Raw genomic sequence first — 144,179 nt, forward strand, 5'->3', positions numbered from 1 at the left:
GCAGTCTCCGTTGTCGTATTTTGCGCTTCATAATGCGCCACACATTTTCAATGGGTGACAGGTCTGGACTGCAGACAGGCCAGTCTAGTACCCGCACTCTTTTTACTATGAAGCCATGCCGTTGTAACACGTGCAGAATGTGGCTTGGCATTTTCTTGCTGAAATAAGCAGGGACGTCCCTGAAAAAGACGTTCCTTGGATGGCAGCATGTGTTGCTCCAAAACCTGCATGTACCTTTTAGCATTGATGGTGCCATCACAGATGTGTAAGTTGTCCATGCCATGGCCACTAACACACCGCCATACCATCACAGATGCTGGCTTTTGAACTTTGCGCTGGGAACAATCTGGATGGTCTTTTTCCTCTTTTGTCCGGACGACACGACGTCCATGATTTCCAAAAACAATTTGAAACGTGGACTCATCAGACCACAGCACACTTTTCCACTTTGCATCTATCCATTTCAAATGAGCTTGGGCCCAGAGAAGGCGGGGCGTTTCTGGATGTTGTTGATGTCTGGCTTTCGCTTTGCATGGTAGAGTTTTAATTTGCACTTGTAGATGTAGCGACGAACTGTGTTACCTGACAATGGTTTTCTGAAGTATTCCTGAGCCCACGCAGTAAGATCCTTTACACAATGATGTTGGTTTTTAATGCAGTGCCGCCTGAGGGATCGAAGGTCACGGGCATTCAATGTTGGTTTTTGGCCTTGCCGCTTACATGTAGAAAGTTCTCTAGATTCTCTGAATCTTCTGATTATATTAAGAACTGTAGATGATGGAATCCCTATATTCCTTGCAATTTAACATTGAGAAACATTGTTCTTAAACTGTTGGACTATTTTTCATGCAGTTGTTCACAAAATGGTGATCCTCACCCCATCTTTGCTGAGCCTTTTGGGGATACTCCTTTTATACACAGTCATGACACTCACAATTAGTGTCCTCAGTTCCCAAACGCTTATTGAGTGTTGTTAGAAGGAAAGGTGATGTAACACAGTGGTAAACATACCACTGTCCCAGCTTTTTGGAAATGTGTTGCAGACATCCATTTTAAAATGAGCAAAGATTTGCACAAAACAATAAACTTTATCAGTTTGAACATTAAATATCTTGTCTTTGTGGTGTATTTAATTGAGTATAGGTTGAAGAGGATTTGCAGATCATTGTATTCTGTTTTTATTTACATTTCACACAATGTCCCAACTTTATTGGAATTGGGGTTGTATACAGTAGTGTTCAGAATAATAGTAGTGCTATGTGACTAAAAAGATTAATCCAGGTTTTGAGTATATTTCTTATTGTTACATGGGAAACAAAGTACCAGTAGATTCAGTAGATTCTCACAAAACCAACAAGACCAAGCATTCATGATATGCACACTCTTAAGGCTATGAAATTGGGCTATTAGTAAAAAAAAAAAGTAGAAAAGGGGTTGTTCACGATAATAGTAGCATCTGCTGTTGACGCTGCAAACTCAAAACTATTATGTTCAAACTGCTTTTTTAGCAATCCTGTGAATCACTAAACTAGTATTTAATTGTATAAACTGTTGTGTGGGCCGCCAGAAGAGGAGGTACTGCTGGCCCACCACCAGAGGGCGCCCTGCCTGAAGTGCGGGCTTCAGGCACAAGAGGGCGCTGCCGCCACGGACACAGCCGGGAGTGACAGCTGTCACTCATTATTTCCTGACAGCTGTCACTCATTCTTCATCATCTCACTCCATAAAACCCAGACGTCATCTCCACCTCATCGCCAAGATATCGTACTTCTATGGAGGTAATATCCTCAGCCATTTGTGTTTAACTTATAATCTGTATATTGTGAGTGTTTGCAGGCGTACCGGTCCCTTGTTTTGTGGAAGCTGAGTGAGTGCAGGACGGCACTCTTTTCCTCTGAGGGATCACTGCATACTCATCAGAATATTGAGCGAGAGGTGGAGGTGGCATTCCCACCGTTGTTGTTACGGGGTGTACACACACCCACACTTGACTGTCTTTGTTCTTCGCCGGCAGTACCAGATCCGACAGTCGGGGACAGTGATCACCTGGGAATTCAGGACTTGGCGGCTCCAGTATTCACCAGGTTCGGTGGCGGCGGAAATTGTGTGGTTCCGGCTCTTCTCAGGACAGACGTCTTCTATCCTCGAGCCTGCCCACACGTCACCTTTGTGGATTGACTGTATCATATTCTGAGATTGTCTGTGTATTCGTTGTGCACCTTCACAACATTAAATTGTTACTTTTTGGCTCATCTATTGACCGTTCATTTGCGCCCCCTGTTGTGGGTCCGTGTCACTACACTTTCACAACAGGATATCTCGGCCAGCGTCATGGATCCCGAGGGGCGTCATCCATCTGTTGGACAGCCAATGGAAGAGCAGGGTGCACAGGCATCTGCAGGAGGCGTGCTCGGTGAGTTGCAGCAAATCCTCACCGCCTTTACCGCTCGGCTGGATTTGATGTCCGAGCAAAACATCATCCTTAATCGCAGGATGGAGGCTCTCACCGCATAGGTGGAAGCGCGTGATCAGAGCGCTGCTGCGGCTCCTCCTCCTGCCGACCCGGTGCCAGGTATTAACATTCCACTGGTCGTTCAACAAACCCCCCCACCAACCCCTGAAGCATACATAAGTCCCCCTGAGCCGTACGGGGGTTGTGTGGAGACGTGCGTGGACTTTCGCTCGTCTGTTCGCTCGACCCGTGATGTACGCGTCTGACGCCAGCAAGGTGGCTTATGTTATTGCTTTGCTTCGGGGTAAGGCACGCGCCTGGGCTACAGCGCTCTGGGAACAGAACTCACGGTTGTTATCAGCATACACTGGGTTTGTGGGGGAGTTCAGAACAGTGTTTGATCACCCTAACAGAGGAGAGACCGCTTCAACAATGCTGCTGTCAATGCGACAGGGGCGCCGGTGCGCAGCCGAATATGCAGTCGACCTCCGCATCGCGGCTGCGAGGTCCGGCTGGAATAACGTTGCGCTCCGCGCCGCCTTCATAAACGGACTGTCATCGGTCCTGAAGGAGCATCTGGTAGCTAAGGAGGAACCGCGGGATTTAGATGGGCTTATCGATCTCATTATACGGTTAGACAATCGGTTGGAGGAACGCCATCGGGAGCGAGGCGAAGGATGTGGCCGGATACGCGCTGTCCCTCTCCCTTCCGGGTTCGAAAAGGGGCCGCCCTCCCCACGCTCCACAGCCGCACCGCTCCGTGGGGCAACAGCTCCCCCTGCTGACGTTGTTAGGGAAACCCACAGGGCCAAAATGAGGAGGCTGGTCCGCGGGGAGTGTTTTCTCTGCAGCTCAAAGGAGCACATACAGAAAAACTGCCCCAAACGGCCACAACAACAACCGCCCTCAGAGACTGGGCTAAGGGGGGGTCAAAACATTCACGTGGGACACACACAGATTGCCACACGACTCCCAGTTACAATCCTGAGCGGGGATTTAACCCTTCAAGCCCCAGCACTGGTGGACACGGGGTCAGAAGGGAATTTGCTAGACAGCAGATGGGCAAGGGAGGTAGGGCTCCCTCTGGTGGTGCTTCCTTTGCCATTGCAAGTGCGGGCACTAGATGGCACCCTCCTCCCTTTAATCACACACAAGACACAACCAGTAACTCTGGTGGTGTCTGGGAACCATCGGGAGGAGATTGAGTTTTTTGTAACTCCTTCTACCTCCCGCGTGATTTTGGGCTTCCCATGGATGTTGAAGCACAATCCCCGGATTGATTGGCCGTCTGGGGTGGTGGTTCAGTGGAGCGAAACCTGCCATCGGGTGTGTTTAGGATCCTCGGTTCCTCCCGGTTTACAGGCTAAGGAGGAGGTCAAAGTCCCTCCCAATCTGACGGCAGTGCCGGTTGAGTACCACGATCTTGCTGACGTCTTCACCAAGGATCTGGCACTCACCCTTCCCCCGCACCGTCCGTACGATTGTGCCATTGATTTGGTTCCGATCGCTGAGTTCCCGTCCAGCAGGCTGTACAACCTCTCAGGACCTGAGCGCGAATCAATGGAGACCTACATCCGGGACTCATTAGCTGCCGGGCTGATCCGGAACTCCACCTCCCCGATGGGGGCAGGTTTCTTTTTTGTGGGCAAGAAAGATGGCGGACTCCATCCATGCATTGATTACAGGGGGCTGAATGAGATTACGGTTCGCAACCGATACCCGTTGCCATTGTTGGATTCTGTGTTCACTCCCCTGCATGGAGCCAAAATCTTTACTAAGCTGGATCTTAGAAATGCGTATCACCTGGTTCGGATCCGGAAGGGAGACGAATGGAAGACGGCATTTAACACCCCGTTAGGTCACTTTGAGTACCTGGTCATGCCGTTCGGCCTCACCAACACCCCCGCGACGTTCCAAGCCTTGGTTAACGACGTCTTGCGGGACATCCTGCACCGATTCGTCTTCGTATATCTGGACGATATTCTCATCTTTTCTCCGGATCCTGAGACCCATGTCCAGCATGTACGTCAGGTCCTGCAGCGGTTGTTAGAGAACCGACTGTTTGTGAAGGGCGAGAAGTGCGAGTTTCACCGCACGTCTTTGTCCTTCCTGGGGTTTATCATCTCCTCTAACTCCATCGCCCCTGATCCAGCCAAGGTTGCGGCGGTGAGAGATTGGCCCCAACCAACAAGCCGTAGGAAGCTGCAACAGTTCCTCGGCTTCGCTAATTTCTATAGGAGGTTCATTAAGGGCTACAGTCAGGTAGTTAGCCCCCTGACAGCCCTGACCTCTCCAAAAGTCCCCTTCACCTGGTTGGATCGGTGCGAAGCCACGTTCAAGGAGTTGAAACGACGGTTCTCTACTGCGCCAGTTTTGGTGCAGCCCGACCCTAGCCGCCAGTTTGTGGTTGAAGTGGACGCCTCTGACTCAGGGATAGGAGCCGTGCTATCCCAGAGCGGAGAGACTGATAAGGTTCTTCACCCGTGTGCCTACTTTTCACGCAGGATGACCCCAGCTGAACAGAACTATGACGTCGGCAATCGAGAACTCCTTGCGGTGAAAGAGGCTCTTGAGGAGGGGAGACACCTGTTGGAGGGAGCGTCTGTGCCGTTCACGGTTTTCACTGACGATCGGAACCTGGAGTATATCAGGACCGCCAAGCGGCTGAACCCCAGGCAAGCCCGCTGGTCACTGTTCTTCGTGCGTTTTGACTTCCGGATCACCTATCACCCCGGGACCAAGAACCAGAGGTCGGATGCCTTGTCCCGGGTACACGAAGAGGAGGTCAAAACTGCACTGTCGGATCCACCGGAGCCCATCCTGCCTGAGTCCACTATCGCGGCCACCCTCACCTGGGACGTGGAGAAGATCGTCCGGGAGGCCCTGGCACGAAGCCCGGATCCGGGAACTCGACCAAGAAACAAACTATACGTCCCACCAGAGGCCAGGGCTGCGGTCCTTGACTTCTGTCACGGTTCCAAGCTCTCCTGTCATCCAGGGGTGCGAAGGACCGTGGCAATTGTCCGGTGGGCGTCTATGGAGGCCGACGTCCGGGAGTACATCCAGGCCTGTACCACCTGTGCCAGGGGCAAGGCTGACCATAGGAAGTCCCAAGGCCTGCTCCAACCGCTTCCTGTGCCTCATCACCCCTGGTCTCACATCGGCCTGGATTTTGTCACGGGTCTCCCACCGTCCCAGGGCAACGCCACCATCCTCACGATGGTGGACCAATTCTCCAAGGCGGCCCACTTCTTGGCCCTCCCGAAGCTCCCTACGGCCCAGGAGACAGCGGACCTCCTGGTCCACCACGTCGTCCGTCTGCATGGGATTCCCACTGATGTAGTCTCGGATCGTGGTCCCCAGTTTTCCTCTCACGTCTGGAGGAGTTTCTGCAGGGAACTGGGGGCCACCGTGAGCCTCTCGTCCGGGTACCATCCACAGACGAACGGACAGGCAGAGCGGGCCAACCAGGAGCTGGAACAGACCCTCCGCTGTGTAACATCCGCGCACCCGATGGCCTGGAGTAACCATCTGGCCTGGATCGAGTATGCGCATAACAGCCAGGTGTCTTCTGCCACCGGCCTCTCCCCATTTGAGGTGTGTTTGGGGTACCAGCCCCCATTATTTCCCGTGGTGGAGGGAGAGGTCGGGGTGCCCTCGGTCCGGGCCCACCTTCGGAGGTGCCGTCAGGTGTGGCGCACCTCCCGTTCTGCCTTGTTGAAGGCCCGGACGAGGGCCAAGACCCATGCAGACCGCCGGCGGTCCCCGGCCCCTGCATACCAGCCCGGGCAGGAGGTGTGGTTGTCGACGAAGGACATCCCACTTCAGGTACAGTCACCAAAACTGATGGACAGGTTCATCGGCCCATTTCGCATCCTCAAGGTCCTTAGCCCTGCAGCAGTGAAGCTCCAGCTCCCAGCTTCACTGCGGATCCACCCGGTGTTCCACATCTCCAAACTCAAACCGTACCACACCTCACCCCTCTGTGCTCCCTGTCCGGTGCCGCCTCCTGCCCGGATCATTGACGGGGAGCCGGCTTGGACAGTGCGCCGGCTCCTGGACGTCCGTCGAATGGGCCGGGGGTTCCAATATCTGGTGGACTGGGAGGGGTATGGACCCGAAGAATGCTCCTGGGTGAAGAGGAGCTTCATCCTGGATCCGGCCCTCCTGGCCGATTTCTACCGCCGACATCCCGATAAACCTGGTCGGGCGCCAGGAGGCGCCCGTTGAGGGGGGGGTCCTGTTGTGTGGGCCGCCAGAGAGGAGGTACTGCTGGGCCCACCACCAGAGGGCGCCCTGCCTGAAGTGCGGGCTTCAGGCACGAGAGGGCGCTGCCGCCACGGACACAGCCGGGAGTGACAGCTGTCACTCATTATTTCCTGACAGCTGTCACTCATTCTTCATCATCTCACTCCATAAACCCAGACGTCATCTCCACCTCATCGCCGAGATATCGTACTTCTATGGAGGTAATATCCTCAGCCATTTGTGTTTAACTTATAATCTGTATATTGTGAGTGTTTGCAGGCACTCTTTTCCTCTGAGGAATCACTGCATACTCATCAGAATATTGAGCGAGAGGTGGAGGTGGCATTCCCACCATTGTTGTTACGGGGTGTACACACACCCACACTTGACTGTCTTTGTTCTTCGCCGGCAGTACCAGATCCGACATTCGGGGACGGTGATCACCTGGGAATTCGGGACTTGGCGGCTCCAGTATTCACCAGGTTCGGTGGCGGCGGAAATCGTGTGGTTCTGGCTCTTCTCAGGACAGACGTCTTCTATCCTCGAGCCTGCCCACACGTCACCTTTGTGGATTGACTGTTATCATATTCTGAGATTGTCTGTGTATTCGTTGTGCACCTTCACAACATTAAATTGTTACTTTTTGGCTCATCTATTGACCATTCATTTGCGCCCCCTGTTGTGGGTCCGTGTCACTACACTTTCACAACATAAACACAGTTTTTCATGATTTCTTCACATCTGCGAAGCATTAATTTTGTTGGTTTGGAACCAAGATTTTGCTCATTTACTAGTGTGCTTGGGGTCATTGTCTTGTTGAAACAGCCATTTCAAGGGTATGTCCTCTTCAGCATAAGGCAACATGACCACTTCAAGTATTTTGACATATTCAAACTGATCCATGATACCTGGTATGCGATATACAGTGAGGAAAATAAGTATTTGAACACCCTGCAATTTTGCAAGTTCTCCCACTTAAAAATCATGGAGGGGTCTGAAATTTTCATCTTAGGTGCATGTCCACTGTGAGAGACATAATCTAAAAAAAAAAAAAAAAAAAAAAAATCCGTAAATCACAATGTATGATTTATTAAATCATTTATTTGTATGTTACTGCTGCAAATAAATAATATTTGAATACCTGTGAAATTCAATGTTAATATTTGGTACAGTAGCCTTTGTTTGCAGTTACAGAGGTCAAATGTTTCCTGTAGTTTTTCACCAGGTTTGCACACAATGCAGCAGGGATTTCGGTCCACTCCTCCATACAGATCTTCTCCAGCTCTTTCAGGTTTGGTGTTTCAGCTCCCTCCAAAGATTTTCTATTGAGTTCAGGTCTGGAGACTGGCCAGGCCACTCCAGGACCTTGAAATGCTTCTTATGGAGCCCCTCCTTAGTTGCCCTGGCTGTGTGTTTGGGGTCATTGTCATGCTGGAAGACCCAGCCATGACACATCTTCAATGCTCTTACTGAGGGAAGGAGGTTGTTTGCCAAAATCTCGCAATACATGACCCCATCCATCCTCCCTTCAATACGGTGCAGTCGTCCTGTCCCCTTTGCAGAAGAGCACCCCCAGAGTATGATGTTTCCACCCCCATGCTTCACGGTTGGGATGGTTTTCTTGGGGTTGTTCTCATCCTCTAAACATGGTAAGTGGAGTTGATTCCAAAAAGCTCTATTCTGGTCTCATCTGACCACATGACCTTCTCCCATGCCTCCTCTGGATCATCCAGATGGTCACTGGTGAACTTCAAACAGGCCTGGACATGTGCTGGCTTGAGCAGGAGGACCTTGCTGCCCTGCAGGATTTTAAACCATGACAGCATCATGTGTTACTAATGTAATCTTTGTGACTGTGGTCCCACCTCTCTTCAGGTCATTGACCAGGTCCTCCTGTGTAGTTCTGAGTTTTCTCAGAATCATCCTTACCCCACAAAGTGAGATCTTGCATGGAATCCCAGACCGAGGGAGATTGACAGTCATCTTGTGTTTCTTCCACTTTCTAATAAATAATCATAACAGTTGTTGTCTTCTACCAAGCTGCTTGCCTGTTGTCCTGTAGTCCATCCCAGCCTTGTGCAGGTCTACAGTTTTGTCCCTGGTGTCCTTAGACAGCTCTTTGGTCTTGGCTATGGTGGACAGGTTGGAGTGTGATTGACTGAGTGTGGAAACAGTGTCTTTTATACAGGTAACAAGTTCAAACAGGTGCAGTTAACACAGGTAAAAAGTGCAGAATAAGAGGGCTTCTTAAAGAAAAATGAACAGGTCTGCATGAGCCAGAATTCTTGCTGGTTGGTAGGTGTTCAAATACTTATTTGCAGCAGCAACATACAAATAAATTATTTAAAAAAATCATACATTGTGATTTCTGGATTTTTTTTTTTTTTTTTTTAGATTATGTCTCTCACAGTGGACATGCACCTAAGATGAAAATTTCAGACCTCTCCATGATTTCTAAGTAGGAGAACTTGCAAAACTGCAGGGTGTTCAAATACTTATTTTCCTCACTGTATAGGCCCAACACCATAGTAGGAGAAACATGCCCATATCATGATGCTTGCACCACCATGCTTCACTGTCTTCACTATGAACTGTGGCTTGAATTCAGAGTTTGGGGGTCGTCTCACAAACTGTCTGTGGCCCTTGGACCCAAAAAGAACAATTTTACTCTCATCAGTCCACAAAATATTCCTCCATTTCTCTTTGGGCCAGTTGATGTGTTCTTTGGCAAATTGTAACCTCTTCTGCACATGTCTTTTATTTAACAGAGGGACTTTGCGGGGGATTCTTGCAAATAAATTAGCTTCACACGGGCGTCTTCTAACTGCCACAGCAATTACATGTAACTCCAGACTGTCTTTGATCATCTTGGAGCTGATCAGTGGGTGAGCCTTTGCCATTCTGGTTATTCTTCTATCCATTTTGATGGTTGTTTTCCCATTTTTTTTCCACGCGTCTCTGGGTTTTTTGTCCATTTTAAAGCATTGGAGATCATTGTTGATGAACAGCTTATAATTTTTTGCACCTGCATATAAGTTTTCCCCTCTTCAATCAACTTTTTAAATCAAACTACGCTGTTCTTCTTAACAATGTCTTGAACGTCCCATTTTCCTCAGGCTTTCAAAGAGAAAAGCATGTTCAACAGGTGCTGATTTCATCCTTCATTGACAAACTCACTGACTGAATGCCACACTTCTATTATTGTGAACACCCCCATTTCTACTTTTTTGAAGTCAGCATATGTTGCTCTAAATTCTCAATGAACTTTTCTGTATTAATGCTACCATCACAGAATAATAAATTACCTTTGCCAAGGGCATTGACACAACCACATACAATGATGTACCCTAGCTTTTGGGCTTTTTGCTGATTGCAGTCTGGATGGTCATTTTAGTCTTTGATCCAGAGAACACGTGTCCATTTCTTCTCCAAAAGACCTGGAATACTCATTCATCTGGTCAAATTACATGCGTCCGCTATGTGATCATCCAACACAAATGCCTTCTGAGCCCAGACATGTCAACACTGTCTGGGCAAGGTTAAAATGATTTTATTGTGGACAGTCTAAGGCACACCTGTGCACTAATCATGGTGTCTAATCAGCATCTTGGTATGGCACACCTGTGAGGTGGGATGGATTATCTCAGCAAAGGAGAAGTGCTCACTATCACAGATTTAGACTGGTTTGTGAACAATATTTGAGGGAAATGGTGATATTGTGTATGTGGAAAAAGTTTTAGATCTTTGAGTTCATCTCATACAAAATGGGAGCAAAACCAAAAGTGTTGCGTTTATATTTTTGTTGAGTGTAGATGCGGACCGAGTGCAGTGTGAGTACAGACCATTGGGGGAAATCGTACTTTGGCATGGTCCAAGGCACATGGGCCGAGTGTGTGCACACCCTAAGACAGCAGACCAGTTCAGTGGGTGTGTCTCATAGAGCAAGCAGAACAAACACCACAACAACCTGTTTCAGGACAATTTTTTTCCTTTGTAGCAAGAACATTTCTTCCTACACAGTCATAGAATGTTGGAAAATTAAAAGTGTTTAACATGACACCTCAGTAGTTCATGTTGTGTTGTGTATTGTAAACACAACACAATGGCCTAAGCAGTGGGTCACCCCTTTGAGTCTGGTCTGCTTAAGGTTTCTTCCTCAAATCATCAGAGGGAGTTTTTCTTTACCACTGTCGCCTGTGTGCTTGCTCTGGGGTTGATAAGGTTAGACCTTACTTGTGTGAAGCGCCTTGATGCAGCTTTGTTGTGATTTGGTGCTATATAAACTAAATACATTAAAATGAATGGAATAGTATTTGAATATTCGCTCACCGTCCGCTTTATTAGGTACAACCATTCATTGCATGTTAACACAAATAGCTAATTAGCCAATCACATGGCAGCAACTCAATGCATTTAAGCACTGAGATGTGGTTAAGATGACTCGCTGAAGTTCAAAGTGAACATCAGAATGGGGAGGAAAGGGGATTTAAGTGACTTTGAATATGGCATGGTTGTTTGTGCCAGATAGGTATGGAGCTAAATCAAGGCCAAAGGTTTTGTAATCTGAAAATAAAAAAAGATTGAAAAAATAAATTTTGAAACTGAAAATTAAAGTTTTGTAATCTGAAAATAAAAAAAAAGATTGAAAAAATACATTTTGAAATTTAAAATTAAAGTTTTGTTCTGACTGATTGCTCTGCTGTCACTCACAATTCCATGCCCCTCTCAGTCGAAGCCATTCCCTCCCACACCAGAACGGGGTCACAAGTTTGAAACTGAAAAAATAAGATCTGAAAGTGAAAAAAAGATCTGAAGGTGAAAAAAGAAATATGAATGAAAATAAATTATTTGATCAAAAAAATTACAGAGCTGAATCAAAAATTTATTTAAATTGAAAAATATATATCTTACACTTATTTTTATTTTGATAATACTTTTTTAAATGATTATAAAATTCAAGAACACAACTTTAATTTTCAGTTTCAAAATGTATTTTTTCAATCTTTTTTTTATTTTCAGATTACAAAACTTTTAGCCTTGATTTAGCTCCATAGTAAGGCTGGTCTGGGATTTCCACATATAACCATCTCTAGGGTTTGCAGAGAATGGTCCGAAAAAGACAAGACATCCAGTGAGGGGCAGTTGTGTACACGAAAATGCCTTGTTGATGTTGAGGTCAGAGGAGAATGGGCAGACTGGTTGAATGGGCAACCGCATGACGCTATCATGCCAATATGGACCAACATTTCTGAGGACTGTTTCCAACACCTTGCTGAATCGACAGTATGCCACAAAGAATTAAGGCAGTTCTGAAAGAAAAAGGAGGTCCAACCTGGTACTAGCAAGGTGTACCTAATAAAGTGGCCGTGGAGTGTAAAAAGTAAATAAAAAGCGATTTTGGAAAACAAATATGCCTTTAAGCACTAGGATATAAACACCGTACAAATTTGTTGCAGATATAATTACCTGGAAAATATTAACATCAATGTGGTTCACAAAATATCCTTTATGCTTTGTCTCTGATAAAAATATCAGTTCTTGTTGAGAACGTGGTAAACAAAAGCAGAGTGAAAAATGGAAAATGATTGTTGTCAGTTTTTCCAAATGTGCCTTTTGTATGGTGTGCCCTCCGGGAAGCGTTGGCTAGGAGGAGGCGGTTTAGTGGGCAGAGAGTCTCTGTAGAAGTGACCAGGCCAGGAAACATGTGGACATATGCTGCAGCTCCCTGAGGCCTCCTGAATCCATGCCAGCATTGAAACCAAACATCTGTTGATCAGGTGAAAAGTGGCACTCATCATGTTGAGGGCAATTTAGAATTTCTATGAAAAACATGATCATAACAGCACAGTTGTGAGTACCAGTGAGAGGAGACAGCATGCAGACTCAGTCTCTGATTCTGATGCTTTATAATGTACTCATGTTGACTTTGTTAATTCAGTGCCTTTGTATATACAGTGGGGTAAAAAAGTATTTAGTCAGTCCCTGATTGTGCAAGTTCTCCTACTTAGAAAGATGAGACAGGTCTGTAATTTTTATCATAGGTACACTTCAACTATGAGAGACAAAATGAGGAAAAAAAATCCAGGAAATCACATTGTAGGATTACGAGGTCTGAGAGACTGTTTGATCAAAATTTTTTCTAAACCTGTGAGACACATCGAAGTGGACACGGTTCGAAAAATTAAGCTGGTTTTCGGTGAAAATTTTAACGGCTGATGAGAGATTTTGAGGTGATACTGTCGCTTTAAGGACTTCCCACGGAGCGAGATGTCGTGCAGCGCTCTCAGGCGCCGTCGTCAGCCTGTTTCAAGCTGAAACCTCCACATTTCAGGCTCTATTGATCCAGGACGTCGTGAGAGAACAGAGAAGTTTCAGAAGAGGTCGGTTTCAGCATTTTATCTGGATATTCCACTGTTAAAGGAGGATTTTTTTAATGAAAGACATGTGGACGGATTGCAGCGTCGGCTCGCAGCCGCCGCGACGCTCCGCCACAGGAAAAACACCTCTGTGTTGGAAGCCTTAAGGACAAGTTGGAACATGTCCAGCTGTTAAACAATTTCTCATATACTCACTCCACTGAAAGCCATCAAAAGCCGCCTGGATTTTACAAATGGTTATCAACACGGAGGTGTTTTTCCTGTGGCGGAGCGTCGCGACCGCTGCGAGCCAACGCGCGGACCCGTCCGCACGTCTTTCATTACAAAAATCTCCTTTAACAGTGGAATATCCGGATAAAATGCTGAAACCGACTTCTTCTGAAACTCCTCTGTTCTCTCACGACGTCCTGGATCAATAGCGCCTGAAATGTGGAGGTTTTCAGCTTGAAACAGGCTGATGACGGCGCCTGAGAGCGCTGTGCGACGTCTCGCACCGTGGGAAGTCCTTAAAGCGACAGTATCACCTCAAAATCTCTCATCAGCCGTTAAAATTTTCACCGAAAACCAGCTTAATTTTTCGAACCGTGTCCACTTCGATGTGTCTCACAGGTTTAGAAAAAATTTTGATCAAACAAAGCGCCAGTCTCTCAGCAACTTCTCAGACAAAGGAATTCCGACGAGGGGCTGGACGACTCCTCCCACAAGGAGTGCTCACAGGCGAATGACGTCACCGACAGGCGTGGAAAAACTCACGCATGCGCACGAGGGTTCAAGCATGTCTGACGTAAAAACATATGAATGAAATCCATATAGTTTTTGAAAAAAATAAAAAGGACATATACTTTATTGACAGACCTCGTATTAAAGAATTTATTTGTAAATTATTGTGGAAAATAAGTATTTGGTCACCCACAAACAAGCAAGATTTCTGGCTCTCACAGACCTGTAACGTCTTCTTTAAGAAGCCCTTCTGTCCTCCACCTGTTACCTGTATTAATGGCATCTGTTGGAACTCGTTATCTGTATAAAAGACACCTATCCACAGCCTCAAACAGTCAGACTCAAAACTCAACCATGGCCAAGACCAAAGAGCTGTGTAGAGAGTGAATCTACAATAGTTAAGCAGGTTGGTGTGAATAAATCAACTGTGGGAGCAATTGTACGAAAATGGAAGACATACAAGACCATTGATAATCTCCCTCGATCTGGAGCTCTACACAAGATGTCATCCCGTGAGGTCAAAATGATCATGAGAACGGTGAGCAAAAATCCCAGAACTACAAGGAGGGACCTGATGAATGACCTGCAGAGAACTGGTACCAAAGTAACAAAGGCTACACACTACGCACAGAGGGACTCAAATCCTGCAGTGCCAGGCGTGTCCCCCTGCTTAAGCCAGTACATGTCCAGGCCCGTCTGAAGTTTGCCAGAGAGCATATGGATGATCCAGAAGAGGATTGGGAGAATATCATGTGGTCAGATGAATCCAAAATAGAACACTTTGTTAAAAACTCAACTCGTCATGTTTGGAGGAAGAAGAATGCTGAGTTGCATTCCAAGAACACCATAACTACTGTGAAGCATGGGGGTGGAAACATCATGCTTTGGGGCTGTTTTTCTGCAAAGGGGACAGGACGACTGATCCATGTTCAGGGAAGAATGAACATGGCCATGTATCGTGAGATTTTAAGACAAAGCCTCCTTCCATCAGTGACAAGTGCAACATGGCTGGGTCTTCTAGCATGACAATGATCCCAAACACACCGCTCAGGCAACAAAGGAGTGGCTCCGTAAAAAGCATTTCAAGGTCCTGGAGTGGCCAAACCAGTCTCCAGACCTCAACCCCATAGAAAATTTGGTGAGGGAGTTGAAAGTCCATGGTCCTCAGCGACAACCCCAAAACATCACTGCTCTAGTTGAGATCTGCATGGAGGAATGGGCCAAAATACCAGCTACAGTGTGTGCAAACCTGGTGAAGACTTACAGGAAACATTTGACCTTTGTCATTGCCAACAAAGATTATGTTACAAAGTATTGAGTTGAATTTTTGTTATTGACCAAATACTTATTTTCCACCATAATTTACAAATAAATTCTTTAATAATCCTATAATGTGATTTCTTGGATTTTTTTTCCCTTCATTTTGTCTCTCATAGTTGAAGTGTATCTATGATGAAAATGATGAAAGTTCAGGTGTTTATTAAATCATATTTTGGGGACTTTGCCGTGGTTCTCCTAATGATTTGCTTTGGTGTGGACTTTAAAAGTATGAGCCTCTTATTTTCTTAGTAATTGTATGTTAAGTGGACCTAAGGTGGACCTAACGGATGAAGCTACCAACGGCTCCTAAAACTGCTACCAACGTTACCATAGAACATTAAATAAGACAAGTTTCACTCAGCATGAATGTTACCACAGAGACATCTGAGATGACCCTTTAGGACGTTTCACCACACAATAAGCCGTATTATTTCAAGGGTTTGTAATAAAATATTCCAATTGTTAAGGATGAAGGTTGGCCAGACAAAGGGACAGAGCTGGAAAGGATGTGCAGTAGGTTAGGGTGGTAAAAGATGCACATGGTAATGTGCTGACAAGTGATGAGTGTGTGCTGAGAAGGTGGAGGGAATATTTTGAAGAGCTGATGAATAAAGAAAATGAGCGAGAGAAAAGCCTGGATGATGTGGTGAGAGTAAATCAGGAAGTACAAGAGATTACCAAGGAAGAAGTGAGGGCTACTATGAAGAAGATGAAGAGTGGAAAGGCAGTTGGTCCAGATGACATTCCAGTGGAGGCATGGAAATGTCTAGGAGAGATGGCAGTAGAGTTTCTAACCAGATTGTTTAATAAAATCTTGGAAAGTGAGAGGATGCCTGAGGAGTGGAGACGAAGTGTGCTGGTTCCTATTTTCAAGAACAAGGGTGATGTGCAGAGCTGCAGTAACTACAGAGGCATAAAGCTGATCAGCCACAGCATGAAGTTATGGGAAAGAGTAGTAGAAGCTAGGCTTAGAAAACAGGTGAAGATCTGTGAGCAGCAATATGTTTTCATGCCGAGAAAGAGCACTACAGATGCAATGTTTGCTCTGAGAATACTGTTGGAGAAGTACAGAGAAGGCCAGAAAGAGTTACACTGTGTGTTTGTGGACTTAGAAAAAGCTTATGATAGGGTGCCAAGAGAAGAGTTGTGGTATTGTATGAGGAAGTCTGGAGTGGCAGAGAAGTATGTTAGGGTAGTGCAGGACATGTACAAGAATAGTGTGACAGTGGTGAGATGCGCAGTCGGAATGACAGACTTATTCAAGGTGGAGGTGGGATTACACCAAGGATCAGCTCTGAGTCTTTTCTTGTTTGCAGCGGTGATGGACAGGTTGACGGATGAGATCAGACAGGAGTCCCCATGGACTATGATGTTTGCAGATGACATTGTGATCTGTAGTGAGAGTAGAGAGCAAGTTGAGTCTAGTCTGGAGAAGTGGAGATATGCTTTGGAGAGAAGGGGAATGAAAGTCAGTAGAAGCAAGACTTAGTACATGTGTGTGAATGGGACGGAGCCCAGTGGAATAGTGCAGTTACAAGGAGTAGAAGTGGTGAAAGTAGACGAGTTTAAATATTTGGGGTCAACTGTTCAAAGTAATGGAAGGTGTAGTAAAGAGGTGAAGAAGAGAGTGCAGGCAGGGTGGAGTGGGTGGAGAAAGGTGACAGGAGTGATTTGCGACCGAAGAATATCAGCAAGAGTGAAGGGGAAAGTTTACAAAACAGTAGTGAGACCAGCTATGTTGTACGGTTTAGAGACGGTGGCACTAACAAAAAGGCAGGAGGCGGAGCTGGAGGTGGCAGAGCTGAAGATGTTGAGATTCTCTTTGGGAGTGACAAGAATGGACAAGATTATGAATGAGCATATCAGAGGGACAGCTCAGGTGGGACGGTTTGGAGACAGAGAGGAGAGATTGAGATGGTTTGGACATGTGCAGAGGAGGGACCCAGGGTATATAGGGAGAAGGATGCTGATGATGGAGCCTCCAGGCAGGAGGAGAAGAGGGAGGCCAAAGAGGAGGTTCATGGATGTGCTGAGAGAGGACATGCAGGTGGTTGGTGTGACAGAGGAAGATACAGAGGACAGGGTGAGATGGAAACGATTGATCTGCTGTGGCGACCCCTAACGGAAACAGCCGAAAGACAAAGAAGAAGAAGAAGGATGAAGGCCCTGGGTCCTGATTGAAAAGACGTTCCCGCTAGGTTGGCTAAAGGGGAATTCCCCTTTGCCTGACCTGGTAGAGGAATGGTCTTCAGTGTGAGCCGTCCGCGGTTTGATCCCACCGCCGTCCCGGCCACAAAGGTCCTATGGACACAGCAATACATAACACAACAGATGCTATGAGAGGAGGAGGCTCAGGCGTTGGTGCTCAAATCAACCACACTCACAATTATACAGAACTTTATGGCTTAAACTGTCTTGAACTAAGATGTTACGGGAAAATTCACCCTTTGTACAATTGTGATGGAGGAGGAAACTATCCATAGTGACCAAAACCATTGCCTGTACCAGGCTATAAACATGTTTGTTTCTGCTCTAAAGTTGGACACTTTAACATGGAGTTCTATGGGAATGTGCTCTGTTTTGGAGCCAGGCTCAGTCGGCCAGTCAAGGAACTACAATAAGTCAGATTTTTGGGAGGGTGTCAAAATAGAAGTTTGCCACTTCAATCTATGTGCAACACACACTTATAAGAAATTCCAATTATTGTAAGGTCTCTCTCTCTCTCTCTCTCTCTCTCTCGCTCTCTCTTTCTCTCTCTCTCTCTCGCTTAACATGAATCAAACATTGTTAGACAAATAATTTTAGTTTTATAGGTTTAAGAGATCAAATCAAGCCAGGGAGCATGTGCTGATGCTGCACTTTGCTGCATCTACAACACCACAGAACAGCCTTGGGTCCTGAATGACAACCGCCAAAGCAGACAAGCGGTCGATTCCCACATCTCAAATTTGCCCCCTCTCCACCCCATCCTTCAAAAAAGGGAAAAAAAAAAAAAAAAAAATTACAATCCAGTAATTTTAGCCAACATCAGACCAATACCAACTTAAAATAACGGATCTGCACACCCCTAAATTAAAATAAATGTTTCTGTTCCGGAACATAAAAATGTAAAGTTTGTGGTTTTGTGTTTCTGGTTTTTGTTTTCGCTCCTTGAACTGGGCCAAAACCTGATTTTAACCCATTTCGCTCTGGGGAACTCATCGTTTTCTCCATACAGAGCCCAGTCATTACAGAGTTCTTCTCGACCCTCTTGCTCTGGGTGTTTCTGGTGCTGCTACCACTCGCCGTCTACTATTCGGCCTTCCTCAAGTCCCACTGGAGCAGGTACCCACCGGCCATCAGCCACCAACCAAGTCACTGCGCTGCTCAGGAAATTTCTGTTGGAGGGGCTGAGGGGGGGCTGAGGTAAAAGTTGGAGGGGCTCCACAAAATGTTGCCAAAATGAACAATATATAGTAAATTGCTTTATAAATACTAAGGTATATGTTTTAGTCACCAGTGCTCCTCTAAAATGTGGTATCAATGCACACACACATCACTTAGAATGATTGCAAGTTCAGCAAACTTGCACATAGGTATAAATAAAGATAAGTTAAGTTTTAAGAGTGGCCGTAATAAATATTTAGGAAACCTAAATTTTTGGAGTATGGAGTTAAATTTGTCTCATTAATACTTGCAAATGCACAGAGGGTGATTTACAAATATCCTTTGATTTGTACACGTGCTTTGTGATCCACAAACACAAATTTCTGATTTGTAACTTGTGTGTGGGTTTTTACAAATAAATGTTTATTTGCAAAACTAAAAATTCTGTTTGTGAAGGGTGATTCAGCATTGGTGGATCACCGAAGACACACATTCATCACTTTGCTCAGTTACACAATACTGAGACATTCTCAGCGCAAAACTGCAGTTGAGATCCACAAATATGTCAGTCGCTATTCACGTTATTGGCAGAATTATTGGGGGGGCTGAGGGGGAGCTTGGGTCATTATTGGGTAGGCTTAAGCCCCCCCCAAGCTCCCCCTTGGCGCCGCCACTGCCTAAAGTGAACACTGCACTCACCCTAAAATGCCCTTCCAGTCACTGAGTCCAGGGGTGTCTGCATGTGGACACTTCAGCAGTGTGAGCGTGATGCTCCTCCTCCAGGCTGCTGTGCACGGGGCTGTGCGCTGTGCTCCATCCTCAGTCAAAGCTTCAGCCCCACGGGGAGACAGGGCCACAGCTCACGGCCCCTCTCATGTTTTGATGTGGCGTTGATGTTTTGATGTGGGAAACTTTTGTTGAGTGGATTTTGAATCGCTGTCAGTCAATGGATACGTTAGTGAGGCTGTAGGTATAACTTTTTGTTGGATGTTCACGTGGACACTGTGCCTTCTGTGGGACGATGGCACAGGCAGCCTCCGTCATTCCGCTTGTTGCTTTTGTCCTGGAAATGTGTTCGGTCACCGGTAAGAGGATGAAATAATTACTACGGTTTCTGTCTGAAATGTTGAGTAGTCTTGTATGGCATTCCGATGACTATAACATTGAGTCCATAAGTATTTGGACAGCGACATAGGCACTTTTGCCTCTGTACATCACCTTTGGGTTTTAATTCAAGTGGTTTATCCACAATAACACATTAACTGTTTGGGAATCACAGCCACTTTGACAGTATACACAGCTGATCCATTGTTAGGGCCCATAAGTGATGGAGCAAATTATTTCTTTGTTCAAATCACTTTTACAGCCAGATCCATGAATACCTTTCTGAAGTACTCGGACTTATATTTTAATGAGTTCAATTGTCTTAAATTAAGACTAATTTCTGCAGTAAATCAGACTAACAGACAATTTTTTTCCGTATAAAACATGAGTTACAACCTCAGGGGGAGGCAGGGGTCAGCATGTATCCTCAGAAACAGGAACTCCACCTAAAGGCCACACACTGCTGGCCTATTGAGCCTGACCCGGCCCATCTTCCTTTGCTTCCTGTTTTGACACAGCTCCACCATTTGCTGCGACTGGAAAAATGGCTCTGTGTCACCGAAATTTCCAAACATTTTCCATTCCATTCTGTTCAGTTGCATCGCTGTAACAAGATTTACTCTCTTAAAGCTTTGCACAGATCACATTATTCCATTTTGAGAACAAAAATATGCCATCTGAATGGTTGTGCAGTGGTTGACTTGTGTTGATGATTATTCCAGCCATAGAACTGCGGTTTATGCCGGATCCACCAACGTTGAACATCTACGGCATCCACAGGATGAACAAATCTGACAACGTGGAATTCATTTGCAGGTATTTCACTGTAAACCCATCATGTTAGGTTATATCCAAGCATATATGGGATCCTTCCTGATTCTCCCTGCTTTAATCCGGCAGAGGTCGCCAACACCTGATTTGGACGACCCCTCCTACAAGTCGACGATTCTTCACCAGTGACTGTAGTGGATCAGGGTTCTTCTGCATAACACTGCACATCGCCAATGCAACTGTCAATGAAACTGGACAGTATCAGTGCTCGTACCAAGACCATAGAGCTGAAGATGGCAAGACAGCAGTGGCTGCTTACGTGTTTGTTCATGGTGCTTATCTTAACTCCACTTGCACAGACAAATACTGCTGCTGATGTACTCGGTTTCATGTGTGAAGTTTAAAAATTGAGGGATCCTTCAGACACCATCGACAGTTATTAGGTTAGGCTGAAAAGAAAACACCACTCTGTAAGTGAATCAGCTCGTGACCACTCATGTTAGAGGTGTTTCTCACTTTGAATGTAAGTTATGAGGGAAAATCTGATTGGTTGGTTTTATGATATGCTGATAAAAAGCTTCCAAATGATGTGGTGGAGCATTAAACCAGCCTCATAGTCCAGGAGCCAGTCATCAATTTTGAACTGATTGGTACCACTGAAGGTGACCAAACGAAACTTAGAATCCAGCCTCAGTGTACCATGGCCTACACAAAAATGTATGATAACTATCACAGGGTGGTCGCTGTAACCAGGTAGGGATCAATGAAGAATTACACAGAAGTTAAAATGTAAAAATGCGCCATCCATCCATCCATTTTCTTCCGCTTTATCCGGAGTTGGGTCGCGGGGGCAGCAGCTCAAGCAAAGTCACCCAGACCTCCCGATCCACACACACCTCCCACAGCTCCTCCGGGGGAACCCCGAGGCTTTCCCAAGCCAGCCGAGAGATGTAGTCCATCCAGCATGTCCTGGGTCTTCCCCGGGGCCTCCTCCAAATGGGACGTGCCCGGAACACCTCTCTAACAAGGCGTCCAGGCGGCATTCGGAAAAGATGCCTGAGCCACCTCAGCTGGCTCCTTTCGATGTGGAGGAGCAGCGGCTCGACTCCGAGCTCCTCCTGAGTGACCGAACTCCTCACCCTATCTCTAAGGGAGCACCCAGCCACCCTGCGGAGGAAACTCATCTCGGCCGCTTGTACTCATGATCTTGTTTTTCAGTCATGAGCCAAATCTCATGACCATAGGTGAGGGTTGGAACGTAGATCGATTGGTAAATCGAGAGCTCTGCCCCCCTACTCAGCTCTCTCTTCACCACGACGGTCCGATACAGTGACCACATCACTGCAGATGCTGCACCGATCCGTCTATCGATCTCACGCTCCATCCGTCCCTCGCTTGTGAACAAGACCCCGAGATACTTAAACTCCTCCACTTGAGGCAAGGACACGCCACCGACCTGAAGAGGGCAAGGCATCTTTTTCTGGTTAAGAACCATGGCCTCGGATTTGGAGGTGGTGATTTACATCCCGGACGCTTCACACTCTGCTGCAAACCGCCCCAGTGCATGCTGAAGGTCCTGATTTGATGAAGCCAACAGAACCACATCGTCCGCAAACAGCAGAGATGAGATTCTGCGGTTCCCAAACCGGACCCCCTCTACACCCTGGCTGCGCCTAGAAATTCTGTCCATAAAGGTAATGAACAGACCCGGTGACAAAGGGCAGCCTTGGCGGAGGCCAACGTGCACTGGAAACAGGTCTGACTTACTACCAGCAATGCGAACCAAGCTCCTGCTGCGGTCGTACAAAATGATTGTGCGTAGTAAAAAATGATGCAGATTATTGGTAGAAATAAAAGGATTAATAAATGGAATACTTTTGACTGTGCTGAATGTTTGGTCTCGAAAGTAAAGGTCAAACAAGGTCAATGTCCATTGAATTCAATGACAGGTGGTGTATGTTACCCTGTAACATGATAACTAAGCATGACAGATGGTGCAAACTATTCCTTATTAGAACCCTATCAACCCAAACAACAATTTGCATGATTTTTTAGTGAAATTGGACCAACTTTAACTTTTTACCCCTGTTCAAACTGAAATTGACCTTTGTCACCATTTTTGCTGTTTTAACCCCATAACTCCAGAACATTCTGTCATAGATGGTCCAAACTATACCTTTTTGGAATTGTTATGACCAGACAAATAATGTGATATAGTTTCAACATGATTGGAGCATTTTTAGATTTTGACTTCTATGTAATTCTTAAATGACCCCTACCTGGCTACAGCTACCACCCTGGGATGGTTATCATACATTTTTGTGTAGGCCATGGTACACTGAGGCTGGATTCTAAGTGTCGTTTGGTCACCTTCAGTGGTACCGAAAACTTGCTTGGACTATCATTACACCCAATGCCTTGGCTTGTGTCATTGCAGTTGAGTACATAAGCATATGGACAACGGCATCATGCCTTTACAGTACCACAACATAACTGAAATGAAAACCAGTTTAGATGTGCTTTGAGTGTAGATTTTTTTTTTTTTTGGAGGGTTTAATTTCAGGTGGTCAGTGGATGGAAACATGAACATGTGTCTTGGATTTAATTTAAATCAATAAATACAAATGCTATTTTACTGGATGGTAAATCAGTGTCGAGTAGGTGGTTCACAAAAACTGAATTTTGTCAGTTTTCCTGTCTGTTCCACTCCACCATAAAGTTGTGACTGGTGGTGCAGCAGACAGAACTTGCATAATGCACAGTTTCTCTAATCACATCACAAGCTTATAGTTCTTTAGATTTGCCATAGGTGTCTTGGTTGCTTCCCTCACTTTTGTCGGGGCTATTATTGGATACAAACTTTGATATTTCCTTTTTAAGACATAGTGATCAATATTATCTTACTGTAAAACCTCGTAATACAATCCCTGTAGTTGTTTGACCTATTTTATACTGTATATTCAGCTGTGTAATAGAAAATCTTTTATGTCAGTATTGTCCAGTTTGTATTCTGTTCCTTTTGCATGATTTTATCAAACTTGCTGTAGAAGTAAACATCTGGTATTGGTGTGTTTTCTGATTTTAGACTACAAAGTGCCGTTTGTGCCATCTGAGAAGGAACTTGATGTGGTGTTTATCCGTGAAGGAGAGCGAGTGGTGATACCATGTCGAGGTTCACTGGAGAATCTCAATGTGACGCTTCACAGTGTAAGAACACCCTTGTATCTACTCTGTCCATGTTCTAACTTACTGAACAGAACCATTTTTTAAAGTTATAAAGACAGGAACTGATAAAATATTTGGGGTTGAACATACTGTATCCTTCCATTCATCATCCCATACTTTCATACTGGTTTATTTAGCAAGTGACTTTGTCTTTCCTATTTTTGAGGCTTCCTTAATTTGGTCAACTTAGTTTATTTTTGGACATTTTGTGGCAAAATAGGAAAAAAATCCATTTGGATTAATGTGCACCCGTTTACTGGTTGATAAATCATTTCATGTCAGTCTACTGAGATGTTTTACCAAACATATTAGCAAAGATGGGCACAGTTATGCTAACTGCTAATTAGCAAACCTAGCATTTTCATGCGCAGATTAGCTTTTCAGCTAACTTTGAAAACCATTAGTGGGCTAATTAGCTTCTGTCAAATTTAGTTCTACTAACTTTGTCTGCTCACATTTTCTGAATACATTTTAGTAGTCAGAAATAGTTGTAAACCCTAAAATCACACACTTTGTTCCTGCTGGAGCTTATTGATCAGTTGCATCAATGCCATAGGGGACAGTTACTGCTAAAGAAAAATTCTGTTTCAGAAAACAGTATTTAATGTGTATATGTTGCGGACATGAACAAGTGAAGCTCTTCAGCATCTTGCCATGTGGTTTGCGGCTTCATTTGTGGCTTTTTATGGCTTTTTACAACAGTGTTGTCCGGTTTGTGGCTTTTTCCCCACTAGGCAGATTTTTTGTGCCATTTCTGGTTTGTGCCTTGGTCTACCATAGAGTGAGCTTCGCACCGCTGTGCGACTCACATCACCAACTTTTACATTTTTTGCACCAGTTATTTTTATTTTTTATTTGCATGTATAGTCATTAGTCACCGATCTTGCATTGATGATGATGCAGCAAAGTTTTGTTTGGGTCTTTCTGTTCCATTACAGCATTAGCAGCCTTGTCTTTGCGTCCTCTCTCTGCGCCTCATTAAATTGTGGCCAGAAATCCATATGGCCTGTAGTATTCTGAGTGGTTTTTACAGAATATTGTAGTCAAACTCTTCTTCTCATCTTCAACCGCTTATCTGGGATCGAGTCACGGGGCGTAGTCAAAGATCACATTGTTAAACCCAAAGTATTAAAGTAATATTTAATAGTGAAAGTTGGCTTTATGATATGCTAGCAGATCTGTGCAGGTGGTTCACATAGTCCATATCCAAATGTGTTTGATTACACATCTCTACCTCCACCACTAAATTAAAAGTTAAAATAAATAAATAAATAAAATAAAAGTTAGTGGTTAGCGATAGCTACAGCTAAAGTTTTAGTTTTCTATCGGTTTAGGATTATCACAGTTACCTTTTCAGTTAGCAAATTAGTAGTTATAGATGACTTCAGTGTCCCATGAGACTTTACGTGTCTGGTGGGGTTCTGGTTGCACGGTAATATGGCGTGGCAGAGATTTGTTGTTTCCTCGCAGTTATCAGGAAATTAAAGGAAAAGAAAAGTTAACATAATTTCTGATTGGGGTGGTAGATTCTGATATTGAGAGCCCATATGAAAAGTTGCAGGCATATGTGATCATTTATGTTAAAGGTATGAGTGTTTTTGTATGGCTGGTCTAAAGCCACCAGCAGGCTGCCGTGCCATCTGCTATAACAGCGATGTGTGATGTCACATGGGCACAGAGGTTCAACATTCCGCAAGTGTCGCTCTTCAGTATAGAAGGGGCAAAGCATGTAAGTGGCAATCAACATCCCGGATTGGTATCGGGTTCCGATACCGACGTAATTCGCGGATCGGAATTTCCCAATTCAACCTGCGGGATCTTCCGATACTGGAGGCAAACCACGTCTGTGAAACCTCTCTTGTGCTGCCTACTCTTTGCTCTGTTTAATGCTGAACGGGAGGAGAGGGCGGGAGGGGGGAGGTTTCTGAGCTGTAGGTGAGCTGTTTCATCCGCACATCGCAGCCGAGAGTTATGCCACCGGTAATGGCAAATTTCCGCCCGGCTCTGGAGTTCAAATGATCTGTGCCACTGAGCACGGATTTTCCAAAAAATGAACTGAATTGTTACTGAAAATGAGCCGCTTCAACGTCCCGAGGCTGTGAAACGCTTTAACAGCAACTCAGAACACAGCTGAGGAGAACAGCCAAACAGAGATTCACTTTCTCTCTGTTGAATGGGGGAAAAAAATCCACCAAAATCCTTCAGTGTTTACCCAGATTTACTCCCGTGAGCATGATACATTTAGAAATTTAGTTTATTTTGCAGTTGAAAAGCTTCGTGTTTGCTCAGCAGGAAAATGGCGAGCAAGGAAGAAAGAGAGGGAGAGAAGACTTTTACATCAGCGCTTGTTCGCCATGTGTAGCTTTTTGTGCCCATGCTACGTCACAGCAGTTCCGCAAGTGAACTGGGTTTTTTTTTCTGATTGGTTAAAATTGTGTCACTGGCGGCATTTATAAAATTGTCGATGATGGATCAATTCTGCTTAAATGCTGACTTTCGGAGGCAGATATTTCAGTTGTAAAAACTCCTTATTTTCATTGATAAGCATCAATCATGGGTTTATAGCACAGTGTATCTTCCCAGCTGTATGTTATCAGTGGATTTTCTTTTCCTTTAAGGGCCTTCTGGAATGGAAATATCGATGGCATATAACCTGTGTGTGATTCGTACTGGGATTCAAAAAAAAAAAAAAAAATCAATATATACATTAAGATTAAGCGTTCATGCTGGTTTGCATTTTTGTCCTCGTACGTGACGATCAGTGACTTTATTTTCGTTATTTACAACCAGCTAGTTGAGCCAGAACCACTCCAGGTGTGCAGGGGATGATGGGACTTTATTTTAAAAGACTTTATTGACATTAACTTTTCAGTTAGCTGTGTCTATAATTGCACTTCAATACGTAAGGCTATCTTTTGTATTGGCTGTTAATTTATAAACGTGTGTAGTGAATGTTTTCCTTTATTTCCTGTGTTTGAAATGTCTTATCTGTAAATTTCTTTCTGTCCAAAGTATGCAAAGGAGTTTTATCCTGACGGGAAGGATTCTCTGTGGGATGCTAAGACAGGGTTCACCATCCCCAGTCATCTGATCAGCTACGTCGGTGTCGTGCTCTGTCAGACTCGTATAGGCAATGAGGTGTTCAAGTCCCCTTTGTACATTCTTGCTGTTGTAGGTAAGGTGGAACAGGCGTCATGCACCCTGTTTTCAGTCACAGCTAGAGTTTGTACCACTTAGGGCAATACAACCCCAACTCCAATGAAGTTGGGACGTTGTGAAAAATGTAAATAAAAACAGAATACAATGATTTGCAAATCCTCTTCAACCTAAATTCAATTGAATACACCACAAAGACAAAATATTTCATGTTCAAACTGGTAAACTTTATTGTTTTTGTGCAAATATTGTTTGTGTGCAACATGTTTCAAAAAAGTTGGGACAGTGGTATGTGTTACATCACCTTTCCTTCTAACAACACTCAATAAGCGTTTGGGAACTGAGGACACTAATTGTTGAAGCTTTGTAGGTGAAATTCTTTCCCATTCTTGCTTGATGTACGACTTCAGTTGTTCAACGGTCCGCAGTCTCTGTTGTCATATTTTGCGCTTCATAATGCACCATAATGCACACATTTTCAATGGGCGACAGGTCTGGACTGCAGGCAGGCCAGTCTAGTACCCGCACTCTTTTACTACGAAGCCACGCTGTTGTAACACGTGCAGAATGTGGCTTGGCATTGTCTTGCTGAAATAAGCAGGGACGTCCCTGAAAAAGACCTTGCTTGGATGGCAGCAAGTGTTGCTCCAAAACCTGGATGTACCTTTCAGCATTGATGGTGCCATTACAGATGTGTAAGTTGCTCATGCCATGGGCACTAACACACCCCCATACCATCACAGATGCTGTCTTTTGAACTTTGTGCTGGTAACAATCTGGATGGTCTTTTTCCTCTTTTGTCCAGAGGACACAACATCCATGATTTCCAAAAACAATTTGAAATATGGACTCATCAGACCACAGCACACTTTTCCACTTTGTGTCTGTCCATTTCAAATGAGCTCAGGTCCAGAGAAGGCGGCGGCGTTTCTGGATGTTGTTGATGTATGGCTTTCACTTTGCACGGTGGAGTTTTAACTTGCACTTGTAGATGTAGCGACGAACTGTGTTAACTGACAATGGTTTTCTGAAGTGTTCCTGAGACCACACAGTAAGATCCTTTACACAATAATGCCGGTTTTTAATGCAGTGCTGCCTGAGGGTTCGCAGGTCATGGACATTCAATGTTGGTTTTCGGTGTTGTCGCTTACGTGTAGAAGGTTCTCCAGATTCTCTGAATCTTCTGATTATATTATGAACTGTAGATGATGGAATCCCTAAATTCCTTGCAAATGAATGTTGAGAAACATTGTTCTTAAAATATTGAACTATTTTTTTCATGCAGTTGTTCACACAGTGGTGATCCTCGCTCCATCTTTGCTTGTGAATGGCTGAGACTTTTGGGGATGCTCCTTTTATACCCAATCATGACACTCACCTGTTTCCAATTAGGTGTTCTTTGAGCATTCATCAACTTTCCAAGTCTTTTGTTGCCCCGTGCCAACTTTTTTGAAATATGTTGCAGGCATCTATTTCAAAATGAGCAAATATTTGCACAAAAACAACAACGTTTATCAGTTTGAACATTAAATATCTTGTCTTTGTGGTGTATTCAATTGAATATAGGTTGAAGAGGATTCGCAAATCATTGTATTCTGTTTTTATTTACATTTTACACAACGTCCCACAGGAATTGGGGTTGTAGATTGTAGCTGTTTTATTAAATGACATGCATACTGGCACATAAAGAAACCATCTTGTGTAAAGTCTCGAGTGAAGAAAGAGAGACTGTAATCTCAAGAGAACAATAGGCTGTCGGCTGACTGCCATGTCGTCCCTCCCTTTTCCGCAGGATACAAGATCTATAACCTCACCCTGACTCCCACTGATGTAAGGCTGTCTGTGGGGGAACGGCTGGTGCTTAGCTGCACTGCAACCACTGAGCTCAATGTTGGCCTTGGATTCAACTGGACACACTCTGGTCAGGCTTTGGTAGGTGTTTGAACCTTTTCCTAATAGTGGATTGGAAAGGCAGCGTTAATGAATCCAGTGTGATTAAATATTGTCACGTGTTTAATCACACTGATACCAAAATCAGCCTGTTTGAAGAAAGCTGAGGACAGAGGTATAAGAAGTGCCATATCACACTTCTTTTTGTCCTTGCATGTATTAATTTCTTTGTGCCTTAACCTTATGAAAGCAGAGATGTTCAGGGTAGTGCCCTGAACCCAACACCAGGAAAGTAGCCTTTGCAATGTTCTGTCATCAATATGTTTCGACGTAATGGCAGTATATGATTATCTGCAGAAGTCATGTCTGTCTCCGGAACAAAATTAGCCCAAGTGCGATATTTTCGATGAAAAATGTAACAAGAAATCATGAAGGCTCCCAGGCTGAAGTGTAGCTGTGTTGCTTCTTGATGGTGTATAGTAACCTGTGGGAGGCTTTAGGTTTACAAACCAGAGTGAAGTTGGTTACCACTTACTAGTTACTTATTCAGACACTTATTCTGCAAATTTTTTTTACTTAATATTTTTGGTATGAATGACATCTAATGGATTCACAGAGATGCAAAATATAGGAAATCAGACTGAAATTGTGAATATCTGTCCAGTCCAGTCCAGACACTTTGGCCAAATTCACAATTTTAGCTCAATTTCTAATTGTGATCCATTTTTTTTTCAGTCAAAACCTCTATTAATCATAACTTTGGACCAAATGACAAAAACATAAACAAATTTTTTTTTGGCCGAATAAGTGTCTGGACTGGACTAAACAGATAGTGAATGAATGAATGAATGAATGAATGAATGAATGAATGAATGAAAACTGTTTATTTCGAACATTTGATACAACAACAATTACAAGATAGATCAGTAAAGACAACAACAAAAAAGTTCCTACTGTGTACCCAACATGTCCGAAAAGGGGTAGGGTGAAGCATCAGCTTATTTATCCCTACCCCTTCTTCCCCACAACCAGTAATACCCTTTGCCACATATACACATAGATTCCTACACACCTAAATCGATATCAATATATATATATATATATACATATACATACACATATATATATACATACACACATCAACATACATACACATATACACATATATATACACAAACATAAATATACACCTTCACATACCTACTTACATACAAAATACTATATATTTACAAGCCGAAGGAAAAAACAAAAACACCCTAACCCTCATTACCCTTCCTCCTCCCTAGTTGTAACACAATTTTTTTCAGTCAAAACCTATATTATTCATGTCATTTAAAAATGACATGAATAATATAAACTAAATGAACAGTATTCTTACCAAAAATTGAACAATTTTTTTTTTTTTTTTTTTTGGTCGAATAAGTGTCTGGACTGGACTGGACAGAAATCCAGCCACATAGTTGCAATTTCAACCTGATTTTCAATGGTTTGCCATATTTCTGCCCCAAACCTATATTACTCAGGTCTTTGAACCAAATGAATGCCATTCTGACCAAAAAAATAAACATTTTTTTTTTTTTGGTTGAATAAGTGCCTGGACTGGACTGACAGATATTCACAGTTTCAATCCAATTTCCTATATTATGCATCTCTGTGGATCCATTGGATGTCATTCATACCAAATAATAATAATAAAAAAATATTTTTTGCAGAATAAGTGTCTGAATAAGTAACTGGTAACCAACTTCACTCTGATAAAATACCAAAGACCTTCTCTGGAATTCAACAATAGATGAGTACAGGATTTTGCTGATTGGTCAATGATCCTATCAACCTTTGTGTAACCATGGAATCGGGAATTATTAAATTTTTAAAATCCATTGGGCATTATCTCCCACAGTTAGTCATAATTAATCACAATCCCTCAAGGTACCTTAGTAAGAGCAGACAGGACATGCCCAGACTCCGCCCCCAGGTTACGTCTTGTGGCCTGCGGTAATGTCGATCCCGCAGCGTACTTGACCGCAGCACGTCAGGCAAGAAGAAATCAGCTATTACAAATAACTCACAGGAACAAGGTTTTACAGCAGTAAAAAACAGACAGATTGCCAACGTGACAGCCAGTAATTTCACTAACAATCTCAGCATTTACATATGGTGAGTCCAGGTATGCTAATATTAACTTAAATTTAAGATAGAGGGGAATTCAACACAAGACGTCCATATTAGTCACGCAAAAGAGAAAACAAACAAGTCTTTAATCTGGATTTGAATGACTTTTTTATCTCAGCAGGTAGACTCTTCCACACAACAGGTGCACAATAAGAAAAAGCTCTGTAACCAGCGTTCTTTGTAAGTTTTAGAATGCATCCTGAGAACGTAGCACATGGACCGATACACAAGGTTAAATTAGATCAGCCAGATAGGGAGGAACCACCAGCTCATGAAAGGATTTTGTTTGTTAATAACACAACCTTACAGTCTGACCTCACAGGAAAGGGGAGCCCATGGAGGGAGGCCCAAACTGGGGCAAAATAATCAAGCTTCCTTTTCCTAGTGAGAACTCAAGCAGCAGTATTTTGACCAATTTCAAAACCTCTTATGCTTGTCTGCAGTAAGCCAGAAAATAAGACATTTCAATCATCTATTCTGGAAGGGACAAAGGCAAGAATCAGTGTCTCTGCATCCACCATAGACAGAATAGGTTGAATCTTTACAATTTTATGGTAGTGTTAGAACACACTTGTTGTAATTTTTTTAAATGTGTAGATTAAAGGACAATGTGGGATCATCGATCACCCCAAGATTTTTGCTTAATCGCTATGATGAAAGCTCGACATTATCGTTAGCTGATCAAACTGATGTCTGTGTAACATAATCCATATGCTGTGAAACCCGTTTTTTTTTTTTTTTTTTACAAATTTTAGAGTGTAAGGAAAGATTTGGTATTGGTCTATAATTTATCAATGAACCTGGAACTAAGTTAGGTTTATGAATCAGTTTGATCACTGCAGATTTAAGACATGTTGGAACAGAATCTGAAGTAAGCGACAGGTTAATCATATTCAGCATAGTCAGTCCAAATATAGGCCACAGATCTTTGAATACTTAGTTGGTATCAGGTCAAATTGTTGCACTTCTGGCAGTGTGCAGCACACCAACAGAAATAGACCCAACAATGACCCATCTTCAATGCTCTTACTGAAGGAAGGAGGTTGTTTGCCAAAATCTCGCAATACATGACCCCATCCGTCCTCCCTTCAATACGGTGCAGTCATCCTGTCCCCTTTGCAGAAGAGCACCCCCAGAGTATGATGTTTCCACCCCCGTGCTTCACGGTTGGGATGGTTTTCTTGGGGTTGTTCTCATCCTCTAAACATGGTAAGTGGAGTTGATTCCAAAAAGCTCTATTCTGGTCTCATCTGACCACATGACCTTCTCCCATGCCTCCTCTGGATCATCCAGATGGTCACCGGTGAACTTCAAATGGGCCTGGACATGTGCTGGCTTGAGCAGGGGGACCTTGCTGCCCTGCAGGATTTTAAACCATGACAGCATCATGTGTTACTAATGTAATCTTTGTGACTGTGGTCCCAGCTCTCTTCAGGTCATTGACCAGGTCCTCCTGTGTAGTTCTGAGCTTTCTCAGAATCATCCTATCCTCACAAAGTGAGATCTTGCATGGAATCCCAGACCGAGGGAGATTGACAGTCATCTTGTGTTTCTTCCACTTTCTAATAAATAATCATAACAGTTGTTGTCTTCTACCAAGCTGCTTGCCTGTTGTCCTGTAGTCCATCCCAGACTTGTGCAGGTCTACAGTTTTGTCCCTGGTGTCCTTAGACAGCTCTTTGGTCTTGGCTATGGTGGACAGGTTGGAGTGTGATTGATTGAGTGTGTGAACAGGTGTCTTTTATACAGGTAACAAGTTCAAACAGGTGCAGTCAGTACAGGTAAAGAGTGCAGAATAAGAGGGCTTCTTAAAGAAAAATTAACAGGTCTGTGTGAGCCAGAATTCTTGCTGGTTGGTAGGGGGTCAACTTCAAATACTTATTTGCAGCAGTAACATACAAATAAATTATTAAAAAAATCATACATTGTGATTTCTGGATTTTTTTTTTTTTTTAGATTATGTCTCTCACAGTGGACATGCACCTAAGATGAAAATGTCAGACCCTTCCATGATTTCTAAGTGGGAGAACTTGCAAAACCGCAGGGTGTTCAAATACTTATTTTCCTCACTGTACAGATCAAGCAGAAGTCCAGATATAAGTCCAAGTCTTTAGTGTCCTACTGCGTCCTGTCTTACTGTATGGTTGTGTTGTGTGGGCCGCTGAAGAGGAGGTACTGCTGGCCCACCACCACCAGAGGGCGCCCTGCCTGGAGTGCGGGCTCCAGGCACCAGAGGGCGCCGCCGCCTCACGTGAGCAGCTACGGTGACAGCTGTCACCCATCACCTGAGACAGCTGACGGCAATCATCTGTGGGGTATATCAGCAGGACGGCACCTCCACCTCATTGCCGAGATATCGTTTCTACCTACGAGGTAACGTATCAAAGCTGACGGAGTGTATCCTTTTGGATTAGTGTATAGCTTGTGGATTACTGTTCCAACGAGAGGTGGAGGTAACTTCCCTGCTGTTCGGAGTCTTGGGTGCAAACGCGCCCCCATCTAACTGTTCTTTGTTCCTCGCCAGCAGTACCAGGTCCGACACGCGGAGGCAGTGGCCACCTGGGAGTTCGGGACTTGGCGGCTCCAGTATTTCCGGGGTCCTGTGGCGGAGGAAGCCGTGTGGTTCGGGTCTTACCTTGGAGAGGCGTCTCCTATCTTCGAGCCTGCCCACACGACACTTTTGTGAATTGACTGTTGTCCATTTCGTGATTGGTTGTATTCGTTGTGCACGTTCACAACAGTAAAGCCTTGTTATTTGACTTTCTCCATTGTCCGTTCATTGCGCCCCCTGTTGTGGGTCCGTGTACTGACACTTTCCCAACAGGTTGTCAGACTTGGACACTAAGCAGTGACCTTAGGTGATGACTGGATGACGTTGGTACTTGGTATCTTTGGAGGATCCTTGGGTGCCGCTGGAATTAAAATCAAAAATTACTTCAAGAGACTAAGATTATGTCGCTTGCATTATGAGGGGATGTCGGCTATGACCTTTTTGCCATGTGGCACTTTTCTCTAGATATGGTCCAGCCAGCAGGTGCCTCAGTGTTGTGGACCACAGGGGCTGGAGAACGTTTCACCTGGGGAAGGTTGACAGATGGTTATTTTCAAAAAGTATGGATGGTTCAGTTGTCTGTCTGGGTATTTACCATCCAGGACTCAAGGAGTTTCAGTTTCATGTGGTGGATGACTTTGCATTATGAACCACCTGTACATACTCCCAGACTGGACCACTTAATGGTTTCAAAAAGTAATTGTAATTCACATTTTATTCTCTTTTCTTTAAATGTATCTGATACTATTTGAAACTGATGCAGAGTGGTGGCCAATATTACAACCTCATTACACATTTCTGATCTGTTTGTTGTTTTATTTTTCTCATTAATTTAATTTTACTGTCAGTTTTTTATGCTTGATTTTACATTTTAACACCCATTATGGTGACTACGAGGTCTGTCCATAAAGTATAGGTCCTTTTTATTTTTTTCAAAAACTATATGGATTTCATTCATATGTTTTTACGTCAGACATGCTTGAACCCTCGTGCGCATGCGTGAGTTTTTCCACGCCTGTCGGTGACGTCATTCGCCTGTGAGCACTCCTTGTGGGAGGAGTCGTCCAGCCCCTCGTCGGAATTCCTTTGTCTGAGAAGTTGCTGAGAGACAGGCGCTTTGTTTGATCAAAATTTTTTCTAAACCTGTGAGACACATTGAAGTGGACACGGTTCGAAAAATTAAGCTGGTTTTCAGTGAAAATTTTAACGGCTGATGAGAGATTTTGAGGTGATACTGTCGCTTTAAGGACTTCCCACGGTGCGAGACGTCGCGCAGCGCTCTCAGGCGCCATCATCAGCCTGTTTCAAGCTGAAAACCTCCACATTTCAGGCTCTATTGATCCAGGACGTCGTGAGAGAACAGAGAAGTTTCAGAAGAAGTCGGTTTCAGCATTTTATCCGGATATTCCACTGTTAAAGGAGATTTTTTTAATGAAAGACGTGCGGGCGGATTGCAGCGTTGGCTCGCAGCCGCCGCGACGCTCCGCCACAGGAAAAACACCTCCGTTGGAAGCCTTAAGGACAAGTTGGAACATGTCCAGCTGTTAAACAATTTCTCATATACTCACTCCACTGAAAGCCATCAAAAGCCGCCTGGATTTTACAAATGGTTATCAACACGGAGGTGTTTTTCCTGTGCCGCCGCACCGCCCCGGCTGCGTCCCGACGCGCGGACCCGTCCACACGTCTTTCATTAAAAAAAATCTCCTTTAACAGTGGAATATCCGGATAAAATGCTGAAACCGACTTCTCTGTTCTCTTATGATGTCCTGGATCAATAGAGCCTGAAATGTGGAGCTTTTCAGCTTGAAACAGGCTGATGACGGCGCCTGGGAGCGCTGCGCGATGTCTCGCACCGTGGGAAGTCCTTAAAGCAACAGTATCACCTCAAAATCTCTCATCAGCCGTTAAAATTTTCACTGAAAACCAGCTTAATTTTTCGAACCGTGACCACTTCGATGTGTCTCACAGCTGTAGAAAAAATTTTGATCAAACAAAGCGCCAGTCTCTCAGCAACTTCTCAGACAAAGGAATTCCGACGAGGGGCTGGACGACTCCTCCCACAAGGAGTGCTCACAGGCGAATGACGTCACCGACAGGCGTGGAAAAACTCACGCATGCGCACCAGGGTTCAAGCATGTCTGACGTAAAAACATATGAATGAAATCCATATAGTTTTTGAAAAAAATAAAAAGGACCTATACTTTATGGACAGCCCTCGTACTTCTGATTATATGAAGCTTTTTTTTTGTTTTGTTAGTTTCCATTTCTTTATCTGTTATTGCATGTAGAGCATTTTGGGTCACTGTGTTATAGGGCACTAATTTTTTAAATCTGATTGGTGATTTGAAGTGATCATTTTTTTCCACGTGTTTCTGTCTCTATCAGAGCTCAGTGAATGGATCAGGGATGTCCACAGTTTCGCACAAAAAGAGACTGTTTAACACTTTGGAATTGTCCAGCACCCTCATAGTGGAAAACTTGACAGTGAATCACACAGGAGAATACACCTGCACTGCATTCAGTGGGAAGATGGACAAAACAACCTCAGTCTTTCTTACAGTTTATGGTAAGTGCACAGAAAATATATATAAACAGTAATATTAGCTCAGCCAACATTTTGCATATTTTTTATGAGCAACTTTAACTTTTGAATCCAACTTGAAATTGACATTTGTCGCCATTTTTGCTCTTTTTACCCCATAACTATAAAATTCAGTCATAGATTGTCCAAACTGCACCTTTTTGGAATCTGTGATCAGGCAAATAATGTGGTATCCTTTTTAATATGATTGGAGGATGTTCAAATTTTGGGATTATACATTTTTCTGTAGGCGATGGTATGCTGAGGCTGGACTGTAAGTGTTGTTGTGCCACTTTAAGTGGTACTGAAAACCTACTTGGCCCACGGACCATATGAACAAATGTATTTATGGTAATATCCAACTCAGTCTCTTTAAGTAGTGCACCAGGCACACACAGCTCTCTGATATTGAAAAAGTAGATTCAAGTCAGATGTGCACTGACCTGTCACAAAGCGCTCACAGACAGCAGCCACAAAAGCTCCCTGAGGTGAAACATTGTAGCAATGACAAGACGTTTTGTGTTTACCTTTATTTCATGGTTATTTTCAGTTCACTTTTATTGTATAGTGTGTTGTGAACTTCTGGTGTGAAATACACTTTTTTCAGTCTTTAAATACAACAACTGCACAATTGTGTTTTCCTGTCAGGTGATAGAAATCCACCTGCTCTTCATCTGGCCACACCTTTTTTTTAGACAAATTTGTAGATGAACATGTCCACGAGTGCACAGATAGGTGCAATTATACCTTGTAGTTATACAATGTGGGTATTGGGAGCAAAACCTACAACTGTGTCAGGTGGAAATGGAAAGTGATGCTTGTATTGCACTGTGCACTCCTTTGTGCTGGATGGATGTCGCTACATTCATAATTATATATCCCAGATTGGGATATATAATTTCACTCTGTCTGTGCAGCTGTATGTGTGTCAGTGACACATGAAGACTTGCACAAAAAAATGTGTGTGATTTTCAACAAATTAGAATTCCCATGTCGGTCTTTTTTGGGGGCTGTTTTTCATATTGCAACCATAACCAAGGTATACAGTGTAAGACTATTACACTTATTAGATTGCAGCAGGTGTGCTACATCTTCAGGTGAGTCCCACCCCATTTCTATTTACTCTGATGTCTGTTTATTTTCTGTTTACCCTGCTGGTAACCCCCCAGCAGGGGGACGATTGGCGCATTGTTGCACCTTGTTTGCTACCACCTGCAGTTCATTTAAACACAAAAACCCAAGCAGACGGGAATTCAGTCATTGATTGGCTCATGGATAACTCTTTTGGTGTTAGATTAACTGAGATATGAAGTAATTGGAGTCAATCACAATATGTTGTCATTTTTGGCTTTACAGAAAAACCTTTTATTGAAGTGATGGAGCCATGGATGTCAGTTTTGGAGGTCAATGTTGGCAATCCAACATCTAATACTGTGATTCCTGTGAAGTTCTCAGCCTACCCCGAGCCCTCTTTTAAATGGTATGTCGGTAGTACTGGATTTATTTGTAGCATAAGTTGATTCCACTGTTACTTGTATTACTAGGGGAGCTACAACCACTACCCTTGCACCCCCCCCCCCCCCAGGACTAAACCAAACCAACTCTTTTAGGTTCCTTAGATGACCCCAAAACACAATCAGGATGTTCCCAAAAAATAAAAACTGGCCTCAAGGCAGTTATCCAAGATGGCCACCAAAATAGGGTTCTTCACTAAAACACCTTTACACAACATATAAACAACTTAAATATCACAGAGATTCAATGGGAAGACCATGGCAGGTCACAGCAAACTCATTTGTGCCTAAACTAAATTCATTCATGGGTTTAAGATTCAAAATGGCATCCAAAATGGCCGCCAATAGACCCTTATCATTAAAATACATAGTAGGAACAAACAATACACTTAATAATAATAATGACAGAAATCATTGGTGTTTAAGTGAAAAAAAAACCTATTTTGGCAGCCATCTTGGATGCCATCTAGGATAACTGGCTTGAGGCCAGTTTTTATTTTTGGGAACATCCTGATTGTGTTTTGGGGTCATCTAAGGAACCTAAAAAAGTTGGTTTGGTTTAGTCCTGGGGTGGGGGTGGTTGCAAAGTAGCTCCCCTAGTATATTACATTACCAGATTTCCTCATTGAAATATTAACTTTGATGTGTTCTATCCTCAAGTATCAGGCACCCCAGAATTTTCATAAAATTGTAGTTTGTTCTTTATCAGTGGGTGACCACAAAACAAAACTAACAACTATCTCCCCCAAAAAGAAAAATAAATAGATAAATAAATTAATAAAAACAACAACAACAACAAAAAGTGTATTTCATTAAAACAAATCATCATATTACAAAGCTTATTTTCAAATGATAATGATGGGGCTTATGAAAATTATTTGTAATAATGACAATAATAATAATAAATTCAATAATAATCAACAATAAAGAAATGGATTTGTGGTCATTTACTATATGTTAAAATGTTGTAAAATCTGATTTGCTTATCAGTTTCAGGAATGATCTCAAAGAATGAATGTAGTTTTATGATCTAAAACTTTTAATAATTTCATTAATTGTGTTTAAATTTGTAAACAGTACTGTATGGCACAATTCTAATATTAATAAGTACCATCTTGTAAAAATTTCACTGTCCTATCTTAAATTACATTCAAATTGTAGTTTCTAAAATTGTTATTATATTATTATTGTCATTGGGCAACACAGTGGCTTAGTGGTTAGCACTGTTGCCTCACAGCAAGTGGTCATGGGTTCGATTCCCACCTGGGTCCTTTCTGTGTAGAGCTTGCATGTTCTCCCTGTATTTGTGTGGGTTCCCTCCGGTTGCCCCGGTTTCCTTCCACATCTAAAGACATGCAGGTTATGTGGATGGATAACTTAAAAAATTGTCTGTAGGTGTGTGTGCGGGTGTGAATGTATTTGTTTGTCTATATGTGGCATTGCAATAGACTGGCATCTTGTCCAGGGTGTACCATGTCCCACGCGCTATGACTTCTGGGATAGGCCCCCCCCCCATGACCCTTAATTGGACTAAGTGGGTGTAAAAATGGATGGATGGATGGAGTGTCATCAGCAATGATGTTCCCTCTTTATATGGATTTTACTACTATTATATAATATATATATATATATATATATATATATATTTTTTTTTTTTTTTTTTTTACACAGTTGACAGAGAAGTTGTAGTATATTTCACGTTTGGTGTATAATATAATCTCTCTCTCTCTCTCTGTGTACAGGTTAAAAAATGGCCAACCACTGAAGGACGACTACAGAATAAAGCAGAGAAGTGATGCTCTCATAATCCGTGAAGTCAAGGAAGATGATGCAGGGAATTACACAATGATCCTGACCAATAAGATTACAAAAGAGGAACAGAGACGCTCTGTGCAACTCATGGTCTATGGCATGTTCTTTTTTTTCCATTTTTCATTTCTTCATTAGCTGCCTTGATGGTTTGTGCACCTTGACCTGTGTTTCTTTCCCCCTTATGACCAACTATAATTCCTAATGTCTTCTTCTCCAGTTCCTCCCTGTATCATAGAGAAAGAGGTGGCTGTCGGTACTGATGTATTCACATATGGCAGCAGTCCCACCTTAAGGTGCACGGCCCGTGGAATCCCCATTCCTGATCGCATCCAATGGGAGTGGATATCCAGAGATGACTGTCCAGATGCCTTCAAGTAAGTCTTCAGTGTTTCTTAGTCACATATTGTCGACAGGTTGCTGATTATGTGAGTGAATGGCTGCTTTTATGATCATCAAAACAACAATGATGCACCATGACCAGTACAGATCAGCAGATGTGATTCAGAGGCCATTCTTAGCAGGACGTTAATTATCCAGAATAAAAATGCTTACTACAATCAGTGGTAGTGTTTAAGATAGCACCTCCTGCTTTTAGATGTAAAAACAGGAGGTCTCAACAACACTGATTACCCAGCAACCTCTCCTCAGCTCTACAGCCACTTGTTGATAGAAAGAAGGCGGTGCGGCGTAGCTGCTTTGGTCAGAGAAGACCATCAGCAGATTCCTTATCTTGTGCTTGCATGTTGGAGCACTTCCTCAGTCCTGCGCTGTTTCCTGTTGTTCCTGCTGTTCTCTCTGGCTTCCCTCTGGTTGTGCTCTCTACGGTCACTATTCTTCAGCATCTTCCACCGAGTGTAGGATGTTTCAGCCAGACAGACTAAATTCAAGAGTGGAAAATCACCCAGACATGCTTTACATACAGGTGATCTGAAACTTTATTAACATGGATGTTCAAATCCACAATATTTAAGAGCTTAACATTGTGAGTCTCCAAATCTAAAATCGAGAACAATACAATAAAAGCACTCGAAGTTAAGTCCATTAGTCTGATCTATTTTTGTGCCAGATTTTACTCTTTGCCTTTGTATGTATGATGTTTAACAATAAAAGAAATGCATCGCTCAGCCCTCACCCCCCAAAACAACAACTCAACAACAACAAGAACAAAAATCTAGGTTCATTAAACACAACAAGAGCAATATCAAAAATCTGAATGATTTGTATTTTTGTGTCTAAAACCAGTCTCCCATTGCTAAAATTGTGACAAACGATCATTGTGTTTTTAGTGCATAACAATCAAACAAACAAAAAACCAAAACCAAAAACAAAACACACACACACACACACACACACACACACACACACACACACACACACACACACACACACACACACACACACACACACACACACACACACACACACACACACACACACACACAAAACCAAACCAAATGAGATATCCAATCAGGGCCTGAAAATGGATATGACCTGTGGTAAAAGTAGGACACTGAGTGTAATCGGAAAAGTTTTAAACATGTCTAAAACATTTGTGACATTTTGGTCCACAGAATGTAAATAATCTGATGTAATTTGTGTAGTTGGGTGTAACATGCGCATCTTTTGCTTTAATTTAACAAATGACTTTGTTTTTTATTTCATTAGCACATCTTGAAATAGGGGCAGCGTGGCCGTCAAGTGGTCAGTGGACTTGTTTTCAGAGCAGAATGTTTCCGGTTCAAGACCACCATTGACCACTCTGCTTGTAATATAGAGTTGCATGAGGAAGCACTTTACTACGACCACAGCTGACCCAAAGTGCTATAGACTTAAACATACATTTTACAACAGTAAAACATATATTTAAACAAGTTAAAAAATATAAAACCTAAAAAACTATAAAATATAGAAACTAAGTCTTGCTGCGGTCAAAAACCAAAGTAAAAAGTTTTAAGACAACCCCTAAAAGCCTCCTTTGATTCCCTTATGCAGTATAAATCCCATGAAAAGCATGTTCAGCTCTTCAGCAGAAGACAGTTTTTGGATGTTAACATTTTCACTTTTTGGAAAAGTATGGTTATATCTACCACGGATGTTAGTGCGTAGGCTTTGTAGAGTATTTATGTGCATTTGATTGTGTCATGGGCCACTTCCATATTCAGATGTAGTCAGCACTAACCTGCTATCATCAGTATACAGTAGCATGAAACATGAATTTTGACTGCTATTGTAAAAAATCAGACCTGGTTCCCTCATTTTTGGAACGATAATGTCAATTAGGGACAAAAACCGGCAATGGAAGACCAGCTTTAAAGTGAGAGTGAAAGTGCTGTTGTACTGTGATGGGAAATTATGTTACATGTACAGTGGCTTGGCAGTGGTTTAATCTGTGAGCAATCTAATAAAATATTACAGGAAAGTGTTGAAATTTTATTCCATTTATTCAACAGGCCAGGGCTGATGAAGTCTGAGGTCCAGCTGGAGAAGTGTACAGGGTGGAGAGACATCAGCAACAGCACGCGTCAGAATCCCGTTGAAAAAATAATCACTGATACTGATCATGCACACATGGTGAATTGTTTGCAACCTGTCCACCTTCTCTGAAAAATCTGAACAGTCTTACAGAACAGCTGTTTTAAAAGGAAACTGTGAACATTCAAAGCAAATCAATAATATTAATTACAAATGTATTTTTTATAGAAAATTATGAGCTCTTTGAGGATTCAGAAAGCTGAGGACCATGCACTGTACAGATGCTCAGCTGGAAACAAAGCAGGAGAGGATTCGCGAGTCATCTTTTTCCATGTGACACGTGAGCACCACATTTTATCTTTATTTTATATCTTTTCTTCATTGATCTTGTTGTGGTCTTATTCTTGTCCATTTGCACCTTTAGGTGGCCTTGAGTTGAGTGTGTCACCATCGACTGATTCTTTGGAGGGGGACCATGTGGCTCTGCGCTGTAAGGCAGACAGGCTGATGTATGATAATCTGGCCTGGTTCCGTGTGAACAACATCTCCGTATCACAGCCGGTCATGGCGATGCAGCCCTGTCGGTACCTGTCGTTGCCACGGTGGCCCTTACCGCAGGCCGTGCTATCTGGCATGCAGGGCACCAACATGACGCTTGAGCTGCTGCTGCCAAACGCATCCCGCCGGGATGAAGGCGTTTATGCCTGTAAGGTGGAAAATGTCAAAACTAAGGAGCAGACCTGCCTGTTACATCGTCTTCTTCTTAAAGGTAAAACATGAATTCAACTAGTCACGGCATATAGGACATACTGACCTGTTCTAACGGTAATCAAACTTATACAAGAAACACACTCACACACACTCATCTTCAACCGCTTACTCCAATGAAGGATTATTTTTAACCATTATTCTTGTTTTTTCCCCTGGGCCAGGGGTTTTGTGACTTTTTTCTTCTTCTTTTTTTTTTTTTGCTGTTTAATTTAATAACTGAATAAAAAACGATTTAACAATAAAAAAATTAAGAAATCATAGCAAGCAAAAAAAAAAAAAAAAAAAAAAAAAAAAAGGATCACGGGGGGTGGGTGTGGAGCCTATCTCAGCAGTTACAGGGCGTGAGGTCGGGTACACCCCAGACAGGATGCCAGTTTGTTGCAGGGCCACATATAGACAAACACATTCACACCAATGCACGCATGCACACCAATGGACAATTTAAATATTCCAATTCAACTAACCTGCATGTCTTTGGATGTGAGAGGAACCCGGAGGGAACCCACTTAATATGGAAACTCCACACAGGTGGGAATTGATCCCGTGACTTTCTTGCTGCAAGGCAACAGTGATAACCACTAATCAACCCGATACAAGAAACAGTTATCACAAATTTGTTTACTGCAAAAACTGCTCAAGTACTGTTAAGTTATTTTACTTATTAGACCATTTTGTTGTCTGCTATTTATGACACAATATTTGAAGAAAAACAACTTGAATAGCTTTAATAAATTGGCCAGTGAATGTTCTTGTATATAACTTGTATGAAAAGGTGTATAATATGAGCCCTTAAAATTTAAAGTTTAAATTATTAATTTAATTTTAACATTTCTTGGTTTCATCCAAATGTAGATCTGTCCTCAAATATTGATTACTGATTTTTGTTGAGAAAATTAATTCTGTGGACAATATATTTTACATTATGATGGGTCAATGGGGAGAGCGAGCTCATGAATTGAGGGGAGAAAGGTACAGTGTTGTGTCACAGATGTTGTTCAAATATTGCCAAGGAAGGCGGCAAGTTTGCACAGGAACACAACAAACTTTATTACAAGGCTTTAACAAGCACAGGTCTCCACTGCTCATCTCACCCTACTTCTGCATTTAGCTATGCTGCAGTCACAGCCTTTTATATTGGCACTTAATGCCCCTGCAGGTAGCCCTGGTTACTGCATCTTCTGAATGTTCCAGAATAACGCATACAGTGCATCCAGAAAATATTCACTGCACTTTTTCCACATTTTTTGATGTTACAGCCTTATTCCAAAATGAATTAAATTAATTTTCCCCTCAAAATTATACACACAATACCCCATAATGACAATGTAAAAAAAAACTTTTTTATGTTATTTTTGCAAATTTAATGAAAAAAACAAACAAAAAACAAACAAGAAATCACATGTACATAATTATTCATAGAGTTTGCCATGAAACTCAGAATTGAGCTCAGGTGCATCCGTTTTCCACTGATCATCCTTGAGATGTTTCTACAGCTTAATTGGAGTCCACCAGGGGTAAATTCAGTTGATTGGGCATGATTTGAAAAGGCACATACCTCTCTGGGTACATATGGTATCAAGGAGAGGTATTAAAGGCACTGCGCTGCGGTGGTTTGAATCATATTTGTCTAATAGATTACAATTTGTTCATGTAAATGGGGAATCTTCTTCACAGACTAAAGTTAATTATGGAGTTCCACAAGGTTCTGTGCTAGGACCAATTTTATTCACTTTATATATGCTTCCCTTAGGCAGTATTATTAGACGGTATTGCTTAAATTTTCATTGTTACGCAGATGATACCCAGCTTTATCTATCCATGAAGCCAGAGGACACACACCAATTAGCTAAACTGCAGGATTGTCTTACAGACATAAAGACATGGATGACCTCTAATTTCCTGCTTTTAAACTCAGATAAAACTGAAGTTATTGTTCTTGGCCCCACAAATCTTAGAAACATGGTGTCTAACCAGATCCTTACTCTGGATGGCATTACCCTGACCTCTAGTAATACTGTGAGAAATCTTGGAGTCATTTTTGATCAGGATATGTCATTCAAAGCGCATATTAAACAAATATGTAGGACTGCTTTTTTGCATTTACGCAATATCTCTAAAATCAGAAAGGTCTTGTCTCAGAGTGATGCTGAAAAACTAATTCATGCATTTATTTCCTCTAGGCTGGACTATTGTAATTCATTATTATCAGGTTGTCCTAAAAGTTCCCTAAAAAGCCTTCAGTTAATTCAAAATGCTGCAGCTAGAGTGCTGACGGGGACTAGAAGGAGAGAGCATATCTCACCCATATTGGCCTCTCTTCATTGGCTTCCTGTTAATTCTAGAATAGAATTTAAAATTCTTCTTCTTACTTATAAGGTTTTGAATAATCAGGTCCCATCTTATCTTAGGGACCTCGTAGTACCATATCACCCCAATAGAGCGCTTCGCTCTCAGACTGCAGGCTTACTTGTAGTTCCTAGGGTTTGTAAGAGTAGAATGGGAGGCAGAGCCTTCAGCTTTCAGGCTCCTCTCCTGTGGAACCAGCTCCCAATTCAGATCAGGGAGACAGACACCCTCTCTACTTTTAAGATTAGGCTTAAAACTTTCCTTTTTGCTAAAGCTTATAGTTAGGGCTGGATCAGGTGACCCTGAACCATCCCTTAGTTATGCTGCTATAGACGTAGACTGCTGGGGGGTTCCCATGATGCACTGTTTCTTTCTCTTTTTGCTCTGTATGCACCACTCTGCATTTAATCATTAGTGATCGATCTCTGCTCCCCTCCACAGCATGTCTTTTTCCTGGTTCTCTCCCTCGGCCCCAACCAGTCCTAGCAGAAGACTGCCCCTCCCTGAGCCTGGTTCTGCTGGAGGTTTCTTCCTGTTAAAAGGGAGTTTTTCCTTCCCACTGTAGCCAAGTGCTTGCTCACAGGGGGTCGTTTTGACCGTTGGGGTTTTACATCATTATTGTATGGCCTTGCCTTACAATATAAAGCGCCTTGGGGCAACTGTTTGTTGTGATTTGGCGCTATATAAAAAAAAAATTGATTGATTGATTGATTGAAGGAGAGGCATGTGGAAGGGGATTTTGCAAAAAAAAAAAAAAAGTATGGAAATGGATGTGGTGGATACATATTTTAAGAGGAAGGCAGGGCACATGGTGACAGGGTGATATATAAGAGCAGAGGAAGGTCAACAGAGATGGACAATGCCTTTTGGAGGAGATGAAACCTGAAAGAAATTGCAGACTGTAAGGTGGTGGAAGGGGAGAGCATAACTAGGTAGCACTGGATGACTTTGGAGTGAAGAAGAAGAAGAGAATGAGGGCTGAATGAAAGGTCAGAAGACTGTTGAGTGAGATTCAGGTGGAAATAAGCACTGAATGGAGTTGAAATGATGCTGCACAACTGGAAAAATTCTACAGATTTGGTGCAGGAGACAGCTAGGAAGATACTGGGCTTGACATTTGGACAGATGAAGGAAGACAAGTTGGTTTAGTGATGGAATGAAGAAGTACAGGACAGTGGGAGGAAGAGGGTGGAGAAAAATATTTGAGATCGTCAGTGAGATGAAGAAAGATTAGCCACCCAAAAGGATTATCTGGAAAGCATATGCAGTAGATTAGGGTAATAAAGGATGCAGGGGAAAATATGCTGACAGGTGAGGACAGTGTGTTGTGAAGGTGGAGGGAGTATTTTGAGCAGCTAATGAATAAAATCTTAGAAAATGAGAGGATATCCAGTAGTAGAGAAGAACTATATTGGTATAATTTTCTAAAAAGAAAGGTGATGTTGAGATCTTCAGTAATTACAGAGCCACAGCATGATGTTGTGGTAGCTAGGGACAGAAAAGAGGTGAAGATCTGTGAGCAGCAATGTGGCTTCATGCAGAGCACTACAGATGCATTGTTTGTGTTGACATTGTTGGAGAAGTATTGAGAAGGACAAAAGGAGTTGAAGTGTGTGTTTGAAGATTTTGAGAAACCTTGTGATAATGTGCCAAGAGAAGAGTTGTGGTATTGTGTGATGAAGTAGGGAGTGGGGAAGAAGTGTGTGATGGTGGTGCAGGATATGTATGAGGACAGTGTGACAGCACTGAGGTGTGCAGTAGGAATAACAGTTGTGGAGGTGAGAATGTACCAAGGGCTAGCTCTGAGTCTTTTCTTCGATGAGATCAGATAGGAGTCTCCATGGACTTTAATTTTTGATCAGTAGTGAGACAGGGGAGCAGACCGAGCTTGGAGAGGTGGAGGAATAGTGAGGTCGCAATTATAAGTGGATGGTGAAACCAGATGAGTTTCAGTACTTGAGATGAACTGTCTAGTGTAATGGAGAATGTGGTTGAGAGGTGAAGAAGAGAGTGCAAGCTGGATGGAGTGTTTGGAGAAGACCAGCAGGATGGATTTTGACAGAGGGTGTCTTCAATTGTGAAAGGGAAAGTTTCCAAGATGGTAGTGAGACAAGAAATGTTGCATGGCTTAGAGGCGGTGGCACTAACAAAAAGACAAGAAGCGGAAAGAGAGGTAGCAGAGCTGCTGAAGTTTTTGTGATTTTTCTTTGGAGTGAAGAAGATGAACAGGATTAGCAGTATGGTTTGGACACAAAGTTAGAGAGGTGAGATGGAGCTGCTTTGGACAGGCACTGAGGAGAGATGCAAGGATGGAACCACCAGGCTGGAGGAGAAGAGGTCAGCCAAAGAACAGATTAATGGATGTGTTGAAGGAGAAGATGCAGGTGGTTGGGGTGACAGAGATGTAGAGGACAGAGTGAGATGGAGACAGATGAGCTGCTGTGGTTTCCCCAACAAGAGCAGGCAAACCAAGAAGAAAACCTTTGATTTGTGTCATTTGGATATTTCTAGCAATTGGTACAGTTCACTCAAAAATATGAACAGTCCTGTTACGGGTGATGGGTGGGACTTGATTTTCATTTGTATTTTTCAGTGATGAAACCGTAAACAATGTGCAATCAGGTCTTGTTCAGTGTAATACATGGATAATTTTTGGTATGGTTTCTTTCTGTGCTAATATTTTAGGTCTTGAGGCTGCAAGAATCCTGAATAATTTAACAGACCTAAGAGTTAACATGAGCACTACAGTCTCTCTCATCTGCGATGTTACTGGCACACCCAGCCCAAAGGTGGTTTGGACCAAAGACAATCACACATTGGTGGAGGGTTCAGGTGAGGCAGGCTCTGCTTTTTGATATACACAGCCTCACTTTAGAAGTTTGCACAGCTGTTAAATAAACAATTCGAATTTCTTTCAGGTGTGATTCTGAGCCACGTCAACCGTATTTTGACAATTCAACGTGTGAAGAAGGAAGACAGCGGTCTGTACACATGCACAGCGTGTAACAGCTGGGGCTGTGACTCAACACATGCCTTTTTGACAACTGAAGGTCAGTAGTCTGAAATGTGGCCATGTGGAAATGGTGCTGATACTCTACCCGAAATATCATTATGATACATCTATTTGGTTCATGGATTATATCTTATTACTAACATCTTGACAATTAGAACTATTCCTTCATTAATTCATTTTTTTGCCACTGATCTGGGTCTGAGTCACGGTGGCAGTAGACCAAGCAGTTCAGCTTCCCTATCCTCGGCCAAGTCTTCTAACTTTTCCTTGGGAATCCCAAGTTGTTCCCAAGATAGCTGCGAAATATAATCCCTCCAGCATACCCTGGGTCTTCCCTGGGCCCTCCTTCCAAATGGATGTGCCTGGAAGACCTCCCAACACAGACGACAAGGGGGTAACAGATGGCTCGACCACCTCAGCTGGCTCCTTTTGATACAAACTCGCAGCAACACTACTTCATGTCCCTCAAGGGGCAGCTCTGGTGGAATCCAACACCCACCGTGAACAGGTCTGATATGATGTCGAGAATGTGGGCACAGCTCCTACACTGGATGAATAGAGATTGAATCATGTGTTGCAGTGTTTCCAGTACCCCATATTCCCGGCACCTGCCACAGGACACTCCAAGGGACCCAATCATATAACTTTTCCAAATACACAAAATACATGTGAGGTCAGTTTATACTCCTAAGCGCTTTCTAATATTCTGGTGAGGATAAAGAGCTTGTCCATATGAAATGCACTACCATAACTCATGGCATGTTGTGATTCAGCATCATGAAATACATTAATCTATTGGTTCGTGATATTTTCACGAAAAGTGCCAATATCAACGAACATAAATTTATTCAAATACATTCCGTGATGGGGCACGAAATGAAAAGTGATGTGGGGGGAGAGGTCTTGGGGGGTTATGGTTAGGGGGAGAGGTAGGGTTAGTAATAGTAAGATTTAACAAAAAACATGAAAATTTGACTCATTTTGTGACAGGAGCATGAAAAAACTTGTGAGACTGGGTTGGAAATGCGTGTTATTGATTTATCATATCAAATTTTGCAGAAAACTTGCAAATAGAAGAACAAATGGATTTGAGGTTCCTTCCTCTGAGTGAGTTTTCACAGTGGTCATTGTGCTTGCTAATGGGGTGGCTCAGGTCCAGACCTTACTACAAGATATTTCAAGAATAGTGTGACAGCAGTGAGAAGCAGTTGGAATGACAAGCGTTGAAGGTGGAGGTGTAATTACCTCAAGGATCAGCCTCTGAGTCCTTTCCTGTTTGCAGTGGTGAGGAGAACAACAAGAACAGACAGGAGTGTCATTGGATTATAATGTTTCAGATGACATTGTGATTTGCAGTGAGAGTATGGAGAAGGCCGACATTTGCCTGGAGAAGCGGAGGTATGCTCTGGGGAGATGGGGACTAAACGTCAGTAGAAGCTAGACAGACTATACGAGGTATCTTATAAAACTAACCGGCAGTTTTATATAAAAAAAAAAAACTATATGGATTTGAATGACATGCAATTACACCAATCATGCTTGAACCCTCGTGCGCATGCGTGAGTTTTTTCACGCGTGCCGGTGACGTCATTTCCCTGTGGGCAGGCTTTGAGTGAGCACTGGTCCAGCCCTCTTGGCTGAATTCCTTTGTCTGAGACGCTGCTCGTGATGGCGCATGTTGCTTTATCAAACTTTTTTCAGGACCTGTGAGGGATATCTGAGTGGACACTATTTGAGAAATTCAGCTGGTTTTCTGTGAAAAGTTTAACGGCTGATGAGAGATTATGGGGTGTTTCTGTCGCTTTAAGGACTTCCCACGGAGCGGGACGTCGCCTGGCTGTTTCGAGCTGCATCATCCTAATTTAAGGCTCTGTTGACCCAGGACGTCGTCAGAGAACAGAGAAGATTCAGAAGAGGCCAGCATGAGGAGTTTATGCGGACATTCCACTGTTAACATTCATTTTGTAATGAAAGACGTGCGCGCAAATTCGCCGAGTCGTTTCTGTGACGACTCGGCGAATCTGTGTGCGCCGCGACAGGAAAAACACCTCCGTGTTGAAAACCATTTGTAAAATTCAGGTGGCTTTTGATGGCTTTCAACAAGTGAGTAACTGAGAAATTGTTTAACAGCTTGGGCATGTTCCAACTTGTCCGTTAAGTTTTCCAACGGAGGTGTTTTTCCTGTCGCAACCCCCCGCGGTCGGGTCCGGCCCGACATGCGACTCTGCCCGCACGTTCTTTCATTACAAAATGACCTTTAACAGTGGAATGTCCGAATAAACTCCTCATGCCGACTTCTTCTGAAACTTCTCTGTTCTCTGACGACTTACTGGGTGAACAGAGCCTGAAATGTGGAAGTTTTCAACTTGAAACAGCGATATGACGCTGCCTCGAAGCGCAGATTGCCGTCAGGCACCGTGGGCTGTCCTTAACGCGACACTACCAGACCAAAATCTCTCATCAGCCGTTAAAATTTTCAACGAAAACCAGCTGAATTTATCAAATGGTGTCCACTCAGTTGTGCCTTACAGTTTTTGAAAAATTTTTTATCAAACAAAGTAGCAGTCTCTGAGCCATTCCTAAACAATGAAAAAATCGACGAGAGGGTGGGCGACTCCTCACTCAAAGACTGCCCACAGGCGAATGATGTAATCGACAGGCATGAAAAAACTCTCGCATGCCCACGAGGGTTCAAGCATGTCTGATGTAATCACACGTGATTCAAATCCATATGGTTTTTGAAAAAAATAGTAAGGTCGGATACTTTTCTAATAGACCTCGTATATGTGTGAATGAGAGGGCACCTGGTTGAATAGTGATGTTGGAAGGAGTAGAGTTGGTGAAAGTACTTGAGTATGCAGTGCCAGAAGCACTTCACTTTTTCCACATTTTGTTATGTTACAGCATTATCAATCAATCAATCAATCAATTTTTTTATATAGCGCCAAATCACAACAAACAGTTGCCCCAAGGCGCTTTATCTATGAAATAAATTTTTTCATCAAAATTCTACACAGAACACTCCATAATAATGTGAGAGTTTTTTTTTGTTTGTTTTTTTTTTTTAGATTTTTGCAAATTTATGAAAAATAAAAAACTAACAAATCACATGTACATGAGTATTCACAGTCTTTGCCACGAAGCTCAAATTGAGCCCAGGTGCTTCCTGTTTCCACCGACCATCCTTGGGATGTTTCTACAGTTTAATTGGAGTCCACCTGTGGAAAATTCAGTTGATTGGACATGATTTGGAAAGACACAAACCTGTCTACATATAAGGTCCCACAGTTGACAGTGCATGTTAGAGCACAGACCAAGCATGAAGTCAAAGGAATTGTCTGTAGACCTCTGAGACAGGATTGTCTTGTGGCACCAATCAGGGTACATAAACATTTCTGCTGCTTTGAAGGCTCCAGTGAGCACAGTGGCATCCAACATCCATAAATGGAAGATGCTTGACTTCACCAGGACTCTTCCTAGAGCTGGCTGCCCGTCTAAACTGAGCGATCATGGCGAGAAGGGCCTTAGTCCGGGAGGTGACCAAGAAACCAGAGTTCCAGTATCCCTCTGTGGATAGAGGAGAATCTTAGGGCCCTGTCCCACTGGCGTTTAGGAGGATTTGCGTATGGATTGCACACAAAATTGGCTCATATTCGCCAAACATCCGCAATATCCGTGTAACATGCCTGTATGAGTCGGCCGTCATCCGAACACGCCCGTGATCATCCGCAGAGGCACACATGTCCGCAGCCAGGATTTTTGAGCCGTTCAAAAATCTGAATGCGGATGACATCCGCCTTACATACTCCATATATACTCAATTCATACACAATACATACTCACTCTATGCGCTGTATATCTGCCGTTAACCGCTGATATCCGCAACTGACACGGATTTGCGGCTTGGCAGCGGACTGGGACAATGTGTAAAACAGATATATATCATGCCCATCATGTCCACATCACAAACTAAAATATGTTGTAGCGAATGCATATAAATTGGCCACGAAAAAAGCGTTGTTATTACATCTGCTTTGCAGCTGATTTGCGGACAGTCTGTGAATGCATAACAAACACATTACGTAAACCCAAAGTGTGGCAGAAAGCGACATACCTGCCAGTCAGTGCCGGTCCGGCTGTGTAAATCCGCAAAGATGTAGCTGCTGCAATCCAGGACTTTTATTTAACACCAACAAAAAGAAGAGTTGCTGTTTAGCCACAACTCACTCAAAAAAAAAAAAAAAACACCGTCTCACACCCTGAGCGGCTTCCCCCCTCCTGCTCCCCAAACTCATGAACAGTTAACCCTCGCATGACAAAATGAACATTAACTCTGTGATCAACTTGTCCAAGTCCAGCAAATGCTCCAGAGGCTGTATTGTTGGTGTGAATAGTGATGCCGACGGCCCGAGTGCGCTTATTTTATGACCACAATGCAGATGCCGTACACGCAACACGTGTGCGATGCATTCATAATACACCTGTAATACTGTCGTGATAATCTCAGTGTGTCAGATCAGTTTCCTTACTACATCCGTTATATAACCGTGATTGTTCATCATATATTCGCTATATATTATTAATATATCTGTAATTCATAGTGGGACATTTGTCATTTTTGGCCATTTTTGTTGCAGACGACAACGAACGCCCGCAATTTGTATACTCAATTCATGCCCAATTAATCCTCTCCCCAGTGGGACAGGGCCCTTAGAGAAGAACAACCATCTCTGCCCAAATCCACCAATCAGGCCTGTATGGTAGAGTGGGCAAGCGGAAGCCACTCCTTAGTAAAAGGCACATGACAGCCTGCCTGGAGTTTGCCAAAAGGCACCTGAAGGACTCTCAGACCATGAGAAACAAAATTCTCTGGTCTGATGAGACAAAGATTGAACTCTTTGGTGTGAAAGCCAGGCGTCATGTTTGGAGGAACTGGGAGACTAGTCAGGATTGGGGGAAAGATGAATGCAGCAATGTACAGAGACATCCTGGATGAAAACCTGCTTCAGAGCACTTTTGACCTGCTGAAAGATGAACTTTTGACAGTTCATCTTTCAGCAGAACAATGACCCTAAGCACACAGCCAAGATATCAAAGGAGTGGCTTCAGGACAACTCTGTGAATGTCCTTGAGTGGCCCAGCCAGAGCCCAGACCTGAATCAGATTGAACATCTCTGGAAAGATCTGAAAATGGCTGTGCACCGACGATCCCCATCCAACCTGATGGAACTTGAGAAGTGCTGCAAAGAGGAATGAACAAAACTGCCCAAAGATAGGTTTGAGAATGCAATTGCTGCCAAAGGTGCATTAACAAAGGCATAGAACGTTACTATACTATTTGCCCTTTTAAATTCATTTTATTAGTAAACAGAGCGGGTCGTGGCCTCAACTTTATCTAAAGTCTGGGTCTTTTCGTGAAGCTTAGGGCTAGTGGCTGACGATCACCTTATTATTTCTTCTGTTTTTCTTGTTGCTAAATGCTGATAAATTCTACTGTATTTGTTGTCTTTCTGCCGCCGAATTCTGTTTTTTCTCTGTTTAAGGTGCGGCTCCATCCAGAGATGGGAGTGGGTGTTTTCTTTTCTTCTGCAGGCCTCCCATATTGTGCACCAGCATGGACTCCCAAAATTTCCCGTATAATTTCCTGTATTGTCAATTGTGTTGGTAGCATGGCCCAAGCAGTGGGTCACCCTTTGAGTCTGGGCTGCTTGAGGTTTCTTCCTCGAACCATCAGAGGGAATTTTTCCTTACCACTGTCACCTGTGTGCTTGTTCTAAGAGTTGGTAAGGTTAGTTACTTGTGTGAAGCACCTTGAGGCAACTTTGTTGTGATTTAGCACTATATAAATGAAAATAAATTGAAATATTGAGCAAAGGGTGTGAATACTTATGTACATGTGATTTCTTTGTTTCTTATTTTTAATAAATTGTAAAAATTTCAATAAGTGGACTGCATTTATGTAACGCCTTTCCATCTGCATCAGATGCTCAAAGTGCTTTACAATTATGCCTCACATTGACCCATTCACACAGACACACTCACACTCCGATGTTATGGTGGTGCCATACAAGGTGCTGACTACACACCGGGAGCAACTCGGAGACTAAGGACCTTGCCCAAGGGCCCTTATTGTTTTTCCGGTCAGGCTGGTGTTTGAACTGAGGATCCTCTGGTCTGAAGCCCAATGCTTAACCACTAAACCATCACCTTCCCAGCTTTTGATATATCTGGACGTTAGCGTGGACGAGGACATATGCCGCGTTTTTGTGCGTATGCAGCCTTTGTACATGAGGCGTCTGATCGCCATATATTTAGCTGGTTTCTCAGTTACGTGTCCATCCAATGCGGCCTATCAAGTGCAGTGTGCAGAACACTTTTTCTTTTTTTTTTAGAAAATCTAAAAGCATTAACAAATTATGTAGTCTTAAGGCATATACAACAATGTAACTGTTTGGATAGTGACAGTTGTTTGCAATTTTGCCTCTGTGCGACACCACAGTAGAGTTGAAAACACACCATCAAGATGTTCTCGTGGACTCAAAATGTTCTTGTAGACTTCCATCTTTAAATCAAGGGGGTTAACAAAAATACGGCATTAACCATTTATGAATTACAGCCATTTGTTTACATAGTCCCTCCATTTTCAGAGCCCATAAGTAATTTAAAAAACTAAAGTAATGCTGAATATGACTGTTCAGTCGCCACTTTCTCAGGAAGTTTACTTCAGGTAAGTCAGAGGAGGATACGTTACCTTTCCAAATCAGTGAATGTGTCTTGAACTTCATGATATCAATAATTAAGAAATACAGTGTGGTAAATCTGTCCTAAAAACTGTGGGACCATGCAAGAAGGAGATGAGTGAGGGAAGCCACCAAGACACACAGATAACTCTGTAATAGTTACAGGCTTCAAAACAAGAAGAGAAACTACAACACAAACTGTACACAGTGAAACTTTTGCCTGTTGCATTGGCAGTTATTCACCTTCATAGTGGAGTGGGACAGAGAAAGATTTTCTTTAACAACAACAACAACAACAACAAAAAACTGTAAAATTTCAGCTATAGTTTGTCACAAGACACGTGGGAGACAAACACCTTCATTTGATCTGTTGTCTTCTCCTAAGCATTTTTATTAACCCCTTTTAAAAACGGTGTGCTCTTGTTTTATTTTTTTGTTTTGTTTTAAAGCACCCTGTAACATATTAAGAATTGTCGTGAAATTAAATGTATTATTTATTTTGCTTTTTAACAACAGCCGCAAAGCTGTGACCAATGACGCAACATGCAAAAGATGTTGCATTTTCAGTCTGTCCAGTCACAGCCACTGATTAGCCTTCAGAGTTTTCTTGGTGTTTTGGTGGCTTCCCTCACTGGAATCCTTTGTGCTTGGTCATTCAATTTCTGAGAATGCTCAGTCCAGACAGGTTTAACAGTGCCATGTTGTAAAGTTTGTCGATCTTAATAATTGGTTCAAGTTAACCTCAATGGACATGGGTGAGTATTTTTAAAGAATTCTGTAACACGAGAAACCGGATGAGGAGCGCACCATTTATAGGCACTGTGTGTGTATATAGCTTCTTGGTTGGATCGATTCTCATCACACATGATTTTTTTTTTTTTTTTTTTTATTAAAGATGAAAGTAAGAATAACTTCACATCCTTTCATGAGGAAGTGAAGTTTTTCTTAATTTTGAACACACATCCGTCTGGGAGTTTCTAGATCCAAAACAATGAAGACAGTGCAGGACAAAGCGGGCTGTGTTCTCATGTCCACCCTTTTGTGTCATGAACACAGCGGTAAACAAACAACGTGCCGACGAGTACTGGGGGTCTACGTGACCGGGTCCACCCCAGCAGACTGCAGTCTCAGTTATCAGTCAGCTACATTAACAACAAGGCAGGACATGTGACAGGTCGTCCTCAGAGCAACAACAATATGTTTGACACCTCAGGCCATGAGGGCTGCAGGTCACGTTTTCTGCCCTGCTTTTGTCTCTCTGTCTGTCTGTTCTTACTTCCTCACTTTAAAGGAAAACAAGCTGACTAATCAAATATAAATTTTCAGGATATGATTAGTCCAAGTTAGTGATTCAGTCCATTGAATTTGGAGTCAAAGGTGATTTTGGTGTCAAAGGTCAAGGTCACTGGAAACATTTGCTTAAAAAATAATCTTTGAGGGCTTCCAATATTTACCTTATTTTGATGGTTAAGTGACTTTGGTCTGCAGTGTGTACTTCTTATGTATACAGTGCATCCAGAGAGCATCCACAGGGCTTCCTTTATTTTCTTATGTTACAGCCTTATTCCAACATGGAGTAAATTCATTTTTCCTCTTAAAATTCTACTTGCAACACCCCATAATGACAGCATGAAAGAAGTTGTTTTTTGTGTGTGAAATTTTAGCAAATTTATTAAGAATAAAAAACAAAGAAAGAAGCCACATGTACATAAGTATTCATACTCTTTTCTCAATACTTTGGTAGCAATTACAGCCTCAGGTCTTCTTGAATATGATGTCACAAGCTTGGTGCATTTGCAGCAAGAGCTACCGCTATCTGAAGAACCACATCATCAGCAAACACTCACATGAGCTCCCTGCTGCAGAGCTGCTGGCCCACGGCAGTGTCATCACCTGTAACATCTGTGGCAAGATGTTGCCCAACTTGTCGCAGTACAAGACGCCCAGGAGGAGACACATGGATGAGAAGCTGTTCCACTGCAACATCTGTGGGTAGAGCTACTGTGGGAAGGAGATACTGAAGGACCACATGGGCCAGAAACCGTACAGAATGGGTCAAAGGTCAGAGTGCTCAGTGGTGCCTGTGGCTGTCTCATGGGGAATTATAACTTGAGCTCTACTGATGTGGATTTTTTGGGGACCAATACCGATATTAGGGAGCAGCAGGGGTGGTGGCCAAGTGGTTATTGCACTTTGTTTCAGTGCAGAAGGTTCCTGGTTCATTTCTCCATGCACTGTGGTGTTGCGTCAGGAAGTGTATCTGGCATAAAACTTGTGTCAATTCTACATGTAGATCCATCTTGGATTTGCAGTGGCGACCCCGAGTGCAAATAAGGGAGCAGCTGAATGGACTTACTAGTATCGGTCACATGACCTGTGATGTTGGATAACCTTGAAAGGTCAAACTGAAGGTCAGAACTGCTCAAATCAAACAATCATCAACCAATATGGATTAAACATGGTTGATGATTACCCGAGGTCAAAGTGGTTCAAATTTGGACAGAACTAACCACACGTCAATACCACAGAAGAAGATCAAAGATTTATACATTCCCAGATTCCAGATAGCTGAATACCTGAAAGCACACAAGAATTCATCAGGGGCTGTGCTGCACCATCCGCTTATGCTTGCATATATGCAGATTTCTGAATTCTTTCCTGCACCAGGTATATTCATTCATTCATTCAGATAACCACAAATAACCACTTATTTTGGTATGACTGAATTGCAAACATTTCTTTTGTATGAGTAGGTGTCAAACGTGGTGTTGCACTCTTTGACTGTCTGTTCTTGGTTCTTGTTGATGTCTGTTTTGTTATGACTATCAGTTTGTTAAAAGTTGACATTCCAGCAGTGCCATCCCCTACTCCCACACACGAGTGCATGTACGCAGGCACAAACATACGTACACAGCTGTGTGCAACAAAGACAATAACAAACTGAAGTTACGTACAATTAAGAATGTTGCTTAAAGACATCTGCAGTCCCTGTGAGATCAGATTTTAAAGTTCTGCTACTAACCTATAAAATTGTTCACGGACTGGCACCTCCCTACCTAGCTGACCTATTTAAACCTTACGTACCGGCCCGGGCTCTGCGTTCTCAGGGTGCAGGGCTACTTTGTGTCCCTAGGGTGAATAAAAAGTCTGCGGGTCAGCTTTCTCTTTTCGTGCCCCTGTTCCGTGGAATGATCTCCCTACATCAATAAAACAGTCAGATTCTGTACAGACTTTCAAGTCCAGACTTAAGACGCACTTATTTTCCCTTTCTTATGGCTAGCATACTGGCATAGTATGTTACTGTGCTTTTTACCCTTTTAAATTAATTTTATTAGGAAATGGAGCAGGCCACGGTCTCAACTTTATCTAAAGTCTGGGTCTTTTAGTGAATCTTAGGGCTAGTAGCCGGCAATCACCTCAGTATTTCTTTTGTTTTTCTTGTTGCTTGATGACAAATTATACTGTATTTGTTGTTTTTCTGATGCCTGATTCTGTTTTTTTTTCTCTGTTTGAGGTGCAGCTCTATCCAGAGATGGGTGTGGTGTCTACTTTGCAACCCTCCTGTCTGTGCACCAGCAAAATTTCCTGTACATTTGTTTTGTAAATTGTTTTGTCAATTGTATCGGAAGCATGGGCCAAGCAGAGGGTCACCCCCAAATCAACAGAGGGAGTTTTTCCTTACCACTGTCGTCTTTTTGCTTGCTCTAAGGGGTTGATAAGGTTAGACCTTACTTGTGTGAAGCGCCTTGAGGCAACTTTGTTGTGATTTGGCGCTATATAAATAAAAATAAACTAAAAAAAAAGAAATTCTGCTGTCTGATACCTTTAGCGTGTTTTCCTTGACTGAGTTTGATTGAATTTCATTTCTGTGCTTGTTCCAGGTGCCGAGGAGAAGACTAATGTGGAGCTGATAGTTCCAATTGGGTCGGTGGTCATTGCCATGTTTTTTTGGTTGCTGATCGTCTTTGTCATCCGTGGAAGAAAGAGAGTAAGAACATCACCGTTCTCCCTTTGACAAACTTTTCTGGTAGTGATTTTTTTTTTTAAATAAGAGTATCACATAGTCATTGTGTGGTAGTGTATGACTGATCAGAGATGATTAGTCTGGCTCACGGAAGCTCCCCCATTTGTGTCCAGGAAGAGCAGAGCCAGTTTTGCTCCCCTCAGTCACATTCACCCTCAACAATGAAATAGTGCAGCAGATAAGAGAAAATATAGATGCAAATGGTGATACAAGCAACAAATTTGGCACAAATAACTCCTTAGGCATTACTCTTTTGAAATAACTGATTAGCCACCTGAATTTTCAATAGGCTGCCAGGTAAGGGTCAATTGAAGAATTACACAAGGGTCAAAATTAAAAGATGCTCTAATCATATTGAAAACTACAGTGAGGAAAATAAGTATTTGAACACCCTGCAATTTTGGAAGTTCTCCCACTTAGAAATCATGGATGGGTCTGACATTTTCATCTTAGGTGCATGTCCACTGTAAGAGACATGATTTTTTAAAATAATTTATTTGCATGTTACTGCTGCAAATAAGTATTTCAACACCTGCCAATCAGCAAAAATTCTGGCCCTCAAAGACCTGTTAGTCCGCCTCTAAAAAGTCCACCTCCACTTATTATTCCAAATTAGAAGCACCTATTTGAGGTCGTTAGCTGCATAAAGACACCTGTCCACCCCACACAATCAATAAGACTCCAATTACTAACATGGCTAAGACCAAAGAGCTGACACCAGAGACAAAATTGTAGACCTCCACAAGGCTGGAAAGGGCTACGGGGCAATTGCCAAGCAGCCTGGTGAAAAAAGATCAACTGTTGGAGCAATTATTAGAAAATGGAAGAAGCTAAACATGACTGTCAATCTCCCTCGGACTGGGGCTCCATGCAAGATCCCACCTCGTGGCGTATCAGTGATCCTACGAAAGGTGAGGAATCAGCCCAGAACTGCACTGGAGGAGCCGGTCAGTGACCTGAAGAGAGCTGGCACCACTGTTTCCAAGGTTACTGTGGGTAATACACTAAGACGTCATGGGTTAAACTCATGCATGGCACGGAAGGTTCCCCTGCTTAAATCAGCACACATCCAGGCCCGTCTTAAGTTTGCCCATGACCATTTGGATGATCCAGAGGAGTCATGGGAGAAAGTTATGTAGTCAGATGAGACCAAAATAGAACTTTCTGGTCTTAATTCCACTCGCTGTGTTTAGAGGAAGAAGAATGCTGAGTACCATCCCAAAAACACTGTCCCTACTGTGAAGCATGGGGGTGGAAGCATCATGCTTTGGAGGTGTTTTGCTGCACAAGGGACAGGACGACTACTCACTGTATTAAGGAGAGGATGACCAAGGTCATGTATTGCGATATTTTGGGGAACAACCTTCCAACATGACAATGACCCGAAGCACACAGCCAGGATAACCAAGGAGTGGCTCCGTAAGAAGCATATCAAGGTTCTGGAGTGGCCTCGCCAGTCTCCAGACCTAAACCCAATAGAAAATCTTTGGAGGGAGCTCAAACTCCGTGTTTCTCAGGGACAGTCCAGTAACCTGGCTGATCTAGAGAAGATCTGTGTGGAGGAATGGGCCAAAATCCCTGCTGCAGTGTGTGCAAACCTGGTGAAAAACTACAGGAAACGTTTGACCTCTGTAATTGCAAACAAAGGCTACTGTACCAAATATTAACATTGATTTTCACAGGTGTTCAAATACTTATTTGCAGCAGTAACATACAAATAAATTATTTAAAAAAATCATACATTGTGATTTCTGGATTTTTTTTTTTTTTTTTTAGATTATGTCTCTCACAGTGGACATGCACCTAAGATGAAAATTTCAGACCCCTCCATGATTTCTAAGTGGGAGAACTTGCAAAATTGCAGGGTGTTCAAATACTTATTTTCCTCACTGTATATCACATTAGTCGCTTGATCATAACAATTCCAAAAAGGTATAATTTGGACTATATCTATGACTGAATGTTATGGAGTAATGGGGTAAGAACAGCAAGAATGGTGAATGGTTTTGTGTCATTTACAAAACTCTCCATGGCCTAGCCCCTTCTCCTCTGGAGGAATTTATTAGACATAGAGATTCTAACCTCAGGACTCGGTCTGCTTCTAGAGGGGACTGTGAGGTGCCCTTCGGACGAACTGCCACAGGACAAAACACCATTTCCGTGAAGCGTTGTACAAACTGGAACAGCCTTCCAACAACTATACGAGACAGTCCCACCCTGAGTGCTTTTAAAAATGAGCTTAAAAAATAGCTCAAAAACAATCAAACCTGTCAACACAGGTGAGATGTATTGTACATAATCTCATGTTTTGTATTTATTTATTTATTGTAATTATTTTTTGTTGTTGTGTGTCTGAGGACTACAGATGGAAAGTAGCTTTTAGCTAAATGTGGCATATTTACACTATGGCATGAAAATGTACAAAGTGTTCATTAATGTGCATTGTCCTCATCAAATAAACAATAAATAAAGAAAGAAAAGTCAGTACAGGTTTACAAGGGTCAAAAGTTAAAGTTGCCCCAATTTTGGTAGAAAGTGATGCAAATTATTAATTGAGTTAACAGAGTTTCAAAAAGGAATAGTTTGGACCATGTGTCATGCTTAGTTATCATGTTACGGGCTGACATATGTCACATGTCAGGATCCAATGGACGTTGAGCTTGTTTGACTGTTACTTTGGAGACAAAGCATTCAGCACTGCCAAAACTATTGCATTTATTAATCCTATTAACTCAACCAATAATTTGCATCACTTTTTACCAAAATTGGGGAAACTTTAACTTTTGACCCCTGTTTAAACTGATACTGACCTTTGTCACCATTCTTGCTGTTTTTACCCCATAACTCCATAACATTCCTTCACAGATAGTCCAAACTATACCTTTTTGGAATCATTATGATTAAGCAAATAATGTGATATAGTTTTCAATATGATTAGATCATCTTTTAAGTTAGACCCCTGTGTAATTCTTCAATAGACCCCTACCTGGCTGCCTATTGAAAATTCAGGTGGCTTAATCAGTTAGTTCAAAAGAGTAATGTCTGAGGAATATTTGATGCTTGTATCACCATTAGGACTGTTTCAGTTATCTGCTGCACTAAAAGGGCCCCTTTTACTGGAGAGACCCACCACTTGTGTACAGTTTTATTCTCAGGAGACATGAACAATGAGACAGCCCAGATAGTCATTATTTCACATATGACATTGTCCCCTTATATCACTGTTACAGCCAAATGGTGGTGATCTGAAGACGGGTTACCTGTCCATGATCCTGGACTCAGAGGACATGCCCATGGACGAGCAGTGTGAAAGGCTTACATATGATGCCAACAAGTGGGAATTCCCTCGAGAGAGGCTGAAGCTTGGTGAGACATCTATCTTGTTCAGTTTGACAACCACACTGAATAGTAGATCAACGTGACATTTGCCCTTGCAATAGAAACATGGAAGGTGTATTGATTTATTCCTAGGCATCCATCATTGACTAGAACAAACCACAATACAGTAACATCCATAAGTATTTAGTTGCCTCACAGAAGGTCCCAGAATCACTTCCCACCTGCTCCTTTCTGCATGGAGTTTACATGTTCTCCCTGTGTTTGTGTGGGTTCCCTCCAGGTGCTCCGGCTTCGTTCCCCTTCCAAAGACATGCAATTTAGATGAACTGGAAACTTTAAATTGACCGTAGGTGTGTGTGAGAGTGTGAATGTGTTTGTCTGTCAATATATGGCCCTGTGATAGACTGGTGGCCTGTCCATTACGCCTCTCGCCCAGTGACTGCTGGAATGGCTGAGACTTGAATTTATTTTCTGTTTTTTCCAAACATTTCCTTTTCACGTGATGAAGGAATGTTTATTGACAACCACTCGGCTGGTTCCACACACACACTGTTGCTCAGGGGAAAATGAATGCTTTCACAATAGCCTTGTTAACTTCCTACTTTTCAGATGAACTAAAGGGGAAAATCACTGCAAATCTGATCATGTGGAAAGTTGTCTTTGCTCCTGAAAGACTCAGTGTTCTGTGGGTCCTGCTTTCAGATCAAATCATGATTTTTTTTACCTCATTACTGGCCCTTAACTGCCCCATCTCCATTTTTTTTTTTTGGAATGTCTTGCAGACCACAAATGCAGGAATGGATGTGTATTACCAAATGGAATGAAGCTGACCAGAAATAACATGAAATATCTTGGGTTCATACGGTCTACAATAAAACAGAAGTCCAAGTAAATTTAACAATCACAGATTTAAAAAAAAATTGCATTGCAAATTTCATCCCAACTTTCCATAATTGGGATTATAAAATAAGATGAGACCCACCAGCCTGCATGCACACAAACCCCCAAAGAATAAGGTGCTTTTTTCCACTTATTGACTTTAGTTCCCCAGTTTCTTTATAATTAGATTTGATTGGCTATTAAGTCTTCAACCGCTTATCCGGGATCGTGTTGCAGGGGTAACAGCTCCAGCAGGGAACTCCAGGCTTCCCTTTGCCAGGCCACATCAACCACCTCTGACTGGGGGATCCCGAGGCGTTCCCAGTCCAGTATGGAGATATAATCACTCCACCTAGTCCTGGGTCTTCCCCGGGGTCTCCTCTCAGATGGACGTGCCTGGAACACCTCCGTAGGGAGGCTCCCAGGAGGGATCCTTACCAGATGCCCGACCCACCTCAGCTGGCTCCTTTCAACGCGAAGAAGCAGTGGCTCTTTTCCGAGCTCCTCACGGATGACTGAGCTTCTCACCCTACCTCTAAGGGAGACATCAGCCACTCTCCTAATGGCTTGTACCCATGATCTAGTTCTTTTGGTCATGACCCAACCCTCATGACCATAGGTGAGAGTAGGAACAAAGATTGACCAGTAGATCAAGAGCTTTGCCTTTTGGCTCAGCTCCCTTTTCGTCACAATAGTACGGTAGAGCAAATGCAACACCACCCCTGCTGCGCCAATTCTCCAGCCAATCTCATGCTCCATTGTCCCATCACTCGTGAACAAGACCCCGAGGTACTTGAACTCCTTCACTGTTTCTTACTATGACTTTACTTAACCTGTGCACATCTAATTGTGATAACCTTGGACAGGACAAACTCACACCTCCCTGTGATCTTTGGTGGCCCTTTTGGCAGGGTGTTGTACCCTAGTTGAGGAACCAGGGCCACAGAAATAAACTGTCCATATTTGTTTCTTGTTCTACATTCAAGGTGAGCCACTGGGGCGAGGAGCCTTTGGTCAGGTGGTAGAAGCAGCTGCCTTCGGAATTGAGAAAGCCACCACGTGCACAACTGTTGCAGTCAAGATGCTTAAAGGTCAGTATGCTGTCCTCTTACTGTGAACGGACACTTCAACACAGAGTTAAATTGATGTTTCTGTTGCAGAGGGAGCAACGTCCAGTGAATACCGCGCCCTGATGTCAGAGCTGAAAATTCTCATCCACATTGGTCATCATCTCAATGTCGTCAACCTGCTGGGCGCATGCACTAAACCTGGTGGTGAGTCATTGTACCAATCATCATCATCATCATCATCATCATCATCATTTTGTGTCCTGAGCACAGTGTTCCTGTGAGAGCTTTTATGGAATTTAACAGTTTGTTCAGAGACCTGATTTCACATTCCATTCAAACACAAAGTACAATATGTCCACTTGATGTCGGTATCGATTTTGTTCAGTAGTTGTCGTTAAATTATCCTTTAGATGGGTTCAGTCATTCAGTCATGTTCCTTAACCTCTTTGCTGTTCCCCTCAGGGTCGCTCATGGTGATTGTAGAGTACTGTAAATATGGAAACCTCTCCAGCTACCTGAAGAGCAAACGTGGAGAGTACAGTCCCTTCAAGGTGAGTGACACATGGTTCCACCGCACACGTCTCCACCACCACTACACAGTGATGCACATTTCACAAGGATTATATTGTGCTACATCACAAGTACAGCAATATTACTTCTTATGCATATGTAACCAGGTTTAACTGGACCCATGTGAAATACAAAGAGGTTAATCCAAAAGAATGGAAAGATTTATTAACAAAATAAAATGAGTTAAAACCAGCAAAATGCAATAAATACATAAAAAAAACCCCACCTCCAACAAAGCCAATATACCTAGTTTTAATGGCAGCAAAAACAAAACTCTAAGAGCCTGATTTACTAAGATCCCACATAACGAATTCTAAATATCGTGGGCAATCTCATCGTTTGCAGGTTGGCATAGGGACATTTTTGTGAATGATTTGCTGAGACAGTTTATAGTGAGTGGTAACATGACTTTTGCACAAAAGGAAATTAAATCAGACACTTGCAAGTATGCATAAACTCTACCACAGAACTGAGCGTGTTCATGCGCCGGAAAAAAAAAACTATTTCAGACATTTTTCTTCTATCTCAGTTCCATCATTTAAGCAAACTAATTAATAATTATGCTGCGTTCTGCCTCTAGTATGCAAAATAGACAACTGTGTGCACACAGACAGCTGTGTGCACACAGTTGTCTCTTGTATATATCACCAGCAGTAGACGTGTCTGTATCACGCTCACAGACAGCTTTGCATTGTCCCACTCCGACCTGTGAGTGTGTTTATTTCTGTGACACATTGTGACACATCAATGACAGAAATGATCATGATTTGCACTAAAATGTACTTTGATCCATGTGTTACACATCAAGACATTTATTACTAAAGAAACCATGCTTCATGTTTACAATTAATTATTATTCTTATTATTTTTTTAATTCTGTGTTTGAGGAGGTGGCAGCCTTTTTGCTCCTGGAACAGCAGTCTGTCAAGTGCTATATGTTAATGCAAAGGTTTCAAACTCCCAAAATACACAAGCTAAATCAAATCCCAAACACCTAAAAGGACAGGACTTGCTATTTTGCAAATTTAAAAGGCACAATTGTACACATATCACAATTGTGATATGTGTACAATTGTGATGTATTTGTTTTAGTATATTTACATTTTGTTGTGATTTGGCACTTTTTAGCTGATTAAATTGAAATTGAATTGAAATTGAACATTTTATTGAGTCTTAAATAAATATGAAATTGGTCACTGGATCCTTAAACTTTGTACATAATAAACTTTACATGGTGGATCCTTGATCTCTGGACATAAATAGGAATAAACAAAATCTGCAGTTTTTGTCAAAAGCATTTCCTTTCAGACATTATTGGCATGAATGTCTTTCCATACATCTGAGCTGAGCTCTTGCAGCTGCTGTGCTTCACTTCAAGAAATACAGCAGGTTTCATTTTGGGAGGAAAAAAAGGTTTTAGTCAATTGTAGTTTCTTGTCTGTATTACAATGTTTGGAAAGAGGTGTCATTTTATTTAAAGCGCCAATTCATTTTGAAGTTATTAATTCTGAGCGGACTCTGTCTCGGCAGAGAGCCACGCAGCGTTTGAAGCTGTGACAACAGAACGGAGGATGATTCTCATTTCTTGACTACAACAAGACAAGAGTTCCAGTTAGTGACTTTAATCCACACAAAAGTGACTCACGGTATTTTAATCAATCAATCAATCAATCAATCAATCAATTTTTTTATATAGCGCCAAATCACAACAAACAATTGCCCCAAGGCGCTTTATATTGTAAGGCAAGGCCATACAATAATTACGTAAAAAACCCCAACGGTCAAACGACCCCCTGTGAGCAAGCACTTGGCTACAGTGGGAAGGAAAAACTCCCTTTTAACAGGAAGAAACCTCCAGCAGAACCAGGTTCAGGGAGGGGCAGTCTTCTGCTGGGACTGGTTGGGGCTGAGGGAGAGAACCAGGAAAAAGACATGCTGTGGAGGGGAGCAGAGATCGATCACTAATGATTAAATGCAGAGTCGTGCATACAGAGCAAAAAGAGAAAGAAACAGTGCATCATGGGAACCCCCCAGCAGTCTACGTCTATAGCAGCATAACTAAGGGATGGTTCAGGGTCACCTGATCCACACAAAAGTGACTCACGGTATTTTAATGGCTTTGAGAGGGGTTAAGAAGCGGACTTGCCATTTCTGAAGAGCAGCAAATCAAAGAACCAACGAGCTAGTGGATCGAAGAATTGCTTCAATGGTTCACGGCTTCAAAGTGGAGTCGCGCTGCAGAAATGGTTGATTACAGAGCCGCTGTAGACCAAACCCTGAATATCCGACTTTATTTGTACGTCCGTATGACTCTGAAACTCGGAAAAATCCGTATAATTTACGGACTATAGGTTGACATGAAAACCACCGAAAAGCTGTGTTACCGTGGGGACACGTTCGGCACTATTCGGGATTATTCAAGATTTTTTTTTTTTTACCTATGACGAACGATGCGTAACAAAATTTGACCAATGCAACTGCATCGGTCCAAACATGTCTGGATCCGGGCCTGTCAAGGTCAGTAAACCTTTCCTTGCCTACAAATGAATTCTGGTTTTGTATAGATGAAACAGAATAAACACAGTGTACAAAATGTAGAGAAATCAATAGTGTCCATTTCCTTTTCATAACCATAAAACAATGGCTTTGCACAATGTGAGGCAGGACCAGCACAGAGCTCTTCTACCTTCACAGCCTCCGAGGCATCCAGTGTCCTTGTTCATAGCTCATTCACATTGGCTTCCTGTTTCTATAGTAGTCCAGATACAGTATGTGTGACCTTGTGGCCCTTTTGTGCCTGCTGCTTAGTGCTTCTAGCTCTAGGGGCAACCCCAGAATATTAATAAAATAGTAATATTTCATTGTTGCAGATGACTGGTGATGATGTGTACAGGCAAGAATAATGTCTGGCTGTTGCACTTGTAATTTGTGAGACTGCGCTGTACTTTAGAACAGGTTTGTGGTGGCCTAAGGCACAAACACTTGGATGACATCAGCTCTCCACCAAATCACACCTACATGAGCTCAAGTGGTATTGCGATCTGGAGCACGTGGGTGCTGGGTGTGAAAATTGCATTGGGTAGAAATTGATAATAATAATATGCGCTGGGTGTTGTGATGGGCCCAGAGTACATTATCAACTCTGAAATATTTGACTCTGAGGTTGTCACACCCCAGTTTCTGCAGTGTTTATGTCAGCATGCATTTATTATTTAACTGTAAAAATAACAACCCTCCAAAGTTAAAAAATTAAGTCTAGATCAATCCGGATCTATGTCAACACCAAAATATAGAGTTTTCCTCTAATGCAGCAAATGACCTCAAACTTTTTTAAAACATTTATTAATTTGCCAGTAATCCACAGACAGAAATATTAGCATAATCAGACATATGTACAATGAGTAAAATAAGTATTGAACATGTCACCATTTTTCTCAGTAAATATAGTTATAAAGGTGCTATTGATATGAAATTTTCACCAGCAGAAGTAGACACCACACCCATCTCTGGATGGAGCTGCACCTCAAACAGAGAGAAAAAAACAGAATCAGGCATCGCAAAGACAAGACAATGTCACCATTAAGCAACAAGAACAACAGAATAAATACTAAGGTGATTGTCAGCCACTAGCCCTAATCTTCACTAAAAGACCCAGACTTTAGATAAAGCTGAGCCCGCGGCCCACTCTGTTTACTAATAAAATGAATTTAAACAATAAGATTGCAAAGATCTTTAGAGAGCTCTTTGCTTTTACCCATGATGAGATGTTTCTTGTGTAACACCTTGGTAATGGGACACCTTTTTATAGGCCATCTGTTGGGGCTGAACTAGTTGATATTGATTTGCACTGACAAGGGGAAGAATTGCTTTCTAATTACTGATACTGTGGAGATTTTAAAATCACGTTTAAAGACTCATTTGTTTTCCTTCTTTTATCATTAGTGTTATGTGTTTTTATTTCTGTATTCTTTTATGGTTTTGTCTTTTTATTGTGTTTTGAAATTTTTAATTCAGTTTTTTCTGTTTTTATTATGTTGTGTGAAGCGCCTTGAGATGATTTCATTGTGAATTGGTGCTATATAAATTAATACATTTGATTTGATTTGATTCTGATAGATTTCAGTTGGTGTCTTGGCTTCCTATTTCTTGCATGTCCCTTTCTTTAGGTGTTCAATACTTTTTTCCTGTGTCATTTCACATTATTACACAACTTAATTAATGACATCTTTGTTTGATTTCTTTGTATCTGCGGATTACTTGGGTTGTTACCAATATCTGGGGAAAAATTCATGTCAATAGCACCTTTAGAAATCTACTGACAAAAAATGGTGACATGTGCAATACTTATTTTACCCACTGTAGATACCTTGGTAGAGGTAACAATACCTACGTATATATTCAGATCTCTTGCCACTTCATTTTCTTAGCTAATGCCAATCTTTTGTCATGATTGACAGAGGAAGCGCATCAACAGCCACCACTGGGTTTCTGTTGTGGAAGATGTGACTGAAGCGGATCTGGATCTGGCACTGATTGCCCAGCTGGACATCTGTGCAGGGTCGGCTATTTGCTCCAGGGCCGGAATTGACACTTCAGTCAACAATATGGAACACGAAGGTGCAGAACCCCCCCGACACACTATAAATAATTAGTTATCTACAGTTTTGATAGTCGAGGCTAACATTTAAGATTTGCTTTAATAGAATAAAATGCATCATGTAACCACAGAAACCTCAGAAGAAGACCATCTGACAATGGAGGACCTTATCAGTTACAGCTTCCAGGTGGCCAAAGGCATGGACTTTCTGTCCTCTCGTAAGGTGAAGAAGCATTATGACCTGAAATGTGATATAGGAGACACTAAAATTGACGTCAGATTAAAATCTCTTTCAGTCATATGAATTTTAATTCTGTTTGATCTGTAGTGTATTCACAGAGATCTTGCAGCCAGAAACATCTTGCTTTCAGTGAACAATGTGGTAAAAATCTGTGACTTTGGCCTGGCTAGAGATGTCTACAAAGACCCAGACTATGTCCGCAAGGGTGATGTATGTCTCCTAAGTTGATGTATAGATACTCAATCACACCATTACAAGCAGTGAAAAGCTTCATGTAAACTGAATTTCCGATCATTTTTACAGGCACGTCTTCCACTAAAATGGATGGCCCCTGAGACCATCTTTGATCGGGTGTACACTACACAAAGTGATGTTTGGTCCTTTGGGGTTCTTCTCTGGGAAATCTTTTCCCTCGGTAAGGCTAGTTCTAACAAAGTTAAAAGAAATGCTGAAATGTTAATAGGCAATGCCCTTCTGGGATGAGACTGCATGTGGGCTACTTTTCAGCGAAGTCCTCTAGTTCCACACATGTCTTCCAAAGGCACTTGGATCTCCTTAAACCTCAGGGCCCATATTCACAAAGCATCCTAAGGATAAAAGTAGCTCTTAGTGATGTCATTCTTCACTCTAAAACATTGCAGCCTCATTTAGTTATGTTCACTTGCTACCTCTCTTTAACATAAAGAGCTCTTACAAGTTTTCGAAGTTGAACTCAGTTTTACAAGTTGAGTTGAGTTGTAAAGTTGAGTTCAACATCCAAAACTTGTAAGAGCTTTTTACGAGGGGATGTCAAAAAGTTTTGAGCCTCGCACATTTTTCCCATTTGGATATTACAATGCATCACACCTGATCTATATCAATGCCTTAGCTACTTATTTCACGTAGGATCATATTGATCACTTCAATTGTTGAGTCATAACACAGTGTGGAAGAGACACACGCTCCAGTGTCAGTCATGTAATTCTGCTTCACCAGGACAATGCACCAGTCCACACCAGTCGGGTTGCCATGGACGCTGTGCACAAGTGTGGCTATGAACTTCTTCCTCACCTACCCTATTCTCCAGACCTAGCCCCTAGCGACTTCCATCTCTTTCCCAGGCTGAAAAAATACCTTCGGGCCAGAGATTTGAGGATGACGATGAGCTAACTGCTGCAGCGGAGGGCTGGTTAGGGGACCAAGATGTTGAGTTCTACCAATCGGTTATCAATGACTGGCAAACTAGATGGAACAAGTGCATGGAATCGGAAGGGGACTATGTTGAAAAATAAAACATTATAAATCCAAATATCTTGCTCTTTCTGTTTGAGGCTCAAAACCTTTTGATATCCCCTCATATGTTAAAGAGAGGTAGCAAGTGGACATAACAAAAGGAGGCTGCAATGTTTAAGAGTGTAAGAAAAATCTTAGAATTCCTCAAATTGTAAGACGTTTCTTAGAATTTTCCCTTAGTTATTCCAAAAGCATCTTAGGTCTTAAGAGAGCTCCTAAGATGAAAAGCTGTTAAGAGGAGGGAGGAGGACTTTTAAGAAGCCTAAGACCATCCTAAACAGACAAGATGGTGGAAAGACAGAGAGGAAGGACAGATATTCTCTGTATGTTGAATAGCATTGATTCAGTAACACACTACTGGCTTGATGGTGCAGGGATAATATTTGTGGTTAACCTCATCAAGAATGAGCTTACTTTTCCCATCCAGTGTAGTAACGTAATAATGCTTGAGATGAAAGGCATCACAACATTGCAATACCTGGCTACGGGAAAAATGTCAATTGCATGTAAATTCTGAAACATTCTTACAGTTATAAATAAAAAAAGTAAGTGATGTCAGCAGCCGTAGCCTAAATTATAGCCTACAACACTCACCTGTTTGAGAAGAACTTGGCTTATGTGGTGCAATCTCTGCTCTTGCTTTGGATTGCAGCACGTACCAGTGCCTCTCACACTCGTCACTTGTGTGCAATTAAATTACCAGCATGGAGCGTAAACATAACAATAAGCTAATCAATATTGTAATGAGCATATGAATGAGGTACGTTCAAATATTTTGAAGCTGTGTAATAATTCATTTAATTTTGCTGAGCTTCATCATCATGACAACTTGCTTTTACAATTACACATTTCTTAATACAGTTCAGGTTATATGATCAGTTGATTTTACTGTGCATTCATAACTCAGAGCATGAAGCGCATTTGTTTTTTCTCTTTCCCTTTTTGTGACAACCTATCACAGCACTTAGAAGACTGTGTCATAGCTACGTAGCAATGGGGTCCACGTCGCCTCCCCACAAAGATAAAAGTTTCTGTCCACTCCTTGCTCAGAGTTGCTCTCAGACACTTCCTAGGCTAAGATTCCGTGCTAGGAATCTTTAGGCTAAGTTTGGAGCTTTCTGAGAGGACTCAGATTATTTGTGAATATGGGCCCAAGTGTCCAGAAAAACACACACACACACACACACACACACACACACACACACACACACACACACACACACACACACACACACACACACACACACACACACACACACACACACACACACACACACACACACACACACACACAAAACTCCCATAAATTAGGACTCATTGGTGAATCCATAAACCACAGAGGTTTAAAACAGTCGCTTTTTTCTGCAGAGATCAAAAAGGCCTCTGTTCTTGAAATGATGTCATCATCATTTCATCATCATTTCAATCATTTCAAGAACATCATCATTTCTTCTCAGCCAAATTAATGTTTTAGGGCTGCAACTGATGATTATTTTGACAAGCAATTAACCTTTCAACTTTTCATTTATTCAAGTCATTGAAGTAGCAGCAGCAGCAGCAGCAGTAGTAATAATAATAATAATAATAATAATAATAATATAATAATGGCATCAACAATTTCACTACATCTAACTGTAAAAATAATAATTACACTTCTAGCTGTAGTAATAAATGGTAAATGGACTGCATTTGTGTAGCGCTTTTCCATCTGCATCAGATGGAAAAGTGCTTAACAATAATGCCTCACATTCACCCCTATCAGGGTGTTGCCATACAAGACAACTAGGGGATTAAAGACCTTACCCAAGGGCCCTTAGCGATTTTCTAGTCAGCTTGGGATTTGAACCAAGGATCTTCTGGTCTCAAGCCCAACGCTTAACCACTAGACCATCAAAGTGGAAAATGTGAAATGCTCAAAAGCATTTTCAGATGAAAAAACTGCACAACTGGTAAAGTTAGACCTTACCCATGTGAAGCACGTTGGGATGATTTGTGATTTGGCACTATATTAATAAACTGAATTGAATTTTTAAACATTCTCAGTGTGTTTTCTCTTCAGGTGCTCATACAGTAACAGTTGGACTTCCCTACTGTGTAAATTCTGCAGTGCATATTTCACACCTAACTCTTTGCTCATTGATTTTGGATGACGTTAAATTAAAGTAGCCCCAAACGTACGACATTTTAGGTCATGGTTTCAAACTTTTGTTTGATTCCATCTCTGTTATCTTAAAATGCATTGTGGTCAAAGCAAATGACATAACATAATGTGTGCTCCATCACTGACCCAGCTAATCAATATCAACGTTCCTTGGCAACATACTGAATAAACAGAACTGATCAGTGTTTTTGACGATAAGCTGTGACAGCCATAGATTATTTTCATGTTTGTGAAGCGATGAAATTCAGATTGTACCAAACCAGGACAGCGTGTTTTGTCGTGAACCAGTTGTAAGCTACAGGCACGCACACCAGACATGGCAACCCATTTGTGAGTTGGGGCATTTTAATTGAGAAATAAATCAACTTTCATGGGTATTTGGTCTTAATGGCCTCACGCATTTGCTTCAACAAGCTGACATCACTCTTTGGTTTGCACCTGTGAGTTCATCTAACCAACCAATCAACCAACCACACCAACAAATACCAAACAATTGGTTTGTTAAAAGAGTCGAAATAAATGTGTGCTGACTTACACTGTTCTGTCATTCCTCATATGTTTGAGTCACTGCCATTCTGCACACTGAACTAATGATACTGACCTATCTTGTACAGGAGCTTCTCCCTATCCAGGAATTTGCATTGATGAGTCTTTCTGCAGGAGGCTCAAGGAAGGCACCAGGATGAGAGCCCCAGAATATGCTACCAATGAGATGTGAGTCTAAAGCTGACATATTGTTATTACATCACTTGTTCCATATGTTGCTCAGTTATGCAACTCTAACACAAATTACTCATGTTTGTAGTTACCAGACCATGTTGGACTGCTGGCTGGATCGGCCCACAGACAGGCCAACATTTATAGAGCTGGTTGAACATCTGGGAAACCTCCTACAGGCAAGCGCTAAACAGGTCAGGCTCAAAACATTAAAAAGTCACGTTTCATCTGTGAAACTGCACTGCACTTTGACAGCAGCAAGTAGTCTTTGTACTGAATCAGCAGCTGCCTGTCAACACATAAAAAGAAAGATGTTCATACTGGATTTATCTGTGACATTCAATCTTTTATTATGATTACTTTGTTAAAGATACAGTGTGCATCTAGAAAGTATGCACAGTGCTTCACTTTTTCCACATTTTATGTTACAGCCTTATTCCAAAATGGATAAAATTAATTTTTTCCCTCAAAATTCTACACACAGTACCTCATAATGACAAGGTAAAATTACTTTTTTTTTTAATTTTTGCAAAATGACTAGAAAAAAAAAAAATCACATGTACAGAAGTATTCACAGCCTTTGCCATGAAGCCTTGAGATGTTTCTACAGCTTAATTGGAGTCCAGAGCACAAACAAGCATGAAGTCAAAGGAATTCTCTGTAGACTTCTGAGACAGGATTGTCTTAAGGCACAAATCTGAGGAAGGGTACAGAGACATTTCTGCTGCTTTGAAGGTCCCAATGAACACAGTGGCCTCCATCATCCATAAATGGAAGAATACACCAGGACTCATCCTAGAGTTGGCTGCCCATCTAAACTGAGTAATCTGGGTAGAAGGGCCTTATTCAGGGAGGTAACCAAAAACCTGATGGTCACTCTATCAGAGCTGCAACATTCCTCTGTGGAGAGAGGAGAACCTTCCAGATGGACAGCCATCTCTGCAGCAATCCACCAGTCAGGTCTGTATGGGAGAGTGGCCAGACGGAAGCTACTCCTTAGCAAAAGGCACATGGCAGCCCACTTGGAGTTCGTCAAGAGGCACCTGAAAGACTCTCAGACCATGAGAAACAAAATTATCTGGTCTGATGAGACAAAGATTGAACTCTTTGGCGTGAATGACAGGTGTCATGTTTGGAGGAATCCAGGCACCATCCCTACAGTGAAGCATGGTGGTGGCAGCATCATGCTGTGAGAATGTTTTCAGCAGCAGGAACTGGGAGACTAGTCAGGATTGAGGGAAAGATGAATGCAGCAATGTACAGAGACATCCTGGATGAAAACCTGCTCCAGAGCGCTCTTGACCTCAGACAGAGGTCAGTTGAGCCTCAGTTCATCTTTTAGCAGGACAATGACCCTAAGCACACAGCCAAGATATCAAAGGAGTGGCTTCAGGACAACTCTGTGAATGTCCTTGAGTGGCCCAGCCAGAGCCCAGACCTGAATCTGATTGAACATCTTGGAGAGATCTGAAAATGGCTGTGCATCAACAATAAAACATTGTATTCTACAAGAAATAAATATATAAAATAAAACAAAAACTAAAAAGGATAATGGGTAAAAGTAGCCCTGAACTAGGGATATTCTGTTTGGGACGCTAGCACACTACTTGTTTGCACCGCCATTCTGTCACATGGTGTCTGAAATTGTAATGAACTACAGAATCCATTTTATTCTATTGATATATAACCTACTCACTTCTAAACAGACTGACTTTTTTGGAACTCCTCATATTAACATACTTTGTACATATGCAGTAAAAATAAGTTAATGATATACAATTCAATATATTTTCAGAGTAGTTCTTATTTTTTGGCAGCGTACTGGCACAAACAGTAAGCATGCTTATCTCCCAAGAAAAATATTCCAGTTTCAGGGCTGCCTGAGGTCCATTCACCTTATAGAATTCTTCTGACTGCATGTAGTCACATCCAGACCACCGTAGTTATTTGTTCTGTTTTGCAGATATTTACAGTCAGCCATTCTTCTGGTTGCACTGTAAGTGGCACAACCAGCGTTAAAAATGCATCCAATAAGGGTAAACCAGACTGAACAAACTAAGTAATAAATAATAAATACATACCTTGCAACACAGCCCCGTCTTGCTGATTTTATTTCTCCTTTAGTGGCACACAGCAGTCACAGAGAATATCATTCTGCTGTCCAATGCTGCTTGTAGCTTCACAGGGCTTCGTATGCTATTTGTATGATATTTGAAAGGTCCCCAGGTTCCACATGATGGTCATGAAACATCTAATTGCCATTGTCACCTTTGTGTCTTTTGATTGTTTCAGCCACAGTCAGTAAGACGGTAAGCATAGACATTGCTAACAGCTAGCACTGCTAACTGCTTCAAAATCCCGCGTCCACATCACAGCTGTCCCATTGAGATCGCAAACCCAGTGTCACTTCCTCTCCACGTTTTCATGGTCATACTCTTAAAGAATTGAATAAACTAGCATGGCGTTCTCATAGACGCATGTAAAAATAAAGCGTGGATGTCGAGCACAATAAACAATGGAAAATTCAGCTGACTGGACAAATAAAATGGATGCAATGAATTCAGAGTCAGATTTTCTGTATGTGGTAGGGAGAACTGGAGATGTGTGATAAAAACCATATCAACATGTGGACCGCATCCAGGGTTTTCATGTATCCCATAATCCCTTGCACGCCAGAGAGTCGCTGCAGTCAAACAACATAGAGAATCCACATGATGACAATTGTAAATTAATATTACACTACAGAAATGTATTTTTTTATGCTTTTCATCACGTTAATAAGAGACTGCTGCATGATACCCTGAAAACTTGCTAAAACAAATATAATGAATAATCTGTGTCTGCTACGTTTAATCTGCATGGAATTTAATAAACAGAAACTGAATTATATATATTAGTCTGGAACAAAGAGGACAAACAGTGTTGTAAAGAACAATAATCAAGACGTTAAAGAGCAAACTTCACGTTCCCCCAGAACGACATGATCGGGAAGCGATTGTAGCTCACAGCAGCTCCCATTGAAAATAAGAGACAGCCTGTGATTCTCACATGTTTACATAAAATAAACACAATAACAACATCTATAAACCCAGAGAATATATTCATGAGAGTTTTAGGCACAATATAAAAATAGTTTTATGTTGCGATGTTAATTGTGTTGTCCGTGTGCAGCAGTTAAAGTGAAGCATGATCAGAGCGTATCAATGCAGTCTTCAATGTTACTGAGATCTCGCAGCGCGGCAACGGAGAAGTTTTGCGGGATTTGAAACCTGAAAAAGGTGGTTGCCAAACCTCCTGTGGTGGCCCTCAGCAAAATGGGAGCAGCACAACAAAATCTTATTGAATGAGGAAATAACTAGTTTAAAAACAGCATGATAATGTTAATTCAGAAAAAAATGCTCTTGGATTTACTGGTTTAAAATGTAAATTCGGTGGTAAATTACAACAACTTTATACAGTAAAATTTCCACGTTGCTCAGTTAAGGTATTTATATGAGGTCTGTTAGAAAAGTATCCGACCTTATTATTTTTTTCAAAAACCATATGGATTTGAATCACGTGTGATTACATCAGACATGCTTCAACCCTCGTGGGCATGCGAGAGTTTTTTCACGCCTGTCGGTTACGTCATTCGCCTGTGGGCAGTCTTTGAGTGAGGAGTCGCCCACCCTCTCGTCGTTTTTTAATTGTTTAGGAATGGCTCAGAGACTGCTGCTTTGTTTGATCAAATTTTTTTCAAAAGCTGTAAGGCACAACTGAGTGGACACCATTCGATAAATTCAGCTGGTTTTCGGTAAAAATTTTAACGGCTGATGAGAGATTTTGGTCTGGTAGTGTCGTCGTAAGGACGGCCCACGGTGCCTGACGGCGATCTGTGCTTCGAGGCGGCAGCGTCTCGCCGTTTCAAGTTGAAAACTTCCACATTTCAGGCTCTGTTGACCCAGGAAGTCGTCAGAGAACAGAGAACTTTCAGAAGAAGTCGGCATGAGGAGTTTATTCGGACATTCCATTGTTAACGGACATTTTGTAATGAAAGAACGTGTCTTTCATTACAAAATGTCCTTAAACAGTGGAATGTCCGCATAAAGTCCTCATGCCGGCCTCTTCTGAATCTTCTCTGTTCTCTCACGACGTCCTGGGTGAATTAAGTCTTAAATTAGGATGTTTTCAGGTCGAAACAGGCCGACGACGGCGCCTGGAAGCGCTGCGCGACGTCCCGCTCCGTGGGAAGTCCTTACACCGACAGAAACACCCCATAATCTCTCATGTTATTATTATTATTATTATTGTAATAAGCAATATTAATAAGAAATTCATCTTCACAGAACATTTATAAGAATGTAATGAATGTAAGTATTTTATAGTAATGAATAACTTGGTGTTAATTTCTTTATTGTTATGGTTATACTTATACTGGTGTTATTTGGAAGTAGAATTCATCGATCCAGTGTGTTATTTTTGTTATATTTGTTCTTTAGGATGGGAAGGATTACATTCCTGTGACAGCAGGCAAGGCAGAAAGCTCACCAGTGACCTTTGACCCCAGGAGCCCCTACAGCAGGCCACAGTGCACAGAAATCCTGGGAGCTCAGCTTCACTATGATGACGCATCGTCCCTTGGGTCAGCATGTCTTGATATTTTATCTCTGATTAGCTGCTATCTGATGTTTTGAGTGGCAAAAAATGTGCATTGGTTTCTGTTATTCATGCAGACTCTCCACACAGAGTGAAAGGTGCAGTCTGCCTCTCAGCGTGAACACCTTTGTGCACAGCAGCATCACGGTGAGTGTCAGTAATTTCACACAACACAAAGTTTTGAGCTCAGAGTTAGCAGAACCTTTCCTTGTTTTTCCCTGTGTCTGCTGGGTGGTTGGATTCTGAGAAAGATTGGTAATACACTGATGAACTGATTTTTCATATTACAACAAGACGCAGGGCCTTTGGAGCCTTGGTGGAGGTATGAGCTCAACTGCTATCCCATCTCACAGCAAGAAGGTCGTGGAATCGCTTTCCATCTGGTCCTTTCTGTGTGGAGTTTGCATGTTGTCCCTGTTTTTGCATGCGTTTGCTCCGGCTTCCTCCCACTGCCAAACACATGCATGTTAGGGGAATTGGAAACTTTAAATTTGGGTAGGTGTTTGTCTTTCTGTATGTGGCCCTGTGATACACTGGTGTCTTGTGACCCTTAAGGGACATGTTGCACCGAAATCACTACAATTAAGATTTAGACTGTTAGTGACAATCCGATGATCCACCTGGATTGCTATTTGCACTTCATTTCATGTCATCTACAAAGCCACAATTAACAGCTGAGCTGCACTTTAAAACAGCTGCTGCACATACATTCAGATCCATTCCCACAGATTCTGTCAAAGTAAAATCAAAATTTTACTTTCATTGAAAGGAACACAAAGCAAAAGATGAAAAATGAACATCCTACTCACCTACAACCCCAATGGTCTTTTGCCACGAAGGTCCTGCTGCTTCACCAGTATCACAAACACAAAACAAATGCACAAAAAATAAAACCCCACACACTGTCATCATCTTTATCAAAAGCAGTAAATTGCAGTATTAGAAGCCACAGTTTAGCTCTATATTATGTATGTATAAACCGTTAACGGAGCTATGGCTCTGTTTGCGTTCACAAACACAAAACCAGGTTGAGCTGGCATAATCACAGAGAGCTCAACGCGGCAAGTGAGGTAAAACCTACGTCTCATCCATCGCGTTGAGCTTCACCACTGAAAAAACCCATGTAAGGTTTGTCTTTACTTTAAAAAAGTAAAGATATGCATGTACACGCTGTCTTTGAAGCAGAACACAGTTGGCGACACACAACAGACAGGAACTAACGTATGATTTCATGGTTTACAAACGTTTTTGACCGTTCAACTTTAGTCACTTTACCAACAAAACAAATGTTAGTGTAACTAAATTTAGCCGAAGCTAATTGGTCCGCTGATGGTTTTCAAAGTTATCTGAAAAGCTAATTCGCTAACAAAAATGTTAGCTTCGCTAATTAGAAGTTAGCGGAACTGTGCCCACCACTGTGTGAAGGTATGTACAGTTAGTCTGGATTCTAAGTGTTGTTTAGTCCCCTTAAAAGTGGTACCAAAAACCTGTTTGGCCCATGGACTATAACAACTAGTCATTTGAATTGTTGTATTCTCCAGACTATCATGACTCATGTGTGTCACATGCACCCGGGGCACAGTGAATCAGTCTAGAAAGTGATTTACTAAGCCCCAGTATCAAGTGGATGACAAATATTACTTGTTGAACCTTCTACATTTATTTTTAACATGAATTATTTCTATAATTTGTGTATATAAACAACTGTTTTCACGTTTGAACAGAAATTATGACAGTTGTATTTATAATAGTTTCTAAAGGACTTATATCACTATATAAGACATTCACACATTACATAGCTAGTTTGCTGGATTATAGTTTGTATATGCATCAGCATATATTTAACAATTTTGAAGAAATCTTTATAATCATGTGTTTTTTTTCATTATATTCTAAGTTGATTCACTGTGCCCCGGACACTGATTCACTGTGCCCTGTGAATTAATGTCCAAGGCACAGTGAATCAATCAATCAAAAATTTTAAAATCGATTTTAAACACCTGTAAATTACACTTGGGGGGAGATAAATAACACAGCCTTATAAACAATAACTTTCTGCATTAAATCCACAGTGGAATAACCTAAACCTATGCATAATGTGCTTATGCTGCCACAAAACAATACTTTTGATCCACTGTGCCCCGGCTTCCCCTACATGAAAGAAAACAGGTGTCGCAGACTGAATGGTCCCCCCTAAAAATCGGTCCACCCTGCCTTCACTGCACATGCATCATCAGCCGCGGTTCACGGATTATCACCTCGTTTCTACTTCAAACTGCATTCCAGTCATCATCTGTCTCAGTGACAGATATCTGAAGCTTTGGTACAACAATTATTTCCACATAAATTCAGCATTATTTCATCAGAAAAGACGATCAGAGTGATGCGGCTACACGAGCTGCTAGCTGTTGCATTCACCGGGTCTCCGTCGTTTCAAAGCGTCGTGGAATATCACTTCATTTCTTCTTAAAATGGCCTCGTTTCTGCTTAAAACTGACTTTAGAATGGTTTAAGAGGTTTTACCTTGTCATCTGATGATAAATAATCCCATTAATCCATTTGATCGCTTTGGGGGAAGAGACTCTGTCTCAGAGCATCGAAATGACGCATGCGCAGTGGAGGCAGGGCGGACCAATTTTTAGGGGCGGCCCGTTCGGTCTGCGCCACTGCCTCGGAAGCACAGCGTTTACTTATGTTTTTGTCTCTCCTTCAGGGGGGTCACACAGACATGGAGTTGTATCCGCAGGAGATGAAGGGTTTGGTCCACCAGCTGCCAATCACGCCCAACTTCAGGTGAGGTCGTCAACAATTGCATGTGAGCACCAGCAGCACTCACAGCTAGATTAAAATCTTTCATCTTTTGATGGCACAGCTGTAATTAAAATGCCCAGTTTATTTTTTTGGGTTGACATTTTCTAGATTTTGTGATCGTCCCTGTTTTCTATTCTCAGTCACCTGCAGCGCTGTAAGAGCAAGGAATCTCTGGCATCGGAGTCGTCCAATCAGACAAGCGGATATCAGTCAGGATACCACTCTGACGACACAGACACCCCGGTATACGCTAACGAGGAGGCCATCATGAAGCACAGCATGCTGAAGAAACCTCCGTTAGTCAAGACGGCTGACAAGTTCAGCGCTGAGATCCGCTACAGTGCGCCGCCCGTCTGACCCAGCGTTTCTCCTGTAAACCCCCGACCCATGTCTTTTTGCTGTACATAACGCTCCACACAATAGAGCTTTGTCCGTCGTGGTGTTGAGGTATTTTTATAAGAGATAACTTAATAATTCTGTTTGGAAATTGACTGGAATGCTATCACGTTTACAGAGCAAGAGGAAAGCCTGAGGAGCCCAGATATGAGGACACGCCTCCTTCCTGACACCAAATCTACCCACTGCCTCTATTGCAGGAAACGGGCATGTGGAATTTAGGGATACATGAATCAGCCATGGCTTTCTTTCTTTTTGCTTTTTTGCCCTACTTGTAGCACACTAAAGTCAGAACCAAAGCTGTTCCCAGAACACGTGTCTTAAACTGCATTTGTACAGTTTCATTATTCATATTTTAAATGTTTATCGCATAAACGTAAAATATATGTAACAAATTTTATAAAATAAAATGTTCATAGATAAATTTTGATGATTGATTGCTGCTTTTGTTTTAAGGGATGAATCAGTTAAAGAGTTGTCTCTTTGCACCTTGTCTCTGTTGTAAACAGAACAATACTTTTGTATCTGTGTGTTACAACCCCATTTCCAATGAAGTTGGGATGTTGTGTGAAATATAAATAAAAACAGAATACAATGATTTGCAAATCCTCTTCAACCTATATTCAATTGAATACACCACAAAGACAAGATATTTAATGTTAAAACTGATAAACTTTATTGTGTTTGTGCAAATATTTAATCATTTTGAAATGGATGCCTGCAACACGTTTCAAAAAAGCTGGAACAGTGGTTTGTTTACCACTGCGTTACATCACCTTTCCTTCTAAGGAGATTGGAGAGGAGTGGCTGAATGTAAGCCAGTATTTTGGTCTGAGGTACTGGTGGTAGTATGTAATGGTCCAATTACTTATGGGCCTAACGCTCATGCTCATAGTGGGAAACGGTCGCTGTTGTGGGGCCTTGGTGCTCTTCGGCCCGTGTGGGTGTGAGAACAATGAGAATATTATGTCTGCAATCAAGGACAACAAACACTACTAATTATAGCAGGCGGCAGGAAACGACGTGTATCCTCTGAATAGCTGTTTCTATACTTCCACTCTGATTACTGCCAACGTAAATTTAGAAACATGTCCCCCGTCATCACTCGAGGAGGTCAGATAGTTTGGTTTCGCTCTGTGAGTTTGCAAAAGAGGCAGTGTAATAAACAGCTAATAATGTATCCACCCAAACACAGTAAAGCTGCACAGAAGAAAAACAATCACTGAAAGTTCATAGACATTATGTCAAACTGGACTGGAATATTGATAGAAATGACCCTCACTGTCCAGAAGAGGTCAGTGTTGTTCATGTTTGAACGCAGCTCAACTGCCGATGAAAGTGAGCAACACTGACCTCTGCTGTTACAATATGTAAATTACGCCTCTCCTTTGGAACAGCGAAACAGCAAACCGATTCCACCCAATCTATTAAATTATTTATTTAATTAAATGGCGTATTGCAAGAGGAATATAGCAAATAAACACTTTCTGGAAATAGTTTTGTAGTTTTTAATGTAATTTTCCTCCATAGTAATGACTCATTGGATTTTTCTCTGTTAAAAGTCTGTCTTGCATATTAAATGCAATATGCTGTCTGATAATAATTATTCACAGACTGGATCATACCATGTTTAAATAGTTATTGATCATATATGAAATAAACTCATTCATGCTTTACATTTAACCCCAAATTATTTGCACCCATTTTACATTGTCCCATTGTCCCCTGTGAGGGGCCTGCCCCATCCTTTGGCAAACACTGCACTTATTGCATGGTGCGATAATTGCTCTTCAAAATATGTTAAAACATTGTGTTTTTAAAAACAGACACGGGAACCCCCCATCTTCCTCTGCAGGAACTCTGCTTTCCTCTGGAATGACAAACAGTCTGAAGATAGAAATTTGGACAGGCAGGAAATACTTTGGCATTCACTTAAAAGACATCAGCACTCAGTAATGATGCACATCCAGTCAAACATTGCACTGAAAAAAAAAACATTGAACATTGAAGAATGAATTTCGTTTTATTGACACAGCTCAAAACCACAGAATGTCTCTGTGATCGCATCATATGTGTAACAAACAAAACTTGATGTATCTGAAATTTCTATTTGTGCAAGGAGAACTCCATGGAGAGGCAAGATTTACTATAGTTTTAGAAAAACAAAATAATTCATAGAAATGCAAAATGATATGTGTAAGTATAAGAAGACCAGTTCTACCAGAAGACTCAGCTGCTTAGAGAGAAGTAGTTTATTACAATAAGCTGCTATAAAATTTAGTGTTCGCTTTGGCCTGAGTCCCCGTTGTGGCAGTGGAATGAGCAGAGTGTCTCGCAAATCCTGCTGATGAAGGAGGCAGGGGGGTGGAGCCAATCCCTCATGGCAGACACGGACCAACTGATGGTGGTGGGGTGGTAGAGGGGACTTCGGGTGGGCAACTGCAAACAGAAAGAGATGAGTAAACAGTGAGCTTTTAATGGTGGTGCCTGCACTGCATTGGTTCAAGGTGACATTAATGTGTGAGCTTTTTAGGATTAGGGTGCACGGCTGGATTCAATTTGCTGATTCAGTCGGATGCTGAATTGTGAGTCTTCTGCCAGAACTAACGCTTTGCTTCAATATCAGTGCCACCCTTCAGTCCTGTCATCACAGAGATGACAGGAGAGGATGAGTTATTCTATTGGTATTAATGTTATTTATAATCAAAACCATAAGTCAGCATGACTTTATTTTGTCAAGACCTGCGCCTGACTGGAGTGTCATAATTGATAGAGAGTTGGCTTTATGGCTGCTCTCTGAGTGTCTCTGTGCTGGGAGCTCTGTAGTAAACAAGAGCTTCCAGCAGGGGCAGAATGTACAAAGAAAAGTGTGGTGTTATTGTTGGGTTCTGTTTTTATTTTTAATATTATTGTAAGCTATTAAATTTGTTCTACTACTAGTTGTAGATGTGTCAGAGGAAATATTGGAATTTATGTTGTATGGCTGGGGGGGCCTGGCTGCCTTTTTGTTTGTCTTTTGTCCTGTCTTTTGTTTTTCCTTCCAGGTGGCTTGCATTTGGGACTGAGTGGCTGTGTAGCTGAGTTATCAGGACCTCACCCTGATCACCTGAGGCTGATCACCTGCGGCTCATCAGGACTCACAGCTGTGGTGCATCTACATGGATTGGAACATGGTGGCATTTAAGACTGGAGTACACAGTGTGTATTTGCCAGAGACTCGACCTTGTGACCAGACGGGTGAGATCGTCGTCTCAAGAGCCATCTCATCACCAGTGGATGCAGAGAACGTCCAGGTTTGATGCATGGTCTGTGAAAGAGGAGGGGGTGAGGCCTCACGCTCGTCAGCACACTTCCTGAGGTATGTTAGATTTTGTGACTAACATTTATACAGTCAGTAAATGTGGTGTCCCTCACACCTTATTATATTGAGCTGTATGTTGGTCGTTTAAATCAGCTTCCACTGCAGTGGAGTTTTGTGAACAGGGTGTTCTATGCCTGCAGGGTGGGAAGCTGATTTGCAATTAAGCCAGGAAGTGTTTGCTGTTTGTACACCTTTGAGTGGTCTCTCTGTGTGTTGAGTGTGGACTCCCATAATGATTTCTTCTTTCACAGACTCGGTTTGTCGCGGCCACCTGGGGGGTGTCGGCGGGGTCCCTGGGTCCGAACCGGTTCTGGCTCCGGACCGTTAGCGCTGCTGGGAGCGCACCACAATCCACCACGCCAGACCGCGCACTTTTATATTTTTCACATCACTGTTATGTTTATTAAACTCTGTTATCCTTTGTACCGTGCTCTGCTTATTTCATACTGGGTCCTTCAAACGCTGGTCGGTTCTCCGGGCTGCGTCCGACACATAACAGTAGTCTCTGGCCAAACATCACGGACCCAGCGGTAGCAGAGACGGTAACGCGCCGGGAAGGCGGCAGCAGACGTTCAGAAGTTATCCGGATCAGTTGCGGGTGAACGCGCACGGCGGCGCTCTGGCACGGGTCGCGGTGCTTCCTGTGTTACAGTCGTAGCCCCGTTTCCCCGGGTAATGATAGCTACTGCGTCTGTTGTGTCAGCTCCGGTGTTATTTAGTTGAATCACATTTTTGGTTGTGTGTTGCTCACAGCTGCTCACAGGAAAAGCAGCATGAATTATTTTCTGTCACCAAAGGGGGTTTTCATTTTTAGCACTCTGGCTCCCTCTGTTGGTGACTGAGTCACATTACCATCAAGCTCTTAAGTTGGAACAGGTGTGTTCCATTTGTTTGAGCTTGACGGTATAAATAAATCTAACGTACCTCAGGAAGTGTGCTGAGGAGCGTGAGGCCTCACCCCCTCCTCTTTCACAGACCATGCATCAAACCTGGACGTTCTCTGCATCCACTGATGATGAGATGGCTCTTGAGACGACGATCTCACCCGTCTGGTCACAAGGTCGTGTCTCTGGCAAATACACACTGTGTACTCCAGACTTAAATGCCACCATGTTCCAATCCATGTAGATGCACCACAGCTGTGAGTCCTGATGAGCCGCAGGTGATCAGCCTCAGGTGATCAGGGTGAGGTCCTGATAACTCAGCTACACAGCCACTCAGTCCCAAATGCAAGCCACCTGGAAGGAAAAACAAAAGACAGGACAAAAGACAAACAAAAAGGCAGCCAGGCCCCCCCAGCCATACAACAATTTATCTGTTATCTGTAACTTCCGATACATTTTTGGGTGGTTTATTGTTCTATCTTTATCGAAGATAACTTTTCAGTTATCTGATTATCTGTTATCGAAGTTAATTTTTTGGTTATCTGTGCCCACCACTGTGCATTTGACATTGTATGCAGGTTACATGCTCGCGTTGTTTATCTGAACGGCGCTGCCTGTGTCTTGTGTCAGTGTGATATGCAAGAACAGAATATTTCATGACGCCTGTTGTCCCAGGCAGAGATATGAAGACCTTAGTTTTATCAGTTATGTACGCTGTGTCATCAAGTGGTCTGAGGACAAGCGTCATGGAACATTCCATCCAACAGAATGACAGCAACAATAATCTTAGCTCATGTTACACCCAAAATACACCGAGCAATTAAGTGAATTAATCCATCCCCTTTGTGGCATATGTATTTTCTTACACTCAGATGCCACCCGATGTAAACAGCAAAGTGCAAATGGACCCGAAACGCATGTGTGCTATGCACTTTAGAGCTTTAAATGGTCATGACAGGACCCTTGACCTGTATATCAAAGGGAGTGGAGTATTGTTTTTGATTAATACCGTATTGTAATGATTCTACAAATGCTGCCCACAAGTGTCACAGAAACCCTGATTTGTTTGCTCCAGACTTGATTTTTGTAAAGTCTAATTCTCTGACCTCACACATACTGTACTAACAGAAGTCTTCTGATGTCACATAATGTGGCTGCTAGAGTTCAAACTAGGACAAGGATATATGACCATGTCTCCTCATTAGACTCCTATGACTCTGCCATTAGAGTTGTGCCATTTTGATTTGTCTTTTATTTAATTAATTAACTTCTTTATTGCATTCTGAATTGTTTCACCATGTATTTTTATGGAAAGCATTTCTATAAAGCTTTTCCCATTTAAGGTAGATCCTTAACAGTACTCAAGCGACCATGCTATTTTAACAACTAAAATGGCAACTATTCACGGTTTTCTTGGGGTTGTTCTCATCCTCTAAACATGGTAAGTGGAGTTCATTCCAAAAAGCTCTATTTTGGTCTCATCTGACCACATGACCTTCTCCAATCCCTCCTCTGGATCATCCAGATGGTCACTGGTGAACTTCAAACGGGCCTGGACATTCTGACTGATGATGACTGGCTCATAGACTATTAAGAAAAGGAGATAAAGGTACAAACACTGACATTGTCAGACAGAAACTCCATTTTCCTTTTAATTTAATTTAATTTAGTTAGCTTATAATGTGCCAAATCACAGCAAAAGCCGTCTCAAGGCGCCTTACATAAAACAAGTCAACATAAAATTGAATAAATAATTAAAAATGAATAAAAAAATCAAATACATAAATAAAACAGAAGTAAAAGAATAAAACAAATAAAAAATAAAAACTATCTATAAAAAAAAAAGAATAAAAATAGGTTTTGAGTCCTGACTTAAAAATGTCCACAGACTCAGACTGCCTCACGGTCGCAGGAAGACTGTTCCACAGGGTGGGTGCACGATACGAAAAGGCTCTTTGACCTGCTGACTTCTTCTTCATCCTGCGACCGCAAAGCCCTGGCTGGCACGTAGCGTTCCACCAGATCAGCCAGATAAGATGGTGCCAGTCCATGAACAACCTTATAAGTCAATAACAAAACCTTAAAATCTGCTCTCACAGGGAGCCAGTGCAAAGATGCCAAAATGGGTGTGATATGTTCAGACCTCCTGCTATGTGTCAGAAGTCTGGCGGCAGCGTTCTGAACCAGCTGAAGACCCCTAATGCTGGACTGTGGTAACCCTGAAAATAGAACATTACAATAATCTAGTCTAGAAGAAACAAAAGCATGAATCAGGGTCTCAGCATCAGCCATGGACAGGATGGGGCGGATCCTCGCTGTATTTCTCAGATGGAAAAAAGCAGTCCTAGTAACATCCCTGATGTGGAGGTCAAGAGACAACGTGGGATAAAAAATTACCCCAAGGTTCCTCATTTTGTCCATATGATGTATGACACAGGAACCCAGGCTGAGCGCCAGCTGGTCAAACTGATGCCGATGTCTCGCTGGACCAAGAACCATCATTTCAGTCTTATCAAAGTTTAAAAGTAGGAAGTTACTAGACATCCAACTTCTCACTGATAGAAGACAGTCCTCCAGGGATTTTATGGGAGTGAGATTTCCCGCAGTTATCGGCATGTACAACTGAGTATCATCAGCATAACAATGAAAGGCAATCCCAAAACTCCGCAGTATATGCCCAAGGGGTGCCACATACAGGGAGAAAAGCAAGGGGCCTAAAACAGATCCCTGTGGAACCCAAAATCTCATGTCAGCAAGGTCAGAGGTAGTGCCATTATACAAGACACATTGAGAACAACTGGACAGATATGACGTCAACCAGGCGAGGGCACTTCCAGTAATCCCCCAAAAATTCTCCAACCTATTGAGCAAAATATGATGATCCACAGTATCAAACGCAGCACTGAGATCTAACAACACCAAAACCGTAGTGGTGTCTGAGTCCATTGCTCGCAGAAGATCATTCACTACTTTAGTGAGCGCTGTCTCTGTGGAGTGATATTTCCTAAAAGCAGACTGCAGCAGCTCAAAAAGATCATTCTCAGTGAGGTGGTCTATGAGCTGCCATGAAACCACCTTTTCTAAAATTTTGGAACAGAATGATAGATTTGATATCAGCCTGTAATTTTTCAATACATTAGAGTCAAGATTAGATTTCTTAAGTAATGGTTTAATCACTGCTGATTTAAAACATTTCGGAACAGATCCAGAGGTTAATGACAGATTAATAATTTCCAGCACAGTCGGCCCAAGAGTGGGCCACAGGTTCTTAAGCAATTTTGTTGGTATGGGATCAAATAAACAGGTTGTGCTTTTTGTAGACGCCACAAGTTTTCTTTTCTACACATAAACACTACAGTGGAGTTTCTGAAAATCTTCATGGCAGCACGAGTGGCTTAGTGCGTAGCAGTGTTAACTCCCAGCAGAAGGCCCTGGCATCGCTTCCCACCTGGTCCTTTCTGAGTGGAGTTTGTATGGGTTCCCTCATGGTTCTTTAGGTTCCTCCCACTTTCAAAGACATGCAGGTTAGTTGAACTGGACACTTTAACCCTCTGGGGTCCGAGGGCATTTTTTGGACAGTTCATTCACCTGGCATAAATGTTTCATTATTGCTGTTAACAGCTCTCCCTGCATCCCACAATCAAGTTTTATGTCTCTTTTTTCAGGACAACCTGTTCTTTCATAATATATATGCTTTTGTTGTGTTTTTTAAGTGTAATAAAGGTTTACAATCAGAAATAAGAAAGGAAAAAATAAAGAGGAAAATAATTTTCCACACACATTTATTCATAACACACAGCAAACTATAATAAACAACTGTTTTGACACTTTATAAAGGTAATTTGAGGTCTTGTGTGAAAGACTGTACAACAAAAAAGTTCAAAACAATAAACACAAATGCACATTTTGAACAATATATACAAAATGGTCTATGCGTTTTGTTTGTCTTCAACTCAAAGCAATTTCTGTCTGCTATTACACAAAGGTAACATCAAAATCTTCTATTTCTACTGTGTTTTGGAGTCTTCTGTCTGACTCTGCAAGCAGCTTTTATTTCACACTTTGGCTCCAGTCTGAGGAGGGGCCCCTCTCTCTCACCTCACTGATATGGTAAACAGTGCTTTACGCCAGAGGGACAGACCCACAGAGTTATCCAGTAACATTCAAATGCAAACTAGTGGAGCAATCCTGATAGTTACACCCTCTTTGTTTGAGCACGTGAGATTGTCATGCGAGGCTCTCAGTCTGCTTTCACTTTTGCTGTGCGTAATGGCGCAGGGTACATTGGAAGGGTTAGGGGGCTATTCAAACAGGCCAACTAGTAAGATATCACTCCTGAAAACAATCTTTGGTTTATCACGTGAGGTAAATCTACCCTACGATTGGATTTTAGAAAACCATGTGATGGTGAACCAATTCCGATTCCGCATGTCATCACATAGCTTCTATGAGGAGAACAAAGATGGCTGATGGTGGATCGAAAGTCCACTGAGTTAACTTTTCAGCAAAAAAAAGTAAGTTTTATCTCATATCATTAAAAAACTTATTTATAATTTAATGAAGCTTGGTCCCAGCCGTCGTATACGACACCGTCAGCCCCAGAGGGTTAAAGTGAATGTATGTGTGTCTGTCTATATGTGGCCTTGCGATACACTGGAGCCTGCCTAAGATGTACCTTGGCTCTCTCCCAGTAATAGCTGGGATAAGCCCCAACCCCCGTGATCCATAACTGAAAGAAGCAGGTATTTAAAATGAATGAAAATCATCATCTTCAAAGGAATTTTAGCAAAAGGTCTATTTTCAGTGACGTAAAACACCGTTATAATGTGGAGAAGAGGTCAAAACACATAGACAAAGCTACTTTTTTCCAAAATCCCCCATACGTGTAGACAGGACCTCAGATTTGTTGTTATAGTCTACAGGGAATTTGTTGAGATTGGAAAGAAAACGGCTCCATGTGTCTTATTCTTGTGGATGCTCACATTCCAACTCTGTATGAAAGGACTACAATTCTGTGTCTACACAGCTTGTGAGACAGACACACAACTTTCCCAAAGGACAGGAGACGTGGTAAACAGCTCACTGTCTGTGGGCCATTTTGGGTTAAAATGTCTTTTTATGAGACACCTGTTGATCAATATTAACTTGCTGAAAAATATGGAGGTAATGGTCAAGTAGTTAAGCAATGAGCTTGAGACCAGAGGATCCTTGGTTCAAATCCCTGCCAGACTGGGAAATCATTAAGGGTCTGAAATCCCCAAGTTGCTCTTGATATGCCGATGAGCACATTGCGTGGCAGCACCCTAACATTTGAATATAAGGCATTAAACTTCTGATTCAGATGGAAAAGCTCCATATGAAGTCAGCCACTAAGTGGTAGCAGAACTCTAATGATGGTTCTCCACATTCTGATAAGTAATCACAGAGGCAGAGCCAGGGGTGTCACACCCTCTGTGAGCTTCACGGAATATGATATCTGGAATGTTGGTGGAAAACAGGTAGGATAATAATGTCTTCATCAGGGCTACACAATCTACCTCTATCGGCTCCTTCCACTCATCTGTCTCATCCCATTACATAGAACATCATATGTGGCACACTCACAGACATGCAGATGTTCACCACAGGCTGATAAATCTGCTTGTTAAAGTCGTAGACGACCAGCTGTCAGAGGTAAGAACATGTTTTGTTCTGTCACTTAAGTTCATATGTTAAGCAATCAGACCAACAACATTTTTACTTCTCGTATACCAGAAAACTGAATAAGTTGAGCTGAAGTGCCAATGGTGTGTGAGGTCCACATATTAATTAAAGTAAATCTTATTCTCATAAATTTGAGTTAAAATAATCATATTTTCAGTTGAAATAAAAACATTATCTATCTATCTATCTATCTATCTATCTATCTATCTATCTATCTATCTATCTATCTATCTATCTATCTATCTATCTATCTATCTATCTATCTATCTATCTATCTATCTATCTATCTATCTATCTATCTATCTATCTATCTATCTATCTATCTATCTATCTACACTGAAAAAAGAGAATGTTTGAGCCAACTTAAAGTGTTACAATTTGTAAAAACATGAATGAATTAAGTTGTTTGAACTTAAGTTTGAAAGTTAAATCAACTCTAACTTACAAACTTAGTTCAAACAACTTAATTCATTCAGGGTTTTTTTTTTTTTTTTTTTTTTACAAATTGTAACACTTTTTTAAGTTGGTTCAAACATTCTCTTTTTTCAGTGTATCTATCTGTCTGTCACATCACCTTTCTTACCCTGCCCCCTGCATCCTTGAACCTACCATTTGCACCTGGACCTGTCTTTACCTCTGTGTCTCTCTGTTATCAGATCCCAGATCCAGGCCGGGCTCTCATAAGGATCCCATCCTACCTTCTGAGTCTGACGCAACATTCACCAAGAACTCCAATATTATTACATTCCTAATCTTTGTACGTACTGAACTGAAACAAATGAGTAAACTTATCCCCAGCTTTACTCTGTGGTCTGTGAGTTCTGCACTTGAACCTTGATGATTTGGACCGGTATCCAGTGGTAAGCACAGTTCCGCTAATACGCTAACCCCAAATTAGCAAAGCTGTTTTCATTAGCAGATGAGCTTTTCAGCTAACTTTGAAAACCATCAGCGGACCAATTAGCTTCAGCTAAATTTAGTTCTGCTAACTTTCCGTCTGATAATTTTATTTTTTTTGTTTGCTGGTAAAGTGAGTAAATTTAATGGTCAAAAATGTTTGTAAACCCTAAAATCATACATGTTAGTTCCTGTTTATGAATGCAGAGAGCTAGCTAACACTTCCGGTGTCGCAGACCGAACGGTACCCCCCCTAAAAGTTGGTCCGCCTACCTTCACTGCACATGCATCATTTCAGACCACAGCAGCAGTCTCTTCACTCAAGCAATCAAATGGATTAATGTGATTATTAACCATCAGATGATAAAGGTAAAATCTCTTAAATCATTCTAAAGTCAGTTTTAAGAAATTAGGCCATTTTAAGCAGAAACTTGGTGAAACTTGGTGACTCTTTGAAATGACCGACGCACAGTGAACCCATCAGCGAGCAGCATGTGTAGCCGCGGCACTCTGATCGCTTCATCCGTCTTTTATGATGAAATAATGCTGAATTTATGTGGAAATGGTTGTTGCACAAAAGCTTCAGATATCTGCCGCTGAGATAGATGATGACTGAAGCGCAGTTTGAAGCAGAAACGAGGCGATAATCGATAAATCGATGCTGACACTCAGAAATGATGCATGGGAAGTGAAAGCAGGGTGGGCTGATTTTTAGGGGCACCATTCGGTCAGCGACACCAGAATAACCAAAAACAGGTTATTGTATTATAGTATCCATTTGATAATGTGCTTAAGCTCATCCCGCCTTCTCAGCCAGTGACGACACGTGATTCCTGTCACATGCAAATTCATAAAGAGAACTGGGATAGACTGTCTGACTTAAGGATGAAAGAATGATAAATAGCAGGAAAAACATATTGGATAAGAAAAGAGACCATCCACATTCACATTCATTCATCAAACTTAATAGTTAAGAGTTTTTTGAATGCTAAATACTAATTTTAGTAATACTAACTAATACTAACATTTTTTTTTACAGCAGACACAATAATTCTATTGAATTTTGTAAGGAAGATATGAAATGATTTTAATGTTAACTTTAATAGCTAAGACTGTAACTTTGTTGTGATGTCAACTACTGCATTGTTCAACTGATTTCGGTAAGATAGATTTGTTTTCAGCACTCAGCCTATGCTGTGGTTCTTGTTTTTTCTTCTCATAGGTCAGATCCATTCAATCTAAATGTGTTGTTACTTTGTAACAATGCTAAATATTGCATGCCTAATGGTGAATTTAATTTATCTTGCTTATTTTTAATGAAATAATTAAAGTCAAGTTCAATTTGATTAAATGTTGTGTCATTTATTCAACCCTGTTACAGTGTCTTCAACACTGTAATTTTATACTTACATTTTTTGATAATAATAAAAAATATTAGATAAATGAATTGTATGCACATATGAAAGTATAATCTAATGTTTATGTTGAAGTATATTTTCATGATTTATGAAGACCAATTGTACATTAACTTTCTGTATCCTTCTTGACAGTTGAACGATATCATTTAATAACAACAAAAATACACTTACTTATATATACATAATAATATACACTCAACAAAAATATAAATGCAACACTTTTGGTTTTGCTCCCATTTTGTATGAGATGAACTCAAAGATCTAAAACTTTTTCCACATACACAATATCACCATTTCCCTCAAATATTGTTCACAAACCAGTCTAAATCTGTGATAGTGAGCACTTCTCCTTTGCTGAGATAATCCATCCCACCTCACAGGTGTGCCATATCAAGATGCTGATTAGACACCATGATTAGTGCACAGGTGTGCCTTAGACTGTCCACAATAAAAGGCCACTCTGAAAGGTGCAGTTTTATCACACAGCACAATGCCACAGATGTCGCAAGATTTGAGGGAGCGTGCAACTGGCATGCTGACAGCAGGAATGTCAACCAGAGCTGTTGCTCGTGTATTGAATGTTCATTTCTCTACCATAAGCCGTCTCCAAAGGCGTTTCAGAGAATTTGGCAGTACATCCAACCAGCCTCACAACCGCAGACCACGTGTAACCACACCAGCCCAGGACCGCCACATCCAGCATGTTCACCTCCAAGATCGTCTGAGACCAGCCACTCGGACAGCTGCTGAACAATCGGTTTGCATAACCAAAGAATTTCTGCACAAACTGTCAGAAACTGTCTCAGGGAAGGTCATCTGCATGCTCGTCATCCTCATCGGGGTCTCGACCTGACTCCAGTTTGTCATCGTAACCGACTTGAGTGGGCAAATGCTCACATTCGCTGGCATTTGGCACGTTGGAGAGGTGTTCTCTTCACGGATGAATCCCGGTTCACACTGTTCAGGGCAGATGGCAGACAGCGTATATGGCGTCGTGTGGGTGAGCGGTTTTCTGATGTCAATGTTGTGGATCGAGTGGCCCATGGTGGCGGTGGGGTTATGGTATGGGCAGGCGTCTGTTATGGACAAAGAACACAGGTGCATTTTATTGATGGCATTTTGAAAGCACAGAGATACCGTGACGAGATCCTGAGGCCCATTGTTGTGCCATACATCCAAGAACATCACCTCATGTTGCAGCAGGATAATGCACGGCCCCATGTTGCAAGGATCTGTACACAATTCTTGGAAGCTGAAAATGTCCCAGTTCTTGCATGGCCGGCATACTCACCGGACATGTCACCCATTGAGCATGTTTGGGATGGTCTGGACCGGCGTATACGACAGCGTGTACCAGTTCCTGCCAATATCCAGCAACTTCGCACAGCCATTGAAGAGGAGTGGACCAACATTCCACAATTTATGACGGAGTTTTAGCGCCACATCAAATTTTTTTTTAGACTTCGAGAATAAAGTCGTAATATTACGAGAATAAAGTCATAATTTTACGAGAAAAAAGTCGTAATATTATGAGAATAAAGTCATAATTTTATGAGAATAAAGTCTTAATATTACAAGAATAAATTCGTAATTTTACAAGAATAAAGTCAATATTACGAGAATAAAGTCATTATATGATATTTCAACTTTTTTCTTATAATATTATGACTTTTTTGTCGTAAAATTATGACTTTATTCTCGTAATATTCCGACTTTTTTCTCGTAATATTACGACTTTATTCTTGAACTCCAAAAAAAAAAAAAAAAAAAAGAAAAAAAAAAAAGAAATTCAATGTGGCCCTAAAACTGCGTCGTAAGAATTATACTCATACAAGAATGAAATTGTCCCGTTCCGGGGATGAATGTAAAGCAAGCTAAGTGACAAAGAAATTCCTAATAATCTTTGGGATTTCATTCCTCAGGTGGGAACACATATTTTTTTCAGCGGTTCAAATAGTCCGTCAGGTGCAATGTTCAGAAAAACAATTTTATGTGGTAAATTTTTTAGTAATCAGAGAACCCAATGTGCACCGAATTCAGAGAATCACCCTTCAATTAGTGGTTTAATGGTTATCAAAGCTAAGTTTTCGGTTAGCTGTGCCCACTACTGCCAGTATCCTTACAGCCTCTTTAAATGACAAATCTGCTGTCTTAACATTTTTTCTAATTGTTCTGGACAATCAGACAAGTGTAAATATTAAACCTTCCTATAATAACAATAATAATGATAATAATAATAAAATCAATGCATGAGCTAATGCTGGGATGGTCTCCAGCCTCCGTGACCCTTAATTGGAATTAGTGGATTTAGAAAATGAAGCTTGATTTCATAATCAGTGCAGAACTGCACGTCCACACTTTAACCATACAAACACTGTGTATATTGATTTAATAGATATTCTTGTTTTACTGACAAACTGACAAGCCATCGGCAGCTTCATCTCATTTTCCTGTCATGTGTCCCGAGCTTTGAAAGGCTACGTATTCAGGCCTGACACTCACCTGCTGCTAGTCGAGATAGACTCCTATGATACACGACTCATTTAGAAGCAAATAAACTCTTGTGACATTTGATGTTCAGACACAGGAAGTGGAGGCCCGACGAAAGGTTAGTGGGTTGATAATGAAGAAGTAATGCCGTGTAGTCAAAGGTTATCATGCCTTTATTTCCACCCTATTTTCTACCCTATTAATAACTGTTTTGTTCAAGAACAGCTGCATTTGATGTTTTGTAGAAGTTGATGGGAGGGAGAGGAATCATTAGAATGATTACATACACTGTGTTTCAAAGACTCGTCCCACACACACACACACACACACACACACACACACACACACACACACACACACACACACACACACCACACACACACACACACACACACACACACACACACACACACACACACACACACACACACACATATATATGGGGAAAGGGGTGGAGAGTGAGTGAGACCGTACTTCAGCTAACAAGCTAACTTCTGTTCTGGTGTTTATTACATTTTATTTAATGGCTGAATAGATCCTTGTCATTTGATTGGTGGTTTGTATGTCATGTGACATGGATTATTCATACTGTTTGCCATTGCTTTCCACTTACTGTGCAATAGTGTTATTTAGTGTGCAATTTTGACTATATACAATTCGTGCTATTGCACGCTATGACACCGCTCGCATTCACACTAGCAGCGATGGTGCTTAGCTTAAAAACAAACATGGCGGGAGCTGTTCATTCTTCTAACATGCACACACACAAAGCAAATCCAGTGTGCTACAAGACATCTGGAAACATTTGCAGTATTTGCTAGGATGTCTCTAGGTGAAGTGGAACCGCTGTTGCATGAAGAGCTCGACACATTTCTGTCGTGATTTTTCAATGGACTAAGAACAGCAGATGGCATTCTGTACACGGTGCACGGAATCAGCAACGGACTACATCATCAGGATTGGTTTTAACTACCTGACTGTTTTTGCAAGTTTGCTGAGATCAAGTTTGGATCGGCTTGGATTCCTATTTAAAATTTGTGTTGGACTGTTTGGAACCTGTTGACGTCAAAGGACCAGCGACGCACACCAAAATGTAAGTCCATTTCCTCTTGGATATATATTAATTAAATATCAAATGACAAGTGTCTATTTTAGCTCTGTCAGGTTTTGAGTTTTGTCTTACTTTACATGTTCTGTTTTAGTTGATTTGTTTTATTGTGTTCTTCTGTGGTTAGTTTTCTTGTTGTTTTTTCCTGCTTGGGTTTTTCTTTCCCTATTTCTCTTGTCTGTCTCTTGGTGCTTGGTGGTGGGCGTTTCTCTCAGTCTGGCCACAGCCTTGTTCTGGTGCTTTCCATGCGCACCTGTTTTTAATCTGCATCTTATCACCTGAGGTTATATAAACCCACTGAGTGCTTTAGTCCCTTGCCAGATTGATGCGCCTTGTGCCTTCTCTCCAGCTCTGTTCCTTGTGTTCCATAGTCCTGCCTGCCTCATTGCTATCCTGACCTCCTGCCTGTTTGATCAATCACATTTAAGCCTGATGATTTTTGTACTGCTGTATTTTTTTGGACTGCGTACTTGTGTACCGACCTCTGCTATCCACCTCAGTAAATCCTTTTAAAAACCAGAGCTGTTTGTTCGAGCCTTGCATTTGTATCCAGCCATTCCTGACCGACCAGCCTGACAAGCTGTTATATAAAACAAAGAATGAATGTTTCTTTTCATTTGTTCAATGGTAAGACTATTTTATTCGGCGAACGCTTTGCCGAGGCTTTGCCTCATTGAATGGAACATCTCAGCTTGTGCTGAATGAAATATTCTTACCATTGCACTCAAAAACATTCTTTATTTGTACATTATATAACAATTGAGTGGATCCTTGTCATTTGATTGGTGCTTTGTATGTCACATGACATGGATTATTCATCCCATTTGTGTTGCATTGCATTTAGAGTGCAAATTTGGTTCCATACATCTGGTACCATTACCTACACATGCACACACACACACACACACACACACACACACACACACACACACACACACACACACACACACACACACACACACACACACACACACACACACACACACCACACACACACGTGCATGCACACATACACAAATCAAATCCACTGCGCTGTCTGGAAGCTGTTAGCAAGAAGTTAGAATGAAAAGCTGGACTAATTTCTGACGTGATTTTTTTCGCTGCACTGTTGATGTACACAGTACACACACGTACAAGCACCGAATTCGGTTGTGTGCGGGACAATGACACAAGCGAGACAACGATTTGATTGCGCTAACTGACGGTGCTAATTCTTGTAAAACACACACACACACACACACACACACACACACACACACACACACACACACACACACACACACACACACACACACACACACACACACACACACACACACACACATGAAATCCACTCCACTGTAAGCCGTCTGGATGTATGAAGAGCTGTTCAAGTGAAAAGCTGAAACTACACAAAGCCTTTTTTATGGAAGTCCAATGTCAGTGCACAGCATCACTGGACTACATGTTACAATTTGGACTTTAGCAGCAGTGGAACCCCAAAATGTAAGTCCCTTTTCTGTTGTTTATAAATTAATATAATATCAAATGACAAGGATCTATTTTAGCCGTTATATAAAACAAATAATGAATATTTTTTTACATTCTTTCAATGGAACAAATATTCAATTCGGTGAAAGCTGGAACATACCATTCAATGAGTCTTGTTAAATGGTATGTTCCAGCTTTCACCTCATGAAATATTTGTACCATTGAACTCATAAACATTCATTATTTGTATAATATTTTTGGGGCTGAGCAGTGGTTCTTATTGTGGTGTTGCTGTTGGCTATTAAAAATTATGATCTGCTTATTTCCCCAGTAACAACTGATTCATGACATAATGTCACAAAGTGTCCAATAGGTACTGAAAATGCTAACACCGTTAGCATCCAAAATTACAGCACACAATGACGTCACTCAACACAAATACTCACACACACACTTCTTAGATGATCTGTTGAGAGAATTAGCCACACAGCAAACTGTATAATTACAGATATTTGTAATAACATGCTAAAAAAAAACCCAAAACAAAACAAAACATGTCTTCACAGTAGCTGGAGGTTGAGGTGGCCTCCAGCAGAACACAGCATCAACACATGAGCCAAAAAAGAAAAAAGCAACAACACATGAGCTGTCACTCAAAGCAGCCGTGTCCCAGAACTGGACATTAATGAATGTGATAATCAACATGATGATGATGTCTAAAAGAGGGTAACTACATATTTAAATTGTATCACTGGTTTTGATCTTATACACACATGCATTTAATCTAATATGTTTTCATTTCTTCAAGGTTCTTCATACTGAGCAAGATGGCAATAATGCGTGTGTTCTCCAGTAAAAGTGGAGTAGTGTCAGAAAGAGCAGCCAGCATAAAACTTGCGCTGGATGAACTTTGGTGACCCTGAATAAAACGGGAGCAGCTGCAAGGCAAACAACAACATTGTGTTTTATATAAAAGATGTCAGCAGCTCTTTTTCTGTCATTTTTTGGGTTAACCTTTTCTTTCCTCAGGTTGGATGCCCATTCTCATTTATCCTGTAGGAGGGTTTCTTTTTCATCACCAGTTTTTGAATGATATCACTTTTTCATTCTTTCCCTTCACCTTGCCAGTTCTTTTTTTTCCATTTTTACCCGAGGTCATCAGTTATTATGAAGGCTTTGTGTCTGTCTGTCTGTGCTCAGCATCAGTCCAGTCCTATGACTACCAGAGGCTTCAAATTTACAGGGAACACTCAGATAAGTTCAAAGATGGCTAAACTTGACCTATTTTAAGAGGTTAAAAAGTCACATTCTGTTTACTGTTTTTATGCTATGAATCATGCAAATCAGTTTTTTTTTTTTTTTTTTTTTGAGGAGTGGGGGGTGAAGAGTAGAGCGGTACCATGACATCACTGGCTGGTTTTTCTCTGGTGCTCCAAAACCATTTATGTGTAAATCTAACATGTTTCTTACAGTATTGTTCAGAATAATAGTAGTGCTATGTGACTAAAAAGATTAATCCAGGTTTTGAGTATATTTCTTATTGTTACATGGGAAACAAGGTATCAGTAGATTCAGTAGATTCTCACAAATCCAACAAGACCAAGCATTCATGATATGCACACTCTTAAGGCTATGAAATTGGGCTATTAGTAAAAAAAAAAGAAAAAGAAAAGGGGCTGTTCACAATAATAGTAGTGTGGCATTCAGTCAGTGAGTTCGTCAATTTTGTGGAACAAACAGGTGTGAATCAGGTGTCCCCTATTTAAGGATGAAGCCAGCACCTGTTGAACATGCTTTTCTCTTTGAAAGCCTGAGGAAAATGGGACGTTCAAGACATTGTTCAGAAGAACAGCGTAGTTTGATTAAAAAGTTGACTGGAGAGGGGAAAACTTATACACAGGTGCAAAACATTATAGGCTGTTCATCTACAATGATCTCCAATGCTTTAAAATGGACAAAAAAAAAACAAAAAACAAAAAACAGATGCGTAGAAGAAAACAGAAAAACAACCATCAAAATGGATAGAAGAATAACCAGAATGGCAAAGGCTCACCCACTGATCAGCTCCAGGATGATCAAAGACAGTCTGGAGTTACCTGTAAGTGCTGTGACAGTTAGAAGACGCCTGTGTGAAGCTAATTTATTTGCAAGAATCCCCTACAAAGTCCCTCTGTTAAATAAAAGACATGTGCAGAAGAGGTTACTATTTGCCAAAGAACACATCAACTGGCCTAAAGAGAAATGGAGGAATATTTTGTGGACTGATGAGAGTAAAATTGTTCTTTTTGGGTCCAAGGGCTGCAGACAGTTTGTGAGATGACCCCCAAACTCTGAATTCAAGCCACAGTTCACAGTGAAGACAGTGAAGCATGGTGGTGCAAGCATCATGATATGGGCATGTTTCTCCTACTATGGTGTTGGGCCTATATATCGCATACCAGGTATCATGGATCAGTTTGGATATGTCAAAATACTTGAAGAGGTCATGTTGCCTTATACTGAAGAGGACATGTCCTTGAAATGGGTGTGTCAACAAGACAATGACCCCAAGCACACTAGTAAATGAGCAAAATCTTGGTTCCAAACCAACAAAATTAATGCCTTGCAGATGTGAAGAAATCATGAAAATCTGTGGTTATACAACTAAATACTAGTTTAGTGATTCACAGGATTGCTAAAAAAGCAGTTTGAACATAATAGTTTTGAGTTTGTAGCGTCAACAGCAGATGCTACTATTATTGTGAACACCCCGTTTTCTACTTTTTTTTACTAATAGCCCAATTTCATAGCCTTAAGAGTGTGCATATCATGAATGCTTGGTCTTGTTGGATTTGTGAGAATCTACTGAATCTACTGGTACCTTGTTTCCCATGTAACAATAAGAAATATACTCAAAACCTGGATTAATCTTTTTAGTCACATAGCACTACTATTATTCTGAACACTACTGTATATACTATGTAAAAGCTAGCGAGAAATAAACACTTCTAAAACTGAAAACACTGTCTTTGTAACCTGATAACACCTCTGGAGTGATCTACAAGACATCTTGCGGACTTTAGCATGATGATGTCATAGGCTGGGCTAGCTAGCTGCTAACTGCGCTTTGTATGTGTATAAATATAACCTTTTCGTCATAGATTATGTAAAAGTTAGCAAGAAAGAAACATTTCTAAACCGAAAATGCAATTTTTGTAACTGATAACACCTCTGGAGTGACTTACAAGACATCTCACCAACGTCAGTGTGCATGGTAACTTCTGCTAACTCAACGCTAACCTATGCTCTTGTTAAAACCTCATGTATGTGTACGCGCACGCCCTACTGCAGATGCCATTAAAACGTAAATAAAATGTTGTTTATGATTGATTGAGTTTATTCATAAACATACAGAGGTGAATATATCAATGATACACTGACAACACAATAAAGCATAAATGCTTATTTCCATTGTGCCCCTTGTGAAATTATCACATGACAGGGGCTTGATTGAGCATGTAAAATTGCACATGACAATCGGATCTGAATATATATATATATATATATACTTTACACTGGAATACCAGAACACCATGCTCATACGGCTGAGGGTATTTTAGAATTACTTTATATTTATTATTAACTAGAGCACCACACTCATAGAGCACAAACCTCTGCCATCACTAGTATCCATTCCATATTTTACAAAAGAGCCGGAGTCGGAATAAGTTGGCAGACCAACCTTGGAAAATTCAGGCAAAAAACATATTGTGCACCCTTTATGGTGTTTACGTGTTGACCCAAATGGAGGTAGTGGACCCAAATGCAGGGAGCACAAAAGATGAAATGAATGAATGGATTTATTATACAACAAATAATATTGCAAATGTGCAGAATTTGGAAAAATAGGAAGCCTGGAGTGTGGACACCCAACCTGGGTTGCGGCGATAACAGGGAGCCGCAATCCCATGGAAACAGAACCACATGGTGATGAAGAGTAGAATGAGTCCGAGGTGTGGAAACCTGGGCCAGGTGAGATGGTGGAATGATGAGGGTGTGATGACCGGAGCTAGGTGGTCACCTGCAGAGCTGTCAAGGTGCAGATTCACTGCGGAGGAGGAAGAGACACAGGTGAGTGGCATGCAGGTGCACGCAAGAAAAAATGAGTGCAGGAATGCTCACTGTTTAACTTACCTGTATAGTGAGAGGAACACTGGCAAAAAGGTATGCACAAAAAGCATAAGCTGACTAAGAGCTCAAAATGCGTAGGAAATGCACAAAAACTCTATTGAAAAAACAGAGAGGCCAGGATACCGAGTAGTGAAAACTGATTATGGCGAAGGTGAAGTGTTGAAGTGAGTTTAAAACACAGCTGGGTTGATGAGTAGCAGGTGCTCCACATCACACCACCTGGAAACAGGAGAAGAGGAGAGGCAGAATCAGGCAGGGACCGAGCAGCACATAACATATGGTGGCTATGGTGGCACTAAGTTCCTATATGGTGTTATGGAGAATTGGTTCTTGAACCTCCACCTTCACAGTTTACCACAGACAAAACAAGCAAACAAACAAAATGAAAAAAAAAAGCAAACAAAGAAGCAAAAAACAAACCCTATCTAAAGTCAAGATCAAGGTTTTTCCATGTTTTATATGGTGCAGTATGTTAAGCGGGTCATGATGCACATAATCTCTGCAAGTACATACACAAAACTGACTAAAAAAAATGTAAACTCAAATAAAAGTAAATTAATGGGAAAACACAGTACTTAATTTTATTGCTTTCACCTCGGGAAAGCTTTGGTGGCTGCTCTCTATGTGCTTTGACCCATTGCACTCTGATCTGTTAATGCCACAGAAAAACCTCCTACTTAAGTCTGCTGTTGAAATGTGTGCCACGTTCCAGTGTTCTTCAGCTCTTAAAAGGGATGACAGATGACAGTCTAAATGATGATTTCATATTTCACACCCTAATGGCATTTGAGTTATGTGCGTTATACTGTCATACGTACGAGGTCTGTCCATAAAGTATCATACCTTTTTATTTTTTCAAAAACTATATGGATTTCATTCATATGTTTTTACGTCAGACATACTTGAACCCTCGTGCGCATGCGTGAGTTTTTCCACGCCTGTCGGTGATGTCATTCGCCTGTGAGCACGCCTTGTGGAAGGAGTGGTCCCGCCCCCTCGTCGGACTTTCATTGTCTGGAAATGGCGGAATGAAAAAGGACTTTTTTTCCCAACAGAATTTTTTCAGAAGCTGTTAGAGACTGGCACCTAGAAACCATTCGAAAAAATGTATCTGGCTTTCAGTGAAAATTTACGGGCTTCACAGAGAATAAGGACTTTAACTACAGCTTTAAGGACCCCTTCAAGGACGGTTGGTGCGCCGCGCTGCGAGCTGCGACGATGCGGCACAAACCACTCGATCATTTCTAAGCTGATGGCTCTGTGGATACGAGACCGTCGTGTGCTGTTTCTCTGGTTATCACAAGACCTTTTAACAAGAGATTTTGTCATGGAAAGCCGCGCGGAGGCTTCGCGCTTCACGACCGATTTGCTGATGAAGCGAGACAAAGGAACACCTTCGTTTCGGAGTGTTAGAGGACAAGTTGGAACATGTCTATCTCGGCTTTCAGTGCTTACCAGTCGAGTGAGTATAAAGAACTTGTGGAGAGCTGGACATGTCCCAACTTAAAGTCCCAGGTTTAAAGCCTGGGCTTATGTGAGGGCTGACAGGAGCTGGAGGTGACATGGAGTTCTGTTGGAGCCTGTGGGCACAGACTGTAAGTGACTATCATCCTGTCAGTGGAACCTGCCAGGAGCCTGCAGGATATATTGCTGCTTCACACAACACATTTTCTCCCACACACAAGACCAGCTTTCATAATTAGCTTTTTTTTTTTTAATGAAAGTATTCATACCTGCACCGGCACATTTTTAGTGGTTTTTGAGACCGACAGTGAGATGCAGCACTTGACATGGATATTTCTAGCATTCTGTGTGACCACATACTGCTGGTTAACATTAGGCTGGAATATCATCTAATTCATTTCGTCATAACGAGACCACGAACCATTGTGCATGCATGAACACAGTGCGAGCAGCTGGGACATGTTCTACTACATCGCACCGCTGATATGTAGAAAAATAAATAAAAACCAGCTGTATAATTAGTGAATATCACTGAGTTGATATAATAATAAATAAAAGGGGACACAATACAGAACCCTGTGGTTAAATAGTAAAGTAAGTCCCTTCGGCTGCTGCCTTGTTTGCACTCGGGGTCGCCACAGCAAATCTAAGGTGGATCTGCATGTTGATTTGGCACAGGTTTTACGCCGGATGCCCTTCCTGACCCAACAACACATTACATGGGAGAAATGTTGCAGGGGTGGGATTTGAACCCAGAACCTTCCGAACTGAAACCAAGCGCATTAAACCACTTGGCCCACCACCCCTGCTAGAACCCTGTGGTTAAATAACCCTGGTTAAATAAAAAAAAACATACCACTCATTGGATTCAAACCTGCAATTTATAAAAGCTCTGATTACCAGATGGAAACTTTACCACTGCATGACCATCACTGTCTTTTCTTGGGGTTGTTCTCATCCTCTAAACATGGTAAGTGGAGTTGATTCCAAAAAGCTCTATTCTGGTCTCATTTGACCACATGACCTTCTCCCATGCCTCCTCTGGATCATCCAGATGATCACTGGTGAACTTCAAATGGGCCTGGACATGTGTTGGCTTGAGATGGGGGACCTTGTGTGCCCTGTAGGATTTTTAAACCATGACAGTGTAGTGTGTTACTAATGTAATCTTGCAAATGTGGTCCCAGCTCTCTTCAGGTCATTGACCAGGTCCAACCGTGTAGTTCTAAGGCTTTCTCAGAATCATCCTTACCCCATGAGACGAGATCCTGCATGGAGCCCCAGACCCGAGGAAGATTGACAGTCATCTTGTGTTTCTTCCATTTTCTAATAATTACGCCAACAGTTGTTGTCTTCTCACCAAGCTGCTTGCCTGTTGTCCTGTAGTCCATCCCAGCCCTGGTGCAGGTCTACAATTTTGTCCCTGGTATTCTTTGAACAGCTCTTTGGTCTTGACCATGGTGGATAGGTTGGAGAGTGATTGAGTGTGTGTGTGGACAGGTGTCAACAGGTGCAATTAATACAGATACAGAGTGCAGGAATAAGAGGGCTTCTTAAAGAAAACTAACGGGTCTGTAAGAGCCAGAATTGCTTGTTGGTAAGTGATCAAATATTTATTCATGCAATAAAATACAAATGAATTATTTAAAAACATACATTGTGATTTTCTGATTTATTTTTTCTTTTTTTAGATTCTGTCTCTCACAGTTTGAAGTGTACCTATGATAAAAATTACAGACCTCTCCATTGTTTGTAGGTGGGAAAACTCGACAGTGGAGTCAAATACTTATTTGCCTCACTATATAGACAATTAAAGTTCCCAGTTCACCTAACCTGCATGTCTTTGGATGTGGGAGGAAGCCGGAACACCTGGAGGGAACCACATAAACACGGGAGAACATGCAAACTCCACACAGAAAGGCCCGGAGTGGGAAACGTTCCCATGAGCTTCTTGCTGTGACCCACTGCTTAGGCCATTCTAACAGGTTTTTAGATTTAAGGTTTTTACAAACCTGAATAAAGAGGAAACAGAAAACCAGAGTAACATCAAAGACAAAGTGCATTATTGAGATGACCATGCAACAATTGCGATGCAGGCAGGGGGTCATCCAGCACCCTGGGATGCAGGGCCACCGTCCATCCACCACATGATCAGTGGGCCTGAACTCCTGGTAGAATATAGTATTTCATAAGCAGATTGCAGTGTGCTGTGTCAGCTTCAGCCATGGCATCTGTCCTGTGGTGTGTAGCTGTCAGCCTTGTGCGATGTCATCAGTACCTCAGACTGAGAGAAAAAGAGCAGAATCAGTCTGGCCAGAAAAACTGCACCTAATATCAGCCCAGTCTCACGTTTTTTTTTTTTTCGTGCTCCCGTCATGAAATGAGTTGAATTTTCATGACGGGGCTTTTTTTTTAAACTCACTATTACTAACCCTACGCCTACCCACAACTCTAACCTTCACCATAACCTAACCCTACTCCTTCCCCCACCCTAACCATAACCACCCCCGACCCCCTGCTCACTTTTAATTTCGTGCAGCCATCACTGAATGAATTAGAATGAATTTGTGCTGCCGTGACGAAAATGAAGCACTTTTCGTCACAATATCATGAATCAATAGATTAATGTACATTTCGTGCTGCTGAATCACAACTTGCCGTGAGACCAGGTTGCTAATGTATGAGTTCACCACCATAAATCGAAAGGGCAGTAGAGAGAATAAGGTGAACTGAACCATTTTACATAAATACAGAGGGAAGTGAGCATTGAGAAATGTTTCCAAAACAAATAAACTTAATGTTACCAATACATTGTAAATCAGTTATGTGTGATTGTAAGTTTCTTACTGAGTGTCATATTATTTTGTTTCTTTCTTCTGTGTTTATGTGGTTTTTCCTCCAGGTGCTTGGTTTCCTCCCACATTTAAAGACATGCAAGTTAGGTGAATTGGAAACTTTATAACTGCCCAGGTCTCCCTTGCAAAAGAGATCTCAATCTCAATGGGACTAACCTGGTTAAATAAAGTTTAAAAACAAAATATGTTTCCCCGTAATGTGATTACTAAGCATGACACATGGTCCAAACTATTCCCTTTTTAAAACCTTATTAACTCAACCAATAATTTGCATCACTTTAACTTTTGACCCCTGGGCAAACTTTGACCTTTGTCACCATTCTTGCTGTTTTTGTTGTGTGGGCCGCTGAAGAGGAGGTACTGCTGGCCCACCACCACCAGAGGGCGCCCCGCCTGGAGTGCGGGCTCCAGGTACCGGAGGGCGCTGCCGCTGAAGAGGAGCAGCCCAGGTGACAGCCGTCACCCATCACTTGAAACAGCTGACATCCATCAGCTGAGGGGTATATCAGCTGGACGGCATCTCCATCTCATTGCCGAGATATCGTTCTACCAGGAAGGTAACGCACTCAGCCAGTCATCATATTTCTGAGGACTAACCTGTTTTTGCTTGTGCTTAAGACAGCTGAAGACTGAACTTGATCCATATCGGATAAGTACCCTTCACTGCAATATTGTTTGTGACTAGAGGTGGAGGTGGTGTTTCCACCCTACGTGTTGCTGGGTGCAGCCGCACCCACATCTGACTGTTTCTGTTCCTCGCCAGCAGTACCGGATGCGACGAGCGGAGGCAGTGGCCACCTGGGAGTTCGGGACTTGGCGGCTCCAGTATTCCCGGGGTTTGGTGGCAGAGGAAATCGGGTGGTTCCGGTTCGACTCGGACGGACGTCTCCTATCGTCGAGCCTGCCCACACGTCACCAGTAGAATTGGTTTATTCTTACAATTGTGATCTGTTGTGTTTGTTGTGCGAATTCACAACAGTAAAACCTTGTTATTTGACTTCTTCATTGTCCGTTCATTTGCGCCCCCTGTTGTGGGTCCGTGTTCCTCGCTTTCCCCAACAGTTTTTACCCCTTAACTCCATATCATTCAGTCACAGATAGTCCAAACTATACCTTTTTGAAATCTTTGTGATAAAATAAATAATGTGGTATAGTTTTCAATATGATTGGAGTACCTTTTTATTTTGACCCATGTGTAATTCTTCAATTGACCCCTACCTAGCAGCCTATTGAAAATTGAAGTGGTCAATTGATTTTTTTCAAAATAATAATGTCTGATGAATATGTGTGCCAATTTTGGAGCTTGTTTCCAGAAATTAACAATCATTACAGTTATCTGATCCACTATTTTGACAGGATTTTGACCTTGAAAATTTTTCCAAGCTAAACATTTGTGGAATTGGAAACGAGTATTGGCGGAGGTTTCCACTCTACAAGAGTGGTGCTCTAATTTAATTTGATTTTAAGCTATTGTGGTTTTAAACAGAGGAAACATTGAAGCGGCCTCAATGGTATTAATGTGTAAGAAAGGGAAGCAAACACCCACACACTATGAAGGAAGTGATCTCACAGGCGTGAAGATGCTATTTCTGTAGTAAAGAAGAGGAATGATGAGTATTCTGGCTTCAGGCGAGTTGTCTTTAACCATTGTGCCTTTATCCACATTGTAAGTGTTGTTTACAGCACACGGTCTTATCTGAGGTCAGGACACAGCATGGCTCAGACATCCTCTTGTTAAGGGTGTTATAATGCGTAACGGACAAACAACCTGCTGCTACACACTACAGGATACTCAGAGTGTGTATCTTTGCCAACAATCCTCTAGGGTCTTCTGTCCTTATACATATTAAAATATTGTTCAAGCACTTATCCCTAATGATTCTTTCTTTGTGAGAAAACCATTTTTGACCAGCTTGCTTAAGAAAAATGAAAGAATGGGTATGAATGTACAAAGTAACAAAATAACGCTAATTTGAGTACACTCAAAATGGCAACAAAGGCTGCAGTTTATTTTGTAATCATCGACAAGTTAGTGGTATGTATAATGATGTCTGAAAAAATATGGTGTATTTTTTTTAAGCTCATGTGAAGAAGTTAGCTTTGTTAGCGGCATTGGAAAATGTCAACAATTGGCTTGTTAGCGAATGCTCTGGAACGGAGAGGCCTAGAGTCACCAAACGTACAGGAACAGTGTATCAGGGCACAGGACACAACTTTAAACATTTAAATGTAATTTTTAAAAATTGTATTTCACGTGGATGCCACGTCCAGAAAGTATTCACAGCGCTTCAATTTGTATTATGCATGGTCTATGAAAGTAATATTTTAAGAGGTTCTTGATGCAAAGACTCTCATCCAAGTGTAGTGGGATGAAGGTCCCGGGTCCTGATTGAAAAGACGTTCCTGCTAGCTTGGCTAACGGGTAATTCCCCTTTGGCTGACCTGGTAGAGGAATGGTTTTTAGTGCGAGCCGTCTGGGGTTTGATCCCACCGCCGTCCCGGCCACAAAGGTCCTACGGTCACACAAGGTTATATCAGCATAAAAGTCTTAAGGCCTGGTCACACAAAGCAAGGCCCGGACAAGCAAAAAAGTCCCAAGTCACAAATCATCAAGAAAAAGTGGACGAATGAGCCTGGACTTCTCCCATCACCAAAAAGCCTGCGAGTGCAGAGTGCATAAAAGACTGAAATGAAACTGAAACTAACAAAAGAAAAATGAAGCAAACAGCGACCTTGATACTAAATTAAAATGAAGCGCCAGCGTGTGATCATTTGAGAGAGAGAGAGAGACAGAGACAGAGAGAGAGACAGAGACAGAGAGAGAGACAGAGACAGAGAGAGAGCGAGAGAGAGGCTGGAGGATGTTGGACGACAATCAAACGGGATGCTGACGGTACGGGAACTACGCAAATGATGAGGAAACGTCAAGACAGAAAGCAAAACGGAATATGGATGATTGAGGTTGTTGTCGAGATTCATTCACATTTTCTACAGTTTGAAAATTTTGTCAAAATGCCAGCTACAGAAACGAAGCTGCTCGACGGTTAAATGATGTCTCCAAAAGTCAACGTTTTGGCTTCTGTGTCCTTCGATTGTGCAGTGTGAGCGGGGCGTTACTAACACCACAGGAATTCTGCCATGCAGAGATTTCACTGCAGGGTAGCACTGGCATCTGTCAGTAATTTCTTTCATTACAGACAGTATGAACAAGATATTTCATGTTTTGTCTGGTCAACATCATTTCCTTTTTACTCCTCAGGTTGGGAAAAAGCTTTGATATGTTACAAAGGTGGAGCTTTTAGCTCATAAATGACAGTGTATCTAATACTGAGATAAACTATTACTTCTAATACTGGTGTTTTACTGCTTTTGAAAGATGATGACAGTGTTTGGGGTTTTATTTTTTTATTCATTCATTTTTTGTGTGTTCTTGTGTGTTTGTGATCCTTGAATTTACCCAGCAGCTCCTGTGGCGCTTAAAGTGAAACTGGTTTATTAGAAACCGACAGTGTATTCTGATGTGGCCACGTCCGAATCAATACTAAAGGGTTATCAGTTATCTGTAATAAGATAAATGTTTTAGCAGTTTATCAGTTTATCGTCATGAAAGAACTTTTCAGTTATCTGATGAATAGTTATCAAAGCTAACTTTTTGGTTAGCTGTGCCCACCACTAATGACAATGTGAAAAAAGGTTGTTTTTTGAAATTTTTGCAAATTATTAAAAAATAAAAAACTAAGAAATCATGTACATAGTATTCACAGCCTTTGCCATGAAGCTCAAAATTGAGGTCAGGAGCATCCTGTTTCCACTGTTCATCCTTGAAATGTTTCTACAGCTTAATTGGAGTCCACCGGAGGTATTCATGTGATTGGACATGATTGGAAAGACACACACCTGTCTACATATAAGGTCCACAGTTGACAGTGCATGTCAGAGCACAAACCAAGCATGAAGTCAAAGGAACTGTCCTGCAGACCTCCGAGACAGGATGTCTTGAAACACAAATCTGGGGAAGGGTACAGAAACATTTCTGCTGCTTTTATGCTCCCAGTGAGCAGAGTGGCCTCCATCATCCATAAATGAAGAAGGTCAGATACACCAGGACTCTTCTTAGAACTGGCTGCCCGCTAAAATGAGTGATCGGGGGAGAAGGGCCTTAGTCATGGAAGTGATCAAGAACCCAATGGTACCTCTGTCAGAGTTCCTGCATTCCTCGTGTGAAGAGAGAACAACCTTCCAGAAGGCCAACCATCCGTAGCAATCCACGAATCAGGCCTGTATGGTAGAGTGGCCAGAGGAAGCCATTCCTTAGTAAAAGGCACATGGCAGCCCACCTTGATTTTGTCAAAAGGCACCTGAAGGACTCTCAGAGCATGAGAAACAAAATTCTCTGGTTTGATGACACAAAGATTGAACTCTTTAGCGTGAATGCCAGGCGTCATGTTTTGATATCCACCCCTGTAGAACCCTGTATTTCATGGGAACAAGGTTTGAGGTGACCTTTTTGTGCAGGACACAATGAGAGTGACGGTTTAGGTAGGATGTCAACCACACAAGGACATTCTCAGCAATCACAAAGTGAAGATCCAGCTTGTCAAGTAGTGTATGATGATCCATCATATCAAATACAGTGCTAAGATCTAACAGTAGCAGAGCAGTAGTGATGTCCAAATCCACTGCAAGCAGAAGATCATTTACCACTTTAGTAAGAGATGACTCTGTGGAATGGTGTATTCTAAATGCAGACTGTAATGGCTCATAAAGGTTATTCTCAGTAATTCTCTGCTGTGAGACTATGTTTTCAAGAATTTTAAATCAAAATGATAGGTTTGATATTGGCCTATAGTTTTTCAGACTGGGGTCAAGGTTAGATTTCTTAAGTATTGGTTTAATCACTGTGGATTTAAAACATTTAGGAACAGATCCTGAGGTTAGTGTCAGGTTAACAATTTCCAGTGCAGTAGGCCCAAGTGTTTTGTTGGTATTGGGTCAAAAAGACAGGTTGTGCATTTAGCGAAGTTATAGGTTTTGTCAGCACACCCACTGAAATAGTATCACATTCAGTAAATGTCTTGTGATGTATCTTGAGCTGTAAATGGAAATCAACTTACAGGTGGTTGTCCTTGAATAAGTGTTTCCACCATGTCAAAAGAAGGAGGTTTGAATTATGCTTGTATTTGTTTGCCAAATCCGAGCAATAGGCCAGTTTTGTAGCCAATAGTGCATACTTAGTCCAGAACTGTTAGGATTTGGGTCTGCTTGTGTTTGATTTTAGTTATTTCATGTGATTGTTTTTTTTTTCTAGGGGTTTGTTATCTTGCTGGTTCCTTCCTTGCTTGGGCTTTCTCTGTCCGCATCTCTGTTGTCTGTCTCTTGGTGCTTGATGGTGGGTGTTTCACTCTGTTTGGCCACACCGCATTCTGGTGCTTTCCACACACCTGTTCCTAATATGTAGCTCATCACCTGGGTGTATATAAGCTCCACCGGTTGCACTTATGCCTCACCAGCTTGATGCACATTGTGCCTTCTCTCCAGCTTTGTTCTCGTGGTTTCTCATCGTGCCAGTCTCATTGTGTTTTCGGATCACCTGCCTGTTTGTTTGACCACGCCCTTGCCTAATGATTTTTGTACTGTTGCTTCCACCATGTACTGACCCCAGCTAAGTACTTTATTAAACCATTTTACTCTACATAGCTGTGCTATCGAGTTGTGCAATTGTGTCCAGCCATTTCTGTCCACCACGCCTGATAAGCTGCTGCAGTCTCGGCTCCACATCTACCCTGCGCTGTGAAACACTCATGAGCCATTGTTGGAGGTGAAATTCATGTTTATTAATGTTGTCATTGCCTGGCCCAACAGTTCCACATCATATCTCCTACATAGTTAGAAGGTGATCATATATTACAGCGGCGAGATCCGTTCAGCTCCGAGCCTGATGCGTGCGATGATTATTGTGCATGAGACCACGAAGATGCGCAGCTGCCCATGGTATATAGAGATATGATGAAGACAATAGTTCACATTATTTACGTTGCCCATGGGAAGGAATGGACAAGTATCTGTAAGGTCTATTGTGGATATAACAACTTGTTCAGATTTGCGGCGGTGTGCGCACAATAGCGCAGGGTGCATTCAGTTTCATATTCCGTTCACATTCACTGTACATGATGAAGCGTGCCACAAACATATCAACAGTTCGTTTGTGCTCGGGGGGGGGGACATTGGAGGTGGACATTATACGTGGAATGTGCAGGTCATACCGGCAGGCTTTGCTGTGCCAGATTCATCTCGAGGTTCCCTTGTATGCACTCAGATCATTTCAGATCCTGTTTTTCCACCATCAGAATATGTAAATTGTGAACTGCAGACTTAGGTCCACTGGCACCCTCTCTGCGGTGCTGGTATAGCCTTTTGTGTAAAGGTTGCTTAGTCTCACCTATGTAGTGTTCGTTACAGTTTTCCTGACATCTGATAGAATACACTACATTGCTCCTGTTTGTAACTACGTCCTGTCCTTAGGGTGAACTAATTTCTGTCTCAAGGTGTTAACCGGTTTAAAGTAAACTGGGATTTTGTGCTGTCTGAAGATCCTCTGTAGTTTTTTCTTTACTCCTGCTAAATAAGGGAGAGACACTCCTCTTCTTCTTGTTTCTGTCTCCTGTCTAGATAGTGGGTGAGCGGTTTTCTGATGTCAATGTTGTGGATCGAGTGGCCCATGGTGGCGGTGGGGTTATGATATGGGCAGGCGTCTGTTATGGACGAAGAACACAGGTGCATTTTATTGATGGCATTTTGAATGCACAGAGATACCGTGACGAGATCCTGAGGCCCATTGTTGTGCCATACATCCAAGAACATCACCTCATGTTGCAGCAGGATAGATGCACGGCCCCATGTTCAAGGATCTGTACACAATTCTTGGAAGCTGAAAATGTCCCAGTTCTTGCATGGCCGGCATACTCACCGGACATGTCACCCACTGAGCATGTTTGGGATGCTCTGGACCAGCGTATACGACAGCGTGTACCAGTTCCTGCCAATATCCAGCAACTTCACACAGCCATTGAAGAGGAGTGGACCAACATTCCACAGGCCACAATTGACAACCTGATTAACTCTATGCGAAGGAGATGTGTTGCACTGCATGAGGCAAATGGTGGTCACACCAGATACTGACTGGTATCCCCCCCAATAAAACAAAACTGCACCTTTCAGAGTGGCCTTTTATTGTGGACAGTCTAAGGCACACCTGTGCACTAATCATGGTGTCTAATCAGCATCTTGTATGGCACACCTGTGAGGTGGGATGGATTATCTCAGCAAAGGAGAAGTGCTCACTAGCACAGATTTAGACTGGTTGTGAACAATATTTGAGGGAAATGGTGATATGTGTATGTGGAAAAAAGTTTATAGATCTTTGAGTTCATCTCATACAAAATGGGAGCAAAACCAAAAGTGTTGCGTTTATATTTTTGTTGAGTGTGTATATATATATATATATAATATATATATTATATAGATATATATATATATATATATATTATATATATATATATTATATATATATATAGATTAATGCAACCTCCCAACCAAAAAAAAAAAAAACCAACAGCTTTTTTTTTACATCATCATTTGAGGTATTGTGTGTAAAATTTTGAAAAAAAAAAATGATTTAATGCATTTTGGAATAAGGCTGGGTGGCACAGTGGCTTAGTGGTTAGCACTGTTGCCTCACAGCGAGAAGGTGTGGGTTCAATTCCCGTGGCCTTTCTGTGTGGAGTTTGCATGTTCTCCCCGTGTTTGCGTGGGTTTCCTCCGGGTGCTCTGGTTTCCTCCCACATCCAAAGACATGCGGGTTAGGTGGATTGGAATCTTTAAATTGTCCTTAGGTGTGCATGTGGGTGTGTCCTGTGTTTGTTTGGCTGTTTGTGGCCCTGCGCAGACTGGCGTCCTGTCCTGGGTGTACCCCGCCTCACGCCCTATGACTGCTGGGATAGGCTCCAGCCCCCCGTGACCCTTAATTGGACTAAGCGGTAGAAGATGGATGGATGGATGGTTGGAATAAGGCTGTAGCATAAAACAATATGGAAAAAGTGAATTTTTTTGGATGCGCCAACCATAAATTACAAAAACCCACAGTCATAGAGCATAATGCAATAGCTGTGTTAAAAAAAAAACAGTTTTTTTTCAGTCCTTTATTCTGGGAAAACCCCAGATATGATCAAATATTTTATCAAGTCTGACATTTCAGATGTGATAATGGTTAAACACATCACTTCACACTGAATTACGCATGCAGCACAACACAAGCCCACACTTGTAGAAGACTGACTTACTGTGCTTTTATTTCAAAGTACAAACCTCCCATATCCACCCGTGCTTTTTACTTCATGAACTGAATCATCCCTACACAACTGCACTGTATGGCCACAACAAATCATTACACAGTTATCCATTTTGTTGCAAGTGAAGCAGATGTGTGTAATTGTGTCTCTATTTGTTCTACAAGACGCTCAAATCTGCAGAAGCAGATAAGAGTATCAGCCAGACTCTCCATTCACAAATTTCCAAATTTCTCATGAGGTCACTTGGCTGTCAGATATTAAAAGCCAGCGGGGGTGGGGGGGTGGGGGGTGGCGGTGGTTAGTGTACAACATATGACAGATCAGGATGTTTTTCTTGGTCCTGATAACACTGCAGGGTTCCTTCCTATGAAAAATATGCCATGCTAAAGTGACCACATATTAAACAGTTTATCAAGGAAATTGCATTAATTCATGTCTCACTATCTGTATGTGTGTATGTGCATGCGTCAGAGTGCACGCGTCTTTGTTAAATAATCCATTCATGAGTGTTATTGTGTGGGGTCAGGCACAGCTGCACAGGAAGGAGACCCTCTCAGGTTATCCTGCTCTCAGCAGACACCTGTGTCATTCCATGGCTACAGCACAGATGGTTTATTCCTGCCCTCGGAGGAAAAACACAACATACTGTTGGTCACAGATTGTGTTGCTATTGTTATAGCCTCTGATTGAATGGCCTGGACCCTGATTGACGTTTTGTCTTGTTTCAGCATGAATGGTCATATTTCCAGGTGTTTAGAAAGAAATTAGTACACCCTCCAGGGAAACAGATGTAATGACTGATTTGGAATAAGTACAGTAGCTGTACAACATATTTAGGTCATGTTTAACCCTACAATCAGATAAGTGACAAGAGACAGAGGCAAAGCAACCAGCTGCCATATATTTTCAATTAGAGTGACAGTGGCAAGAGAGAAGTGGTTTCTATGCTGCTAGCTATATGGGGCCAAAATAGATGAGAACTCTGTTTTATGCAAACATGTGCAGTGCCAGTAGGAAGTTTGTATTCCTATATAAAATTGGGAGTTTAAGTAGAGTTCTCATGGATGGCCGTATGAGGCTTCGTTTGAAGATGGGATGTACAAAGACTAGTACTTTAGTATTTTAACAAAGTGTACATTAGTTAAGACATGATTGACATTGATATACAAACAGACATGCAAATAGTTACAACCCCAATTCCAATGAAGTTGGGACATTGTGTTAAATGTAAATAAAAACAAAATACAATGATTTGCAAATCCTCTTCAACCTATATTCAATTCAATACACCACAAAGACAAGATATTTAATGTTCAAACTGATAAACTTCATTGTTTTTGTGCAAATATTTGCTCATTTTGAAATGGATGCCTGCAACACGTTTCAAAAAAGCTGGGACAGTGGTATGTTTACTACTGTGTTACATCACCTTTCCTTCTAACAACACTCAATAAGCATTTAGAAACTGAGGACACTAATTGCTGAAGCTTTGTAGGTGGAATTCTTTCCCATTCTTGCTTGATGTACGACTTCAGTTGTTCAACAGTCCGGGGTCTCCGTTGTCGTATTTTGTGCTTCATAATGTACCACACATTTTCAATAGACGACAGGTCTGGACTACAGGTAGGCCAGTCTAGTACCTGCACTCTTTTACTATGAAGCCACGCTGTTGTAACGTGCACAATGTGGCTTGGCATTGTCTTGCTGAAATAAGCAGGGACGTCCCTGAAAAAGACGTTGCTTGGATGGCAGCATGTGTTGCTCCAAAACCTGGATGTACCTTTCAGCACTGTTGGTGCCATCAGAGATGTGTAAGTTGCCCATGCCATGGGCACTAACATACCCCATACCATCACAGATGCAGGCTTCTGAACTTTGAGCTGGTAACAATCTGGATGGTCTTTTTCCTCTTTTGTTTGGAGGACACAACGCCCATGATTTCCAAAACAATTTGAAATGTGGACTCATCAGACCACAGCACACTTTTCCACTTTGTGTCTGTCCATTTCAAATGAGTTCAGGCCCAGAGAACGTGGCGGTGTTTCTCAATGTTGTTTATTTATGGCTTTCGCTTTACATGGTAGAGTTTTAACTTGCACTTGTAGATGTAGCGACGAACTGTGTTAACTGACAATGGTTATCCAAAGTGTTCCTGAGCCCACGTGGTAAGATCCTTTAAACAATGATGTTGGTTTTTAATGTAGTGCCACCTGAGGGATCGAAGGTCATGGACATTCAATGTTGGTTTTTGGCATTGCCGCTTACATGTAGAATGTTCTCCAGATTCTCTGAATCTTCTGATTATATTATGGACTGTAGATGATGGGATCCCTAAATTCCTTGCAATTGAATGTTGAGAAAGAGATAAAATAAGACTTTATTGATCTCACAGTGGAGAAATTCACATGTTACGTCAGCTCTTAAAAAACACCCAAGATGAGTGCGAGTGGAGGAAAATGTGCATCAAACAGCATGTACAAGATAAGCAATAATAATAATACTTGAACAATACAATAAAATAAGAAAATGAGGTCAAAATAGAATATATATATATATATAATATATATATATATATATATATATATATATATATATATATATATATATATATATATATATATATATATATATATGGAATTTAGATGTGATAAGGTGACACCAGTGCTGGGATCTGTAAACAAATTGTTATTGCTCATGATTTGTGGACAGATTAATATTGCATGTGATTTGTGGAGATATTAATGCATATGGCTATTTCACAGTGTTATTGTACAGTCTGACAGCAGCAGGGAGGAACGACCTGCGGTATCATTCCTTCTTGCACTGAGGGTGCCTCAGTCTGTCACTGAAGAAGCTGCTGAGCTCCACTACAGTCCGGTGCAGAGGGTGAGAGGAGTTGTATATGATGGATTTGAACTTGGCTAACACCCTCCTCTCAGCCACCTCCTCCAGAGAGTCCAAAGGATAGCGCAGGACAGAGCTGGACTTCCTGACCAGCTTATTCAGTCTCTTTCTCTCCTGCTCTGTGCTGCCTGGGGCCCAACAGACAACAGCATAGAGGAGAGCAGAGGCTACAACAGAGTCATAGAAGGTCTTAAGCAGAGGCCTGCTCACTCCAAAGGATCTCAGTCTCCTCAGGAGGTGGAGGTGACTCTGGCCTTTCTTGTACAGGGCGTCAGTGTTGTGAGTCCAGTCCAGTTTGTTGTTGAGGTGAACACCCAGGTATTTGAAACTGTCCACGGTCTCTATGTCCTCCCCCTGGATGTTCATAGGTGGGTGAGGTGGTGGTTTCTGTTGTGTGTTGGGGGGGGCGTGGCTGGATGTTTTGGTGTTCTTTTCTTTTCTTTGCTCTCCAGGTGGCATGAGGGCTGATTTGTCTGTGAAGAAGGTGCTGGCTGAAGAGTCTTCACCCTCATCAACATCATGGAAAGCACCTGTGATTGGTGCTCATGTGCAACCTGGACGACTTGCAGCTGAAGCAGATAATTGGATGGCGTTCTGCATTTAAGTCATGTGTGATTTGAGCAGAACTGCCGGGAACTCGACCTTGTGACGTTCGTTTGTGAGACGCTAAGGACCGCGCCTGGGTTTTGACACATCGAGCCCGTGAAGCAGGGAGGGGTGAGGACACTTGCTGTCAGCACACACTAAAGGTAATTAAGTGTTTAAGTAATTGTTGATAGTAACTTGGTGTTTTGTTACACAGTATACTGGAATTGTGAAGAGAATTGTGCAGTTTGCTTCTCACTGCTGTGGCGTGAAGGATAAGTGATCCTCCACTTGTTGTGAGAAGCTGCTCATTTGCATAAAGTAAAAAAAAAGGACACTGACCTGAGTGTGTTGCTGATAGCGTGTGTTTATTGGAAGATAGTTGTATCTGTTGACTTACCTCACCTTCTCTTGCTTCACAGAGAATCAGTTTGTCGTGTCCACCTCGGGGGTGTTTGGCGGTGGTAGGAAGTCCAGGAGCGCCGGCTTTAATCCTTGCGGGCGCTGGAGAGCGAGCCACGAATCACTCCACCAGAGGGACGTTGTTTTTGTTTTTACACTTTTAAGCACAGGTGAATAATAAATAGTTTCTGTTTTGGAACCGCTTTCTGGTTATTTTTAGCGCTGGGTCCTGTCTGACGCAGGTCCGCTCCTCAACCCGCGTCGACACTAACAGTTTCCTCCTGAAGCGATCACCATCTCCTTCATCTTACTGGTGTTGAGACACAAGTGGTTGCGCTCACACCAGTCCACAAAGTCTGTGGACCGACCGGTACTCCAGCTCGTTCCCCTCAGACACAGCATTCGCTCTACCGTACTGTTGTGACGAAAAGGGAGCTGACCCAAAAGGTGAAGCTCTCGATCTACTGGTCAATCATCGCTCCTACTCTCACGTATGGTCATTAGTGTTGGATCATGACCGAAAGAAAGAGATCGCGGGTACAAGCAGCTGAAATGGGCTTCCTCAGGAGCCAGGTGCCTCGTGTCTCCCTTAGGGATAGGGTGAGAAAATCGGTCATCCGTGAGAGGCTCGGAGTAGAGTCGCTACTCCTTCATGTTGAAAGGAGCCAGCTGAGATGGTTGGGCATCTGGTAAGGATGCCTCCTGGGCCCCTCCCAAGGGAGGTGTTCCAGGCACGTCCATCTGGGAGGAGACACCGGGGAAGACCCAGGACTAGGTGGAGAGATTATATCTCCACACTGGCCTGGAACGTCTCGGGATCTCCCAGTCAGAGGTGGTCAATGTGGCATGGGAAAGGGAAGTCTGGGGTCCCCTGCTGGAGCTGTTGCCCCCGCGACCCGAACCCGGAAAAAGCGGTTGAAGATGAGTGAGTGTGAGTGACTATATTTATAACTGTCCAGAAAAAAAATCATACATTGGGATTTCCGGATTTTTATTTTTTTTAGATTATGTCTCTCACAGTGGACATGCACCTAAGATGCAGCGTCTCACCGTTTCAAGTTGAAAACTTCCACATTTCAGGCTCTGTTGACCCAGTAAGTCGTCAGAGAACAGAGAACTTTCAGAAGAAGTTGGCATGAGGAGTTTATTCGGACATTCCATTGTTAACGGACATTTTGTAATGAAAGAACGTGTGGGCAGAGTCGCATGTCGGGCTGGACCCGACCGCGGGGGGTCGCGACAGGAAAAACACCTCCGTTGGAAACCTTAACGGACAAGTTGGAACATGCCCAAGCTGTTAAACAATTTCTCAGTTACTCACTTGTTGAAAGCCATAAAAAGCCACCTGAATTTTACAAATGGTTTTCAACACGGAGGTGTTTTCCTGTCGCGGCGCACACAGATTCGCGAGTCGTTTCCGTGACACTCGGCGAATCTGTGTGCGGTCTTTCATTAAAAATGTCCTTAAACAGTGGAATGTCCGCATAAAGTCCTCATGCCGGCCTCTTCTGAATCTTCTCTGTTCTCTCACGACGTCCTGGGTGAATTAAGCCTTAAATTAGGATGTTTTCAGGTCGAAACAGGCTGACGACGGTGCCTGGAAGTGCTGCAGGACGTCCCGCTCCGTGGGAAGTCCTTACACCGACAGAAACACCCCATAATCTCTCATCAGCCGCTAAACTTTTCACCGAAAACCAGCTTAATTTCTCGAATAGTGTCCACTCGGATATTCCTCACAGGTCCAGAAAAAATTTGATAAAGCAACGCGCGCCGTCTCGAGCAGCGTGTGAAACAAAGGAATTCAGCTGAGAGGGCGAGACCACATCTCACTCAAGGGCTGCCCACAGGGAAATGACATCACCGACACGCGTGAAAAACTCACGCATGCGCACGAGGGTTCAAGCATGATTGGTCTAATCGCACGTCATTCAAATCCATATAGTTAAAAAAAAAATAAAGGGTCGGTTTATTACCTAATAGACTTCGTATATATATATATATATATATATATATATATTATATATATATATATATATTTAATGGACAAAATCTGTTATTAGTTTAAATGGACAAAATCCGTTATTGTATGTAACGGATTCATTACAGTCAGTAGGCTCCAAACAATCTATGGGGAATCCCCAGCACCAATTAGGCTTACGTATTTCCTTGATTAAATGCCTGACCTTGAATAGGGGTCTGCTTCATTTAATGGTCAGGTCAAAACTACATCTAAAAAAAAAAAAGATTACATTTGGTCGAGTCACATTTTTTCTAAGTCCACTGCAGAGTGGTACCTTAAAATCTTAAAACCTGATTTATGCTTCTACAACTCTGTAACGCGTGGCCATGCAATGGTAAAATGGTAAATGGACTGCATTATATAGCACTTTTCCATCTGCATCAAACGAACAAAGCACTTTACAAATATGCCTCACATTCACCCCGATGTCAGGGTCCTGCCATACAAGACCTTGCCCAAGGGCCTTAGTGATTTTCCAGTCAGGCTGGATTTGAAACCAAGGATCTTCTGGTCTTAAGCCCAAACGCCCAACTAGACCATCACCTCCCCCAATGCAATGGCATGACGTGCATGTGACCCTTTAAAGTTCTCTATCACGTCTTCATGTAATTTACCACAGGAACAGTGGCTTTTTCTGGATTAATTTGTCCCTCAATGAGTTTCCACTTCTTTATCAATCATCAACCTCCAAACCAATACAGTACGTGCAATTTCCCTCCATGAATTGCGGGTCATTTGAACGTCTTTTTCCGACATCGTGTTGTAAAGTTGGTCATATTTGCAGACTTTTCTGCCAAATGTATGTGATCCATGATCGCAACGTAATCAGCGTGCACACTGCAAAAACTTTTAATATGATTAATTACTTTTAAATATGATGGGAGAGGAAGGAGTGAAAACATAATAGTGACAAATCACAGCCCTTTGTGGTCTCCATCATTTAGCAGGTGCACGAGTTTGCAGGCATGCAGTGTGCTCTGATCTAAAGTGGTTTAGTTTGTCACACCCAGGGATACGTGTGAGACAGAACACCATATTACAGTGCAGGCAACAAGCAACATTTTGTTAATAATTGCCGGCCTTGAATTACACCCTGCCTCCTTCAGGTCCACGTTTGAGCTTGGTTTGAATAAAAATAAATGCCCGACCTTTTAATCAAGGAAATACGGTACCCACTTTCCTCGAATCGGCGAGTGTCAGTGCTGAACTTCATTTCATACCTCTGTTACTGAGCACATCCAGTCTGAAGCATTGGGACTTTTGCTTGTGTCTGGTGAGTGTGAATATCTAGTTTATACAGTGATGGTTTAGGTGAGTTTTACTGTATTTCCAAGTGATTCCAAGCATCTGCGTGTAGCTAGGATGAATGTATTTATTCAGAAAGGTAAATGGTAAATGGTAATTATATAGCGCTTCTCCATCTGCATCAGATGCTCAAAGCGCTTTACAATTATGTCTCACATTCACCCCAATGTCAGGGTGCTACCATACAAGGCGCTCACTACACACCGGAAGCAACAGGGGATTAAAGGCCTTGCCCAAGGGCCCTTAGTGATTTTCCAGTCAGGTGGGGATTTGAACCCATGATCTTCTGGACTCAAGCCCAACACCTTAACCAATAGACCTCACCTCACAAGAGTTATAAATAACTGAAAAAGCATCTTCTGTCTCAGTTCACCATTAATATGAAAATACATTTTGAATGACACTCGCTAAATGACCTAATGAACCAATGATTCTCTCAATCAGTTATTTATTGTCTGTGAAGAACAGCCTGTAAAACTGATGTCAAAGCATTTTTTGAAAATAAAATGGTTTTTGGATTGCCTGTAAATAAATAATGCCTATAATATATGATACTTATAAATAATTGAAAATGCATCTCCTATCTCAGTTCCTCGTGAATATGAGGATAAATCCTTGAATGACACTTGCAAATGTGGTAATGAATCAATGAGTCTCTCATTCAAAGTTGATTCATTGTCCATGCAGAACAAATGGATGCCAAAGTATTTTTGGCAAATAAAATGGTGTGTAGAATGCTTTTCTGAGCATGCATAAAAAAACTGGCTTATGGAAATATGGCTCAATTTTCTACATTTTACATTCAGTTTCTAATTTTTTTATTCAAATACCAGGAGCAGCCTAGGGTTATACACAGAAGATCAAGGTTGGGTAGGATTACTTGAAAGAATACATGTGGATTACTTGTAATCTGATTACTTTTGGATTACATTTCAAAGTAATCCTACCCAACCCTGCAGAAGATTAGTCAAATGGCAGAGGTGCCTGTGAGGAAACAGGCAGATGGAAAATACAATAACCAGGCTGAATAATCAAATACAGAGATCAATCATACCAGACAAAAGTCCAATAAATGGTTGGTTAAATGCAGGAAAGACGAAGAGGCAGCCTAGATCAGCAAGTGGAGATGAAACACGGAGATAATAAGACACGAGGAAACATGAAGGAATAAACAAATGATGTTCCAGGAACAGGAAAAACAGGACTTAAAGAGACAAGGTTTAATCAGGGTAAACAAGTGAGACACAGGTGGGTGCATAAACAGGAAGAAAGCAAATAAAAAGAGACAAAGGAAGACCATGTCTAAAGAAAATAAGAAATGGACTTGAACTGACACATGAGCCCATGTGTGTACATGCATGCATGGAATTAGAAATAAACCAGCACTAAATAGACACTTAGAAAGAACAAAACTATAAATGAACAAAAGCTGGAACACAAATGAAATCCAAATATGAGAACATGGCTCAGTTTTCTAATTCTGTGCACACATGATTGTGATTGATTTTTTTTTTTTTTGTGATGAAATTACATATTTTATTGAAATTGACATTCACATGGTCAATATCATGTAAATCTGAATGCCAATTTCAATAAAATGTCTAATTTCATCACAAATAAAAAATATCACAATAACTCCTTGATTGTGTCCATTTTTGTCCTTGTTGGGGAAGTGTCGTGACACGGACCCACAACAGGGGGCGTTAATGAAGGGACAATGGAATAGCCAAAAAGTAACAATTTAATGTTGTGAAGGTGCACAACGTGATACAGACAGATACAAATATGTGTTATATCAATCCAACAAAAGGTGACGTGTGGCAGGCTCGAAGATAGGAGACGTCCGGTGAGAGAGAAGCCGGAACCCACACAAGCCTCACCACCAACGGACCTGAAGAACACCGGAGCCGCCAAGCCCTGCGCCCCAGGTGGCCACTGTCTTCAGCAGTCAGACCCGGTACTGCTGGCAGAAAACAGAAACAGTTCTGGATGAGTGTGAGTCCGCACACTCAGTAATCCCACAGTCTGTGTTCAGTTAAGGAGGGAGAACCTCCACCTCCAATCACACACTCGTGCAGCTCCTGAGTTAACCACTTATCTGAGTGGGGTGTGAGGCGAAGCCGTCGCAGTCCACACCAAACGGATAAGGCACACCACAGGAAAACGGCTGCAAAAAGAGATCAGACTAATACTCAAAGTTTAAGTCAGCAGAGAAAATTACCTGTATGGTAGACGATTTCTCGGCGAGGAGGTGGAGTTGCAGTCCGGTCTTTATAGTGGTGGTGATGGGTGACAGCTGGTGTTGATTGATGACAGCTGTCACCTCCAGCGGCTCCGACGCCCTCTCGTGCTTGGAGCCCGCACTCCAAGCAGGGCGCCATCTGGTGGTGGTGGGCCAGCAGTACCTCCTCTTCAGCGGCCCACACAACAGGACCCCCCCCTCAACGGGCGCCTCCTGGCGCCCGACCAGGTTTATCCGGGTGCCGGGCGTAGAAGTCGGCCAGGAGGGCCGGGTCCAGGATGAAGCTCCTTTTCACCCAGGAGCGTTCCTCGGGACCATACCCCTCCCAGTCCACCAGATACTGGAAGCCCCGACCCTTGCGACGGACGTCCAGAAGCCGACGCACAGTCCACGCCGGCTCCCCGTCGATTATCCGGGCAGGAGGTGGTGCAGGTCCAGGGGTGCAGAGCGGTGAGGTGTGGTATGGTTTGATCCGGGACACGTGGAAAACAGGATGGATCCGCAGTGAAGCTGGCAGCCGTAGCCGGGCTGAGGACCTTGGTGATGGGAAAGGGTCCGATATATCTGTCCTTCAGTTTGTGTGATTCCACTTGAAGGGGAATGTCCTTTGTTGATAACCGTACCTCCTGCCCAGGCTGGTATGCAGGGGCCGGGGAACGCCGGCGGTCTGCATGGGCCTTGGCCCTCGTCCGGGCCTTCAACAGGGCAGAACGGGCGGTCCAGCCACACCCGGCGGCACCTCCTGAGGTGGGCCTGGACCGAGGGCACACAGACCTCACCCTCCACAAGTGGGAACAAAGGGGTTGATACCCCAAACACACCTCGAACGGGGAGAGGCCGGTGGCAGATGACACTTGGCTGTTGTGGGCGTACTCGATCAGGCCAGATGGGTACTCCAGGCCGTCGGGTGCGCGGGAGGTAAAGCAACGGATGGCCTGCTCGAACTCCTGTTGGCCCGCTCTGCCTGTCCGTTCGTCTGGGGGTGATACCCGGACGAGAGACTCACGGTGGCCCCCAGTTCCTTGCAAAAACTCCTCCAGACCTGAGAGGAGAACTGAGGGCCACGGTCTGAGACGATGTCCGCTGGTATCCCATGCAGACGCACGACGTGGTGGACCAGGAGGTCTGCTGTCTCCTGGGCCGTAGGGAGCTTCGGGAGGGCCACGAAGTGGGCCGCCTTGGAGAACTGGTCCACTATCGTCAAGATGGTGGTGTGGCCCTGGGACGGCGGGAGGCCCGTGACAAAGTCCAGGCCAATGTGGGACCAGGGGCGATGAGACACCGGTAGGGGTCAGAGGAGTCCTGAGGTCCTCTTGTGGTCTGCTTTGCCCCTGGCGCAGGTGGTGCAGGCCTGGACGTAGTCCCGGACGTCGGCTTCCATAGACGCCCACCAGAAGTGCTGCTGGACTACTGCCATGGTCCTACGCACTCCAGGATGACAGGAGAGTTTGGACCCATGGCAGAAGTCCAAAACCGCAGCTCTGGCCTCTGGTGGGACGTACAGCTTGTTCTTCGGGCCGGTCCCCGGGTCCGGGTTCCGTGCCAGGGCCTCCCGGACGGTCTTCTCCACGTCCCAGGTGAGGGTGGCCACGACAGTGGACTCGGGGATGATGGTTTCTGGGGGGTCTGACAGCTCGGCCCCGACTTCCTCTTCATGCACCCGGGACAGTGCATCCGACCGTTGGTTCTTGGTCCCGGGGCGGTATGTAATCTGGAAGTCAAAGCGCCCGAAGAACAATGACCAGCGGGCTTGCCTGGGGTTCAACCGCTTGGCGGTCCGGATGTACTCCAGGTTCCGATGGTCCGTGAAAACCGTGAAGGGCACCGCGCTCCCTCCAACAGGTGTCTCCACTCCTCAAGAGCCTCCTTCACCGCCAAGAGTTCCCGATTGCCGACGTCATAATTCCTCTCAGCCGGGGTCAACCTGCGGGGAAAAATAGGCACAAGGGTGGAGGACCTTATCGGACTCCCCGCTCTGGGACAGCACGGCTCCTATCCCTGAGTCAGAGGCATCCACTTCCACTGTGAACTGGCGAGTAGGATCGGGCTGCACCAGAACTGGCGCAGTCGAGAACCGGCGTTTCAACTCCCTAAACGCGGCTTCGTACCGATCCAACCAGGTGAAGGGGACTTTAGTGGAGGTCAGGGCTGTCAGGGGGCTAACTACCTGACTGTAGCCCTTAATGAACCTCCTGTAGAAATTTGCCGTACTATGTATGCTTCAGGGGATGGTGGGGGGGGGGGGGGGGGGGGGTCGTTGAACGACCAGTGGAACGTTTGTGTCTGACAAAGGATCAGCAGGAGGAGGTGCTGCAGCAGCGCCTTGATCGCACGCCTCCACCCTGGCGGTGAGAGCCTCCATCCTCCGATTGAGGATAACGTTCTGCTCGGTGACCAGATCCAACCGAGCAGTGAAAGCGGTCAGTATTTGCTGCAGCTCCCCTAACACGCCTCCTGCTGGTGCCTGTGCACCTTGCTCTTCCATTGGCCGCTCAGGCTCGAGCTGACACCCCTCGGGATCCATGACGCTGGCCGAGAAATCCTGTTGGGGAAGTGTCGTGACACGGACCCACAACAGGGGGCGTTAATGAAGGGACAATGGAATAGCCAAAAAGTAACAATTTAATGTTGTGAAGGTGCACAACGTGATACAGACAGATACAAATATGTGTTATATCAATCCAACAAAAGGTGACGTGTGGCAGGCTCGAAAATAGGAGACGTCCGGTGAGAGAGAAGCCGGAACCCACACAAGCCTCACCACCACGGACCTGAAGAACACCGGAGCCGCCAAGCCCTGCACCCCAGGTGGCCACTGTCTTCAGCAGTCAGACCCGGTACTGCTGGCAGAAAACAGAAACAGTTCTGGATGAGTGTGAGTCCGCACACAGGACTAAACTGGCCCAGCACAGGTTAGTCTGGATATTGTTACAAAGTGAACCTAATTTCATAATTTAACAATTTTATTCATGTTACAAGTGTATTTTACAAGAACTGGTCCATTGGCATTTAGGTATTATTTAATTCAATTAAGTTCAATTAAATTGATTTACATTGTACCAAATCAAATACGTCACCCCCACGTGATGTCCAAACGTGTGGATGACAAACACGGGGACCGGAGTGGGAGGCAGCGCTGTGTTCCTCACGCGCATGTGCGGACAAGTGCCCAGCACGCGTGTGCATGGGGCGCATGTATGCCCTGCTTACACGTGTGGGGCTGAAATTATCACTCAGCTGTGTGTCTGTGTGTGTGTTCATAAGGGCTGCATGAGTCACTAAGCGTGTGCGTGCGGGGCACATGTGCTGGGCGCACATGTGCACTTTTGGTGCACTGGATACCTTTGCTGAAGGTTTGCTGACAGTGGACCAAGCACTCACACCATGCGTCAGACGCAGCCTTTCCAATAAACTCTTTTTTTCCCCTTTTTTGCTCACTTCAGCAGCACAAGGTAACTTTGTACACCGTGATGTCAGTTGCATTATCACATGGGAGTTAATTTTTACATGGTTAAGCACTCAGCAGCCGGGTGAGAGGATTTTCACAACAGGCTGTAGTTTGGTTCCTGTGGGCTCTGCACTGTCCTGGTTACGTGCTGGAGGTGAGTCTCATGTTTAATAATGTTGTCATGGCCTGGGATACAGTTCCACATCACACCTCCTACAGAGTTTAGATGGTGATCAAGTAATAATATGCATATTACAGCGGTGAGATCCGTTCAACTCCATGCCTGGCATGTGGTATGACGTTTTACTGCACATGAGACCAGCGGCACCCGGTACATTTGGTTTGATTGTGCGCTATTCACATTCACTGTATATGATGAATATGTGCCACATACATATTATTACATATCAACATTTATTTTGCCCTCCCAGGTCGGGGTCCAGTGGAAGTGGACATCCCACAACATTCCGGCTGGCTTTGCTGTGACCGATCGATCTCAGAGCTCAATCAATCAGCCGTGATCAGATCATCTCAGATGCGTTTTGATGCCGTCAAAATGTGTAGACTGTGACCAGGTGATGGAAAAACTGCATATAGACCACCGTCAGATGTGCGTTTCATCTCAATGGCCCCAAGAATGTTTTGAGCATGTGCAAAACACTCATTACAGCCGAGCGAATGGGACCAAATATGTTGATGCTCACTCAATTCGGCCTCAATCGACGTATGTGTGATGGGGGTATTAGCTAACTGAAGCTAGACTAACACATAACATAGTCTTGAAGTTGATGTTCTAATTCAGTTAAACTCTGCATGTGTTTTTTGTAGTTTGGTGCAATTTACATATAATTTTCTGATATTTACGTTGTATTTCAGTTTGCATGGAAAAAGCATTATGGGTTGAAGTTGCTGGACAATGGGGAGTCATTGCATTTTCTTGGTGAAGAGCTACTGCACTCAAAAAAAAAAAAATTACTTGCTCAGTGAACACTATCTAAGGTATTTCCACACAAGAAAAATGTGTTACCTTAGCCAGAAACACTTTTGTTGAGTGACCTAAGTGGAAATTTGTTGGGTCAACATGATGATATGCATTATTTCTACCTAATTGCCATGGTTCAGGCCAACTAGATTTGTGAAGGTAAATGGAACAAAAATAAAAAGTAGGTCCCATTGGCTGCTTCCTTGTTTACACTTGGGTTGCCACAGCCAATCTGAGGTGGATCCACATGTTGAATTGGTATATGTTTTATGCCAGATGCCCTGCCTGACACAACTCCACATTACATGCAGAAATGTGGCAGGGGTGGGGTTTGAACCAGGAACCTTCCTTACTGCAACTAAGTGCACTAATCACTTGGCCACCACCCCTATCCTGTAAGGATAAATGTAACACACTGATGTAATTTTCTTGGGCCATTCAAACTTGTTTGGTATGATTATGAGTTACTTAATTTATTAGGGTAGTTAGAACTACTTTTAAAATAGTAAAATTACATGTCAGCTTAACTTTGCTGTATTGGATCAGCACAATTTATGCAGATCCACCTTGGATTTCCTGTGGTGACCCGAATGAAAACAAGTGAGCAGCCAAAGGGGCTTACTTTTCTTTGTTACATTTAAGCATGGTTTACACGTAGACGGTTTTGTCGGCGGGTAGTACGTAGACCGAAGTTCGCGGTAGTTCCGGCTGTTTTCACGGTGGAAAGGGGCGGAGCATTTCGCCGGCGTTTGACTGCCGTACTAGCCGCAAATATGCGGATAAAACGCCGCTAAATCCGCCAAATAAGCTGCGTTTTGACGCTGTAGCATCTGGCACACGTCAGGCAGCGGGGGTTAATACCCAGTTCTATCCTTTACAATCGCAGGTTAGGATGCACGTGAGAACGGCGGTGTTCTGCTGGCCGCCGATAATGCCCTGTGTACTGCTGGATTTATCCAGGCAAATCCTGCGTTACTCCATTAACTTTTGCATATAGGCACTGCCCCCAGAGTATAATAGGCTGAAGCAGCAGGAATACATACTGTCAATGCAGGGGGAGGGAGATCATACTCAGCCTTTTCTTCTCCTTCCTTTTCCCCTCCTCAACGTGTTGCTCTGTCTCCACCACAGGGCTACCCTCTGCTTCTGAACCAGACCTCGTGGTAAGTCCTTGCCGCTGCCAATTTTCTTTTAGGAGGCATACTGGAGCTTCTCTGCAAAAATATCTGGAGCTGGCTGCAAGTGAGAGGCCTGCATGCAGCGCGCTAGTGTTTTTATATTGACCGCCGCCTATCGGCTGTTTGGAATGCCGTTAACCGGGAGGTGGTGTTTAGAACAGCGTACTGTCCTCTAGCGCCGCCGTTTGTCTGCCTCTGTTGCCGGTTAAAACGCCCTTGAGGACGCCGATGTGAGCTCTATCGCCGTTTACATGCCGTTGATTAGGGATACAATGCCGGCCGCCAATTACGGCGGTGTAAACTGCGGCACTACAGGAAGGGGAAGGATGAAACGGCGATTAAAAAGTATCAAACGCCGTTGTTCACGTTGTCTCCGTCGTCACGCGAATTCTCCGGGAGCGCTCCCGAAATTATTCGACATGTTGAATAATTTTTTCGACGATTCCCGGTAAAGCCGGAACTAAGCCACGCCCCCTAGTGCCGGCGTTAACAATGCCGTGTGATCCTTAAGACGGCCAAAAACTCTTCCGGGATGCTTCTGGGAGCTCTTACCGTCTATGTGTAAAAGGGGCTTTACCCTTACAAATCTAGTTGGCCTGAACCATGGTCATTAGGTAAAAGTAATTGTTAGGACCTGGTCACCCTTGACCTCGCCTGTGTAATTCCCTGGTCACTACCTAATCCCTGCGTGTCCGTTGATGTGAAAAAAGGAAGCCAGTCACAATTTACAGTGTGAATTGTCCCAGAAGATAGGCCTCTCAATTAGCATAAGCAAAGCAAATAAAAACTATGTTAAATCCAGTAAACCAATAACATGATGCAAAATCAGTAAAATAGAGTGCAATAACAACTGAGATATAAATATAGATTAATATGTACAACCCCAATTCCAATGAAGTTGAGACATTGTGTAAAATGTGTTATGTTGGGACGCGGGTTAGAGGAGCGAACCAGTGTCTGACAAGGACCCAGTGCTAAATAACAGAGAGCAGTTCCCAAAGAACATAACAGATTTATTTCAAGTGCAATGTATAAACAAAAAGTGAATTAACGGCCTGGCGGGGTGGAGGACGACGCGCTCTTCCTAGTGCCCAAGGGATTGGAGCCCGACAGTTCTGGACCCAGAAATTCCCGCCGGCACCCCCCAGGTGGCTAATGAGTCGGACAGCGCCTCTGAAGTGTGCTGATGGAGCATGTCCCTCACCATCTCCTTAACAGGCACGGTGCATCAAACCTGGAGCGATCCTCAGCATCACAATGTTAGACAAACGATCGTCACACAGCAGCAACAAGGTTGAGTCCCCAGCACCTTGCACAGAGCAGTCATGGCTTAAATGTAGTACATCATTAGGATATCTACTGCAGCTGGAAGTCCTTTGGAACTGCACATGAACTGCTGATCAGGATATCCACTTCAGCTGGTAGTCCTTTAGCTCTGCACGTGAACTGCTCATCAGGTGCATCCACTTCAGCTGGTAGTCCTTAGCTCTGCACGTGAACTGCTCATCAGGTGCATCCTCTTCAGCTGGTAGTCCTTTAGATCTGCACATGAACTGCTCATCAGGTGCATGGGGTTGGCGTGATGACAGTGGAGGGTGAGAGACGCTTCATCCATCATCACAGCTTCAGACACCCCCCCCCCACAAACCACCTGGAGTGCACACAAAACACACAAACAGTATCTTGGCCAGCCAACCCCCCCAACACATAACAGTACCCCCCCCTCAACGGGAAGCCTCCCGGCAGCCACACAGACCTGGCCAGAAAACAGTTCCCCCCCGGGGTCCACGGCAGGAACAGGCGGTGCGAAACCCCAGGGTCCACAGCAGGAACAGGAAAAAAGCCCCACAACACAGCACAACATAAAACACAAAGCACACAGTAAAAGCCCAACCCCCCCCAGAGTACAGCACAACTACAACCCCAGGGAAGCATACTGGGGATGACATAAAATAAAAACATACGACCACCCCAAACCCTCCCAGGGGCCGTCCCATCAAACCCCGGGGAGCCAATCCCAAACCCAAAAAACCAACAGAGCCCCATTTAACACAATACAAACACAATTTGCACAAAGAAAATAACAAACACCCCCCCCAGACGACAAGTGGAGCACAACACCCCCTAGAAGACATTGCTGCCAGCTCTAGGAGTAATAACCGAGACCGGGTCCCCCTGAGATCCCAGGTATACACGGGGGCTACAGCGCCCCCCAGAGGACCATTCCATCAACCCCAGGAGACACCCCCACGACCCAGAAACCCCAGGCCCGGCCACATCCGGCTAGTCGGCCCTACAGTCCATTTCCCCCCAGAGGACCGTCCCATCAACCCCGGAGGTGGAACCTGGGAGGGAAACACAAACTACATAAAAACCCCAAACCCCCAGCGGACACCAATAAACAACCCTGGGGGCAAATAAAACAACGGGAAACCTGTTGCCTCCCCAGCACCCTGAAAGACCCCGGAACACCCCAGAGCCAATCGACAGTTACGGCGTGGCGTACGGCACAGGACTACTGAGCAGGGGAAGACAACAGGAAAAACTAACCCAGTCCCATCCCAAGTGCAGTGGAAAACTGGTAATACGCCCGGTGTCAATACACAGACTACACCAACAGCCTACTGGGAGGGGTGGACACGGAAATGGCGAACGGCTCAGATCGGTGCCATCGCTCCGACTGAGGTGTATTCCCACTGCACAACACCTCGGTTACGCCGATGGCGAACGGTCAAAGGCTCACCGAGGCTGGAGTGGAACCGGGAATCAACTAAACAGAAATAACGACCCTAACCCCCCCCCCAGGTGCAGAGGTTTCCTAGGAGACGCCCAGCGTAACCAACCTGCACCACCCCACACATTAAAGACGAACGGTACAGAAGTGTGTGAGGTCGGGGCTAGGGGACAGGGAAATAAAAAACAACAAAGAAAAAAATGACCCAACCCACTAACAGAAAATAAAAAACTACAAACAATAAAAATGCAATTAACTGAGTCCAGAAGAGCTCCAATCAGCCAGTCTGTCCACCCAACCAGGAACGCTAAACGTGCTATAATAATTAAACACATTTTGTGATAATACCCTAATAAAAAAAAACCCAACAGTTAAACCATTATCTAACAATAAGTGCTTTAGGTCCGTCAAGGGCAGAGAGCAGGAAATATGACTTTTCCCACTCTGAGCTCTTGACGGCAATGTGACTCTGTTGCCAGCAGGGGGGAGCCAAAGTGCCAAAATAAAAGTCCTCTGGCAACAGAGAAAACTCACATGCTGCTTTGCTGTGAGCAGCTACGTGCAGCAAACATGACACCTTACTAAAGTGGTCCGGAGCTGACACAACAGATGTTGGAACCAATTACCACTGGAGGAGATGGGGCTACAGCTTCAACAGCGGGACGCAAAGCGACCCGTGCTGCAAAACGATGCCGTGACTCTGCCATGTGCGCGCCCACGCACACAACCTGGGGGGAGAGCACCCGCAACGGATCCCGGATTGGTTTCCAACATTCGCTGCCGCTTTCCCGGACTAAACCAGCTCCTCTGCCGCTGGGCCCATGCTGGTTTGGCTGGGGACTTCTGTTATGCTGGGACGCGGGTTAGAGGAGCGAACCAGCGTCTGACAAGGACCCAGCGCTAAATAAACAGAGAGCAGTTCCCAAAGAACATAACAGATTTATTTCAAGTGCAATGTAATAAACAAAAAGTGAATTAACGGCTTGGCGGGGTGGAGGACGACGCGCTCTTCCTAGCGCCCAAGGGATTGGAGCCCGACAGTTCTGGACCCAGAAATTCCCGCCGGCACCCCCAGGTGGTTAATGAGTCAGATAGCACCTCTGAAGTGTGCTGATGGAGCATGTCCCTCACCCATCTCCTTAACAGGCACGGTGCGTCAACCTGGAGCGATCCTCAAGCGTCACAATGTTAGACAAACGATCGTCACACAGCAGCAACAAGGTTGAGTCCCCAGCACCTTACACAGAGCAGTCATGGCTAAATGTAGTACATCTTAGGATATCTACTTCAGCTGGAAGTCCTTGGAAACTGCACGTGAACTGCTGATCAGGATATCCCACTTCAGCTGGTAGTCCGTTAGCTCTGCATGTGAACGGCTCATCATGTGCATCCTCTATTCAGCTGGTGAGTCCTTTAGATCTGCAACATGAACTGCTCATTAGGTGCATGGGGTTGGCGTGATGACAGTGGAGGGTGAGAGACGCTTCATCCATCATTCCACAGCTGTCAGACCACCCCCACAAACCACCGGGAGTGCACTCACAAACACACAAAAACAGTATATTGGCCAGCCAACGGACCCCCAACACATAACAAAATGTAAATAAAAAACAGAATACAATGAATTTGCAAATCCTCTTCAACGTATATTCAATTGAATACACCACAAAGAACAGATATTTAATGTTACAAACTGAGAAACCTTATTGTTTTTGTGCAAATATTTGCTCATTTTGAAATGGATGCCTGCAACATGTTTCAAAAAGCTGGGACAGCGGTATGTTTACCACTGTGTTACATCACCTTTCCTGGTAAATGACGACACTAACTGTTGAAGCTTTGTAGGTGGAATTCTTTTCCATTCTTGCTGATGTAGAACTTCAGTTGTTCAACAGTTCGGGTCTCTGTTGCTGTATTTGCCCTTCATAATGCACCACACATTTTCAATGGGCAACAGGTCTGGACTGCAGGCAGGCCATTCTAGTACCTGCACTCTTTTACTACAAAGCCTGTTGTTAAAACGTGCAGAATGTGGCTTGGTATTGTCTTGCTGTATTAAGCAGGGACTTCCCTGAAAAAGACATTGCTTGGATGGCAGCATGTGTTGCTCCAAAACTGGATGTACCTTTCAGCATTCATGTGCCATCACAGATGTGTAATTTGTCCATGCCTTGGGCACTAACACCCCCCCATACCCATCACAGATACTGGCTTTTGAACTTGCACTGGTAACAAATGTGTATGGTCTTTTCCTCTTTTGTCCAGAGGACACGACGTCCATGATTTCCAAAAACAATTTGAAATGTGGACTGTACAGCACAGTTTCCATTTTGCGTCTGTCCATTTCAAATGAGCCTCGAGAGCCAGAGGAGAAGCAGCGGCATTGATTTACTGGATGTTGTTGATTTATGGCTTTCGCTTTGCATGGTAGAGTTTAACTGTCCAACTTGTAGATGGTAGCGACAAACTGTGCTAACTGACAATGGTTTTTCTGACGTGTTACTGAGCCCAAGTGGTAAGATCCTTTACACAATGATGTAAGTTTTTAATGCAGTGCCGCCATGAGGATCGAAGGTCACGGGCATTCATGTTGGTTTCAGTCTTGCCGCTTCGTTAGTAGAAGTTCTCCAGATTCTCTGAATCTTCTGATTACATTATGGACTGTAGATGATGGAATCCCTAAATGTCCTGCACTGAAACATGAGAAACATGTCTTAAACTATTGGACTGCTTTTTCACACAGTTGTTTACAAGTGGTGATCCTTGCCCTATCTTTGCTGTGAATGGCTGAGCCTTTTGGGGATGCTCCTTTTATACCAAACATGGCACTCACCTGTTTCCAACAGGTGTTGAAATGTGTTGCAGGCATACATTTCAAAATGAGAAAATATTTGCACAAAAATAAAACAGTCTATCAGTTTGAACATTAAATATCTTGTCTTCATGGTGTATTCAATTAAACATAGGTTGAAGAGGATTTGCAAATCATTGTATTTTGTTTTATTTACATATTACACAATGTCCCAACTTCATTGGAATTGGGGTTGTATTAACAAGTCATTAATCAAACAAAACACAGTGAGTACAATAAGTTTACCAGACACAGAATCTGTGGATCCGTTCAGCTGGCTCTTCCTCATGTAATTCTTTGCAAATCAGAATCTCCTCTCTGTTGATTGGTCAGAGTCCCATCCATCTCCACGGTCCAGCAGTGGTCTTCTCCCATGGACCACCCACTGTGCTGTCCTCATCTCCTTTATTCTCCTTTGATAGGCAAAGTCTCCATCACATCAGCTTGCTTGGGCCTCCTCATACCTCGGCACTGTAATGATTTCACTCCTCGCTCAAGGCCTCTTCCTCTGACTCCCAACTGGGCCTTTACCTGAAAAGGAACTATTGGACCCATCTCTAGCTGATACCAAACATCTGCACTTGTCAAGAAACCTGTGGTAACCACAGTATTCACAATACATTCTTAATATGGAATAACACCTTGACAAATTGAAACTAAAACAGCAAATGACCACTTCTAACATAACAGTTACTTTGAAGTAATAAACACACTCATAATTGTGAAGTAATTATCCTTAGCTCCATATAATGTAAAGCATGATAAAATGACACAAATGGTTAATGGAGAGTTTCTTTAAAATATATATTCATTCATAATGCAAATTCATCATGTTGCCCCAACAAATTTACATTTAGGTCACTTAGCAAAATTATTTCTGCTACGTTAATGCATTTACTTGGGTGAAATATTTCCCATAATTTTAACTATGTTCACTGAGCAAGTTAAATTTTAAGTTGCTGCAGGTTATGTTAAAACTACATGATTTGAATGTGTTGCACCCATAAAACTTGATTTTATATTGTAGAAGCTACATGTTAGACTCAGGTTCATGTAACAAAAAACCACAACACCCATTTTGTTTTTTTGTTTTTTTTGAGTGTGCTGGTCCTCAGGATGCAGGGACAACTATCGGACAGCCATGAGAGGACTGCGAATGAAGAAAGACAGACAAAATTACATCGGCTTGGGAGTAATCTGTAGGAGCTAATAAAAAAAGATGGGCAAGGGCTGAGAAGGCAGAATTGCTTCAGGGGGCAGCATAGGGGCAAGTCTGCTCTTCAAAGAAGATGAAGCTGTGTTAAATAGGTTGAGACAAGGGGATGTCCCAAATGAAGGATGCTTTTCATAATTATGGCAGCACAAATACCAATTCCAGAAAGGAGCTAGAGGCTAGGGAGGAAACTGTTGGAATACAGGAGGACTGTTTTTTACAATGAAATCAAAGCCAAAGGAGGACAGTTATAAAGCAAGAACTGAAAGCCCAAACTTAAAAAATAAGCTGGAAGTAAAGGAGCGGCACTTCCAGAAAGAGCCAACCGAAAAGCACAAATTAAGTAGTTATGACTTCAGCAACATTTGCATTGTTGCTGGTTTTGTGTTAACAGTCTATCTATCTATCTATCTATCTATCTATCTATCTACTATCTATCTATCTATCTATCTATCTATCTATCTATCTATCTATCTATCTATCTATCTATCTATCTATCTATCTATCTATCTATCTATATATCTATCTATCTATCTATCTAATCGATCTATCTATCTATCGATCTGAGAAAAAAACAGAATCAGGAATCAGAATGACAATAAATACAGTATAATTTGCCAGCATGAAACAAGAAAAACTGGAAATACTAAGGTGATCGCCAGCCACTAGCCCTAGCTTCACTAAAAGACCCAGGATTTTGGTAAAGTTGAGGCCGTGGCATGCTGTTTACTAATGAAAAAAAAAACCTTGCCCAATGGCCCTTAGTGATTTTCTAATCAGGCTGGGATTTGAACCAAGGATCTTTTGGTCTCAAGCCCAGTGCCGTAACCACTAGACCATTACCTCCCCTGTGGTAGGAAAAACTCCCCTTGAGGAAGAAGACCTCAAGCAGACCAGACTCAAAAGGGTGACCCTCTGCTTTGGCCTGGTACAGGACATAAATTACAGAACAAATTATAGATATGCTTTCTTTTGTTTTATTGTAGGCATAAAAAGTTGGTTGTAGTGGATTGACAGAGGTACTGTCGAAGGAGACATTACTGGAAATTGTGAGTGGTTTTTGTGAGGTTATAGGCAATCCAAGTCCGGTGATCACTCTTTCCTCTTCAGAGGGGGATGAGTCCTTTTTCCAGTCTCTAGGATGCCAGAAAGACTTCAGTTTGGACACTTCAGCAGGATTCCAAAAGATGCCTGAAGTGCAACGTCTAACTGACGCCATGACATGTCTCAGCATGTCTTGTAGTGGCATAAGATGTTGTAATTCTGCTTTGAAAATCCTGACATAAAAATACTCTTCCAGTCATTGTGATTTGCTGCTGTTGTGGCATTTTGAGTTCAAAGAGAACGCACTTACATTCAGTTTTCGGCTAGTGTGATGCATTGTAGCATGCATCCTGCTATTTTCGACAGGTGTTGACTATCTGTAGTTCTCCTGTGTCCCCTACTCCCTAAATAAATAATAATATAATAATAATAATAATAATAATAATAATAATAATAATAATAATAATAATAATAATAATAATAATTTGTTGTGCCATTTACAGTGACCTCCAAAAATATTGGAACATGGTATTTCACACATTTTAATTTGTTTATGCCATTTCAAATACAAAAATTACCCAAAATAAAAACTTTGAAAATGTGGCCCAGGAAAGGGAAGTTTGGGGTCCCCTGCAGGAGGTGTTGCCCCCGGATTTGCGGTTGAAAATGAGGATGAGGAGGGATCTTCCTTAAACTGAAACTGAAAGCAAATCTCTACAAATTGATATAAATTAAAAAATATAAAAGCCAAGATGATTTGTTACATAAGTAATGCAGTGCTTTGGTATAATACCTGTAAACAAGAAATAAATTATTAACTTTGCCTGCTCGGTCTGTACAGGGATATCAGACCGAGGTGTTTGTAGTACGGACTGAGCAACAGCGTTCATTATATGGCTATTGTATATATAAACACGCAAACTTACAGTACCGCCCAAATACGCTGCTAACGGTGTTGGGCTCGTTTGCTTTCTTCATCTCCATGAAGAACTTGCTAACAGATGGTCCGGTCATTAGCTGGTGAGCTTTCAATCTGTGGATTTTTTTTCCAATGCTGTTTAGATATTTCTGAAGTATGTTCATGTCCAACTTGGTTTTTCTAATTGTGTTTTTAGCTTCCTGGTTTGTAAAGAACATATGCTGCGGACTGATTGTCATGGTAACCGGCCTGATATGGAAAAATATCTGACCAGTAATTAGCCAATCAGAGCGCTCATAGCATCACAGCCATATAATAATTTTTTTTATTGCCAGTTTTCTTCAGATAAGTCAGGGGATGGGTACCTGAACATTTCCAAGTCACTGAATCTGTCTTGGACTTCATGAGATCGACGCAAACTCAGCCAGGGATCTGGTTTGGCACGCCAGATTTACAGCAATTATGAAGAAATACAAACAGTATGCCACTCTATAGTAAATCGGCATGGAGTAGGCAGTTCTCAAAAACTGAGTGACTGTGCAAGGAGAAGAGTGAGGAAAGCCACCAAGACACTCAGAAAGCCCAGAAGAAGTTATAGGCTTCACTGTGATTGGAGAAATTGTGCATAGTTCATGTTGTGCATTTTGTATCCCAGTTATACAGCTTCAAGATGAAGTGGTATAGAGCAGGATTTTCTTATAAAGAAGACCTGGAAGTGCAGCTACCAGCTGGCAGAAGGTACAGCTGAGATGCAAGCCTAGATTTCAAAGTCAAAGTCAAAGTCAAAGTGAACTTTATTGTCATTCTAGCCATGCAACAGTACATTACACAGAAGCCTGAAATTGCATTTCCCCAGACTCCAAATGTGCAGTAACAGAGGCTAAATTAGCCATACAACTAAATATAGACTGGACATGAGACGTCACTAGGACATAAAATACAAATAATATCAGTAACAAACAACAACACGACATATAGACAACAGTGAGCATACATTTCCAGGGCTGTCATAGTGTTTCAGAATGTAGTCAGTTGAGTTATGTTACTGGAGTGCAACAGTACTGAGTACAACAATATAGGTGCAATGTGGCAAAAGGGCAGAGTGGAGAGTAGCAGCATGGAGGTGAATAAGTTTGTAAACTTTTTGTTTTTTGTGCAAAGGAATGTGCATAAAGTAGTAGTTTGGTGTGTGTGTGTGTGTGTGGTGTGTGTGTGTGTGTGTGGTGTGTGCGCGTGGGGGGGTTGTGCTCTTGCTTTTGGGAGTGAGTTTAGCAGTCTGATGGCCTGTGGGAAAAAGCTGTTGCTGGTCTTGTGGTCCTGCAGCACATACTGCTGTAGCACTTGCCAGATGGTAGGAGGGTAAACAGTTTGTTTGAGTGGTGGGTAGGGTCTTTGATGATGTTGATGGCTCTTCTGTGGCAGCGGGATGGGTACAGGTCCTGTATGGATGGTTGGGCTGACTTTTGATCTTCTCTGCTGTTCTCACCACTCTCTGTAGGCTTTCTGATCAGCAACATGGCAACTGCCATACCAGACTGAGAGACTGCTGGTGAGGATGCTCTCATGGCACCCTGTAGAAGGTGGTAAGTGCTGAAGGGGGGAGACTGGCTCTCCTCATCCTGCGTAGGAAGTGGAGGCATTGCTGAGCTTTCTTGACAAGGGAGGTGGTGTTGGTTGTCCATGTCAGGTCATCAGTGATGTGCATCCCCAGGAACTTGGTGCTTTTCACTGATTCCACAGCACTGCCATTGATGGTTAGAGGTGTGTGAGGCTTGTGATTCTTCCTGAAGTCCACCGTTATTTCCTTTGTTTTGTTGACATTGAGGGGATGGTTTACCTCCTCTCTGTAGGCTGAGTCATCATCGTTGCTAATGAGGCCCCACTGTTGTGTCATCTGCAAACTTGATGGTGTGGTTTGAGTTGTGTCTGGCACAACAGTCATGAGTCATCAGGGTGAACAACAGAGGGCTCAACACACATCCCTGGGGGACCCCTGTGTTCATGATGGTGGTCTGTGAGGAGTTTTTGCCAACTCTTACTGTCTGTGGTCTGTTGGTGAGAAAGTTCAGTAGCCAGTTGCGAGTGGGGTGCTGATGCCTATAGCACTCAGTTTGTTCACCAGGTGTTGTGGGATGACTATGTTGAAGGAAGAGCTGAAATTGATGAACAGCATCCGCACGTAGCTTTCTTTGTTCTCCAGATGAGCCAGGCTGAGGTGAAGTGCTGCTGCTATGGCATCATCAGTGGAGCGCTTTTTATGGTACGCAAACTGGAATGGGTCAAGGGTGGCAGGTAGGCTGGATGTTATGTGAGCCTTGACCAGCCTTTCAAAGCATTTCATCACAATGGGAGTGAGTGCTATGGGCCGGTAGTCATTCAGGGTTGTTGCTGGAGATTCCTTGGGTAGCAGTATGAGGTGGTGGCTTTGAAGCATTCTAGTATGATGGCTTGGCTCAGAGAGATGTTGACGATATCTGTGAGAACATCTGTGAGTGAGTCAGCACAGCACATGCCCAGATATACTGTCAGGGCCGGCAGCCTTCCTGGGGCTCACCTTTTCAAGGGTCCTCGCACATCAGCTGGGTGTAGTTGAAGTGTTAAGGCGCTCACTACACACCGGAAGCAACAGGGGATTAAAGGCCTTGCCCAAGGGCCCTTAGTGATTTTCCAGTCAGGTGGGGATTTGAACCCATGATCTTCTGGACTCAAGCCCAACACCTTAACCAATAGACCTCACCTCACCAAGAGTTATAAATAACTGAAAAAGCATCTTCTGTCTCAGTTCACCATTAATATGAAAATACATTTTTGAATGACACTCGCTAAATGACCTAATGAACCAATGATTCTCTCAATCAGTTATTTTATTGTCTGTGAAGAACAGCCTGTAAAACTGATGTCAAAGCATTTTTTGAAAATAAAATGGTTTTTGGATTGCCTGTAAATAAATAATGCCTATAATATATGATACTTATAAATAATTGAAAATGCATCTCCTATCTCAGTTCCTCGTGAATATGAGGATAAATCCTTGAATGACACTTGCCAAATGTGGTAATGAATCAATGAGTCTCTCATTCAAAGTTGATTCATTGTCCATGCAGAACAAATGGATGCCAAAGTATTTTTGGCAAATAAAATGGTGTGTAGAATGCTTTTCTGAGCATGCATAAAAAAACTGGCTTATGGAAATATGGCTCAATTTTCTACATTTTACATTCAGTTTCTAATTTTTTTATTCAAATACCAGGAGCAGCCTAGGGTTATACACAGAAGATCAAGGTTGGGTAGGATTACTTTGAAAGAATACATGTGGATTACTTGTAATCTGATTACTTTTGGATTACATTTCAAAGTAATCCTACCCAACCCTGCAGAAGATTAGTCAAATGGCAGAGGTGCCTGTGAGGAAACAGGCAGATGGAAAATACAATAACCAGGCTGAATAATCAAATACAGAGATCAATCATACCAGACAAAAGTCCAATAAATGGTTGGTTAAATGCAGGAAAGACGAAGAGGCAGCCTAGATCAGCAAGTGGAGATGAAACACGGAGATAATAAGACACGAGGAAACATGAAGGAATAAACAAATGATGTTCCAGGAACAGGAAAAACAGGACTTAAAGAGACTAAGGTTTAATCAGGGTAAACAAGTGAGACACAGGTGGGTGCATAAACAGGAAGAAAGCAAATAAAAAGAGACAAAGGAAGACCATGTCTAAAGAAAATAAGAAATGGACTTGAACTGACACATGGGCTCATGTGTACATGCATGCATGGAATTAGAAATAAACCAGCACTAAATAGACACTTAGAAAGAACAAAACTATAAATGAACAAAAGCTGGAACACAAATGAAATCCAAATATGAGAACATGGCTCAGTTTTCTAATTCTGTGCACACATGATTGTGATTGATTTTTTTTTTTTTGTGATGAAATTACATATTTTATTGAAATTGACATTCACATGGTCAATATCATGTAAATCTGAATGCCAATTTCAATAAAATGTCTAATTTCATCACAAATAAAAAAATATCACAATAACTCACTTGATTGTGTCCATTTTTGTCCTTGTTGGGGAAGTGTCGTGACACGGACCCACAACAGGGGGCGTTAATGAAGGGACAATGGAATAGCCAAAAAGTAACAATTTAATGTTGTGAAGGTGCACAACGTGATACAGACAGATACAAATATGTGTTATATCAATCCAACAAAAGGTGACGTGTGGCAGGCTCGAAGATAGGAGACGTCCGGTGAGAGAGAAGCCGGAACCCACACAAGCCGCACCACCAACGGACCTGAAGAACACCGGAGCCGCCAAGCCCTGCGCCCAAGGTGGCCACTGTCTTCAGCAGTCAGACCCGGTACTGCTGGCAGAAAACAGAAACAGTTCTGGATGAGTGTGAGTCCGCACACTCAGTAATCCCCACAGTCTGTGTTCAGTTAAGGAGGGAGAACCTCCACCTCCAATCACACACTCGTGCAGCTCCTGAGTTAACCACTTATCTGAGTGGGGTGTGAGGCGAAGCCGTCGCAGTCCACACCAAACGGATAAGGCACACCACAGGAAAACGGCTGCAAAAGAGATCAGACTAATACTCAAAGTTTAAGTCAGCAGAGAAAATTACCTGTATGGTAGACGATTTCTCGGCGAGGAGGTGTAGTTGCAGTCCGGTCTTTATAGTGGTGGTGATGGGTGACAGCTGGGGTTGATTGATGACAGCTGTCACCTCCAGCGGCTCCGACGCCCTCTCGTGCTTGGAGCCCGCACTCCAAGCAGGGCGCCATCTGGTGGTGGTGGGCCAGCAGTACCTCCTCTTCAGCGGCCCACACAACAGGACCCCCCCCCTCAACGGG

The 144,179-nt window shown here is 42.6% G+C and overlaps 1 protein-coding gene across 2 annotated transcripts; it reads left to right on the forward strand.

Moving 5' to 3' along the window:
• The first annotated feature begins 19,324 nt into the window (after positions 1–19,324).
• kdr (kinase insert domain receptor (a type III receptor tyrosine kinase)) lies at positions 19,325–81,746 on the forward strand. Of its 2 annotated transcripts, none has more exons than XM_034180499.1 (30): positions 19,325–19,568; positions 20,310–20,403; positions 20,488–20,690; positions 23,444–23,565; positions 26,596–26,758; positions 28,532–28,671; positions 35,741–35,921; positions 37,293–37,416; positions 39,193–39,359; positions 39,480–39,636; positions 41,713–41,833; positions 41,963–42,074; positions 42,159–42,503; positions 47,537–47,683; positions 47,770–47,901; positions 58,486–58,592; positions 61,859–61,994; positions 63,833–63,937; positions 64,007–64,120; positions 64,379–64,467; positions 68,944–69,103; positions 69,215–69,306; positions 69,412–69,534; positions 69,628–69,739; positions 73,372–73,471; positions 73,563–73,668; positions 77,953–78,095; positions 78,187–78,256; positions 80,823–80,902; positions 81,061–81,746. In XM_034180499.1, the coding sequence occupies exons 1-30, from the start codon at positions 19,505–19,507 to the stop codon at positions 81,275–81,277; spliced, it is 4,026 nt and encodes a 1,341-aa protein (XP_034036390.1). In that variant the 5' UTR covers positions 19,325–19,504; the 3' UTR covers positions 81,278–81,746. The 2 variants fall into 2 exon arrangements, with proteins under 2 accessions (XP_034036390.1, XP_034036391.1); XM_034180500.1 differs by having other exon boundaries at positions 37,296–37,416.
• Positions 81,747–144,179: the final 62,433 nt, after the last annotated feature.

The sequence above is a fragment of the Thalassophryne amazonica genome, chromosome 10, assembly GCF_902500255.1.
Source record: "Thalassophryne amazonica chromosome 10, fThaAma1.1, whole genome shotgun sequence".
NCBI classification, from domain to species: Eukaryota; Metazoa; Chordata; class Actinopteri; order Batrachoidiformes; family Batrachoididae; genus Thalassophryne; species Thalassophryne amazonica.

Excerpts from the sequence above, each read along its gene's own strand:
- kdr (XM_034180499.1), top strand. The coding sequence starts at position 19,505 with ATGGCACAGGCAGCCTCCGTCATTCCGCTTGTTGCTTTTGTCCTGGAA. Across the intron at positions 69,104-69,214 it reads CAACAATATGGAACACGAAG|AAACCTCAGAAGAAGACCAT; the intron begins GTGCAGAACCCC and ends ATGTAACCACAG. Across the intron at positions 69,535-69,627 it reads ACTATGTCCGCAAGGGTGAT|GCACGTCTTCCACTAAAATG; the intron begins GTATGTCTCCTA and ends TCATTTTTACAG.